Source organism: Mustelus asterias, chromosome 12 (genome assembly GCF_964213995.1).
Source record: "Mustelus asterias chromosome 12, sMusAst1.hap1.1, whole genome shotgun sequence".
In the NCBI taxonomy this organism is placed as follows: Eukaryota; Metazoa; Chordata; class Chondrichthyes; order Carcharhiniformes; family Triakidae; genus Mustelus; species Mustelus asterias.
Genome location: NC_135812.1, coordinates 19,180,778 through 19,321,207, shown reverse-complemented (window position 1 = coordinate 19,321,207; position 140,430 = coordinate 19,180,778). Strand labels below are relative to the sequence as shown.

At 44.4% G+C, this 140,430-nt stretch overlaps 2 protein-coding genes and 1 non-coding gene across 4 annotated transcripts in view; 1 reads left to right on the top strand and 2 right to left on the bottom strand.

Annotated features, from left to right (window-relative positions):
* Window positions 1-3,724: 3,724 nt before the first annotated feature.
* On the bottom strand, window positions 3,725-3,798 carry trnat-agu (transfer RNA threonine (anticodon AGU)). Its single transcript has one exon. It is a non-coding gene; the product is annotated as a tRNA-Thr (tRNA).
* Window positions 3,799-19,347: 15,549 nt separating this feature from the next.
* On the top strand, window positions 19,348-100,917 carry LOC144501304 (sodium-dependent serotonin transporter-like). 2 transcript variants are annotated; one of them, XM_078224903.1, is made up of 14 exons: window positions 19,348-19,540; window positions 22,675-23,212; window positions 30,426-30,560; window positions 36,450-36,669; window positions 43,897-44,035; window positions 54,463-54,597; window positions 73,592-73,695; window positions 76,812-76,939; window positions 80,506-80,618; window positions 83,381-83,512; window positions 88,431-88,530; window positions 90,643-90,743; window positions 96,661-96,828; window positions 99,159-100,917. In XM_078224903.1, exons 2-14 carry the CDS (start codon window positions 22,801-22,803, stop codon window positions 99,234-99,236), a joined length of 1,965 nt encoding a protein of 654 aa, XP_078081029.1. In that variant the 5' UTR covers window positions 19,348-19,540; window positions 22,675-22,800; the 3' UTR covers window positions 99,237-100,917. The 2 variants fall into 2 exon arrangements, with proteins under 2 accessions (XP_078081029.1, XP_078081030.1); XM_078224904.1 differs by lacking the exon at window positions 19,348-19,540 and adding an exon at window positions 21,991-22,038.
* Window positions 100,918-113,162: 12,245 nt separating this feature from the next.
* The window catches only part of nsrp1 (nuclear speckle splicing regulatory protein 1), a 45,421-nt gene continuing 18,153 nt past the window's right edge, over window positions 113,163-140,430 (bottom strand). Inside the window, exons 3-7 of the mRNA XM_078224902.1 lie at window positions 131,163-131,219; window positions 126,309-126,437; window positions 122,262-122,469; window positions 116,687-116,798; window positions 113,163-114,384 (exon numbers count right to left, since the gene is read on the bottom strand). Of these exons, the coding sequence (XP_078081028.1) occupies window positions 113,286-114,384; window positions 116,687-116,798; window positions 122,262-122,469; window positions 126,309-126,437; window positions 131,163-131,219 (1,605 nt within the window). The 3' untranslated portion in view covers window positions 113,163-113,285. The remainder of the gene's footprint in view (window positions 114,385-116,686; window positions 116,799-122,261; window positions 122,470-126,308; window positions 126,438-131,162; window positions 131,220-140,430) is intronic.

Genomic DNA, 140,430 nt, shown 5'->3' with positions numbered 1-140,430 from the left:
CCATGCAAAGGTCCCACCCCAGATTTAAATTCATACCCATTTGAAGATATAACATGGAAAGATAGAAAATAGAACCAGGAGCAGGCCAATCGGTCCTTCAAGCTCCTCCATCATTCATTTTAAACATAGAAACATAGGAGATAAGGGCAGGAGGAGGCCACTTGGCCCTTCAAGCTTGCTCCGCCATTCATTTTAAATGTAGAAAGTTAGAAACTAGAAGCAGGCGTAGGCCATTCAGTCCTTCGAGCCTGCTCCACCATTCACTTTGATCATGGCTGATCATCAAATTCAATATCCTTGACCCCACCTTCCTTCCGTAACCTTTGAACCCTTTAGCCCCAAGAGCTATATCCAATTTCTTCTTGAAATCACACAAGGTTTTGGCCTCAACTACATTCAGTGGTAGCGAATTCCACACATTCACCACCCTCTGGGTGAAGAAGTTTCTCCTCACCTCAGTCCTAAAAGGTTTACCCCTTATCCTCAAACTATGACCCCTAGTTCTGGACTCCCCCACCATTGGGATCATTCTTAATCTGGACTCCCCCACCATTGGGAACATTCTGAATCTACCCCGTCTAATCCTGTTGGAATTTTATAAGTTTACTGTAACAGTTGTGGCCAGGATATATAACCAGCTAAAAGGCACAGCAGCATAATTGAATTTGCTGTCTAAGGAAGTGTGTATTGGGGATGTATTGACCTCAGGATAAAGTTGTTTTCTTTTCCCCCTTTGGGATTGTCTTCTTGTCCCTCTGGTTTGGCTCCAGTCTCCCCCGAGCTGCAAATCTGCCACGTACATACCTGCATTTCATTTCATTTTCCCAGCATGTTCATGTGCTGTAGGTTCATGACAAGCTGTGACAGAGCAGCCCATTTGTTCAAACACAACCATACTGAACCTAGCAAGACGGCACCTGTGATTGGAGGAGCATCAAGATGGCATCTGAGCGAGGTGACGTCTTGCGAGCTGTCCCCAGCATACCTTCTAACTCTGTCTTTTACTCTCATTCTGTGTTTTCAAAGCTTAACTCAAACCCTCTTAAACTTTCCAATACTGCTCTATTTCCCTTATATTAAGTTGATCTTTCTCTACACCCTAGCTATGACTGTAACACTACGTTCTGCGCCCTCTCCTTTCCTTCTCCACTGTGTACTCTATATACGGTATGTTTTGTCTGTACAGCGCGCAAGAAACAATACTTTTCACTGTATACCAGTACAGGTGACAATAATAAATCAAATCAAAAAAGCAGCAGCTCTGCCAATCACAGCTTTTGCTACCAAATAAACCTGTTGGACTTTAACCTGGTGTTGTTAAACTTCTTACTGTGATCACAGCTCAGCCATCATTTCACACTCTGAACTACATCAGAAACTGCGGAGCTGGTACTACTGCTTGTGAATTTTGGACAACTTTGTGGATTCCTGGCTGGTTTTCAGTTCAGATTTTTTTTTTTAAAGAGCTAGCAGGTTTTGCTACCCCTCCCTCCACCCTCCCCATGTCTTGCCACACGAGGTAACTGTCTAGTAGTTGCACCAGCCCTGACCATGAGGCTTTGTACTGACATGGGGTCAGGCCCTTGACATAATGGATTTAATGGCTAACGAAAGAAAATGCATTGATAGGTGGAAAAGTCCAGGCAAACACAAAAATGGAGTATGGCACACAGCTACTGACCTACTTGGCCTCCAACAAGCACAACCCATTTCCTTTGTGCCAGGTCTGACCCCAGCCAGTGATGAGTTTCCCCCCAATTCCCATTGATGTCAGTTTTACGAGAGCTATTTGATGCCAGACTCAGTTAAATGTTGCCTTGATGTCAAGTGGCTCTCATCTCACCTCTGGCATTCCGCTCTTTGGTACATGTTTGAACCAAGGTTGCAATGAGGGTTAAGGCAAAATGGTCCAGATGCAACTCAAACTGAGTATCAGTGGGCAGCTTATTGCTGCCTAAGAGCACTCTCACTGACACATTCCATCACTTTGCTGATAGTCGAGAATAGAATAGAATGGAATAGAATAGGGGAATTTCACAGTAACTTCATTGCAGCGTTAATGTAAGCCTTACTTGTGACTAATAAATAAACTTTAACTTTAGATCGTTGCGCGGCACAGTAGAAAAGTGGTTAGCACTGCTGCTTCGCAACATGAGGGACCCGGACCCAATTCCGGCCTCGGGTGACTGTGCGGAGTCTGCATGTTCTCCCCATGTCTGCATGGATTTCCTCTGGATGCTCCGGTTTCCTCCTACAGTCCAAAAGACGTGCTGGTTAGGTGCATTGGCCATGCTAAATTCTCCCTCAGTGTACCCGAACAGGCGCCGGAGTGTGGCGACTAGGAGATTTTCACAATAACTTCATTGCAGTGTTAATGTAAGCCTACTTCTGACACTAATAAAAAAATTAAAAAATAATTGGTCGGGTTGTATTTGTCATGATTTTTGCGAACAGGACATGTCTGGACAATTTTCCACATTTGCAGGTGGGTGCCAGTGTTGTAGATGTACTGGAAGAGCTTGACCTGTGGCACTCCAAGTTCTGGAGCACAGGTACTGTAGCTAGGATATTGTCAGCGACCATGGTCTTTGCAATATCCAGTGTCTTCAGTCATTTCTTCATGCCATGTGAAAATATGAAGTGAATTAAATTATCTGAAGATTGGAATGATTGGTGCTGGGTACCTCAGGAGGAGGCCAGGTTGGATCATCCACTCAACACTCCCGGCTGAAGTCGTTTGCAAAGGCTTTAACCTTATCTTTTGTACTCGTGTGTTGGGTTCTACCATCAGTGAGGTTGTCTGTCGATGCTTACGGAGCCTTGCCCTCCAGTTCATTGTTAACTGTCCACCATCAGTCACGTTGGATGTGATCAGAATGCAGGTCAGGTCTTTGATTTTTCTTCTGCTGGTTAGGGGATTGCTTGGTTCAGTCTACTGCGTATGCTGCTTCCAATGTTTAATATGTACGTGATCCTGTGTTGTAGCTTCTCCAGCCTGGGACCTCACCTTTTAGCTCTGTCTGCTTTTGCTCCTGGAATGCTCTCCCACACTCTTCATTGATTCATCAGCTGAGGGAGGGCAGTCGGCAGTAATTAACAGGAGGTTTCTTTGCCTATGTTTGATTTAATGGCGTGCGACTTCATGGGATCCAAGTCAATGTTGGAAAGTCCCAGGGATATTTTCTCACAATTGGATACTACAGTGCTGACAGTTCTGTCCTGCGAGTGGGCCAAGACAAACCCAGTGATAGAATCATAGAATCCCTACAGTCCAGAAACCGCCATTCAGCCCATTGAGTCTGCACCGACTATCTGACAGAGTATCTTACACAGGACCTATCCCTGTAGTGCCACACATTTCTCATGGCTAATCTACCTGACCTACACTCTTGGGACACTAAGGGGCAATTTAGCCTGACCAATGCCCCAAACCTACACATCTTGGGACACTAAGGGGCAATTTAGCATGACCAATGCCCCTAACTTACACAGCTTGGGAAACTAAGGGGCAATTTAGCATGGCCATACCACCTAACCTGCACATCCTTGGAGTGTGAAAGGAAACCGGAGCACCCAGAGGAAACCCAAGCAGACATGGGAAGAATGTACAAACTCCACACAGACAGTGAGCCAAGGCCAGAATTGAACCCGGGTCCTTGGCGCTGAGACAGCAGTGCTAAACACTGTGCCACCGTGCCACCCCAAAAAATGTCACTTTCTGTCAAGGCACCGCTGAGATTCAAACTCAGGATCTCCTGTTTACTAGACAGGCGCTTTAACAAACTAAGCCACTGCGCCAACTAGTGATGGGGGTGTCTGGGACATAAGCTGTAAAGTACAAGTACAGTCACTGGGACTCTTCTCTCAATTTTGCCACATCCCCAGATGCTAGTAAGGAGGAGTTTGTAGTCTGACCAGGAAGGTTGTGTCTTTGTCATTCCTGGTGCCTAGGTGAATGCCGGGAAGCCTGTCCAGTTTTATTTTTATTCATCTTTCTTGCTGCAGTTTGACACAACAGTCCAGATTGTTGGGTCATTTGAGAGGGCAGTTAAGAGTCAACCACATTGCTGTCATTCTGGTCTAGGCTCGACCTGGTAATGAAGGCAGAGATTTTTCCCTGAAAGACATTGGTGAACCAGGTAGGTCTTTACAATCCAGTGGTCCAAGTTCATGATTAATGAGACTAGAATTTTATTCCAGAGTTATTGAACTCCTCAGTCATACATATGCAATTGTTATAACGCAGGACAACTTGTTAACAATGACTCATTATTTACTGTTCATGTTAGTCTCTCATGAATTTGTTTTTAATAAGTGCTATACCCCCTGTGGCATTCCTTATGGTAACTCGGAAAATGAGCTACAACACCACCTGGTGGTCCCAACCTTCAAAATTAGTATCATCAATATCAGTTTACATAGAAAACTCCTATTAAAAGAGGTGAAGGGGGCAGGGAAACAGGTGGTCCTTGGTTTGTTTAAGCTGAAATCATGATATTCCATTAGTCAATGTTCAGGATTTTCAGAGACAGGTCCACCAAACTATATACTGAACATATGGGCCTGAATTTCATACTCCCCCGCTGGTGGGCTTTTAGGTGGGGGGAGGTGGGTAGGGGGTGTGATGTTGAAGGGAAGGGAGACACCACCATCTGAAACACTCAGGCCATGAATTAGGGGCAAGAGTAGACCACTTGGCCTTCAAGCCTGCTCCATCATTCAATGAGATCATGACTGATCTGATTGTAACCTCAACCCCACATTCCCATCTGCCCTTGATAACCTTTCACCCCCTTGCTGAGCAAAATCTATCTAGCTCTTTCTCCTATTCATTTGTGTGGGACATGGGCATCGCTGGCCGGCCAGCATTTATTGCCCATCCCTAGTTGCCCTTCAAAGGCAGTTGAGAGTCAACCACATTGCTGTGGCTCTGGAGTCACATGTAGGCCAAACCAGGTAAGAACAGCAGATTTCCTTCCTCAAAGGACATTAGTGAATGAGATGGGTTTTTCCGACAAGCGACAATGGTTTCATGATCATCAGTAGATTCTTAATTCCAAATACTTTTCTTATTGAATTCACATTCCACCATCTGCCGTGGCAGGATTTGAACCTGACTCCCCAGAACATTAGCTGAGTTTCTGGATTTCTGTCTTAGAAATATTCAAAGACTCTGCTTCCACATCTTTTCATGAAGAATTCCAATGACTCACAAGCTACTTAGTGACTAAGTTTCACCTCACCTCTGTTTAAATGAGCCACCCCTTATTTTTAAACAGTGACCTTAGATCTAGACTCTTCCACGATAGGAAACATCCTCTCCACATCCGCCCTGTCACACCCCTCAGGATCTGATATATTTTATTCTTCTAAACTCCAACGGGTAAAAGCCTACATGACCATGGGACACAACGACTGAGAAATGATGATGTGAACTTGAGATATTGGCTGCTTGATATAGCTTTGTAAGTAGGACTCTGTTGGGCTGTTGCTTAACTAGTTAGTAATATCACCCTGCCAACTATGGTACAAATCTCCTAGAACTGTAGAATCCCTACAGTGCAGAAGGAGGCCATTCGGCCCATCAAATCTGCACCGACTCTTTGAAATAGTGTCTTCCCCAAGCCCACTCCCACTCTATCCCCATAGCCCCATGCGTTGACCAAGACTAATCCACCTAACCTACACATCTTTGAACACTAAGGAGGAATTTAGCATGGCCAATCCGCCTGACCCGCACATCTTCAGAGAGTGGAAGGAAACCAGAGCAACCGGAGGAAACCTACGCAGCAATGAGGAGAATGTGCAAACTCCACACAGACAGTCACCCAAGGCCAGAATCGAACCCTGGTCCTTGCATTATGAGACAGCAGTGCTAATCACTGTGCCACCAGTGCCACCATTGCCACCATGCCACCCGCAGTGGACTATACAGAGTCAAATCTGCTTGGACGGCATGAGTTTTATCCTGATCTCATCAGATGCCTGGATCGTGGTGAATTGAATTTTGTAGTGGATTTACAATTGAGCAGATAGCTTCAGAGGGCATTGGGAATTTACCATTTAGAGTAGAACTGGAGTCATGTGACAGCCAGAACTCTTATCAGATAGAACATTTTCTCCCCTATAAGACATTAATGAATCAACTGGATTTAAACATACGACCTTTTTTACCCAAAAATATACTTTATTCATAAGAGATCTGCAAGAACATTACAAACATTCCAAAATGGCCAAAAAGCAATCATATTTAGGTTCTTTACATACATCAAGTAACACTCTGATTTTGTGTAGCACTCTGTCTCAATGCAGTAAAAGTTTCAGACAATGGTCCTTACAAATGTTGCAAAGTTATTTTGAAGGTTGTCTACATCGAACAAGTTGCACTCTGAGGTGCTTCAATACAACTGTAATATTAACAGTACATGTAATATTCACTACACGCATGTAATATTCACTGCACGCATCCAGTGAGTCATTCGGCCCAAGGTGATTCTATTCTCCTTGGTTCACTGTGGTTGAATAGTCCCAGACAGTGATCTTCCCCATTGTGTCTCTATGGCAGCTGCCCCAAGCTTTAGCGTGTCCCTCGGCGCATAGTCCTGGGTTTCGGAATGTGTCTGTCTGCAACACCCAGTTTGGGACAACTCTTTGTAGCGGAAGACCAACAGGTTTCAGGCAGACCAAAGAGTGTAAATAAGATTGTTAGTCCAATGCCATAACCTTTGGACTGTCATATCAAAACAATCAAAAGATAAATATACATTTTAAATTCACTTTTCACTAATGCTGCAAGTTTATTGTTGAAAAGGTCAGTGCTAAAACAGGATAACTTGCCCGTATGTATTTTTATCTTTGAGTACACCAACATTCCACCGATTCCTCTTTTACTCACCTATTTTATTCTTGTAACAAAATTAGCAAAAAAAAAGGAAATACATTAGTTGATTAGCAATGGATCAATGTGGCCTTTAATTTAATAGGTTGATTTCTCTTTGCCCAGGAAATCAGTACAAACAGAATTTTAAAAAAGTACTGTCATGCTGTAGGTCTGTAAAAGAGGTAATAAACCCTTATTTTATTTACTTGTAAGAGGTAAATAGACAATCAAATATTGCACAGAAATTGTCAGAGCAGTTAACTATTTAAAGTTTATTTATTAGTGTCACAAATAGGCTCATATTAATACTGCAATGAAGTTACTGTGAAAATCCCCGAGTCGCCACACTCTGGCGCCTGTTTGGGTACACTGAGGGAGAATTTAGCATGGCCGATGCACCTAACCTTCGCGCCATTTGGACTGTGGGAGGAAACTGGAGCACCCGGAGGAAACCCACGCAGACACGGGGAGAATGTGCTGACTCCGCACGGGCAGTGACCCAAGCCAGAAATAGAACCCGGGCCCCAGGAACTGTGAGGCAGCAGTGCTAACCACTGTGCCACCGTGCCGCCCACTTATATTTATATTAAATCCAGAGATGGGCCCTGTTTTACCATTTTGATTCTAAGTGCTGGGTGGACTTGAAACTGGGAGTGTTTCAGATCCGACTTTTAGACCCGTTCTCAGGCACCCCCATACACACTCTGCCTGAAAAAATATCAGCGATTCCGAATCACGCTGCAGAAGCCTGTGGGCGGGGCTTAACATGCCCGAAACCCTGCAGCTCCGATCGACGCCTCCAACTGCGCATGCGCAGAAAATAAAATGATAAAATGTGGCTCCCCTGCCACATCGTTCCCGGACCGGATAATGCCTCCTCATGGCCCCCACAGACATTACCCCACCACCACAAAATTACCAACGCCCTTATCCTCCCCCCACCTCCCCCGCCACCCAGACCGATCATGGGTCCCTCCCCCACTTCCCCCCACCAATCTCAGGCAAAGTGGCAGCGGACCCCCCCTTCCCCCTTGCTGATCACAGGCAGAGTGGCAGCGGACCCCCCCTTCCCCCTCGCTGATCACAGGCAGAGTGGCAGTGGACCCCCTCCTTCCCCCCCTCCCTACCGATGTCAAGCAGAGAGCCATCGCACCCACCTTCCCCCCTCCCCTGTTTCGGGCGCGGTCCCAAGCGTGGCCATTTTCAGGCCTTGGTAAAGAGGGAACCGGTGCGGAGGCGGGCACGGATTGTGCTACTCGCCTCACACCCGACTTTACCAAGTTTTCGCACCCGAAAATGGGTGCAACTTGATGGTAAAATCGGGCCCCATGGGATGTCAATGGTTGAATGATGAAAATATCACCTTGCCAAAGACTCATAATAAACCACCCTAACTTAGTAGTGACTAGCTAGCTAACTGGAAAGAATGGTCCGATTTGTTTAACAATTAAATTACTCATATTGAACTGCGAGCCTTAATATAAATACAAACAGAGGATATTGGATGTCTGACAGGGGATTATACAGTAATACCAAGTTGCTAGGTTTGGACAATGTTTCGCAACACAAGAGAAAAGTTTGAATGTCTACTTTTTTCAACAACAGAACAGCAAGATTAGATTATTGGCTGTAGCCCTCTGTTGGAGATGCAATGCGGTTTAAATTATGTGGAATTAAAAAATAATAATGGTAGCTGATTTTTTTGATATTGCAGATAAGTGACAAGAGACCTCCGAGGATACTTGGCTAATTTGGATAATGAAATATCAGAGAATTCACCACCTTCCTCATAAATTATTTATAATCGGTGCAAATCTCAACGATGCGACCTTAGAAAGCCGCTTTATTTGAAATCACTGCGTGAATCCATTACTGGATGTTGCTTGGTGTTCCAATGTGGGTCACAGTGATCTATGATAATTGATACATCGTGGAGTTTAATTCAAAGTTAGGCGGATGCCTCACCACTGCACATTGCCCTAAGAAGTTACCGCTGGGAGCAACATTGTAGGTTTAAAGAGACAATGGTGTTGAAAGGATTGCAGAGGACCCGGAGAGGAAATGAAGATGTAAATTTCTGTTTTGTAGGGCAGGGCCAGGATGGATGAATACAGCCTCAGCTGTGGCTACTCCCAGGTCCTTGTCCACATCTTGTCCTCCATCCCCCTCACCCTCCCTGTCCCCAACACTGAGATGGTGTTCTCCATCAGGGATCTACCTTCGCCGGGCCAAGAGCCTGGTTAGACCACTCCATTTTGCAACTGCTAGCAGGATAACACAATAACAACAGCACTTTCATGCTTATATACTTAATAGAGTGGGTCTAATGTAGTAAAGTGTCCCAAGACACTTCAAAGGAGCATCATCAAAACAAAATCATAAGCTTCCCGCCACGGAAGATGGTGGAATTTGAATTTGATAAAAAATATCTGGAATTAAGAATCTACTGATGACCATGAAACCATTGTTGATTGTCGAAAAATCCCATCTGGTTCACTAATGGCCTTCAGGGAAGGAAATCTGCCATCCTTTACCCAGTCTCCCCTACAGGGGTGTCACGGTGGCACAGTAGTTAGCACTGCTGCCTCACAGAGCCAGGGACCCAGGTTCGATTCCTGGCTTGGGTCACTATCTGTGCAGAGTCTGCACATTCTCCCCTTGTCTGCATGGGTTTCTCCCGGGTGCTCCGGTTTCCTCCCACAGTCCGAAAGACGTGCTGGTTGGGTGCATTGGCTGTGCTAAATTCTTCCTGAGTGTAACCCGAACAGTCGCTGGTGTGTGGCGACTAGGGGATTTTCACAATAACTTGAGTGCAGTGTTAACGTAAGCCTGACACTAATAAATAAACTTCATGTGACTCTAGAGCCACAGCAATGCGGTTGACTCTCAACTGCCCACTGAACAAGGGCAACTAGGGATGAGCAATAAATGCAGGCCAGCCAGCTGTGTCCATGTTCCACGAATGAATAAAGAAAAATTGACACATCCACCCAGGAGGTTGAATGGTGCCTTGGTTTAATATCTCATCTGAAAGACTACACGCCCTCATGGCTAAATGGGAGCACATGTCTAGATCTTGTGTTCAAGCCTCTGGAACTGGAATTGAACCCACAACCTTTTGACTCTAACACCCAATAATCGAACAAGTGGAGTAACAGAGATAATTGGGTGAACTGAAAATTTGAAAAGGGATTTGCAAATTTAATCTCATGCCTTAGTCAGACACTAAGCTGCTGCTTATGATTATACATGAGGGATTTCAGATAATAATTTCAGTCTGATAAGTCTGTTTCTCTATGGCAGCAGAACTGCAGAATGGTATGTGGCATGATTTATGTCATTGATTCTCATGTGGTTACAACATGTATGCTGTAGCATTTAAAGGACTTCGACATCAATGGTCTGGACTGCACAACAAAGACTCAGTGGCTGCACTTAAGACAAAATGGCTAAAGTAAAGTTTATTTATTAGTCACAAGTAAGGCTTACATTACACTGCAATGAAGTTACTGTGAAATTCCCCTATTGGCTATTGCATTAACTATTGCTTCATAAACTTCTGTGCGTGAAAGCATCAAAGGCATGTAGAGTCATAAAGTCACAGAGCAATACTGCATGGAACAGTCCTTCAGCCCAACTGGTCCATGCTGACCATGGTGCCCCTCCCAGCTAGTCCCATTTGCCCACGTTTGACCCATATCCCTCTAATCCTTTCCCATCCATGTACTTACTTATTCAAATGCTTTTTAAATATACCTGCCTCAACCACTTTCTCATTCCATATACGCACCACCCTTTGCGTGAGGAAGTTGCCCCTCAGGTCTCTTTTAAATCTTTCCCCTCTCACCTTAAACCTATGCCCTCTAGTTTTCAATTCCCTTTCACTAGGAAAAAAGACTATGTGTGTTCAGCCTATCTATGCCTCTCATGATTTTATACACCTCAATAATATCACCCCTCAGTCTCCTATGTTCCAAGGAATAAAGTCCTAGCCTGGCTCAGCACCCTTCTTTCTTTGGACTACACACCCCAACTGGCCTGAGATTGAGTGTACGAGATAGACTGTGCATCTTAAAGGAAGGTTGTAACACACTTTTTGGATTAAATGAAGCAATTACACAAACTAAGCTTAGACGGGTAGTGGAAAACTACCTCAAGGGGACAGTTTCACACAGCTTTAGCTTTACATAGGCAGCTGATACAAAACTTCAGTAAGCTACCAGGGCTCCAGCAGAATGCCTAAGGGGCCTGGGAACTTTTACAATTTCGTTTTTGACTTTTTTAAAAGCTAACGGGGTGATCACCATTTCTTTGTTAATGTTTAAAATGTACCTGCTGAATACAAACTGAACCAAACCTGGAACACAAAAGCTGAATTGCAGAGATGATGCATGAACAACTGCCCTTGCCAATTTTCTATCAAGTGAGACATCAAGGAGCCATTGGACAACTGAGATCGTTGAGGATCAAGTGTAAAATTCACAAATATTCGGAGTCACACTCAGCACACGGGAAGATGGTTTGCAGCCAATCATCTCAGCTCCAGGACATCACTGCAGAGGTTCTAACATCCAGTCAAGTTTGCATTTAGAATTTGACTACCATTTGCTGTCAAATTTACTTAAAGATTTTTAGGGATTAACAAATTCTCAACAGGAGAGGCAACTGCGGCTAGTTAATTAGGTAGCTAGTTTGAACTGGATTCCTGAGCCAACAGTGCTGACTGACCTCTGTAGAATTCCAGCTAGTATAAGTAGAGGCCATCTTGCTTAGCACATAAAGTAAACAAGCACGAAGATAGCAGTTGGTCACTGAGTGCAGCTATCCACAAAGTGTGAGCTTGGGAATTTGGTGAGTGAGGAAATTTTAAGGTTAAATTTTACGGATTAATCTTTTTCTAAAATCTAGTCTAATTCGCATTTAGAATATAACTACGATTTACTGTTAAAGGTAAGTTTCTTTCAGCCTTGGGGTTAAACAAACCTCCCTACAGGAGAGGCAACGGCAGCTAGTTAATTTGCTACCTTGTTTGAACGAGATTCTCCAGCCAGTAGCACTGACATATCGCTACAGAATTTTCAGCTGGTATTAAATAGAAGTTGTCTTGTTAAGCCCACAAAGTAAGCAAGCATGAAGACAGCGAACTCAGGAATTTGGTAAGGGTATTCAGTACACTGAGGGAGGAGGTGCTGTTGATAAGTATCTACCTTAACTTTGAGTTTAAAAGAGCATAGAGAATGGCAGACCAATTTAAACAAACTAAGGAGTTCAGTCTCTGGACTCGCCATAGTCTGAGGAAAGTCAATGTGTGATGTTACCTGGAAAGTTATTGCTTGGTGAGTATTCTGCTCATTTATCTTTCAAAACTCATGTAATTTGTTAATCATTGTCAGTTTTTATTAGTATTAGTAAAGCTTACTAGCAGTAGTGAAGCTTATTGGAAGTAGTAGGGTTTATTAATTACAAATTATTATTTTCTTCATTAAGTAACACATAATAAATATGGCAGGGCAGGTGGCGTGTCATGACTACAGTGTGATCCAGGGCAAACATGTCTGCAATAAGTTCCTGTGGCTTGAACGGCTTCGGCTCAGAGTCATTGAGTTGGAGGCCGAATTGCAGACACCGCAATGCATCATGAAGGGAGAAGGTTTTCTGGACACATTGTACCAGGAGGCAGTCGCACCCTTTAGGATTGGATCCTCTGATTTGTCCTGTGGTCAGGGACAAGAGGGTGTAACTGTGAGAGAGGACAAGGCAGAGAACAGTGTTACATCAGGGCGTGGCAGGAAGGGACAGAGTATACAAATTTAAGAGTGCCCCTGTAGATAAGGCTGGAGGTTGCGAAAATAGTATAAAGAACAGACCTGAAGGCTCTGTATCTGTGCGTAACACTCACAACAAAATGGATGAATTGACAACACAGATAGAAATAAATATGTATCATCTGATAGCAATTACTGAGACACGGCTGCAAGATGACGAAGGCGGGGACCTGAATATTCAAGGCTACATGACATTTCTTAAGGACAGAAAGCTAGGAAAAAGATGGAAGAGTAGCTCTGTTAATTGAGGATGACATTTATACAGTGGAGAAAGATTACCTTAGTTCTAAAGATCAAGATGGAGCATTACTTTGATATGGCTGCTAAATTAGAGATGAGAAACAATAAAGGTAGGAAGTTACTTGGGGGAGACCTCCCAACAGTAACTGTACTGTAGAATGGGATATAGAAGCAGAAGTAATGTGGGGCTTGTGACAAAGGTCTGGTGATTATCATAGATGATTTTAATCTACATATAGATTGGACAAATCAGATAGGCACAGGTAGTGTGAAAGGTGAGTTCAGGGCATTATCTTAGAGTTGAATGTGTTGGAGCCAATCAGACAGTTGATTATTCTAGTAATGTGCAATGAGGCTGGATTAATTATGACCTCATGGTAAAAGTGCCCCGAGGTATTAGCGATCATAACGTGATTGAATTTCACATTCAGTTTGAAGGAGAGGAGTGGGTCAAGACTAATGTTTTAATGTTAAATAAGGTCAATTATGTGGGTATGAAGTCAGAGTTGCCTAAAGGGAACTAGGAAGTTAGATTAAGGGATAGATCAGGAGAGATGCAGTGGCAGGCATTTAAGGAGATATTTCATAACATTCAACAGAGATATATTCCAGTGAGAAAGCAAAACTAGGATATACCGTCTATGGCTAAGTAAGGAAGTTAAAGAGAGTAACAAATTGAAAGAATAAGTGCAGGGGCAGGTCAGAAGGCTGGACAGAAACTTAAAAAAGCAAAGAATAACTAAAACATTAATAAGGAGGGAGAAATTAGGTTATGAGAGCAAGCTGGCTAGAAATATAAAAAGAGATTTCTATAGTATTTAGAAAAGGAAAAGAGTGAGTCAAGTGAGCTACAGTTCTCTTAAGAGTGAGTCTGGGGAATTAATAATGGAAAATAAGGAAATGCAAGATGAATTAAACAGATATTTTCTGTTAGGCTTCACTGCAGAGAATACAAATAGCAGCCTAGGAATAATAGTGAATCAAGAGGTAAAAGGAAAGGAGGAACTTAGAACAATTCTAATCACCAGGGAAAGGGCAATTTGAACTATAAACCGACAAATCCCCAGGTCCTGATGGACTTCAAGCTAGGTCTTAAAGGCAGTGGCTGCTAAAATGGTAGATGCATTGCTTTTAATTTCCCAAAATTCCCTACATTCTGGAACAGTCCCATCAGATTGGAAAATAGTTTCTCTTCAAGAAAGGAGGGAGACAGAAAGCAGGAAAGTACAGGCTAGTTAGCTTAACATCTGTCGCAGGGAAAATGCTGGAATCTATTATTAAGCAGGTTAGAGTGGGGCACTTAGAAAATCTCAGTGCAATCATGCAGCATCACCATGGTTTTATAAAAGGAAAATCACGTTTGATGAACTTAATAGCGTTCTTTGAGGGAGTAACAAGTAATGTGGGTAAAGTGGAACCTATGAGTGTAGCATACTTACATTTCAGAAGGCATTTGACAGGCTGCCATAAGAGCTTGCGATGTAGGGGGCGATATATTAGCGTGGTTAGAGGATTGGTTAGTTAACAAGAAACAAAGGGTAGGCATAAATGTGTCACTTAGAGGTTGGCAAGATGTGATGAGTGGAGTGCCACAGCAATCATTGCTGGGGCCTCAACTACTTGCAACCTATATCGAAGAATTGGATGATGGGACCACATATATGGCTGCTACATTTGCTGATGACACAACCAAAGATGACATAAGGAGTCTGCAAAGGGATATCGGTAAGTTGTGTGGGCAAAAATTTGGCAGTTGGAGTAGAATATGGGAAAATGTGAACGTGTCCACTTTGGCAAGAAGAATAGCAAAGCAGCATATTATTTAAATGGGGAGTGCAAACCTTAGAGGTACAGAGGGGTCTGGGTGTTCTGGTATATGAATCATAAAAACTTAGTGTGCAGGTACAGCAAGTGGTTATGAAGGCAAATTAAATGCTGCTATTCATTGCAAGGAGAATGGAGTGTGAGCATCAGGATATGTTGCTACAATTTTACAGGACATTAGCGAGACCAGATCTACAGTGCAGTGTACAATTTTTGTCTCTTTATTTAGATTGATTCCTGGCATGACGGAATTATCTTACGACGAAAGCATGGACAGTTTGTATCTGTATCCATTGGTATTTAGAAGAACGAGAGGCAACCTAACTGAAAAATATAAGATTCTGAGGTTTCTCCCCCACAGTGGTTGAATGGGCACTCAACCGTGTCTGACCCATATTGGGCATCTCTGCCCTCACCCCGTCCCCTCCCTCCCAGAGCTATGACAGGGTCCCTTTTGTCCTCACTTTTAACCCCATCAGCCTCCGCATGCAAAAGATCATCCTCCGCAATTTCCATCAACTCCAGTATGATGCTACGACTAAAAAAACTTCCTCTAAATTTAAGTTTATTTATTATTGTCACAAGTAGCCTCACATTAACACTGCAATGAAGTTACTGTGAAAATCCCCGAGTTGCCACACTCTGGCACCTGTTTGGGTACACTGAGGGAGAATTTAGTATGGCCAATGCACCTAACCAGCACGTGGGAGGAAACCAGAGCACCCGGGAAGAATGTGCAGACCCTGCACAGACAGTGACCCAAGCCGGAAATCAAACCTGAGTCGCTGATGCTGCGAGGCAGCAGTGCTAACCACTGTGCCACAGTGACGCCCACCCCCCTGTCCACAAGGCCCACTCCCATGGTGACAACCTGGTCCACTTCTCCATTGTCCCCAACTCTTCATCCCCTTCCCACGGCAACTGCAACCTGCCCCTTTAACTCCTCACACTCCTTTCAGGGGAAGCAACATTTCACTTGCATTGCCTTCAACTTGGTCTACTGTATTTTTGCTGCTCCCAATGCAGTCTCCTCTACATTAGGGAGATTTAACTCAGACTGGGTCACTGCTTTGCGGAACATCTTTGCTCCATCCGCAAGCATGACTCCAACCTTCCAGTTGCTTGCCATTTGAAATTTAGCATCTTGCTCTCATGCCCACATGTCCATTTTTGGCCTATTGCAATGGTTCAATGAGGTCCAACAGAGCCTGGAAGACCGTTGTTCTCCTATTAACACATTCTGCTATCTTACCTTTATGCCACTATTAGCACACTTCAGTCCTTAATGCCACCATTAGCACCCACTTTGTCTTATGTCCATGACACCTTTGTCAATTTCTCCTTAGTTCCGGCCTATCCTTCTATTCTGCCCCACTTCCTCTACCCCCCTCTCCAAGTGTATAATACATTACATTTTTATCCGTCTTCAATTCTGTAGAAGAGTCATATGGACTTGAAATGTTAACTTTTCTTTCTCGCTCCACGGATGCTGCCAGAATTGCTGAGTTTATCCAGCATTTCCTGTTTGTGTTTAAAATCCTGAGGGGACTTGACAGTTTGGATGCTGAGAGGATGTTTCCCTTTGTGGAAGAGATGAGAACTAGGGGACACAGTTTAAAAATAAGGGGTCTCCCATTTAAGATACAGATGAGAAGAGTAAGTAACAGAGGTGGCAAACTCAGGCAATGATCACCTCCAATAAGAGATAGCATAATGGCTTTGCCTTGATAGTCGGTGGTATTCCCATCATAAGTTCTCCATATCAGAACCTGGTGGGTCATTATTGACCAGAAACACAACTGCATCAGCCAAATAAGTACTGTGGCTACTTATCATCAGTGGAGTTCTGTGCCAAGGAAGAAAGCTGTAGCTGCTGGAGCAGCTCTGATGTTGGGTACTCTATGACTCAGCTCCTGACTCTCCAAAATCTCTATTCACAAGTCAGGTATGTTATGCGACCCCATCCAATGACATAAACAGTCACTCCTCCCGACATGTGCATTCCCTAGCTGCAGTGTATACTGCCCACAGGATCTACTGCAGCAAGACACTCAACCTCCTTGACAGTACTTTCCAAACTGGTAGCCTCCACCTAGAAAAGACAAGGACAGTACATGCACACAGACACTAGAACCTCCAAGTACCTGACGTCAGACACCATCCTGACTCGGAACTATATCGCCGCTCCCTGAGTTAAAATCTGGGGATTTCCTCCCAAAGTGCATCTCTAGGTGTACCTACACCTCATGGACTGCAATAGTTCAAGAAGGCAGCTCACCACCACCTCAGTGAGGGCTATTAGGGATCATAGAATCCTTACAGTGCAGAAGGAGACCATTCAGCCCATCGAGCCTGCACAGACAACAATCCCACCCAGGCCCTATCCCCGCAACCCCACATATTTAACCTGCTAATATCCCTGACAAAGTGGCACCGTGGTTAGCACTGCTGCCTCACAGCGCCAGGGAGTCAGTTTCGGTTCCCAGTTTGGGTCACATTATGTGTGGAGTCTGCATATTGTCCCCGTGTCTGCGTGGGTTTCCTCCGGGTGCTCCGGTTTCCTCCCACAAGTCCGAAAGACGTGCTGGTTAGGTGCATTGGCCATGCTAAATTCTCCCTCAGTGTACCCAAACAGGCGCCAGAGTGTGGCGACTAGGGGATTTTCACAGTAACTTGATTGCAGTGTTAATGTAAGTTTACTTGTGACACTAATGAATAAACTTTAAACTGACACTCAGGGGCAATTTAGCATGGCCATTCCACCTAACCTGCACATCTTTGATGGGTAATAAATGTTGGCCTAGCCAGTCACAGCCACACCCTGAGACTTGCATTAAATATGTTTTGAAGCAATGCTTTGAATGGACCACATTTAATTTGAATATAATCGCACACCTGTAATCATTTTATTTTAAGGAAGGACACAGCGTTCTGGTTTCCAGTCATTTTCCCGTTGCTCTTTCAGACTCACTGGGAAAGCTCCCTCCTCCTGAGGTGTATTGAGTTTCAAACATGTGCAAATCATTGGAAAGAAATCTGCTGCAAAAGGAAATGCATCTGTTTTTGGCCAGAGTTCACTCGAAGGTTAAATTCTCAGGGGGGAAAAAGCACGCACGCAATGGATAGATAAATGTGACATCGCAGCAAAAACCTCACTCTCCCATTATGGTTTAGTCGGAAAGTGCAGTTATTTCAACTCTTCTGTAAGAGGGGAGGCACGGTGGCACAGTGGTTATAGCATTGCTGACTCACAGCACTACGGACCTCGGTTCGATTCCTGGCTTAGGTCACTGTGTAGAGTTTGCACATTCTCCCCGTGTGGGTACCCTCCGGGTGCTCTGGTTTCCTCCCTCAGTCCAAAGATGTGCGGGTTAGGTGGATTGGCCATGCTAAATTCTCCCTTAGTGTCAGGGGGATTAGCTAGGGTAAATGCATGGGGTTATGGCGATAGGGCCTGGGTGGGATTGTGGTCGGTACAGACTCGATGGGCCAAATGTAGGGATTCTATGTTTTTTTTCTCAGTAACTAAAGTAACCCCTCAGATTCTGACGGCTGGTGACTTCTGTCCCATAAATAATTGAATGACTGCCTCTGAGTGTGAGTCTGAGTTTCAAATGAAATGTCTTTGTGTCAGCTTCCCTCCGCCGGAATGTCTGTGAATATATTCAATCTGCAGAACGTTTTAATAACTCTCTGGTTTAAATTCCTCGTGAAATTGAATTGTATCTTGTCACCCAGTTGTTCCACCTTTGCAAAGCTCCATTAACCCCCCCCCCCCCCCCCCCCCCTGCATCAACAGTGTTGGGTGAAGAGAGATAGAGGATTCGCACAATGTTTGAAGAACATCGATTATGAGTCAGCTTGTTGCTGCTCCTCTAACATTCGGTCAAACAGATAAAAGCGAAGCCCAAAGAGAAAATGCTGGAAAATCTCAGCAGGTCTGGCAGGATCTATAAGGAGACAAAAGAACCAACGTTTCAAGTCCGGGTGACCCTCTGTCAAGGGTTTGATTTGACAAAGGGTCATCTGGACATTGTCTCGTTTGGCTTCAGATTCCAGCATCCGCAGTAATTTGCTTTTATTAGATAAAGTTAATTATTTATTAGAGAAAATTGCTGGAAAATCTCAGCAGGTCTGACAGCATCTGTGGAGAGAGAATAAGAAAGTTTCCAGTCTGGATAGACATTCGTCAGAGCTGCTGTCCCTCCCAAAGGGTTGAACAGGTCTGACTGAAGCCATTCACAGACACAAACACGGATAAGGTGCATGTACAGACTTCCTTCAAAACATTCATGTGGTCAAGATCCTTGGCTTAAAGAAGTCATTCCAGAACTCCCGGGGTAAACGTATGGATTAGTAACCCATTTTGCTCCTTAGTTGACGGCTGGCTTATCCAAAGATTACCTATTGCCTGGCAGGGGATAAGCATTGGGTCCCCGTTGACCAATCCACAGGGAAAGGGAGAGAGAGAAAAAAAATCAACGACCGTCCTCCTTCTCCAAAGTCGAGAGGACTGAATGTAAAACATAAATTTTGCCTGGGGCAATGTGACGTGAATATCGCGCTGAAGAGCTCTTTGGCAGCCAGATTATCTGCAAATCAAACCATGTGAGAGAGCTCGTCTACAAAAGCCCTGAAATATGTTGGGTTTGCCATATTTCCTGGGCGGTGGAGACCGACCTGGCTCAGGTTACCAGCGGCTTGAACTCGGCACAACTTCCAAAGGGGCAAACTTCCACTGAGCAGTTACCACCCAGTAATTCGGCGAGAGGTAATGTTGTTGGCTTCAGGGATAATAGCCTCCGAACAGCATGTTTTTGCTTTTGGAAAGTGCAGTAAATATGAGGACTTTGCTGTTTGCAATTATCATTGCGCGGGGTCTTGTTAACTGAAGGGGAGGAGACTTGAGTGTGTTACAAGTGCAGGGGAGGCGAATCTTCCCAGTAAAGGTGCCATCATTGCAAATACAGTGAAAGCTTCTTGAGTGTTTGTTTAAGGTGAGTGCGTTATGATAGGTGCAGGGGCAACAAGAGTGCACAAAGCTGCATTGCTTTTGCATGCGGTGTTGGATAATGCAAAAACGCTCACCGAGTGCATTTAATGAATGCAACTTAAAAGCAGGTTGCACTTTTACATTGCACTGTTCAAAAAGTACTTTGTGGGATACGAAGGGGCTTTGAGGTCGTGGAAGGTATTATACACAAATGCAGATCTAAATATAACTACCCGAGTTAGTGAGGATGCTAAATGCACTGTTTGAGATGTAAGGAAAGTTTTATTTTATAAAACTTGTCAATTCCTGTGCAACAGGCGCTTTAGAAATGGAAGTTTTGTTGGGAACTGGCGCTTTAGACATGGAACACATGTTGTTTTACTTAAAATCTTGTTAAGTGCACTGGGTAAGCAGAGTAATAAAGCCCTGTGAACTGATGTGACATTTCTATAGCGCCTTTGATGAGTCACCCCTTAAGGCACATTACCTGAAGGATTATGTCAGGGATCCCCAGGAAAATCTACCGAAGATCAAAGCTCCTGACGAAGAGTCATCCAGACGCGAAACGTTTATTCTCTCTCCGCAAGTGCTGTCAGACCTGCTGAGATTTTGCAGCATTTTCTGTTTTGGACTCGGATTCCAGCAGTAATTTGCTGGGGGGAGGGGGGGGGGTGGTGTTAAAGAGTGCAGGACGCGAAGGAAGCGAGGAGGGACCAAGTGATGATCCAATTGAGAGGAATATTATTTTAACTTTTAACTCTGAAGGGAACTGACTGGAGTTGCTGGTTCCAGTCCCCAGTCAGTAATCAGCCAGTGGTGATGTGTTAGAATTTATTCCAAGACATTGTCATTGTGGAAACCCCCTCCAGTTTTAAAACTAATTCTGGGCTGCCGGTAGTTCTTCAACGGAGGGGAAATAATCGTTGGCCTTTAATTTTTCGCGTGTCTGATTACACTTTTTGTTGGTAGCATATTCAGAACGAAAGTCTGAAACGCCCTTTGCGGTGTCTCGTGTGTTTGCAAACGCGATTGAACTCTGACTCGTACAGTTTGTGTGTATTGTTACGAAATCCAGATGTGAAGGCGCAGTTTATTCCTGTATCCGCGCTAACCAGTCAGAGAGGTTAGTCCCATTCATTCGCACGACCTGCACTTTTATATTTTCGCGAGTGGGCTCCAGGGTCACCACACACGAAAGGCACCGAATTCGACTTGTAAAGCTGTGATTTCACATCAGTGCGTCTATAATAAGCACCGCGGCAGCAAGACTGGAACATGAAAAGTAGGTGTTTATGTTCCAAATCTAACTCCGACGCAAATATCCTAAAAAAAACTATTTTAAAACCCCTCGCAATCAATTTGAATGAATCGAACATAGGGCAGCAAGACAGTAGCACAGCATTGTGCGGAGGATGGTAACCGATGGTCCAATACACCAGCAGAGCGTCGTTTTAAGGTTTCAGGAGCGGTACTGCAAATGTGGGAATACTCTTGGAATTCTCTGTCAAGGAGACAATCCCCTGCCACTGATTAGCACCAAAAATAAAAGCAAGAAGTTTGCCCACTGGTGCTGTCTGTAGTTTTAGTATACGGAACACAGTAGTTTTGGTGTACAGAACACATTTGTTTTGGTGTAAAGAACACAGTTAGTTGCTTTGGTGTACAGAACAGTTGTTTTGGTATACAGTAGCTTTGGTATACAGAACAATAGTAGTTTTGGTAAACAGAACACAGTAATTTTGGTATACAGTAATTTTGGTATACAGTAATTTTGGTATACAGAACAACAGTTGTTTTGGTATACAGTAGTCTTGGTATACAGAACACAGTAATTTTGGTATACAGAACAAAGTAGTTTTGGTATACAGTAGTTCTGGTATACAGAACAGTTGTTTTGGTGTACAGGAGTTTTTGGTGTACAAAACAACAGTTGTTTTGTATGCTGTAGTTTTGGTGTACTGAACACTGGTCCCAATTGAGGAACCCGCAGGTTACTAACGATTACACATGTCTTATTCCTTAAGCAGCATAGTTTCCAATTTCAATTCGGTCTCGCTCGGGTTTGCGATTATAAAGGTCGCTGGGGGGGGGGGGGGAGTGTGATGTTGAAAAAAGAAGCTACAGTAGCCGGAGTTGGGGCGTTACACCCCCATCCATCCCAATGCCCTCTTCGAATAATACTGAAAAAAGGCCAATGTCATTTCTATACAGGAAAGCTCAGTCAGTGCAACTGAGATCTTCATGTCGAAGGCTTACAATATCCAAGTTCTTAAAAGGTAAGTCGTTTGTACAAGTTGGATATTTTGAGCACCTTGTTAAGATACTACGGGGACCGCTTTGATCCACATAACCTACCTCAGAAGAGATCAAATGACTAGTTAGATATGGTTCCTACTGATAGCTCGCCAGTGGTTCATATGCCTAGTCGGTGGTTGCATTACAATATTTGATAGTTAATTCCACATTTAATAGTTGTCAGAGAAAGGTGGTTTTTCGGAATGAGGCGGTCAAAATAAGTTCAATTTAAAGTTAAAGTTTATTAATGTCACAAGTAGGCTTACATTAACACCGCAATGAAATTAGTGTGAACATGGAGTTAACTAAACACTTTTCTCTCGAAGGAGATGCACCCTCGGTTACAAGTAACCAAAAGACCAGACATATATCGGTGACAGTTTATTTCAGAAACTAGGACACAACGGGCTAATGTAAGGCGTGTGGGAATTCAGGGCATGTGGGGGTTTAGAACAAGCTTTTAAGCATTTAAAATGAGGCACCAATTCTTGTTATCTCCACTTGTCGTTCAGTATCATCTTGTCACACGCGTGTTGCTTGGTCCTGTTATGGAGGAAACGCCTTAACTTTGGCTGCTTGCTTAATTCATATTGACTTTGTGTGTGTGTAATCCCCAGGCGAGCACGGAAAATCCAACGCGAGTGAGGAGGATCGGCAGCAAGTTTGAACCAGAGAGAATCAGCGTGTCTTCCTCCTCTCCCTGCCCAATGAACATCAAAGCAGTCTCTTAAACCAAAAACGGAATGGCGGTGATTCTCCCCTTAAACAACGAGATGTCCACTCTCAACTCCGAGAAGGACTCACCAGACACCACCAAGGAGGAGGATTACAAAGAGAATGGAGTCCTGATTAAGAACTCCCCCTCCGCCCACAAGCTCTCCGACTCACCCCCCGGCAGCTTGGAGAAAGGGGAAGCGGGCCGAATTTCCAATGGTTACTCGGCCGTCCAGAGCCCGGAGGGACCTAACGGGAGTAGCGATGGAGACCGGGATTGCCCCCTGCCCTCGGCCCCCGGTGAGCTGCAGGAGCTGGCCAAGGACAGCGGCCGAGAAACCTGGAGCAAAAAGACTGACTTCATGCTCTCGGTTATCGGCTATGCGGTGGACCTGGGGAACGTGTGGCGTTTTCCCTACATCGCCTACCAGAACGGAGGCGGTAAGTGACCGGAGACATTACAAACTGACCCTTTTGCCGTGTTTTATAAACAAAAAAATCAGGTGTAACTCATGGTGCATCGACTAATATTCCTGCAATGCACAGCACAGTAAGGTCAGTCAGCCTTGTACAGGCTCTCTGGGGCATCTTAAAGTTATTTATTAGTGTCACAAGTAGGCTTACACTAACACTGCAATGAAGCTACTGTAAAAATCCCCTAGTCCCCACACTCCAGCGCCTGTTGGGTACACTGAGGGAGAATTTAAATGGCCAATGCACCTAACCAGCATGTTTTTTGGACTGTGGGAGGAAACCAGAGCACCCGGAGGAAACCCATGCAGACACAGGGAGAACCTGCAGACTCTACACAGACAGCAACCCAAGTCAGGAATCGAACCTGGGTCCCTGGTGGCTTTTGCTACCAAATAAACCTGTTGGACTTTAACCTGGTGTTGTTAAACTTCTTATTGTGTTTACCCCAGTCCAACGCCGGCATCTCCACATCATGACTCTGAGGCAGCAGTGCTAACCATTGTGCCACCTTGCCACCCATAATCCAATTAGTTTCCACTCCCTTGCTATCCCCCCCTCACACCTTTTCTTCTAAAAGTGTTAATCCAATTCCTATTTGAAAGTTGCTGCCTTCACAATCCTCTTATTGTATTCCAGATCACCATTCCCTGCTAATAAGATTCTCCTCATCTCACCCCTGATTCTTTTTTGCCTAATTCCGTTCAGTCTGTGGTAACTGGCACAGGAGAAAAAGATTTCTTATTATTTACTCGATCAAATTACGTCACCAAAATCTTTCATGATTTTGAACATTGTTAAAATTCCCCTTAGCCTCTTTCTCTTGTAAGGAGAACAATGTTGTCTTGTTAACCAATCGTCTGGTCTACTTATTACAGACCCTTTCTGCCCTCGGAATGGGGAAGAGCTGATGCTTCTCACTCATATCTTCACCAATTCACTGTCTATTGCGTTGTTTGGCCACTCAGTTCAGCACATGCACTTTCGGAAGAATAAGGCCAGTGACCACCCTCGACAAGGCTCTAGTGCTTCCGAATGAAACTTTCCACAGACACAAACTTAGATTTCCATGTTATTTTGTGAAATGATGACTAGGTTAAACACACTTTTTTCTTGTCAGAAGCCTCACTCTGTGCATCAAAGAGATTATTAGAGATTATTGCCAATACCCAGTCTAGATTTCTGCAACAGTAATATAACTTACTGTGTACCAATCAACAACTGACTCCGATCTTCCCTTAGCTTCCCTTATGAATGTTATAGTTCAGCATTTAGCAATATCAATATATCTATGACTGTTATCTAAACAGAAGTGGTGTGGAATCATTCCTGCACATTAACCCAGTCAGTAACTTTTAGAATCATTGAATCCTGCAGTGCAGAAGGAGCCACTCAGCCCATCGAGTCTGCACCGACTCTCCAACAGAGCAATTACCCAGGCTCTATCCCCGTAACCCCACATATTTACCCTGCTAATTCCCCCCCTAACCTACATATCTTGGGACACTGAAGGGAAATTTAGCATGGCCAGTCAACCTAACCTGCACATCTTTGGACTGTGGGAGGAAACCAGAGCACTCGGAGGAAACCCACACAGACAGGGAAGAACGGGCAAACTCCACACAGACAGTCGCGAATTGAACCTGGGCCCCTGGTGCTGTGAGGCAGCAGTGCTAACCACTGTGCCGCCATCTACAATAAAATGCAGTACAATTTCTGGAATAATAAATGTCACTTTTCCACTCCCCAGTTTTAAATAAATATCGATGCCCCTGTTCTGACCTCGGGAATTCTAGGGAAGATTTAAGCAGGCCAATTCACATAGTGTTCGTTTGATTTTCTACACTGTGGGAGAAGCTATCACACTCCTGCAGTGAGTCAGTACACTGCCCTATGAGCTGAATCAGACAGACCACAAAGGACCAAGTTCTAAATCAACATCCATTTAAAATTAACTATCAGCAGAGGTATTGCGATTGTTTTAACTTCCCCCAAGCTGGAGAAGCAGAAAAAAATAATCTCGTCAAAAGGACGTGGATGCTTTGCAGAGAGTGCAAAGAAGGTTCACCAGGGTGTTACCTGGTCTCGAGGGTGTTGACTATGAGGAGAGGTTGAATAAATTAAGATTGTTTTCACTGGAAAGACGGAAGCTGAGGGGAGACCTGATAGAGGTCTACAAAATTGTGAGAGGCATAGACAGGGTGGACAGTCTGCGACTTTTTCCCAGGGTGGAAGTGTCAATTACAAGGGGGCACAGGTTCAAGGTGAGAGGGGGAAAGTTTAAGGGAGATGTGTGGGGGAAGTTTTTCATGTAGAGAGTGGTGGGTGCCTGGAACGCTTTGTCAGAGGTGGTGGAAGCAGGCATTTTAGCAACATTTAAGAGGCATCTGGATGGGTACATGAATAGAGGGATACGGTCCGAGTAAGGGCATTTTTCAGTTTAGTTAGGGCATCATGATCAGCATGGGCTTGGAGGGCTGAAGAGCCCTTTCCTGTGCTGTAATTTTCTCCTTGTTTCTTCTTTGTTCTTCTTATCCCCCTTTGAATTATTATCCAGTGATTCCTTTTGAAGATGTGTTGAGGGCACGATCAGGTTTGACCATGATAATGTCCTTTTTATTTTGAGTGGTAGAATGATTATACCCATATTCTGACCTTTCATTAGGAATGGTCATTCGGGTGAGGATTTGGAGAGCTCCCAGTGCCCATTGACCCCAGCGAAAGCAACACCTTTCAGGGAGTTAGAGAGGATAAAGTACATGTAAGAATACCCCTCTAAGGAGACATGTTACAGCTGCTGTCCCACTTGGGAGAAAACCTTTAATGCAAAACTTGAGACTTGTGTGCATTTCCTAAAGACACTGGGTGGGATTTTCCGGCCACACTCGCCTCAAAACCGGAAAATCCCACCCGGGATCAATTGACCTTTCCGTGGTCTGCCCCATGCCCCCTACGATTTCCTTGGCGGGCGGAACAGGAAAATTCGCCCCACTATGTCAGTACAAGTTGTTGATCTTTGTGTTTCTAATTCTCCTGAAGCATTCATTTTTATCACTGACACATCATTTGGCAAGAAGTGCAATGTTTGAGTCAGAACGGTGTTGAGGTTCAGACATTATGTAAGCCACGGATAAAAAGAGCAAATCTTCACAATGAAAGTCATTTACAAGGAATAGAACAGAAATAAAGATGATACATTTCACACAAAGTGGCCGGACTGTTAAAACGGATGGCTGCCTTGGAGAAATTTAGCAAGTGATTAATTTCTAAGATAAAATCAAATTACTGCGGAGGCTGGAATCGAAAACAAAAGCAGAAAATGCTGGAAAATCTCAACAGGTCTGATAGCAGCTGTGGAGAGAGAATAGAGCCAACGCTTCTCTCTCCATAAATGCTGTCAGACGTGCTGAGATTTTTCAGCATCCGCAGTAATTTGCTTTCCCCTCTGTTCAATACTGTTTATCGTAGTGGTTAGCACTGCTGCCTCACAGCACCAGCGAGCCGGGTTCGAATCCGGTCTCAGCTCACTGTCTGTGTGGAATTTGCACATTCTCCCCGTGTCTGCGTGCGTTTCCTCCGGATGCTCTGGTTTCCTCCCACAGTCCAAAGATGTGCAGGTTAGGTTGATTGGCCATGATAAATTGCCCCTTAGTGTCAGGGGGACTAGCAGGGTAAATATGGGATTACGGGGATAGGGTCTGGGTGGAATTGTGGTCAGTGCAGACTCAATGGGCCAAATGGCCTCCTGCATTGTGGGGATTCTATGATTCATAGAGGGAGGCCATTCTGCCCCACATGCCTGGACTTCGACAGAGCTATCCAATTAGCCAAAATTTCCTGCTCTTTCCCCAATAGTGCTGCAGAGTTTTAAAAACTATGTATCGTGTTTTCTTTTGAAGGCTCTTATTAAATTTGCTCCCACCACCCTTCATTAACTCACATTTCCCTCTGGTCTTTTTACCGGTGCATTTAAATCTGTGCCCTGCGATTACGAACCCTCCTATCAGTGGAAACAAGTTCACACTTCATTATTCATTTTAGTTACATTAATTTCCCAGTCCCTGCAGGTGTACCCAAAGATTTAAGCTATTATGTTATTGGTCCTATGACCACCTGAATTTAGTCAGATAGAGAATATGTGACACCTGCATTGAGAATATATAAATGAGGATTTCGGAATAGTATTTATTTTCTGTCAAAACACTTCCACTTGCGTTCGGAACAGCATCCCGCTAGGTGTCAAAATTTAAAATAATTCCCTATTGAGCCTGAAGTTTGGACCTACCAGATTTTTATACCAATGAAGGAGTTATTGGGTGAAACAAAATACTTTGCAAAATAGTTGTTACGACATTTGGGGCTTTGAATGTTTAAAGTTTGGATTCTAGAATTAGATTAAGTAAATATTGTCTCAAGGATTCAGAGAGCTGGACTGTTATTCAGGTATTTGAGGTCAGTCGTTGAGTGGTAGGAAGCATTCCCGGCCCCTCTCTCCTGACCGCAATCATTTCAAGGTTGTCCAGGAGAGGCACCTATTTTCACCCTTCTATGAGAAGAGTGGAAATGATATAGAGAGTTTCTCATTCTGCACAGTGGGCGGCTCGGTGGCACAGTGGTTAGCACTGCTGCCTCACAGCGCCAGGGGCCCAAGTTCGATTCCTGGCTTGGGTCATTGTCTGTGTGGAGTTTGCACGTTCTCCCTGTGTCTGCGTGGGGTTGTTCTGGTTTCCTCCCACAGTCTGAAAGACGTGCTGGTTAGGTGTATTGACCCGAACAGGCGCTGGAATGTGGTGACTAGGGGAATTTTCACAGTAACTTCATTCCAGTGTTAGTGTAAGCCATATTTGTGATCAATAAATTTTTCATTTTTTCCTGAGCTGCTACAGACTGATACTTACAGGTATTTAAGGGTGACTTATCTGCTAATCCTTGTGGGAAAGAGTGACAAAGGAAAAGTACAGGACTTTTTCAAGAAAAAAGGAGACTCCATCCACAATGTGCTCTTAATGCGTGCCCTATTAAATGTGGATTCACATTGCAAATGCAAGTAAAACATTTAAAAAGACACCCTGAAACTCATGAATTCATGTGATATGAGATTGCTATCTATAATGTGAACACCGTCACACTGAATGTGATTATTATGGTTTAATACATTCAAGGTTTGAAATAAAATTAAATTGAATGATGTGTAACATAATGAGGAGATTTCCGTTCCAAGAGCTCATTATTTCCTTTGCAGCACAGTGGTTAGCGCTGCTGCCTCACAGTGTCAGGGACCCAGATTCAATTCCCAGCTTGGGTCACTGTCTGTGCGGAGTCTCCCTGTGTCTGCGGGGGTTTCCTCCGGGCGCACCGGTTTCCTCTCACAATCTGGAAGACGTGCTGGTTAGGTGCTAAAATTCTCCCTCAGTGTACCTGAGCAGGCGCCAGAGTGTGGCAACTAGGGGATTTTCACAGTAGCTTCATTGCAGTGTCAATGTATGCCTGCTTGTAACAATAATAAATAAACTTTAAAACAGCACATTTGTCACAAGATTAGCAAAAAGTTAGCTTTAAAGCCAAGGATTGTGAATATTCTTCATTCTGTGAGTGCAAAATCAAGGAACATTGTAAAAATCAAATTAAGATGACCTCAGCATTGATTTGCTAATATGATTTTGATGCAAAATTGTGACTGTTTTAAAGCAGGCTGCACATTAAACTGCACAACAAGCAAACATATTTTTCTTTATTGATGTTTATATTTGTTTGTTTTTCCTCCGTGTATTCTCTGATTCCAATTGCAATCAAGTTTTTTCTTTCATTGGTATCTGCAGTAATGTGGTCCTCTATTTTGATGCCTCGAGCTTTGTTACAATAACTGCTGGGTCTTTAGAATTAATGATTGAAACCTGATGATATTCCACATGTTGTTCGGTTGTGCAGAGATTGGATGCCACATTTGCCTATACAGCAGTGATCATTGCATATCAAAAGTGATCCATTGGCTTGTAAAGTATTTCAAGATGCACTGAGGATGTGATAAATCAGTACATACATCAGGATTCTTTCTTTCTCAGTCTTCTTCATGATAAACTTTCCTTTCTCCATTTACATCATTGTTTCTTGCCTTTTGCAATGACCTCAGAGCACAGACTGAGGTCCCTTCTGGAGGTCAGGCAAGCACCTGCCCCGAGGTTTCTGTAAATACTGCTAGATAAAAAAAGAGGTTAGTAAGTGTATGAATTGGGATTGGGTTGACTTGTTCAATTTTCCTGTCCTCCCTGGAACAAAGAGCTTTGTTTATACTTGTGTCTGCTCCTGATAGTTCAACTAAATTTGTAGACATTAATCACCTACTACTACTAGCTCAGTTGGCTGGATGGCTGGTTTGTGGTGCTAACTGATGCCAATGGTGTGGGTTCAATTCCTGTACCAGCTGAGGTTATTCATGAAGGCCCTGACTTTCTTAACCTTGCACCCTCACCTGAGGTGTGGTAACCCTCAGGTTAAATCACCACCAGTCAGCTCTCTCTCTCAAAAAGAGGGAAAGCATCCTCTGGGACCTTAATGACTTTTAATTACCACTATATAGTGCACTACAGCTCCCTATTTTAAATAAGGTTGCACAATATTCTTCAAATTATGAATGGGCATGTTAGAATTTTTAAAAATTAAAACATGGTCAGCATGGTTGACATTTATTGTCTATCTTTTATTATCCAAAATTATTCAAAGGCTGTTAGGAATTGGTGTAGGTCTGAGATCACGTGTAGTTCACACTGGCTTCCTCCACCAAAGAACATTAGTGAACCTGTTGAGTTTTTTTTCCAATAACCCATCAGCTTCATTGTCACATTTTTTATCGGTACAAGCATTTTATTATTTCCAATTATTGTAAACTGAACTCAAATTCTCAAAACAGTCATGTTGAATTTGTGTTCACTAGATCTTTCGTCAAAGCCTCTGAATTAACGGTTCTGTAATATAACATAATGATTGTAACCAATAGTTATACTATCAGATGTGCTCAATTCCTAAGGCCATCTAAACATTCAAAAATCTTGATTAAAAATCTTGATGATGACTGTCAGATTTGTGTACTCTATTCTAGCACAATCAGAAAGTCGTCACATTCCTGAGTTGATTTTAATTGTCCTTGTAATGCTCATGGTGTTCTTTACCTTTCATGTAATTCCAGGGGCCTTCCTCATTCCGTATCTCCTGATGGCCGTGTTTGGAGGCATCCCACTCTTTTATATGGAGTTGGTGCTGGGACAGTACCACAGAAATGGAGCCATTTCTATTTGGAGGAAAATATGCCCAATTTTCAAAGGTAAGGGTATTTCGCTTAGTGGCAATGAAACACCATTCAACAGAAGCAGAAGATGCTGGAAAATCTCAGCAGGTCTGACAGAATCTGTGGTGAGAGAATAGAGCCATTGGGCGCGATCTTACCAGCCGATCACGCCATGCTGCAGCGAGGACTGGGAATTTGGCGCTCAGCCAAATCTCCGTGCACTGCAGCGGAACCAGAAGATGTGTAAATGACTGGAAAATCCCACCCAATGGTTCGAGTTTGGATGACCCTTCATCAGAGCCCTTTAGACTTGCTTCAACCTTTTTGTTTTTAATAGGTTTTTAAGGGAAATGTTACTTGACCATTATAGTTCAGGAGCTGGTTTTTGGGGGGTGTGGAATCAGATCATGCACAAAATAAGAGGTATAATATAATTTAAGGAAAGGAGGCACCTACTCTAATCATCAAAGGCTCAGACACAGATGTAACATTTCAAATATAGAATCCCCACAGTGCAGAAAGAGGCCATTCAGCCCATCAAGGCTGCACTGATACTCTGAGAGCATCTCACTGTTACCCCATGTATTTATCCTGCTAATCTCCCTAACCTACACATCTTTGGACACTAAGGGGCAATTTAGCATGGCCAATCCACCTAACCTGCACATCTTTGGAGTGTGGGAGGAAACCGGAGCACCTGGAGGAAACCGATGCAGATAGAACATGAAAACTCCACACGGACAGTCACCCAAGACTAGAATTGAACCTGGGTCCCTGGCGCTGTAAGGCAGCAGTGCTAACCACTGTGCCACCGTACTGCCATACACTATATACATATATATATATGGTATGTATATGTACTATGAATTTCAGCAACTCCAAATCTCTGTTTCCCATCTCTTTTCCTGTACTAAATCCAACATTTGTCACCTCTCTCAGTATTCTACATCAGCTCCCGATCCATCAACAACTAGAATTTAAAATCCCTATCCTCCAGTTCAAATCTCTCCCTGGCTTCATCCTTCCAGATCTTTGTAATATCCTCCAGACATAATCTCCCACAGATTTCTCCATTCCTCTGATTCCAGTAGCTTGTGCACCATTCGTCCCTTTGGTTCACCATTGGTGCTTTAGCCTTGAGTCATCAGGGATATAGACCCTAATTCCCTCCTCAAACTTCCCTGTCTCTCCACCTCCATCTCTTCCCTTAAGACTCTCTTTTAAAATCCAAATCTTTTGATCAAGAGTTTGGTCATGTAAGAATACAAGAATAGGAGCAAGAGCTGGCCGTACAGCCTGTCCCACAATACGCGAATATCCATGGAAGATCTTACACATTTATTCAATTTTCCTGCCCTATCCATGTGTCCCTTGGTGCCCAAAAATCATATTGATCTCTGTCTTGAGTGTACTCCTGGGCCAAACATTGTCATCCATAATGGGTAGAGAATTTATAGAGAATGGAGGGGTGGCATGGTGGCACAATGGTTAGCATTGCTGCCTCACAGTGCCAGGGTCTTGGGTTCGATTCCTGGCTTGGGTCACTGTCTGTATGGAGTTTGCACATTCTCCCTGTGTCTGCGTGGGGTTGCTCCAGTTTCCTTCCACAGTCCAAAGATGTGCGGGTTAGGCGGATTGGCCATGCTAAATTGACCCTTAGTGTCAGGGGGACGAGCTAGGGTAAATTTATGGGGATAGAGTGAGATTGTGGTTGGTGCAGACTCGATGGGCTGAATGGCCTCCTTCTGCACTGTAGGATTCTATGATTCTCTATGAATTTCAAGATACAACCCTCTAAAATTCTCTTTTCAGTCTGAAATAAACAACTCCATATCCTATGACCCCTGGTTCCAGGCTCTCAGCACCTATCCTTTCAAGCCCTCTAAGAATGATTTAAGTTTTGATGAAATTGCCTATTATTCTTCTGCTCCAGAGGAAATAGGCCCATTCTACTCATTTTCCCCTTCATTGCATCCATTCTGAGGCAATTATATCCTTCCTTAATTATGGGGACCAAATCTGTGCAAAGCACTCTAGGTTTGATTTCATCAATGACCTGTCAAATTGCAACAAGTCCTGCTCTTAGACTCCAATTTCCTTGGAAGAATGGATAGCATTAGTTTGTTTTTCTCATTGCTTACATGTTAACACTCTGTGATTTGTCTACATGATCACCTGGCATACCCATATTTATTGGCCTCTCACCTTTTCAAATAATATATTCTGCTTTATCATTCTTCCTACCAAAGTGGACCATGTTGCACTTGACCACATTATACTTCACCTGTTACCTTCTTGTCCAATCACTTACCTGGTCTCTATCACTTTGCAGCTTTACAGCCTCTTTGAATCATCCTCACAGCTTACTCTCTCACCTAGCTATGTATCATCGACAAACACGGGCATACTACATTCAATCCCATCTCTAAGTCATTGATATAGATGGTAATAAGCCAAAGCCCATGCTTTAATTTTTGCAGTATTTTGCCGGCTTTACGGGATCAATCTGCAATGACCCATTTATTCCGACATTGTTTTCTGTCCGTTGCCTCAATCTGTGTTATTATCCTCAATTCCATGACCCGTAACCTTGTGTATCCGCCCCTGATGAAGCACCTTCCCGAATGTAGTCTTATTGAAAATCCAGATATACTTTATCCACTCCCCTTACCTATCCTGTTTGTCACATCCTCAAAAAGACTTGATAGATGTTTTAAAAAGTAATTTATTTTTTGGGTTCACTCTTCCTAATCATATTGTGATTTGCCAAGTGCACTGTTACCCACCTTATCCTTAACAGTAGATTATTGTATCTTCCTGACTACCACTGTCAGGCTAACTGGCCTATGGTTTTTTTCGCCCTCATTTCTTGAACAACAGTCTTATGTTTGTTGACTGGAATTTTACCGCACTGCTCACCATGGGAATCGGAGCGGGCAAAGGACGGACAACGGGAAGGTCCATTGAGCTCAGGCGAGGTTTTCCGGTCTCGGGTCAAGCGAGGCCGTAAAGTCTCGCAGGCTATCTTTCAATCCTTTCTGGAAGATCAAAACATCTACATCCACTAATTCTCCTGCTATCTCTTTTAAAACCCAAGGGTATAGACCCTCAGAACCAGGTGCCCATTCTAACGTCTCCTCCTTTAGCTTGAGGTCCACAATTTGCCATACCTCTGCCAAGTATTGTGGGGTTTTTCTATGTTAATTGTATTCAAAAAATACAAGTTGCGATGGTTTAGGGTCGCACATTAATGTTGAGTGTGACAGCATCAGGAGGCTGTGGCAAAGACTGGTGGGACCTGGTGTTGTTAAACTTCTTACTGGGAAGATGGGCGGCATGGTGGCACAGTGCTTAGCACCGCTGCCTCAGAACGCAAGGATTTGGGTTCGACTCCAGCCTTGTGTGGAATTTGCATGTTCTCCCCGTGTCTGTGTGGGTTTCCTCTGGATGCTTCGGTTCCAAAGATGTGCAGGTTTGGCCATGCTAAATGGCCCCTCAGTGTCCAAAGATGTATAGGTTAGGTGGATTAGCCAAGGTAAGTGCATGGGGCTATGGGGGTAGGGTGGAGGGGAGGGCCTGGGCAGGATGCTCTTTTGGAGAGTTGGTGCGGACTCAATGGACCAAATAGCCTATTTCTGCACTGTAGGGGTTCTATGGTTCAATGATGGTTGCACCCATGCCTCCTCATGTTCCTCTTTAATGTAATTAAGGATTAAAAATAACCATTTATAAAACAGAAGCAGTGATAAAGGGGAAAATACATGGCCCAAAGATAACACAGAGGAGGAAACAATGGAGGGGAAAATTGAATGAAAAATAAAATGTAACTCCCCTATCTTCCCTTCCCCAAACTAGGAGTAAAAATAAATCTGCCCTTTTTCTCATTTACATTAAAAAATATATTTATCCATGGAATGTGGGCATTGTTGGTTGGACCAGCATTTATGGCCCATGCCTGGTATCCCTCGAAGGTGGTAGTGAGCTACCTTCTTGGACCTTTGCAGTTCATGTGTTGCAGGAATATCCAGGGTGCCATTAGGAAGGGAGTTATACATTATACAAATGAGTGAAATCTGGATTGTTGTTACACTTAGGGCATGTCACTGATCCCCTTTTTACAGCTGAGGCCCCAGCAAAAGTAAATTCAGGGTATCAGTCCTCCTGCTGTTAAAGCTGCCTGTTTATAATGTGGGAAGCTTGCTCAAGCAGGAAGATTAAAAGCCGCAACCACGGGGCACGGGTACCATCATCTCGAGTGGCTGAAGCCTCCTGTTTACCTTCTCTTCTTGCAGTATCATCACCTCTGCTTCCTGCCATGGAGTTTCTGCAATCTTTCAAGACATAGTTAGACTTTCTAAGGAATGTTGGAGGCCTGGACAAAGATATGTTTGTGTTGTAGAAGTGCAGCTTTTATTTAAGGTGTAGAAAAGCAAGCTAATTTTGTTCAAATGTTCCTCAGCCTTCTGGGGAAGCATTATGCTCGTAAAGTTGTGCAAGCCAGTTTCTTATTTACTTTGTGGTTGAGCTCGAATTTGCCCAGATTATTATGACGCAGTGTCATCCAAAATAAGAAGTCCTGACGCAAATCTAAGGGATGCCACTTCCTCAAGGACAGCATAATAGGTTGCTCAGTTATAGAGTAGAACCAGGACGGCATGGTGGCACAGTGGTTAGCGCTGCTGCCTCACGGACCCGGGTGCGATTCCCGGTTTGGGTCTCTGTAAAAGTGTGGAGTTTGCACATTCTCCCTGTGTCTGCGTGTGTTTCCTCCGGGTGCTCCGGTTTCCTCCCACAGTCCAAAGATGTTCAAGTTAGGTGCATTGGCCATGCTAAATTCTCCCCCAGTGTACCCGAACAGGCGCCGGAGTGTGGCGACAAGGGGATTTTCATAGTAACTACTGTGAATGTAAGCCTACTTGTGACTAATAAATAAATTTAACTTAACTTAGAATTTAATCCAGTCTAATGCAGCGGGCAGCATGCTGGATGGGCCCACTTAAATGCGGGAGAAGCCCTGCATCAGTTATCCTGTGATGGCAAAAACCCTCTCATTTCTCCCCTCCCCCTCAACTTTAGCACTGGGTCCTTGGGGAATCCTGAGCCTCTGGAGGATACATTCTGCCACTGGGGTCCTGACCCCAGGAGAGGCTTGATGTTGGCCAATTGTAAGTTGGTGGCCGAATGTCCTGCATCCCATGGAACCGATGGGAGTTCCCTGCCAGTTCTGCAACTGACGGCTGAGACCTCTATTGGGCCAATTAAATCCTACCCATTATCTTCCACTTCTGAAGCCAAGGAAAGCGCTGTTTCCTGGTTATTAGTGTCCAGGCAAACAAAGTTTCATCTGATCATCAATACTATTGTACTCATTGTTGATTAGCATGGCTGCCTTTAGTCTATCTCTTGAACATGAAATTATTTGATTTACACTAAAGAATGACACAGATTTGCAAGTTAACTTGTGTCCCAATTGGGGTGATGATGGGCCTGAATTTAACTCAGTCAAAACCTATTCACTTGCACAGAATTAAAATCAGGCCCGATACCTAACTCGGACTTTCAACGATCCCAGTCTGGCTGATATGAATTGTATGATCATCCTGTATGTATCAAAAAGGCATTCTTGGCAAAATGTGTCACATTGCTCCTGAGAATCTTGTTCTGGAAAATTTGCCTCTTGTAGTCAGCAGCATCAAAGCACAATGCAAACCATACCTGACTTCTCTATAACCTTTTTGTTACTTTGCACTCTGATCGCTGAGACTGAGAGGACAGTTACATGAACAGGTAGCAACTGAGACCTTGGTTGATTTTGAGAAGTGGGATGCCTAATCATTGCAATGGTCCTTCAGTCTTTGAATGCGTGCTTCTTTTGAAGTATCAATTTTAGATGGTTACAAACATTATCTCTTTCACTCTCTGCAGGGATTGGATATGCAATCTGTATCGTAGCTCTCTATGTTGCCTTCTATTACAATACCATTATGGCCTGGGCTCTGTACTACCTCTACTCATCATTTACCTCCGAACTCCCATGGAGCAGCTGTAACAATGTATGGAATACTCAAAACTGTACCAACTACTTCCTGAAAGACAATGTTACCTGGACAAAGTACTCCACCTCTCCTGCAGAAGAATTTTATATGTAAGTGCATGTTTGTGGCTGCTGTGTACGGGGCAAAGAAATTCAGCCAAGTTTAAGAATCTGTCTTAGCCATCGCCTTCCTGGGAAACAGGAGTATGCGTTGAAAGCAAACACACTCCTGGGCGGAACTTTCCTGTCCCGCCCGCTACAGGAATCATAGCAGGTGGGACAAGGACCACGCATTGACCTCAGGTGGGGTAAACGTGTCTGGAAAATTCCACCCTTCTGACTTCAAATCACACACTGGTTTGTGGCAGAGGTAGCCTGAGTTGTTGTCACTTTAACAAAAGTGGGATCCATTTCACAAAGCATGCCATCAGTCCATTAAAATTTCCATTATTTCTGGCACAGTAATGTTAGGCTGAATGGCCTCCTTTTGAGGACCTGTCCTAAATTGACAAAGGATAGTACAGAATGGCTTATGGTAGTATTAATTGAGAATAGTGTGTTTTGGGGTATCCGCTATTAGCCTGGATTTTCCTTTAAGCAGCAAAGCATTGGCTGCTATTGAGGAGAGAAAATATGGGCCTCAATGTCCATCAATGTATGGACCCACCATCACCAAGTATGCTGTCAAATTACTTTCCATGTGTATTTTGTAATTGTATCCTGCATGACAACTCCTCACAGCCCATTCTTATTATTCATTAGCCACTCCTTCATAAATTGTGGGTACATTTGCTCACTTCAGTGGCTGGAATTTTCTGTCCATCCCCACCGGTGGGATCTTTCGGTTCCGTTGATGGAGAACCCCTGCTGGTTTCCCGGTGAGGGTGGTGGGGGAGGGGGTGTGTGTGCGGTTTGTATACAACGGGAAACCCTGTTAATAACAGCAGGAGATCCTGCCACCTACCAATGGCGGGCCGCCTCTGCCGAGGTGGGGGGGCGCGTATAGAATGATTTAAAATAACAAAACACAATCAACAGTTCAGCAAAGAAAGGAAACGATATATAGAAGGCCAGATTTAGAATAATATCAGCTGGAATGTAAGAACCGGAGAAGGTTGCAGAGGATGTGATAAGGCCATGGAAATATTTGAAAACAAGAAGTTTTGAAAGCAATTGACTGGAGGACAGTGAGCCAGAGGACGTTGGCGATAATAGGTTGATGGATGGGACAATCTTGGTCCGGGATAGAATGTGGCTATGGAATTTGTCAAGTTATACTGGGCGAAGGTTGGGGAAAGAATTGTGTTTGAGAAGCTGAACTTGGAGTGAAGATTTCGCCCCTCCTACCACCTTTGTAAGCTTGAAATGCTTCAGGAATCAAGGAATTTATTGTACTATATTTTTTTTGAAGTAGGAAAAGGGTGGGTGCAGTTGTTGGGGTGAAGCAATAGGTTATCAGCTAGTATTAAAAAGTATCACTGGTGTTGTAGTTCATCTTGGGCAGACGCACAAAGCAGGCAAGGGTCATTCGGAAATCGGTTTTGCACTCCACCTGATTTCCTTTTCCAACAATGTAAATGTAAAATCAATTGTTTATTCACCATCACGCTTTTGTTTTGGTTGGCAGGAGATTTGAGTGGAGTATGAAAAATACCTGAGACTAGATGTGCCCAATGGGCTGTTTCTGTTCTGTATGTAAGGGTGGCACGGCAGCACAGTGGTTAGCACTGCTGCTTCACAGCTCCAGGGTCCCGGGTTCGATTCCCGGCTCGGGTCACTGTCTGTGTGGAGTTTGCATATTCTCCTCGTGTCTGCGTGGGTTTCCTCCGGGTGCTCCGGTTTCCTCCCACAGTCCAAAGATGTGCAGGTTAGGTTGATTGGCCAGGTTAAAAATTGCCCCTTAGAGTCCTGAGATGCATAGATTAGAGGGATTAGTGGGTAAAATATGTGGGGGTAGGGCCTGGGTGGGATTGTGGTTGGTGCAGACTCGATGGGCCGAATGGCCTCCTTCTGCACTGTAGGGTTTCTATGATTCTATGTAGAATGTAATATTTATCAATTACAGAATTGAGTTTTTTTATAACCCCTTGCTATAGCTATTTCTGGCTTCCAAATTTCACCTCATTCATACAGTTGAGATTCATTAGATAGAAGTCGGCGGCACAGTGGTTAGCACTGCTGCCTCACAGCGCCAGGGACCCGGTTCAATTCTCAGCTTGGGTCACTATCTGTGTGGAGTTTGCACGTTCTCCCCCCGTCTGTGTGGTTTTTCCTCCAGGTGCTCTGGTTTCCTCCCACAGTCCAAAGATGTGAGGGTTAGGTTGATTAATCATGCTAAATTGTCCCTTCGTATTAGGGGGATTAATAGGGCACATAAATGGTGTTATGTGGATAGGGCCTGGGTGGGATTGTTGTCGGTGCAGCCTCAATGGGTAGAATGGCCTCCTCCTTCACTGTAGGAATTCTATGATAAAGTTATCCTCAAAAATTCTGGATCAAAATGCTTTGATTTTAAAGGGGCAGGTTAATAACTCCCACTGAAATAATAATCCGAGCCCAAATTGAATTTTAATTATTACTTATTAAGAAGTTGCCAATCAGATGCATACCCTAAATTAATGTTTGAATTGAGTGTCTTAGTTTTCCCCTGAAGTCGACCACCTAGCAGCTCAATAACATTAACCAGTTTAGATAAATTTGAATATGGTTTCTGGTGTAGGTTTTTATCAAGTGCTAAAGCAACTTGGATTGTGCCTAGGTTTCTAGAATTATTCTTTGGGACGTAGGAGAAAGAACGGTAATCTTATTGAGGTGTATACAATCATGAGGCGCATGGATAGGATGAACACACATACATTGGGCAGAATTTTCCCACCCTGCTCGCCATGGCAATCGTAACAGGCAGGAGACGGACCATGCAGCGGTCCGTTGACCTCGGGTGGGATTTTCAGATCTTGGTGCGAGCGCGGTCGGAAAATCCCATCCATCACCTTTTTCCCAGGGAAGGGGAATTGAAAACCAGAAGGCATAGGTTTAAGGTGAGAGGGAAAAGATTTAAAAGGGACCTGAGGGGCAACTTCTTCATGCAGAGGGTGGTGCGTAAGTGGAATGAGCTGCCAGCGAAAGTGATAGAGGCAGGCACAATATTTAAAAAGCATTTGGATAAGTACATGGATGGGAAAGGATGAGAGGGATATGGGCCAAACGCGGATAATTGGGACCAGCTGGGAGGGCACCATGGTCGGCATGGACCAGTTGGGCTGAAGGGCCTGTGTCCGTGCTATATTGGTCTATGAATCTGACTCTAGAACTTGCTATATTTCTATAATGCTAGGTTGAGCAATTTTCCCAATAAAATAAACCCATAGCCTGAAGCTACTTTTGGGTTTTGATGGGTTAGTTAATTACCTGGAAATAGAATAATGTCCCGTGAAATAGAATTATGTACCACCTGAACTAATTTGAGCTGTTATGAGATTATTTCTGGGATTTGCTTTATTCCATTTTCCAGAGAAGCTCACTTCTGTAGAGGCCGTAGAACCTTTGGCCGCGTATCAAAGGACAGACATGGAACTCTGGGTTATCCGGCAAGGCTCAATGGATAGCATGATCAGCTTTTGAGTCGGAGGTTTGCGTGTTTAGGTCCCACTGCAGAACTTGAGTGCAGCATCTTAGGCTGACACCGCAGTGCAGTACTGAGAGACTGCTGCATTGTTGGAGGTGCTGCCTTTCAAATGAGACGTTAAGCCTTCCCTGTCCTTTCAGCTGGTTGCAAACCATAGAATCCCTAAAATGTAGAAGGAGGCCGTTCAGCCCATTGAGTTTGCACCGACTCTATCTCACCCAGGCTGCATCACTGTAACCCCACGTATTTACTCTGCTAATCCCCCTAACCTATACATCTTTGGAGTGTGGGAGGAAACCGGAACACCCGAAGGAAACCCATGCAGACATGGGGAGAACATGCAAACTCCACACAGTCACCCCCAAGGCTGGAATTGAAGCCTGGCACTGTGAGGCAGCAATGCTAAGCACTATGCCACCGTGCCACAAATGGTTCCGTGGTGCTATTTTGAAGAGCAGTGGAGATATCCCTGGTACCTTGTTCAATATTTATGTCTCAATCAACATCACAAAAATAGGATAATCCGTTCGTTATTACATTGCCGTTTGGAGGATTTGCTGTTTGTGGGATCTTGCTGTTCTCATGTTGGCTGCCATATTTCTTAAAATGACTGGGGGGGGGTGGTGTGTAGGGGGCATGGTGGCATAGTGGTTAGCACGGCTGCCTCACAGCGCCAAGGACCAAGGTTGAATTCTGGCCTCGGGTCACTGTGTGGAGTTTGCGTGTTCTCTCCATGTCTGCGTGGGTTTCCTCCGGATGCTCCAGTTTCCACCCACACTCCAAAAATGAGCAGGTTAGGCGGATTGGCCATGCTAAATTGCCCCTTAGTGTCAGGGGGGCTAGCAGGCTAAATACTTAAAGTTACGGGGAAAGGTCGTGGGTGGGATTGTTGTCGGTGCAGGCTCGATGAGCTGAATGGCCTCTTTTTGCACTGTAGGGATTCTGTGATTCTGTGACTATGATTCACAAAATAATTAATTGGCAGTAAATTGGCTCTGGGGTGGCCTGTGGCTGTGAAAGGCACTGTATAGGGGCAGGCCTTTCTTTACAGCTCAGTGGCTGAACCCCCCATTCCATTTGCCTCTGAGGGATCCGTGCACTTGCTGCCTTTTAGTCTTTCACAAACATAAATACACAGAGGCTGAACTATGTACTCCTGCCAGCAATGAGAAGTATGCAGTGCTTTTGAAATAAGGAAATGCATGGAGGCTTATCTGGAGAGAGTGCACCAAAGCTGAAATAGGTAATGAATTGCATTTTTATTATTTTCCATAAGTAGTGGATGTAGAAAATTGATAATATATTGCTCACTCACATCTTTCATACAAATAAACTAATACATTTTGGAAGGATTTCCTTGTTACAATCAAATGTCATTTCAGATTGGTCTTTGGAAATGGTGAAGAATTCAGCCTGTGACCCGTGCTATATTTTAATAGCTAATATTCACAAATAAAGGTTCTTTGTTACAATCCCTGGATTTTTTTACTGATCGGCTAAATATTAGGAAGCAAAGCAACGTTCTAGTCTGAAGGGAACATCGAATCATAGAATCCTTATGGTGCAGAAGGAGGCCATTTGGCCCATCAAACCTGCACCGACAACAATCCCACCCAGGCCCTATCTCTGCAACCCCACGTATTTACCCTGCTTGTCCCCCTGACACTAAGGGGCAATTTAGCATGGCCAATCCACCTAACCTGCACATCTTTGGAGTATGGGAGGAAACTGGAGCACCCGGAGGAAACCCATGCAGACACGGGGGAAGAACGTGCAAACTCCACACAGACAGTGACTTGAGGCTGGAATTGAACCTGGGTCCCTGGCGCTGCGAGGCAGCAGTGCTAGCCACTGTGCCGCCCAACATAAAAGCATGTTCCTTGGAGTGGCAATTAGTGTTGAGGCAACTGGCATTTTAAAAAAACGCAAAAATTGTGACAAGCGTTACAGCAGAAATAAATAACCCAACAGTAAGCTAAAAACAGCCTGCTTTATATTTGTGCCGTTTTCTATTTTTAAACCAATAGAAACTCAATATAATAATCCTTTTAGCTGCCTGAAAGGACGTTTAGAATGCTGAACTACAAGTCAGGCAGGAGATGAAATAAGGAGGTACCGTTCTAATTGATAGAAGCACCTGACGCTAACTAGAAAGCAGAGATTTCAATCCCAAATAAATTAATTTATCATTTCCTTTATTCATTTTCGGAATGTGAGCATCATTTGCAAAGCAAACATTTTACTACCCATCTCTAATTGCCCTGGAAGAGTTGGTGATGAGCTACCTTCTCAAACCGCTGCAGTCCATCTGGTGTAGGTGCACCCACAGTGCTGTTAGAAAGGGAATTCCAGGATTTTGACCCAGTGATAGTGAAGTAATGTCAATGTGGTTCCGAGTCAGGGTGGCGTTTGACTTGGAGAAAGACCTGCAGATGGCGCTGTTAGTATGCTTTTGCTGCCCTTGTCCTTGTAGTTGGTGGGTTTGGATGGTGCTTGGTGAGTTGCTTCTGTGCATCTTGGAGAGGGTACACACTGTTGCAAGTGTGCGTCAGAGGGGAGGAAGTGAATGGTAGATGGATGGGTTGCTGATAAAGTGGGCTGCTTTATCCTGGATGGTGTTGAGCTTCTTGAGTGTTGCTGGAGCTGTTCTCACCAAGTGGAGCGTATTTCATCGCACTTCTGACTTGTACCTTGTATACGGTGGACAGTCTTTAGGCTTTAAGGAGTCAGGGCGTGAGATATCCGTTGCAGAATTCCCAATCTCTGACCTGATCTTGTCGCCACAGTATTTACTCGGCTGGTCCTGTTAAGTCTTTAGTCCGTGTGTTCATGGTGGGAGATTCAGTCGTGCCACTGAAGGTAAGGGGGAGATGGTTTGAATCTCTTTTGTTGGAGCTGGTCATTGCATGGTGCTTGTGTGCCATAACTGTGAATTGCCACTTTACAACCCAAACCCAATTGTTGTCCAGATCTGGCTGCATGCAGACACGGACTGCTTCAGTATCTGGCACAGCAGGGACCCAGGTTCGATTCCCGGTTTGGGTGACTGTCTGTGCAGAGTTTGCACGTTCTCCCCGTGTCCGTATGGGTTTCCTCCAGGTGCTCCAGTTTACTCCCACAGCCCAAGGATGTGCAGGTTAGTTGGACTGGCCATGATAAATTGCCCCTTAGTGGCAGGGGGACTAGCTAGGGTAAATGCATGGGTTATGGGGATAGGGCCTGGGTGGGATTGTAGTCAGTGCAGACTCAATGGGCCGAATGGCCTCCTTCTGCTCTGTAGGATTCTCTGATTCTATTCTATCTGAGGAGTCGCATATGGTGCTGAACATTGTGCAGCCACCAGCAAACATCCTCACTTCTGACCTTCTGATGGAAGGAAGATCTTTGATGAAGCAGCTGAAGATATTTGAGCCAAGACATTGCCCCGAGAAAGTCCTGTGGCAATGTCCTAGGGCTGAGAAGATTGGCCTCCTCCAACTATAATGGGTGAGCTTGCACTGAGTCAGGCTATTAGTGTGATTGTGTGATATCTCTTGGAAGAAAAAGGATGGGAACAGGTTAAAAACCAGCAGAGCACTTTGTGGAGGAGGGAGATTGTAAGAAAACAAAACTGCAATGGGAACCTTGGGACTGAAAGACACCAATGATGCATGTTGCTTCCAATTTCCATTTGAAAATACCATTGTAATCTGTGACATTTATTCTCATTGCAGCCGCCAAGTACTTAACGTTCACAAGTCACACGGACTGGAGGACCTGGGTGGCATCAGTTGGCATTTAGCCATTTGTCTGCTCTTCATCTTTATTGTAGTGTATTTCAGTATTTGGAAAGGCGTGAAGACTTCTGGAAAGGTAGGTGGAGCTGAATCATGTGAAAAAGGCAACCTTGGCTTGTGCCTGTCAACATTGCGCGATGAGTTTGTTATTATTTTAAACATATCCTTTCATGTGATGTGAGCTAGGCCAGCATTGGCTGTCCATCCCTAATGGCCCTTGAGAATGTGGCTACCTTCCTGAACCGCTACAGTCCATGTGTTGTAAGTACACCCACAGTCCTGTTAGGGAGGGAAGCTGTCCAGCTATAAATCACATTCCTATACCACGCTGATAAACATAGAGTAGTGCAATGAAGAATTTGATACAGGGCTAGCAATTAAAGGAGATAGAAGTACCTTTTGAATTTTTAAATGGTTTTTAGTAAAAGTTTTAAAATTGCTCTACTAAAGTTTATTTACTAGTGTCACAAGTAGGCTTACGTTAGGCAATGAAGTTACCATGAAAATCCCCTAGCCACACATTCCAGCGCCTGTTCATGCACCTAACCAGCACGTCTTTTGGCATGTGGGAGGAAACCAGAGCACCCGGAGACACAGACACGGGGAGAACGTGCAGATTCTGCCCAGAGAGTCACCCAAGGCTGGAATCGAACCCAGGTCCCTGGTGCTGTGAGACAGCAGTGCTTACCACTGTGCCACCGTGCTGCCCATGGTCAGACAAGGTTAGAAGCTACACCTTCAATTTTTAATTCGCATAAATTGCTATTCTCACAGCAGTTGTAGACATGGGCACCCCAAGTTGTGCAGATTTTCCTTGAAGGGTGGGGTGGCATGGTGGCACAGTGGTTAGCACTGTTGCCTCACAGTGCCAGGGGCCCTGGTTCAATTCCTGGCCTCGGGTGTCCGTCTGTGTAGAGTTTGCACATTCTTGTGTGTCTGCGTGGGTTTCCTCCGGGTGCTCCAGTTTTCTCCCACGATTAAAAGGACGTGCTGGTTAGGTGCATTGGCTATGCTAGAATTCTCCCTCAGTGTACCCAAATAGGTGCCGGAGTGTGACGACTACGGGAATTTTTACAGTAACTTCACTGCAGTGTTAATGTAAACCTACTTGTGACACTAATAAATAAACTTTAAACTTATTTAAATATGCACACCAAGGGGTAGTTGATCCCTGAGATGAATATCCCATGTTGGGTTGATTGTAAACATATGGGGGCTACCACACAACCTTACTTGACATTGCTTCACAGCTTGAAGCTGTGTTTCAGATCTCCCACTCAAGAAAGTTACCGTCATATCGTCATGAAGTAGTTGCAGGAATGTGATCTTTTTTGGACATCCAAATCTCTGGAGCACAATCCACAGAGCCTAGCGACATATTGATTCAAATGCTTTGGTCAGGTTGATGAATGTAAAGTTCTTCCCATACCTTGGAAGCCACCTGCCTCAAAGGGCCACCATTGACAAGGAGATCCAACCACCAGATCAGCTGCACCAGCTCAGCCTTCTACAAAACTATGGCAGTAAGTGTTTGATAACAAGTCAATGAAACTCCCTAGTGTACAGAGCCCTTGCTGTCACCACACTCCTGTACTGCAGTGAGACCTGTATTCTGTATCAGCAACACAGAAGAACTCTAAAGAAATTCCATCAGCATTGCCCCTGCTGCATCCTCTGGATTCATGGCAGAACCATCACTAGTCTCCTTGAAACTAGCTCTACAAACATTCAAGCAAAAATCCAGTAAAATCAACCACGGGGGACTAGGCACTCTGCCCAGAGAACCAAAAAGTGTCTCCCTGCCAGGTCTTGTTCTTTAAACTCTCCGATGGCTAATATTCCAGGGAGGGACAAAGGAAAGATTATGACAACACACCGAAGCTCTCCTTGAGGCTCGGAAGCGTTGACATAACTGGGAGAAGATTGTTGCCAATCATTCAAAATGGCAAGGATTGTCCATCACGTTTTGTGTTAATGATGAGGCGGGACAGCAGCAGAGAAGGAAAGAAAAAGAAGCATATCCTGCACTCCGGATCCCGTGGGATACCTCATGGGATATCCTGCCCCATGTACCCAAAGACCTCTGGAAGAGAGTCATCTGCCTGTTCAGTCACGTGAAGAGCCATGGCAGAAACCCTTGAATCGAGAGACAGCTAAATCCAACACCTTCGCTCGATGAAATAATCTCCAAATGTGAGATGAAAATAGTGCTATGAAGCAGTTAATCTTTGCAACAAACTCACAACATTCATAGAACCTGATTCAAATAACAGATTTCCAACACCGGCATCTCCACATCAAATAACAGGCCCATAGGAAGAATACTTGTTGCCTTTCCTCTGGCGGTTTATATTATGATGTGGAGATGCCGACGTTGGACTGGGGTAAACACAGTAAGAAGTCTCACTTAACCTGGTGTTGTGAGACTTCTTACTGGGTCTATATTACTACAGCTGCCAGAACGCCCTCATTTAAAAAAAATTATTCATGGGACGTGGGAATTGCTGGCTGGCCAGCATTTATTGCCCATCCCTAGTTGTTGAGGGCAGTTGAGAGTCAACCACATTGCTGTAGTCACATGTAGGCCAGACCAGATAGATTTCCTTCCCTAAAGGACATTAGTAAACCAGATGGGTTTTTCCAGTAATCGTCATCAGTAGATTCTTAAATTCCAGATATTTATTGAATTCAAATTTCACCATCTGCCCTGGCAGGATTTGAACCCGAATCCCCAGAACGTTGGCTGAGTTTCTGGATTAATAGTTTAGCGATAATATCACTAGGCCATCACCTCCCCATGTGTTTCTGTTTTGCAGCTTTTTCCGACCACATCAATGTTGTCATTTCTTGGACTTGATCAGGTTTCAGAGAATCAATAGGCTTTTAAGTCCTTTTCTCTGGGAGTTCACCAGTCCTCCATGTTAATTCTGATTTCAGCCCTCCGAAAGAGGCCTATAGCTCAGTCTTTCCAATCAGACTGTTTTGTGTAAATCAACCCTGACAGTTCCATGTGTTGCTTATTAAAACGTGCATCAACCTAGTCCTGCCACATATTTCTTCATATCTGTTATGCAGGAGTGTTGGCCATGCCTCCACTACATCACATCATGATTATGAACAACTGTGGGTCTTGGCTCGTCATAACAATAATTAACTTGACTCAGCCAAGACAATCCTGATTGAGGCTCAAATAATCTCTTATTTTTTTGTTGTTCTTTGAAATTGCCATTTTTGGCCCAAGACTTGTCTTCTATTTCCAGAAAAACAAAATCTTTAAGTGGTCCCATGAGGACTGTAATTTAAGAAACACAGAGGCATCTGTTAAAATTCTTGGATTCATTTTGTCTCTCCTGATCTGAGATGGAACTTCCACTGCTAAAGTCTGCTTTACTCTGCTTAACGCTTATTTTCCTTTCTCAACTCCACAGTGTTATTAAAGTTTATTTATTAGTATCACAAGTAAGCTTACATTCACGCTGCAGTGAAGTTACTGTGAAAATCCCCCAGTCGCCACACTCCGGCGCCTGTTCGGGTACACTAAGGGAGAATATAGCATGCCCAATGTACCTAATCAGTCCGTCTTTTGGACGGTAGGAGGAAACTGGAGCACCCGGCGGAAACCCACGCAGACATAGGGAGAACGTGCAAACCCCACACAGACAGTGACCCAAGCCGGGAATCGAGCCCAGGTCCCCTGGCGCTGTGAGGCAGCAGTGCTAACCACTGTGCCGCCCTAGCATGTTGATTATCTCTTTTTACACTGACTACAAGTTGCCACATAAGCTTCTATCCATCCCATTAACAACTATTTTAATACCTTCCTGCATTTTTTAAAAAAAATATTCTATCACTAGGCATCTAATTCAGATTAAAAATACTGCTAAAATGTCAATTTTAAATTCACATCCATAGATTTCTCCACTTCCATTAAGTTCTGTAAAAGGAAAATCTCACAAATTAGCCACACAAATATCTCCAGTGTGAAGTTAATTCGAGGCTGAATGTTCACTGCACGTAATCCAATTTTTATTGGAACTGCAATAATCACAGGACTGGATGAGTTGTTGCAATTCACATTTTAGCTGCTTTAAAAAGTCTGACGATTCACAAAGTGACAAAAGAAATAAAATTCCATTTACGTGGTGTCTTTCCTGACCTTGGGAAGCTCTAAAGCACATATATACGCTGCAAAACAGTTGAAAGCTGGGATCTTGCCGGGCAGTTGCACTTAGCGATGGGGGATAGAAGGGGATTAAAAGCCTCTGCTTTTACCGAGCTAGACAAGATGGGCAGAGCTAAGCCCTGGGGCGCGATCTTACCACCCGTTCACGCCACGCTTCCAGTGCAGCAATATCGGAGAATTTGGCGGCCAGCAAAATCTCCATTCACTGCGGCGGGATGGGAAAACCCTGCTGGCGTGAACGGTGGTAAGATTCTGGAATTTCCTACCTCCTGGGGATTCCACATTGGTGGCCTTTGAAGGACCTGAAGGGCAGCACGGTGGCACAGTAGTTAGCACCACTGCCACACAGCGTCAGGGACCCGGGTTCGATTCCCGGCTTGGGGTTGCTGTGCGGAGTCTGCACATTCTCCCCATGTCAGCGAGAGCTTCCTCTGGGTGCTCCGGTTTCCTCCCACAGTCTGAAAAACGTGCTGGTTAGGTGCATTGGCCATGCTAAATTCTCCCTCCGTGTACCCGAACAGGCACCAGGGTATGGTGACTAGGGGATTTTCACAGTAACTTCATTGCGTTGCTAATGTAAGCCTACTTGTGTCACTAATAAATTAAACTTTCAAATGGGCTGGTATATAAGCTGCTGAATAGTGGATGTTGGGCCCACCTAGGCCAAGGAGATGAAGGCACACTTTTTAACTGAAAGTTTAGAGGTTCCCCCCTTACAGCAAGGAGCGTGGAACAGCTGTGTGTTTTGGGGGAGCCGGTGGGGGTTTGGGGGGGGGGGCTTCATTGCATGGACGCAGTCCTTTCTGACTAGCTATCAGTGATTGAATATAATTTCTAGCCAATCCAATGGTACCCTCGGTACTCCCGTCCTGGAATGGGAACCCACCATTCCACTGGCAATGAGAGAATGTCCCAGTGGTTTCGGAAGGTGCCAGTTGTGGACAGGATAAGAAATAGTAGCAGGACTACACCATACAGCCCCTTGAGCATGCTTCACCACTCAATATTCAGTTGTCTTATGATTACATTTTTCTCAGTGGATCCTTTACAATGAAATTACTAATTAATCCTGCTTCATTGGACAGTATTAGATCTAATTTAACTATATCCATAATTGGTTCCATAACATGTTTCAAAAAACTCTCAGAAAATAATTCTACAAACTCATCTTCCAGACCATCCAAGCTAATTTGATTTCTCCCCTCTACATAAGAGTGGAAGGGTGGCATGGTGGCACGGTGGCATGGTGGCACGGTGGCATGGTGGCACGGTGGCATGGTGGCACGGTGGCATGGTGGCACGGTGGCACAGTGGTTAGCGCTGCTGCCTCGCAGCTGCAGGGACCTGTGTTCAATTCCTAGCTTGGGTCACTGTCTGTGTGCAGTTTGCACGCTCTCCCCGTGTCTGCATGGGTTTCCTCCGGGTGCTCCAGTTTCCTCCCACAGTCCAAAGATGTGCAAGTTATGTTGATTGGCCATGCTAAATTGCCCCTTAGTGTCCTGGGATGTGTAGGTTAGAGGGATTAGCGGCATAAATATTTGGGGTTATGGGGATAGGACCTGGGTGGGATTGTTGTTGGTGCAGACTCAATGGGCCGAATGGCCTCCTTCTGCACTGTAGGGATTCTATGAAATCACCCACAATTATTACGTTACCTTTGCTACAAGCTCCAATTATTTCTTGCTTAATGCTTTGACCACCTGTATAATTATTGATAGGGGCCTATATACTACTGCCACTTACGTTTTTTGACCTTTGTTATTTTAAATTTCTATAAATACTGATTCTATTTCCTGATCTTCTCAGTCAAGATCCTTTCTCACCACTGGCCTGATGTCACTCTTTTCCACCAGGGCTGTCTGTCATTTCAAAATATTGTGTACCCTGGAATATTTATTTTCCAACCTTGGTCTCCGTGTGACCTTGGCTGATCATTCAGAGCTTGGAGATGGTGCGGAAAAAGCACCATAAAATGGAAGCAACTCGCAAAAGGGCCAGCCTTGGGATGGCAATGTTGGCGAAGGACAAAGAGGGGCATACCAATAGCAGAATGTGGTTGAGTCTGAATTGCCCTCCAAGGGCAACTAGACTTGGGCAATAAATGCTGGCCAGCCAATGGCGTCCATGTCCCATGAATGAATAAAAATAAAATAGTAACCAGAACCTTAAGAATCTACCCCTAGGGTAGAGTGTACTGCCTGAGGCTGAATGTCCTCTAAATGTTCAAGCATCAGTGTCAGCAGCTCTCCAGGGAAGTCAGCTGAAGGATGAGCTAAGACCCAGGGGGATTGGTAGGCATCCAATATCAGAAGCACTGGAGATCACCCTGGCTCTCAACTTCTATGGCTTTGCCTCTTCCCTGGGATCCGCTGAAGATATTTGTGGGATCTCCCAGTCTGCAGCCCATTAGTGCATCAAGATCATCAAGGAGAACCAGTGCCATGTTTGAGAGAGTTGATGGCAATGTGCGCTACGACACTGATCTGGAAGGACAGGGCCATTGGTTTTGGAGCCATTGCTGAACTCCACCAGGTGCAAGGTGTCATCCGCTGCCATCCGGGTTGCCACAGAACAGCCAGCAACCTTCATTAAAACAGCAATGTCTAACTGATCTGCATCCACCCAAAGTGGATCCTGCAGGTGTGTCTGTATAACTGGGCAGCCCCAGTTGCTGCAGCTTTCCTGGTTCCTTGTGCATCTTCAGGGACGGATACTCCGAGACCTGGGCTATCTACGAAAGAGATGGTTACTTATGCTTGTGAGGAATCCATGCAAGGTTGCAGAGGAGAGGTAGACCACCTGCCACAGACCAACCCGAGTGTCTGCTGAGCTGGCCACTGGACTTCTAATTCAAGCATTTGGATCGATCCGTTTGAGCCCTTCAGTATGCCCCCCATGAGGGTTTTGTGTATTGCGATGGTCTGCTGTGCGCTCTATAACCCTGGGGAGGAGGACCTCCTGCCTACCTTTGCAGACTGGAGGAGAAGCTGCTTGGAGGAATTACTGAGCTGTCGGGCTATCCGGGCTCTTCCTTCTGCCACTGCCGCTGTGGCCTTCCGATGAATCAAGGATCTCGAACGCAATGCCTAGGCGGGTGGGGGCCCATTCATCCACAATGGGGGTCACACGAATGCCACCAGTATTCAGCCACTCTCAAAAACCCCTGTGGCAGTCAGCGACGCCAGGCAGGCACCTCTCACTGAGAGGCAGCCACGGTCCGATATGGATGCAAATGTGGGCCGCCTTGGGAATTGGAGCGGGCGAGCGGTGGACAATGGGAAAGCCCATTGATCTTGGGTGGGATTTTCCGGTTTTGGGGACGAGTGGGGCCATAAAATCCCGCCTGCAGTCTCGGTGCTCTGTCAGAGAGCAACGATAGAAAGATGGAGGTCTTTGTTCAGGCAACAACAAATGCAGAGCTGTCAGCCCTTTAATATAGTTCAAACTGACACCAAACCTGCCACCCATGTACCTGCCTCCAGCCTGGGAGTGGTCCTTAAATGGCTGGCCTCTACGAGATTACATGTCATTGGCCACTTAATGGGAAAATGAAAATGGCACCTGCTTCTGGCACCATCACTGTGACCTTTGCCCGTAGAATACAATTCAGCCCCATATTTCTGTAATGGCAATTTGATTGAAATCATAGAAACCCTACAGTACAGAAGAAGGCCATTCGGTCCATCAAGCCTGCACCAACCACAATCCCAGCCAGGCCCCCTCCCATTAATTCCACATATTTACCCTGTTAATCCCCCTGACACTAAGGGGCAATTAGCATGGCCAATCCAACTAACTTGCACATCTTTGAAGTGGGGGAGGATATCAGAGCATCCGGAGGAAACCCACGCAGACACAGGGAGAATGTGCAGACTCCGCACAGCCACCCAAGGCCGGAATTGAACCCGAATCCCTGGCAGCAGTGCCACCGTGCCGCCCTTTTGATTTACCTTCGTTTGTGACAATGGTTCATTTATCTCATTGCAAGTGCTTTGTGCATTCAGATGAAGAAATTCCCAACAACGCACTGGGATTGCTGTCTCTCAGACTTGTCACCCTCTTGTCTTTTCAAGCCACTGGGTTCTAGAGAATAAAAGCAAATTACTGCGGATGCTGGAATCTGAAACCAAAAGAGAAAATGCTGGAAAATCTCAGCAGGTCTGGCAGCATCTGTAAGGAGAGAAAAGAGCTGACGTTTCGAGTCCGGATAACCCTTTAAGGGTCATCCGGACTCGAAACGTCAGCTCTTTTCTCTCCTTACAGATGCTGCCAGACCTGCTGAGATTTTCCAGCATTTTCTCTTTGGGTTCTGGAGAATAGTTAGTTCATTTGCAATCCAAATATTTGAGGTGCACATTTAATTTTCATCTGCCATTGTTACATAAAAAATGTTTTCAGAGTTGAAGAGTACCCAAAAAAGGTGCATCACTGTGGAACATCAATGTGCTGTTTCATGTCTGGTGAGATTGGAGCGAGTTGGGGGTAAAAGAGGAAATATAGGGTTGGATTCTCTGACCTCACTTGCAGCCAGGCTTCTCCAGGCCCGCTGCAGTGAACGGAGATTTGGCTGAGCGCCAAATTCTCCGTCCTCGCTGACGGTGGGGCATGAACAGTCAAAATATTCCAGATTTTAATCTCCATGTCACTAAGGTCCTGAGCTCCACTCCATGCTGTGAATAGTCTCCAAAACCCCAGACATCTTATACGTTGCTGGAGACAAAAGAAGCCCAAACAAGAGTCACCTCGAGTCATTTTGCTGATATTATATCAGATCGTAAATGGTGCTGTAACCTTAATTTGGAATTCTATTTAAATTTAACCAGTGAGAGTTGAACAAGAGGACAGATTCACATGTGTAATAGGCAACGTTAGAACAGGAATCATCAGGTCCTTTCCACGCTTAGAATGGACTTCTGGGCAGAATGGTGGAGACAAGAAGCCATCAAATCATTTTGCAACCAACGAGTGGGAATGCAGGGCTTTCCTGGAGTGAATGGAAGTGTGGGCCAGTTGTCCATTCCTCATCATCTTGTCCCTGTTAGCCAGCCTCTCCTCCTGCTACCCGGTTCTGAGTGGCACTGGCAGCTTCCAGGGACTGGATATCCAGGGGCTGTCTTGCCAGCAGCTGGTGCCCAGCAGTGATCTCACCTTGACTCTGGAGGGTTAGAGAGTTCCTTTTTCAAGAGACGGCCCCAGACAAACATTTATTTGTGCAGACTACAGCGTGATAAGGCCCATGAGGTCATGCGTATATTAAAAATGAGCTTGCACCCTGCAGTGCTGCTCTGTTTGTCTGGTCTGAGGGAGCAGCAATTACAGTCTGTATCTGCACTAATTCCCAAGGAAACTTGTTTCCCAGCAGAACAAAGCATTGCTCCTCCCCTACAGTATTTAAACAGACCGTTTTTAAATTTAATTATGGGATGTGGGCGTCACTGGCAAGGCCCAGCATTTATTGCCCATTCCTCATGGCCCCTTCAGAAGGTGGTGGTGAGCTGCCTTCTTCCACTGCTACAGTCCGTGTGGTGTAGGTACACCCACAGTGCCGTCGGGGAAGGAGTTTCAGGATTTGACCCAGTGACATTGAAGGAACGGCGTTACATTTCCAAGTCAGGATAATGAGTGACTTGGAGAGGAACCTCCAGGTGTTCCCAGATATCTGCTTCCCTTGTCCTTCTAGATGGGAGTGGTCATGAGTTAGGAAGGTGCTGCCTAAGGAGCCTTGGTGAATTCTTGCAGTGCATTTTGTAGATGGTACACACTGCTGCTACTGAGTGTCGGTGGTGGAGGGAGTGGATGTTTGTGGATGGGGTGCCAATCAAGCAGCTGCTTTGCCCTGGATGGCGTCAAGCTGCTTCAATGTTGTTGGAGCTGCACCCATCCAGGCAAGTGGAGAGTATTCCATTACACTCCTGACTTGTACCTTGTAGGTGTTGGACAGGCTTTGGAGAGTCAGGAGATGAGTTACTCACTGCAGGATTCCTAGCCTCTGACCTGGTCTGGTGGCCACAATATTTATATGGCTAGTCCAGTTCAGTTCCTGGTCAATGATAATCCCCAGGATGTTGATAGTGGAGGATTCAGTGATTGCAATGCCAATGAATGTCAAGGGGTGATAGTTAGGCTGTTTTTCATAAAAGATGATCATTGCCAGGCACTTATGTGGCATAAATGTTACCAGCATGGACACTTTCATCAAGTTATACTGGTCAGCTTGGAACTTTCACAGCAGTTAGTTTGTTCAGTGTAAATATATCTGGCACATATAGAATGCATGTTGTATTTTTAGAACTGCCTAATTTTTTTTATTTCTTCTGCAGGTTGTATGGGTAACAGCCACCCTCCCCTATCTTGTACTGTTTATTCTCTTGGTTCGGGGTGCCACCCTGCCTGGGGCCTGGCGAGGTATCCTCTACTATCTTAAGCCTGAATGGAACAAACTCCTTACCACTCAGGTAAGTCAACTAGAGCCATATTGGCCCTAGTTTAATACTACTGATTCACTACACTTCATGTCCTCTGTGACCTGATTCTGATTCCTTGGATGGCAGGTCTGTCATATGGGCAGAGACTAAGTCGGTTAGGATTATATTCATTGGTGTTTAGAAGAGCGAGAGGGGATCTCATAGAAACTTATGAAATTCTAACAGGGTTAGACAGGGTAAATTCAGAAAGAATGTACCTGATGGAGGGGGAGTCCAGAACTAGGGGTCATAGTTTGAGGATAAGGGGTAAACCTTTTAGAACTGAGGTGAGGAGAAATTTCTTCACTCGGAGAGTGGTGAATGTGTGGAATTCACGACCACAGAACGTAGCTGAGGCCAACGTTGTGTGATTTCAAGAAAAAATTAGATATAACTCTTCGGGCTAAAGGGAGAAAAGGGGGATCGGGATATTAAATCTGATGATCAGCCATGATAATAATGAATGGCGGAGCAGGCTCGAAGGGCCGAGTGGTCTACTCCTGCTTCTAGTTTTATGTTTTTATGACCTAGCAGGCAGGTAGATCACTGTGTAACGTCTATGGTCCAACACCCAAGCATCAGTCAAAATGCCATAAAGTTGACCGTGCAGAACTATACTTGCATAATACGTCCTTTGGAACCATAGCACTGGCGGTGTGTTGTATCAAAGTTCTTTTAGTGATTGCGATGTGCACCATATCAAGTTGTGGAATTATCGCAATCTGCCCCAGTAAGGGAGTAAAGTAACATCTCTCATTCCCAAAACTTCTTTGCCTCCTCAGCCTCTCTGTATTTTCCCAGAAGGGGCTGGTTTGAGCTTGGATGCAGTTCCTGAAGCACTGACTGCCCCTTCGCCTACCTGACATCTCGCCCAAATAGGCACTTGTCATCTTGTGATGCTGCAACCTGAGCTCATCTAGTTGTGGAGGATGAGATCGCTGAGTTGGAAAATCATGGTGATAAACCTTGCTGCAGGACTAGAGAGAAGAGCCATGGCTAACGAGTAGGTGAGGTACAGAGCGAATCATAGAATCCCTATAGTGCAGAAGGAGGCCATTTGGCCCATTGAATCTGCACTGACCACAATCCCACCCAGGCCTTATTCCTGCAACCCCACATATTTATCCTGCTAATCCCTTGATTGGCTATGCTAAATTGATGAATCAACCTAAACTGCACATCGTTCAGTCTGTGGAAGGAAACCGGAGCACCCGGAGGAAACCCACGCAGACACGGGTAGAATGTGCAAACTCCACACAGACAGTGACCTGAGGCTGGAATTGAACCCGGGTCCCTGACGCTGCAAGGCAGCAGTGCTAACCATTGTGTCACTGTGCTGCCCGAAGCCTGTGTTCCTGGTGATGTCTTTTTTTGATTCTGTAGCCAACTTAGCTTTTATAAAATGATGAACATTAAGACCGGAATTTTACGCCGGTGGGATTTTCCAGTCCTGCCGATGTCAACAGACCTCTGAGCAGCTCGCCGCATTTTATGGCCCATCCCCCACTGCGTCGGGGCTGTAAAACTCCCACCATTAAAAAGGTGATGGAGGACGGAGATGGCGGTGGCAGGTCCAGCTATAGAATTGAAAAAAGTTGGGTGGGATTCTCCGGCCTCCCAGCCGCATGTTTCCCGGCAGCAGGAGGCAGCGCGCCGTTCGCTGGCAGTGGGATCCTCTGGACCCGCCACTGTCAACAGGATTTCTCATTGGGGCGGCACAGTGGTTAGCACTGCTGCCTCACAGCGCCAGGGACCTGGGTTTAATTACTGGATTGGGCCACTGTCTGTACGGAGTCTGCCACCGGGAAATCCATGGCCAGGGAGGCACCGCTGGCAGGACTGGAGAATCCCGCCTCCAACGAATGGCCGGAGAATCTCACCCATTAAGTTTGGGAAATGGCAAAGCTGGAGTTCAAGCCTTGCGAGTGAATGCACAGTGATCTCCAAAATACCAAGGAATCAGGGAAAAGGACGCTACACACACAGATGATGCATACTCAGATTACACAGGCATGAGCCTCCGAGACATCTCACCAGACTATTAGAATGAAATTATTTCTGAAATTTCACGAAAACTCCAACTACAACCAACACTGTAGTTTAATTGATCAGCGCGCTTTTAAATTAATCTTCTGCCCTCAAACTACAGTGTAGACTTTCTACTTAGTTGTGCCCAATTTCCTTTTTGGTGCAATTCACTGAAAGGTTCACAAAAGATTGAGGAACTTTAAACGTCAATTAGATTTGGCACAAATCAGGTTTCTGCTATCTTTTGCGTTTGTTTACATTGTGCTTGTAGCCGGCCCTGTCCATGCTCCCAGCATGAAAAAGTCTAAAATGTATTTATTAGTGTCACAAGTAGGCTTGCATTAACACAGCAATGAAGTTACTGTGAAAATCCCCTAGTTGCCAAACTCCGCATCTGTTCGGCTATATTGAGGGAGAATTTAGCATGGCCAATGCACCGAACCAGCACGTCTTTTGGACTGTGGGAGGAAACCGGAGCACCCGGAGGAAACCCACGCAGACACGGGGAGAATGTGCAGACTCCAAACGGACAGTGACCCAAGCCGGGGAATTGAACCCGGGTCCCTGGGGCTGCGAGGCAGCAGTGCTAACCACCGTGCCACCATACCACCCCAATGAATCTATTTTGGGAATCTTTGTTAGTTGCGATAGTCTGCAGGACTTCAAAGAGACAAAAACATTAAACAAGTTCTTTTGGGGCTGGGATAGTAATAGAATCATTTAGAAATGTTTTGCATTTTACCAAGGAACTGACTATTGTACGCCAATGTAATAGGATATAGTTCTGCATATCTATGAATTTTTTTTCCAATCAGTTCAAATTCTAATTGGGTTACTCACAGGAGGTGGATAGCCATTGGCTGAAATTTTCCAGCCTTTCCCACCAGTGGAATCTTCCAGTCCTGCCGACGGCGATTCCCCCCCCCCCCCTCCCCCCCTCCCCCCCTCAGGTGGGTTCCCCATCTGCACAAGTTACGAACAAGGGGAAAAGCCATTGACTTCAGTGGGACTGTCGTTAAATATGCCTGTTTTTGTGATAACCCTATTTTGACTGCATTAATCAAACTGTACCAGGTTACCTGAAGAATACAGAGAAATATTAACATTTTCATTGTGCTGGTTCTTGGCGGATTTTGCAATATGCACATGATTTTGAGTGGAACTCAAGAAAAAAACTAACATCTTAAAATGGGTGCAATTTTAAGCATAACTCGTGCCCAGACCATTGACCATGTTTGAAGTTGAAACTCTTATTACCATCTAGCTCGGCAGTCCAATGTGTTTCCTCTGCTGAATCACTTTTTTTTCAAGTGTAAATAAATTGCCAGAATTTAGTGCAAAAACAAAGATAAAGGCCCACCGATGTCTGCCACTAAAATGCAAGTCATGATGTGGAGATGCCGGCGTTGGACTGGGGTAAGCACAGTAAGAAGTCTCACAACACCAGGTTAAAGTCCAACAGGTTTATTTGGTAGCAAATGCCATAAGCTTTCGGAGCGCTGCCCCTTCGTTAGATGGAGTGAAAGTTCTTTCACTCCATCTGACGAAGGGGCAGCGCTCCGAAAGCTTATGGTATTTGCTACCAAATAAACCTGTTGGACTTTAACCTGGTGTTGTGAGACTTCTTACTAAAATGCAAAACAGCATTGCAATCAGTAGTTCCTTTGTGTGTTTACAACAGGGGTCTCCAAACTTTTCAGTACGAGGGCCACATCGTATATTTTACACATTTTCGGGGGCCAAAGAAAAAAAATTAGTTTTATAAATGAACTGGCGATGATTAAGCCAGTGAGATCGAATGAAATTCACTGTTGAAACAACAGGTTTCAGAACGCAAGACATATCCACATATTTTCCGCACAATGCTTGTTGATGGATAATGCAATGCAGAAACATCGGCTTTGAGAATCCACCAACCTCACAAGCTTTTGTGATTTGTCCAACCAAACCTTTCTTCAGCCCAGACATGTTCTTTCCTCCATCAATTGTCACGCATTGCAGTTTATTCCACTCCAGGTTATACAGTTTTTTGCAATTCTTTGAAGATGTCTTCTCCAGTTACTGTGCTGTGCATGCTATGCACTGATGCTAATTCTTGTGTCACATTAAATTCACTGTCGACGCCACGGATGAATACTAGGAGTTGTGATGTGTCACACACATCAGCCGATTCATCAAGTGCGAGAGAATACAACAGAAAATTTCTTGCTTTGTCTGCAATTTGATGAAAGATATTGCTTCCTATATCCTCAATTCTACGAGCAACAGTATTTGACGCAAGACTGATGATTTTGAACAGATTTGCTTTTTCTGGGCATAACTCTTCCACTGCTTCCATTATACACTCTTTGATGAGATCTCCATCGGTGAATGGCTTTCCTCTTTTAGCCAACATATAAACTAGTTTGTAACTGGCCCTGGTTAAAGCTTCATTTTCAGTTATCTTCTGTGTAAAAAAAGCTTGTTGGGAAAGCAACCTGCGTTTCATTGATTCAAATTTTTCCAAACGCTGTGTTCCTGTGAATTGGGAATGACTTGGTTCATGTTTGGTCTCATACTGCTGACGTACATTGCACTCCTTCAAAACTGCAACAGTTTCGTTGCATATGACACACAAGGCTTTATCACCTGCTTGTACAAAGATCTACTTTACACCCCATTCTTCATTAAACAGGCGGCACTCACTGTCCACTTTTCTTTTCCTTTTTCCTTCCATAACTGAATTGGTCTGAATTGCCGCCATCATTGTCATTGTTCTCGCCTCATTTCAGACAAATGGAGCTTACGGATTGGATAAAGCAGCTGTTACTCAGTCAATGCAGAGCGGCAATTGGATAACAGATGTCTCAATTGCTGATTCGTTTAATGAACTGTCAGTCACAAGACGGCAGCTCTGATTGGACAATAGGCCGGTAAAGAGGGCGGGGATTCCCATGGGTCCATCAGACACCGCGGGGAGCCGCAGCAAATGTCCGGCCTGTGGCTTCCGTCCCCGCGTCCGGATCATGAGTCAGCGGAGGGGTTCCGGATGCGGGAGTGTTTACGGCAGCGGGAATCCCGTCCCGCCCCACTGGCTGTGGGCCAGATGTTAGCCTGCTGCGGGCCGGATGTGGCCCGCGGGCCGTAGTTTGGAGACACCTGGTTTACACTATGTTTAACATGATACTCTTTAGGGATTTCTGTACTAAGTCAGAGGGAAAATCACATCATCTTCTCCTATTAGAAAAAGCACACAGCAGCACTCCCACGGTACTATCTTAGTTTGTAGTTTTTTTATTGTCACAAGTAGGCTTACATTGACACTGCAACGAAGTTACTGTGAAAATCCCCGAGTCGCCACACTCCGGTGCCTGTTCGGGTACACTGAGGGAGAATTTAGCATGGCCAATGCACCTAACCAGCACGTCTTTCGGACTGTGGGAGGAAACCGGAACACCTGGAAGATCACAGGGAGAACGTGCGGACTCTGCACGGACAGTGACCCAAGTCAGGATTGAACACGGGTCCCTAGCTCTGTGAGGCAGCAGCGCTAACCACTGTGCCACCATGTGACTACACCGAATTGTCAGCGTAGGCTACATGTTCAGCTTCTAGAGTGAATCTAGACTCAGATTTAGATGTGAGAGCATGACCATTGAGCCAAGCTGTCACTTGTTTTGTACAGTACACCTGCATCAGTTAGCTAAAAACAGTTCTGGAATTGGATGAAACTATGGAGGAAACCACTAATCTTCAACATGTGCCTCATGGACATTTCCTCTTAACTTATTGTACAATTAATTGCCTTTGATTATCTGTAGTTCAACAAAACCTGTCAGCCGCCTAACGTTCAGCTGTTATTATCAAGTCCGATAGCTCACCTCTTATATTTAAAGCTTTTTTTATATAGTTGAAACACTTAACTAGTTTGTGAACAGTTGCTAAACTGACTGGGGTATTGCTGACTTCAAAAAGTGTGAGTCGCTTTAGTCTTGACACCTGAAATCAGAATGATGGCCCAGGTGCATTTCTGTGGCCTGGGCTCAGTTGTCAGAGCAAGAGATAGCGGGTGGGATTTTGCGGCCTCACTCGAGCAAGACCGTAAATTCCCGCTCAAGGACAATGGACATTTCTGTTGTCCGCCCCTCACCGGGTCTAACTCCGTGGCGGGTGTAATAACTCCACAAAGGTGAAAGTCCCACCACCAAGTTACTTTATTTACACCATACATCTGTACACAGCCAGTTCTCCAGTTGCTTCCTGCTGAATGCAGGCTGGGAGTCTGACACACCTGCTTTAAATAGGGAGCATGAGGCTCCCTGATTTAACCATCAATTAGGACTCATCAGGTAGTTCATACTCTAGCAAGCCAACCTCATTAGCTTGGCTGAAGTCATCACAGCGGGCAGGGCGGTAAAGATCATCTGGGAACTAATGATCACATCCATCACAGACACTGGTCTTCTGGATTATGAAGCTGGCAACAGAGCCATACAGGGAGATAGGCAACTGCAAAAGGCAAAATAACACACATTAGAACATTTACCCGATGTAACAATGGGCCGGATTCTCCGACCTCGCCTGCAGCTGGGATTCTCCCATCCCACTGCAGTGAACGGGGATGTGGCTGAGCGCCAAATTCTCAGTTCTTGCTGGTGGCAGGGCGTGAACGGCCGGAGAATTCCAGGGACTGTCTCCAGCTGAGATGGGATAACCTCTCTACCTTCCTGCCCCCCAGTGACCGCAACTAAAACGTCCGGCTAGAGATTTAGTATTCAGCATTTTGGCAAGTGGTGGCCATGCAGATTGGGAAGTGCTGATGACAATTAGCTGGCCATTAATTTTATGGATTAGCCTTGGCTCAGGCTCTCACGCCTCTGAGTCAGGAAGACAGTGAGTTCCACCTGGACTCAAGAGACTTCACCACAAAATCCTGTTACTACCGTGCAGTGTGGGGTAGTGTTGCACTGTCAGAGACAGCTTTCAGATAAAAATTTAAACAGTCTACCTGCTGAGATGAATGTAAAAACATTCATCTCAGCAAAGGAGTACAAAGGAGTTCACCCAGTATTGCGTCCTGCGTTGCTCATTCGACCAACACCATTAGAAACACTGGATAAAAGCAAATTACTGCAGATGCTGGAATCTGAAACCAAAAGAGAAAATGCTGGAAAATCTCAGCAGGTCTGGCAGCATCTGTAAGGAGAGAAAAGAGCTGACGTCTTGAGTCCAGATGACCCTTTGTCAAAGCTGAAAGGCATAGAAAGTGGGAGATATTTATACTGTAGGGTGAGGGAATGGGGGGGTGCGAATGGCAGTCCATAGAGAGAATAGAAGGTGTGAATGGCCAAACGGCAGAGAAGCTGAAAATCAGAGGGTAAACTGTGACAGATGAAGATGTGGATTAGAAACAAGTCACCTGGCCAAACATCGCATTGCTATGTGCAATATTTTATTGTGTGCAAATTGGCTGCTTATTTTGACTACTAAACAACAATTGCTATATCTTAAGATGACTTAATTACTTCTCATAGAATCATAATGGCGCAGGGGACCATTTGGCCCAATACTGTGGAAGAACTTTGGGATGTTCTGTCGTCACAAAACATGTTATATATTTATTCATCAACCAGCCTCACCAAAAGGAATATTTTAAAAATATTTTTACTCCATCCTTAAAGTTACAAAGCCAATGCTCAGAATGGATGTGCGTGGCATGTTGGCACAGTGATTAGCACAGCTGCCTCACAGCGCCAAGGACTTTGGTTCAATTCTGGCCTCGGGTGACTGTCAGTGAAATCTGCACATTCTCCCTGTGTCTGCATGGGTTTCCTCTGGGGTTCCAGTTTCCTCCCACACTCCAAAAAATTAAGTTGATTGGCCATGCTAAGTTGCCCCTTAGTGTTCGGGGGATTAGTAGGGTAAATACGTGGGATTATGGGGATAGGGTCTAGGCGGGATAGTTGTCAGTGCAGGCTCAGTGGGCCGAATGGCCTTTTTCTGCACTGTAGGGATTCTATGAATGGACCGGGTAAACCAAAATCCATTCCTTGCTTGCTCCAAAAACTAAATTCAGAATCCAATTCAAGGTTCCCCACAAGGGAGACAAACAAGATCCAAGCTGACAAAATGCGAAGTGATGCATTTTGGTAGAAATAATGTAGGGAGGAGCTATACGATAAATGGCAGAACCATAAAGGGTGTAGATACGCAGAGGGACCTGGGTGTGCAGATCCTTGAAGGTGACGTCACAGGTGGAGAAGGTGGTGAAGAAGGCATATGGCATGCTTACCTTTATAGGACGGGGCATAGAGTATAAAAGTTGGGGTCTGATGTTGCAGATGTATAGAACGTTGGTTCGGCCGCATTTGGAATACTGCGTCCAGTTCTGGTCACCACACTACCAGAAGGATGTGGAGGCTTTGGAGAGAGTACAGAGGAGGTTTACCAGGATGTTGCCTGGTATGGAGGGGCTTAGTTATGAGGAGAGATTGGGTAAACTGGGGTTGTTCTCCCTGGAAAGACGGAGGATGAGGGGAGACTTAATAGAAGTGTATAAAATTATGAAAGGCATAGATAGGGTGAACGGTGGGAAGCTTTTCCCCAGGTCGGTGGTGACGTTCACGAGGGGTCATAGGTTCAAGGTGAAGGGGGGGGAAGTTTAACACAGATATCAGAAGGACATATTTTACACAGAGGGTGGTGGGGGCCTGGAATGCGTTGCCAGGCAAGGTGGTGGAGGCGGACACACTGGGAACGTTTAAGACTTATCTAGACAGCCATATGAACGGAGTGGGAATGGAGGGATACAAAAGAATGGTCTAGTTTGGACCAGGGAGTGGCACGGGCTTGGAGGGCCGAAGGGCCTGTTCCTGTGCTGTATTGTTCTTTGTTCTTTGTATATGGCATTGCTCCCCGTGTTGGGCTTGATCCAATGCTTGATCTGAGCCAGAAGGAAAATTTGGATACATTGCACTCAGTTTCTTATAGACATTTATCTCATTGCCATTTGTGAGACTTTGTTGTGTGTCAATTGGCTTCTATGTTTCCCCATGGTAAAACCCCACTTCAAAGGTCTTTCACTTGTAAAGAGCCTTTTGATCTCATCCTCGAAATCTTTTTTTTCTCTCTTTTTTAGTTCAGCCTTTCTGACGGTTGGATAAACATGAGCTGCCGGTACAAAATTTTGGGCAACTCTCAAGTTTTTCCCATCTCATTATCAGAATTCATTTGTATTGCAATCCTTTAAATAGTCCCGGGACTCGAGTGAGTTTTATTGAGCTGGCTGGACTGATCGCCATTGTCGTAGAGCAGATGTAAGAAGTGGCATTTCCCTGGTGTTTGGAGATGAACAGAGTGGTGAGTTCAGGGAGAATGTGGCCAGGCGCAGGGCAGCCCATACTCACCCTTGAGAAAATCTCACTTTCTGTGAAGCAGAGCAGTGGATGGGGGACTTGATTATGAGAGTGTGTTTGTATGTTCTGTTGCCTGTTGCTGAGAGAGATTTTGGTGTCTGTAAAAGCTGATGTACTCTCCAGCACTTATAATTATGTAATCAGACCCGTGATAAGTGGTGGAGCCTGTATTAGCAACCGAGAGATATTACTGAAAAAAGACACGTATTGTCGAAGCTTTTCGTCTTGCACTCATCAGGACATTTGGAAGAGTACCAAACTGTAAGTGGAGCAATGATTTATACTTGTTCCCATTACAATTGGTGATTATTCTGATGAGTGCATAATGAAAACCTTTGACAACACATTTTTTTTTCAGCAATACTCAAATTCTATTCTACCAACTGAATAAACCTCGAGGTAGTGAATTCAAATCACACCATAGCAAGTGGTGCCATTGATTTTAACAAATCTGGTCATTTTCAGCCCGGCACCAGAAAAGATGATAAAGATAGTTACTGGATTGCCATAAAAAAACAAATCAGTTCATTAATGTCCTTCTGCCACCCTTTGGAGAAGGTACAGAAAAGATTTACCAGGATGTTGCCTAGTGTGGAAGGCATTAGCTATGAGGAGAGGTTGAAGAAACTGGGTTTGTTCTCACTGGAACGACGGAGGTTGAGGGGTGACCTGATAAAGGTCTACAAGATTATGAGGGGCATGGACAGAGTGGATAGTCAGAAGCTTTTTCCTAGTATGGAAGAGTCAATTACCAGGGGGAATAGGTTTAAGGTGCGAGGGGCAAGGTTTAAAGGAGATGTATGAGTCAAGTTTTTTACCCAGAGGGTGGTGGGTGTTTGGAACTCGCTGCCAGGGGAGGTAGTGGAAGCAGATACAATAGTGACTTTTAAGGGGCATCTTGACAAATACATGAGTAGAATGGGAATCGAGGGATATGGTCCCTGGAAAGTTAGGGGGGTTTAGTTCAGTTGGGCAGCATGATCAGTGCAGGCCTGGAGAGCCAAAGAGCCTGTTCCTGTGTGGTAATTTTCTTTGTTCTTTGTTCTTATCCGGTCTGGCCCACAGAAATCTCCATCCTCGGTGCAATTCGAAATAAGCAAAAGGTTGACTTGTCAGCGTTGTTTACAACTGGAGAACAATTTTTTTTAAAAGGGAAAAGGAGTGAAATTTCTTTTATTAAAATTAACTACTGTTATGTATAGGGGTGAGGGGTTAACTCAACCCTGATTTCACTTCCTCACCACAGAAAGATATTTTCTGATTTTTGATTTCCACCGTTCCAATTGATGTTGTATCACCTAACTCCTCAGTTTTGGTGCGATCCAAGTTTCTATTAATAGCCCCACAGCAGAATCGAGATGGGATAAACTCAGAGGGTTAGTTTATTTTCCCCACAATCAAAACACAGGAAGAGGGTTCACAACATCTCTCCTTTTTGCATTCATAAAGTAACAGAGGGATAAAGAGAAGAAAGAGGTACAAGGCAGAGACTGCAAGGTAATTAATAATTCTCGCTTCTCATGAGTCCAGAATCAAAAGATCTTCACAGAAGACAGGTTGAAGCTGATGCTGGATAATCTACTTTTGCAGTAGAGATTACTTCAATGATGAGATGAGGATTAGTCCTGTAGGTGATGGTTCAAAGGTTCCAGTAGAACATCACAGTTGAGGCCGGGCAGTCATAAATGGACAGAGCCACTTTCCTGCTTGGCTAATGGAAGATGGCAGCTGACTGATGGTACAGCAAGACAGGGTAACTGGGGTTGGGTATAGTGGGGGAATCATGTGACATGACTCACACTTCCTCACTTTAGCTTTGACTTATGAAAATGAAGATGACCTTTGTAGAATTCCCTTTGAATTTGGTCTCTGCAGGGGGCATTAGTGCATCTTCAGAGATAACGAAGTGTTTACTTCTCTGAATGTCAGAAAGTTCCTTTTGTTTGAGTTATAGCTAGTCAAATCTTCGGTCATTTTAGTGTATTTGTTCAGTTTTAAAATTGTATAAACTAGCCACGATATGTTTGTTTGTCACAAGGCTTAGACACTAGTGAACAGTTAGTAGGACCCCAGCCATTTTTATATATGGCGAGCCTTTAGTATCTTGGGTTGTGTGCAGGATTGATACTAGTAGGTACTTCTCAGAGATATTAATAACATCATGATGAATACTTGTGTATTAATATCTGCTCCACCCCATTTGTTGTAACTACTTTTATAAGGATGTTATAAGAGTTGTAGAAATCTGTTGTCAATTCAGAGTTACCTTCACTGAAGGAAATGAATAGTTGTAGTTTAGTTAATGATCAAGGACTACCTAAATATGTAAATATTTTACACCAAAGAACAGATGTGAAACTTTATATGTGAAATTTATGACTTGATATAAAACTGTACTGTCAGAACTGGAGCTAATTATTGCAATTTTATCAAGCAGTTTATCCGACCTAAACAAACTAATGCCTCTTAGTTTCCTTAGAAACTTTATTCTTTCCCACCGACTTAAAATTGAGGGCAAGTGTCCAAACTTGATTCTAACTGACTCCTCCCAGACTAAGTTATGCCACCTCCCTAATCTCCATGTTGTCGGAAGTGCACCATTCTTGTTTAGTTAATCATATGTCACCAATCCTGATTATAAAAAAAAATCCCAGCATCAGCTTTGTATAATCGTTTAGACATAACCAAATGTGTAAACAGGAGCAGTTCCCACCCATGTTTGTGTGTGAACTCCATCATTGGAATTTTGACATGGTCTGACAGTAGGCGTCCTTTAGAGTTAAAACACACTCACCAAGATAGCGAATCAAAACGGAAAACGCTGGAAAACCTCAGCAGGCCTGGCAGCATCTGTGGAGAGAGAAACAGAGTTAATGTTCTGAGTCCGTATGACTCTTCGACAGCGAGATAGCAACCCTGATTACAAGTGGAAATATGGTCATAAAATTGTTGTCCCAGCCTGTTGCTTGGAAATGCATAATAACGCAAGAGTGGCGATTTAATTAGAGCAGGGATTAAATGGGACTTACCAGCTTGTATTCAATATAATTATAAAAGGGCATAAGCATTGATTTCGCAGGCAAACATCACTTGTATTAACTCGTCAACTCTCCAAGAGTCCCAGTTTGCTGGGTTTTATGCATCGTTGACTGTATTCCTGTTTTTTTTTCCCGGAACTGTTACCTTTTTCCAGGGGATGAGATGGTCATCAGATCCACAGGAAGGCAGGGTGACATGGTGGTACAATGGTTAGCACTGCTGCCTCACAGTGTCAGGGACCCAGGATCGATTCCCAGTTTGGGTCACTGTCTGCGCAGAGTCTGCACATTCTCCCCGTGTCTGCACGGGTTTCCTTCGGGTCCTCTGGTTTCCTCCCACAGTCGGAAGGGAATGTATTGGTTAGATACATTGGCCATGCAAAATTCTCCCTCAATGTACCCGAACAGGCTCCAGAGTGTTAATGTGAGCCTATCTGTGACACTGATAAATAAACTTAAAACTAGGACTATGGGGGACTGATGATTGAAGTGATTTTATCTGATTGGCTGATCAAGAAGCATTACCCTAGAGCAATAGATATCTTGGTGCTGGATTACCGTACTGAATGAAAGAAGAAACTTGCATTTTTGTAGCGCCTTTCTTAATCTCTGAACATCCCAAAGCGATTAACAGCCAATGACGTACTTTTGAAGTGTAGAGTGAGTGCTGTTGCTGAGCCTCTTCGCTACCTGCTGTAAATGGTTGGATTATGTGTGTTGGGCACCCACCCTTTTGATCCAGTTGCAAATCAGCTTCTACGAAGGTTGTAGGAACTTGATTCACGTAAGGAACAGTCTAACTGCTAAAAACAGGTGATCTGCTATTTACAGACAAGCTGACAATTGTGGTAGGCAGGTCATGGCATTCATGTGGTAGGCAAAGGAACGCACACGCACACCCATGCACACACACAAATGCACACACACACACATGCACACGCACACACACAAATGTCCCAAGAACATTCGAAGTGCTGAATGAGCGAGAAAACAGGAGAGTGTCAGTCACTTTTTGTGGTCGAGTTTGAAAATGCACTCAGCCAGTTTTTTGGGAAGAAATGCGATTCACACCAATGTGGGGGGGATGCCTAAGCTCGTCAGTGAATCCGGCTGCAGACTGCTTGGGGAGCCATTGGGTAGTTGCCCCCGATATTTGATGTTTAATATTTAAATCAGCATCGTGCCGACAAAACATGGCCAGGAAGATGGCTTTTGGTGCAAGGCCGTTTCACACCCAACGCAAAAGCCTCATGCGTTGTCTTCCTGTCCCGCCGCACTGATTGACTGACACATCGGGCCGGCAAGATCACAGCCAGAGTGTTCCATTCCCATAATGCAAGCTGTATTACCTACATGGCATTGCTTCTACACTCCCAAACACACCCAACACACAACAAAAATGGCGGGCAGGATTTTCGCCATTTTCTCTCTCTGGTTAGAATGATGAAGTTTGAGTAATCTGAACCAATGGGCCCTATTTTACCATTTTGATTCTAAGTGCTGGGTGGACTTGAAACTGGGAGTGTTTCAGATCCAATTTTTAGACCCGTTCTCAGGCACCCCCATACGCACTCTGCCTGAAAAAATATCAGCGATTCCGAATCGCGTTGCAGAAGCCTGTGGGTGGGGCTTAACATGCCCAAAACCCTGCAGCTCCGATCGGCACCTCCAACTGCGCATGCGCAGAATAAAAATGATAGAATGCTGTTCCCCTGCCACATTCCTCCCGGGCTGGATAATGCCTCCCCCTGGCCTCCACAGATATTGCCCCACCCCCACAACATTACTGACCCTCTTATCTCCCCACCCGCTCCGCCACCCAGACCAATCGCAGGCCCCTTCTCCCTTCCCCCCCCCCCACTGATCTCAGGCAGAGTAGCAGCAGACCCCCTTCCCCCCCCCCACTGATCTCACGCAGAGTGGCAGCGGACCCCCTTCCCCCCCCCACTGATCTCACGCAGAGTGGCAGTGGACCCCCTTCCCCCCCCACTGATCTCACGCAGAGTGGCAACAGATTTCCCCTTCCGTCCCACTGATCTCAGGCAGAGTGGCAGCAGATCCCCCTTCCCTCCCCACTGATCTCAGGCAGAGTGGCAGCGGAACCCCCTTCCCTCCCCACTGATCTCAGGCAGAGTGGCAGCGGAACCCCCTTCCCCTCCCCCCACCAATCTCAAGCAGAGAGCCGTCGCACCCATCTTCCCCTGGCCGCGCCCCCACCGATCTCGAGCTATCGGATGCTCGGCACTTACCTCCTCACTAATTGGAGTGCCCGAATCAGACTTTTGTGGAGCATGTCTGTTTTACGCCAAATCTGGATGGGTGAACACGGTGGTAAAGGGGGAAGTGCCAGTAAGGTTGGGTGTGCAGCCCATTGAGTCAATTTAAATGCATGCAAATGCATTTAAATGGCCATCGCGCCCATTTCAAGTGCAGTCCCGATCGCGGCCATTTTTGGGCTTTGGTAAAGGGGGAACCGGCGCGGAGGTGGGCACAGATCGCCTCACGACTTTACCAAGTTTTCGTGCCCGAAAACAGGCACAACATGATGGTATAATCGTGCCCAATGTCTCAGAGGACATTACAGAGAACAAAGCTGACTGAGAACTGGCCATTATTGGGCACGGAATTGGCGATCTCGTTCAGACAGGAGATAAAGAGGGCTGGTGGTGAAGTTGAAAGATTCACCGTGAGGTGCCACCTAAAGTTTGGAGTCAGGCTAATTGATAGCGATAGGAGATTTATTCTTCATATGAAACTGGGTGACAGAAGTGAAGCTGAATGTCTCTTAGCCACAATCTGGTACTAAATTGGGCTATCGGAGTTGCCAAAATACAATACCAGGGTGTCGATTAAACCGTGCATCACTGACCTATCTTAACTGCAAAAATCCAGTGGGAGTACTTAATGGTGATGGAATAATGCCTCTTGGAAACATTGTTAAGCCCCACAGAGAAAGAGGCAAAATGATTCAATCATTGAGCTCTATGTTTCTAGTTTGACATCTTCAGATCCACCCGATTTGAATTCTACTTTGTAATTCCTTGTCATGAATTAACCACTTTGTACACAACTTCCCATTCAAACAAGCAATTTTTGATTTTAACATTCAACTGCATTCCTTTCCCACTATGCTATCTAACTTTGTGTATTCATTACAGGAGTAGTGTTGTAAAAACCACTAAAATCCTCTGACGGGTCAGTGCAGGGAGTTATTTTATACAGTGTGATGCAAAAATTGTTACTACTACAGTTTTGAGATGATGAATATCATTATTGGGATGTGTTGTTTCGGGAGATGTTTAAACAGTTTTATCAGCACAGATGTGTACACTAGTCTACGTGGGGAAAGGTTTAGAGATGTGTGAGGCATGTTTTTTACACAGAGGGTGGTGAATGTCTGGAACGCGCTGCCCGGGGAGTAGGTACAATAGCGGCATTTAATGGGCACCTATATGAATACATGAATAGGATGGGAACGGAGGGATACGGACTCCATAAGTGCATACGGTTTTAGTTTAGGCAGGCATCATGATTGGCACAGGCTTGGACATATTTCTGCAATGTTAAAATGCACCTCAGTTCAAACTTCACATTGTAGCCTATGAGTCTTCGCCTGGACCAATAATAGACCAATAACAGACACGGAGAAAACGTGCAGACTCTGCATAGACAGTGACCCAAGCCGGGAATCGAACCCGGGTCCCTGGCGCTGTGAGGCAGCAGTGCTAACCACTATAGAACATAGAACAGTACAGCACAGAACAGGCCCTTCGGCCCACGATGTTGTGCCGAGCTTTATCTGAAATCAAGATCAAGATATCCCACTCCCTATCATCCTGGTGTGCTCCATGTCACCATGCTGCCCTGCAGCTTATGAACCTTCACCTGGACCAATAATAGACATGATTATTCATTGTTTTCTGGAAATTCAGTTCAATGCACTACATTCTCTGAAGCACACACCAGAAACTACGGGCCCGATTTTACCAAAAACGGGCACGAAATCGTGGTAAAGTTGGGCATTGGGGCTTTAACGCGATCTGCACCCGAATCCGAGCAGATCACGGCTTTACTGACACCCGATTCGGGCGTGGGTCCGGTCCGTGCCCGAATCGGGCGGCCTGACGATTTAAATGCATTAGCATGCATTTAATGAACCGCGTGCCCAACTCTACCGCCAAATCCCACTTTACCATCTTCTGGTCCGTTCCGGATCCGCGCTGTAAGCGACTGCAGAATAAAAATCCGAAGCGGATTTCTATTCTGCAGGGGAACCTCTGAAGCCCATCCTCCTCGATCATCCCCCCATCCATATTTTGAAATATTTTCCCAAATTTTTGACTGTCAGGTTTTTAGTTCCTGGGATTATAATTTTGACATTATCTTCCAAAGGGAATTCCTCTAATTCTGTGCAATGTTCAGATGAAAACAATGATGAAAGAAAGGATCCAAGGCTGCTCCAGAGGCAGATTAGCTACACCCAACGTTGCCCATGCAAATCACATTCATAAGTAGGGGCACATCTGCCATGGAATGTGAGAGAAGAGTTGCCAATACAAACTTCTTTTCACTATGGTTGATTTCCCAGATTTAGTAATCTCCTTGAATCTTATTTCCAACCAAGTTCCACCACGGGGACAATTCTTCCAAGTTCACCACATGACTCTGAACATTTGAGCACCTGGCTCATGGCTACAGGGACATCAACAATCCAGTTACAGATCACAAATGTATTATACAGGTCACTAATTGCTCACTAGGACACTGTAGTTTAATTACCTTTCCCATAGATAATTAGGCAGCACAAAGAAGATGCTACATTATTTTCAGTTTGCAAGATTCTCCTAAGTCCATCTTCCCCCTCTCTCTGCTGTTTTTTTCTTTCGCGCCTGGGTGCGCTGCTTCAGATTTCTTTTCGAACTGCGCATGCACAGTTCAGAACTCCGATCGTCCCGGCAGCGCTAAGCCTCGCTCACTGCGCGGATCGGACCGGAGCCGGTATGGGCGCGCTGCAAAGAGGATTCCGGGCTCGGATCTGCATTACGCCCGGATTCGGCCCTTAGACTCCAAATGGTAAAATCGGGCCCTATGTTTCCCTCCTCTCCCTCCCTTTCTTGAATAGGAAGTCAGTAGCTCAGTTAGCTGGACAGCTGGTTTGTGATGTGGAGCGACGCCAATGGCGTGGGTTCAATTCCCATTCCGGCTGAGGTTATCCATGAAAGCACCACCTTCTCAAGCTTCCCTGAGGTGTGGCGATCTTCAGGTTAAATCACCACCAGTCAGCTCTCCCACAAAGGGGAGGGAAGCCTATGGCCCTCTGGGACTATGGCAGCTTTCAGTTCCTTTCTTCAATGCACTGACTCTTGTTAAAGTACAAATCTGTGGTTAGTAGAAAATTGCCAAATGCCATGGATGCTGAAATTCCAAACAGAAACAGAGAAAACTTGAAAAACTCAGCAAGTCTGGCAACTGAACGAGTAACCCAGAGGCCCAGGCTAATGTCCTGGTGAAATGGCTTCAAATCCCACCTCAGCAGCTGGTGGAATTTGAATTCAATTAATAAACCTGAAATATAAAGCTCGTCTCAATAATAGTGACCATGAAACTATCATCGATTGTTATAAAAAAAACCATCTGGTTTGCTAATGTTCTTTAGGGAAGGAAATCTGCCGTCCTTACCCTGGTCTGGCCTACATGTGACTCCAGACCCACAGCAATGTGGTTGTCTCTTAACTGCCCTCTGAAATGGGCTAGCAAGCCACACAGTTCTTGGGCAATTAGGGATGGGTGATAAAGGTTGGCTCAGCCAGCGATGCCCACATCCCATGAAAGAATAAAGGGAAAAAAATGGTAAAAGGAAGAGATCTGAATGTTGATTTAAATCAGTCTTTCAAGGTTCATGTTCAGTGCAGTGAAGCAGGAACTAAAGCCAGCGGAACTTCAGATTGTTATGACTGGACCGTTCACTATAAAATTAATTGTTCTTTTTAGGAAGGGGACCACAAAATTAATCACACTTTAGCGCACCTCGTCTGGATCGCTGTCCTTTTGAAAAGCGGCAGCCTGGGAGACATTTTTATTTTAAAATTCATCGTCATAGAGATATACAGCACGGAAACAGGCCCTTCGGCCCAACTAGTCCGTGCCAACCTCACTCATGAATTGGATGTGAGCGTCACTGACTGGGCCAGCGTTTATTGTCCTTCCTGAATTGATGAAGGTTTAGAACGTAGGGAGGAAATAAACTGAATAGATGTGAATATATTGGACCGGTGACGGATGTGGCTCACCTTTGGCCTGTGGCAGGATCTTCCAGTCCTGCTGATGTCAATGGGATTTTGCGCCGCTCGGCTGCGTGGCCGGGGAACCCACTGCGGGGGGCGGGGGGGGGGCGGGTCACAATCGGGAAGATCCCGTCGGCAGGAAGGGGGAGGGGGGAAAGTTCAGCTTTTTGACTGTAATAATGACGGAAATCCCGCTGTAGACCGTTGCAGTGGTTTGAATAGCTCTTTTTTTTGCTTCCAGGTCTGGGTGGATGCTGCTGCACAGATTTTCTTCTCCCTCGGCCCGGGATTCGGTGTCCTCTTGGCGTTTGCCAGCTATAACAAATTCAACAACAACTGCTACAAGTCAGTCTAATTAAACGACGCGTGAATTGCTTTATCTTCTTTAGGCTTGCAACTGTCATGAGAATGATTTCCAAATTTCCATATTAGTTATGGGATGACTCCCAGTCAGATCGAGTATGGCAAAGTAGGGAGATTTAACAAAAACACTCCACTTTGACCCTATGTCAGGACCTAAGTCAGTTACAAAAAGGTTTGGATGCTGTGGGAAATTCTGTCCCAATAAAGTTCCCTATCCTAAAAGGTGCCCTGGCTTACTATACCCGTTCATGCAGGGAACCTACATCCACTTAGCTAAAGGGCCATTATTCAGCAGAGACAATTCTGATTTTCATTCCATGGGCGGGACGCTCCGATCTTGCCCGTTCCCAGCCCACTGCCAGCCAGAACGGAGAATTGGCACTCGGCCCAAACTCCATTCACTGCAGGGGCACCAGAGAATCCCAGCCACGGGCGAGGTCAGAGGTTTCCGGCACATCTGTTTGGGTAGGTGATAGGATGGTGCTAACTCCCTGCACTTGGCAATGGGGAACAGCATTAGGGTATTGCTGGAAAATAAATCATTAGAATTACAATTATAAAAGGTCTTGTTGAATTGAGAGATTCAGATTTTGGATAGGTACTAAAGCAAAATAACAAAACTTAAAACAGAAAATTATAGAAATGTCCAACAGGTTAGGCAGCATCTGTGGAGGGAGAAACTGAGTTAATGTTTCGGGTTGTTGGCCTTTTCTTGCGGAAGCTGAAATGCTGACTCTGTTACTCTCTCCAGATGCTGTTGGCCCCACTGAGCATTTTCTGTGCCTTGTTTTGATGGGGTTGTCTTTTAACCAATAAGTTGTTTTTATATCTGATGGCACCTCCTTCTCAGTAACTTCCCACACTGGAATGATATTCTGGACGTTACTTGCTAAAGCAAAAGGGATTCAAGTCAACACTTTAGGAAAAGTGGGTCTACAGAGTGTTAAATGATGGCAAACACTCCAGACTTTGTAGAAAAACAAAGTGAGTGAGTGAGAGTCTGTGTGAGTGAGTGAGAGTCTGTGTGAGTGAGGGAGTGAGAGTCTGTATGAGTGAGTGAGTGAGAGTCTGTGTGTAAGTGAGAATCTGTGAGTGAGAATCTGTGAGTGAGTGTCTGTGTGAGTGAGTGTCTGTGTGAGTGTGTGAGAGTCTGTGTGTGAGTGAGAGTCTGAGTGAGTGAGTGACTCTCACTCACACACACAGACAGACTCTCATTCAGTGTGAGTAAGAGTGTGTGTGTGAGCAAGTGAATGAATGTGTGAGAGTCTGTGTGAGTGAGAGAGTCTGTATGAATGAATGAGTGAGCGTCTGTTTGAGTGTGAGTGAGTGAGAGTGTGTGAGTAAGTGTCTGTGTGTGTGAGTAAGAGTCTGTGTGTGTGAGCGAGTGAATGAGTGTGTGAGCGAGTGAATGAGTGTGTGAGCGAGTGAATGAGTGTGTGAGCGAGTGAATGAGTGTGTGAGCGAGTGAATGAGTGTGTGAGCGAGTGAATGAGTGTGTGAGCGAGTGAATGAGTGTGTGAGCGAGAATCTGTATGAATGAGTGAATGAGAGTCTGTGTGAGTGAATGAGTGAATGAGTGTGAGTCTGTGTGAATGAGTGAGTGAGCGTCTGTTTGAGTGTGAGTGAGTGAGCGTCTGTTTGAGTGTGAGTGAGTGAGCGTCTGTTTGAGTGTGTGAGTAAGAGTCTGTATGTGTAAGCAAGTGAATGAGTGCGTGAGCGAGCGAATGAGTGAGTGAGTGAGAGTCTGTGTTTGTGTGAGTGAGTGAGAGTCTGTGTGAGTGTGTGTGTGAGTGTGTGTATGTGTGTGTGTGTGTGTGTGTGTTTGTGTAAATGAGCAGCTGAAGTGAGAACCCTGAGACTGGAATGAGCTGGACACACACACACACACACACAAACCCTTCTCCCTCCCCAAAATCATATCCACAAAGCAGGCCAGGAGATGTGGAAAATTCCGGCTGAAAGATAATCTTCTCCCGACCCCCATTACGTATGAGTTCTGCCGAGGCCAGCTCAGAGTATGCACCGTCAGAGGCAGACACAAAGTGAATGTTAGTTAAACTCCAACTCCGCTGCTCAGCTCCAGTCCCCATTCCTTCCCTGGTACCGGGACTTGGGGTCCAGTCTGTCTCTGTCTAACTCTGCCTCTTAAATGAAAAGACAAAAGAGGTGTAATTGGTTAACTTTGCTGCTTGGTACTATTTAATGGTCAGTTCATTGCTCTTTAAAAAGCATGTTTAATGCTGTGCTAAAACTTGCCGAAATCTGCTCATCACGCCCTTGATGGAGAAAAAAATTATAATTTGGGCCCTCGCACAAGAAGGTTGGACAGCCAGAAAGCAGGATGAATAATGTTCTGGTACCTCATGAAATTTCCCTAACAATGAACATAATACAGTGCATTGACATATTCTTAACTTTATATTGTTTTCATTTTTTTAAAAAACCTCAATGCTTTACAACCAGAGGGACCTTTAATAACCCTGACAACAGTATTTAGCACCTGCTGTGATGTGGGTCATTGACTAGAACTCAAACCCTCCCCATTTAAATGTGCACGATGCAGAGCATCCAAGCAACATGAATGAGGTCAGTGTAATAAGTCTGCGGAGGCAGAAGTCCCTTCACCAAAATCTCTTTATTTACAACTCTAACAGCAGTACACAGAGTGCTAGCAGTTAGCAATCTACCTCCGGGGGTGTCAGAGGAACTGGCACTCAGTTTAAGTACAAGCAAAGACTCCCTGAGTGATCCACCAATTGGACCCTTAATCAGGGACATCTTTTTGTATTCATCCAAATGAACAAAATCAACTTAACTTAAGAGACATCACAAAAAGGGCAGCTGCCTAAAAGGAGGGGAACGGCCCGAAACAAAAAACAAAGCGGAGATCTTTAATCAGGGAGTTCATACTCCAACAGGCCAACCTCAATGGCCTGATTGAAGTCATTACAGTCAGGATGTATTAAGCTGGTGCGGTATTGTATAGAATGTTTCAAATGTTTTTTGTTTGACCACATTCAGATTGTTTGTGAGGACTAAGGATGTGACCATCGAAACTGAATTGAGGCAATGGACTCTTTCTTGTTTACTTGCTTTAGGGATGCTTTGATCATCAGCACGGTGAACTGCTTAACCAGTTTCCTGTCTGGTTGTGTTATGTTTACTGTCCTTGGCTACATGGCAGAAATGAGGAATGAGAAAGTAGAAGATGTGGCCAAAGACACTGGTAGGATGACAACGTGCAAACCTCTGACAATTCTTTAAAGTTTATTTATTAGTGTCACAGGACGACTTACATTAACACTGCAATGAAGTTACTGTGAAAATCCCCTAGTCGTCACACTCCGGCGCCTGTTCGGAGAATTTAGCACGGCCAATGCACCTAACCAGCACGTCGGATTGTCATGGCAGTTGTAGAATTATCACTTTAATTATGGTCCTAAGATCAACATGCATTGATTAGAGCAGGAAGAGAGAGGTTATATTGGGCTAGATTGGTCTGATGCCCCAAAGCCACTCCACCATCTACGAGGCACAAGTCAGAAGTGTTATGGAATACTCTCCACTTGCCTGGATGGGTGCAGCTCCAACAACACGCAAGAAGCTTGACACCATCCAGAACAAAGCAGCCCACTTGATTGGCACCACATCCACTGCCTTAAACATTCCCTCCCTCCACCACCAACGCACAGAGGCAGCAGTATGTATCATCTACAAGAGGCACTGCAGCAACTTGCCAAAGCTTCTTCGACAGCACCTTCCAAACCTTCGACCACTACCACCAAGGAGGACAAGGACAACAGTAGCACGGGAGCACGACCACCTGTAGCTTCCCCTCCAAGCCACACACCATCCTAACTTGCAAAGATATCACTGTTAATTTATGTTGCTCGGTCAAAATCCTGGAACTCACTCCCTAATAGCATTGTGGGTGCACCTACACCATATGGGCTGCAGTGGTTCAAGAAGGCAGCTCACCTCCACCCCCACAAGGGCAATTAGGGATGGGCAATAAAAAAGTGACGCCCACGGCCCATGAATGAATTAAAAAAACGTAACATAACAGGTCTCGAACATTGCATTTCTGTAGTGCAGACATGCCTGGAAACTATGGTGTTGGTAACATAACCCAAAACATATAACACACTATAATATCTTGGCATTGTGCACTGTTCAGAAAGCAGATAATTGCGACATAGATGGGTTCACAGTTCCAGTGAATGAACTAACCAGACAAAAAACAGAATGTAAGTTACGATAGTCCGCCCCCATTAAGATCAATAATGAAATTGAATTTGCTGAGATAAGGCCACTGTGATTGCCACAGCAGGATGGCACTGGTGGGCTCAAATAACTGGTGCAATTGCAGGAATCATAATTTATTGCTAACATTAAGAAATAATCATATTGCTTTTATTAGGCACATTTTGGTATTATTTAGATTTGAATATTATTTAGTGCGGCAGATTTGACAATGTCCAGAGTCCCTTCAAATCAGCAGAAATGATACGTATTTGATGGGAGTCAGTGACCACTTCCCAACCTTAATCCACCATCTAAACATGAATTATTGTCTATATGTAAAGCAGATTGTTAATCTTATGTGTTGTGTTTTTGGTTCTCTGTGCACTATATTAAAATTCAAGTAGCAGATCAGAAATGGTACAGGGAGTGCAAAGTCCTTGAGCAATGAAGATTTGAAATCTCTGGCTTCTATAATGTTTGCATCATATCAGTGGGAATTTGCGGGCTGGGGAAGGGGCTTGGATGGAAGGGCTCACTGTGACATCTAATGAACTAATCAGATGTAAAACAATACGGTAAAGTCATAGAATCCCTACAGCTTAGAACGAGGCCATTTGGCCCATCGAGTCTGCACCGACCACCAAACCACCCAGGCCCTATTGCTTAACCCCAAGTATTTTGTCCTGCTTGTCCCCCTGACACTAAGGGGTGATTTAGCATGGCCAATCCACCTAACCCGCACGACTTTGGACTATGGGAGGAAACCAGAGCACTCGGAGGAAACCCACATAGACCCGGGAAGAACGTGCAAACTCCACATAGACAATGACCCAAGCCAGGAATCGAACCTGGGTCCCTGGCACTGTGAGGCAGCAGTGCTAACCACTGTGCATCAGTGCCACCCTTTATCTGCTTCCTACAATTTCAAATTCCACTTGTTTCTGTCCATTAGTATAATCATTAAACATCTATTTTAAACAAATCTGGGGCCAGCTGGCATCTCATTGCAATGGGTTTTTACCTTGGCTAGTGGCCATGCTGCTTCCAATTGCTTGCTGGCTACAGTGTATTCTAATTATATGGTGTAACTTAACCAGGAAAGGATCAAACAACACAACCGGCAAACGTATGGCATTTGTGGCCAGTATCACAGCTCCAGTGAATTCTGAGTCTTTGGCCAGAATCTTACCACTGTTCACGCCAGTGGGATTTTCCCACCCAGCCGCAGTGAACAGAGATTTGACTGGCCGCCAAATTCTCCGACCTCACTGCAGTGGGAGTGTGGTGTGAACGGCAGGTAAGATCGTGCCCTTTGGGTAAATGTTAAGCCAAGCCAACAGAGGCAATTAAATTCAGCTGGGTATATTAGGAATCTTAATACAAACTGACAGTGAGACATGAAAGTACACAGTGTAGTGTCACAAGTGTTAAAAATAATCTTTTTCCTTTATGTAACAATTGTTATGCCTCCCTCTCTAAATTTGAAAGCATTAAAAGCTCCTCTTATCATAATACATAGGGGAGGCAGTGGCCTAGGGGTATTATCGCTAGACTATTAATCCAGAAACTCAGCTAATGTTCTGGGGACCCAGGTTCGAATCCCGTCATGGCAGATGGTGGAATTTGAATTCAATAAAAAATATCTGGAATTAAGAATCTACTGATAACCGTGAAACCATTATCAATTATCAGAAAAACCCATCTGGCTCACTAATGTCGTTTAGGGAAGGAAATCTGCCGTCCTTACCTGGTCTGGCCTACATGTGACTCCAGAGCCACAGCAATGGCGTTGACTCTCAACTGCCCTTGGGCAACCAGGGATGGGCAATAAATGCTGGCCAGCCAGTGACGCCCATGTCCCACAAATGAATTAAAAAGAAATGAGAGACTCCCCAAGTTAGAAATCAGCTTGCGAACGCAATAATTAAGGTTCCTATTTTATAACATGTTAATTATCCCAGCAATTATGATTTTAAATATTCGAGCCAGAACAGAACTTTATTGGTTTTCTTTAAGTTTAAAGTTTATTTTAGTGTCACAAGTAGGCTTACATTAACAGTGCAATGAAGTCACTATGAAAATCCCCTGGTCGCCACACTGTTCGGGTACGCTGAGGGGAGAATGGCCAATGCACCTAACCATCATGCCATTCTGTGGGAGGAAACCGGAGCACCCGGAGGAAACCCACGCAGATGTGGGGAGAACGTGCAGCTCTGCGCAGACAGTGACCCAAGCCGGAAATCGAACCCAGCTCCCTGGTGCTATGAGGCAGCAGTGCCGACCACGGTGCCATCGTGCCGGAGGCAGTAACTGGGTGTATATCACTGAAAATATTTTCTGACCACCTAGCTCAATGTGCAAGCCCCATCCACTGACTTGTGTGAAATACGAAGAATTACAGATAGAAGCTGTGTACGAATATGAATATACAAATATACAGAATCAGAAAGGGACAACCCTAGCAAATAGCTCGGATGCAGAAGGATTAAAGGAGGAAAGTATTAACAGTGTATTATTATTAATCTGCTTCTACTCTTCTCCCTCTAGGCCCCAGTCTGCTTTTCATTACTTACGCAGAGGCAATAACTAATATGCCTGCATCTACATTTTTTGCCATAATATTTTTCATAATGCTGATCACATTGGGTTTGGACAGTACGGTAAGCAAATTAAAAAACAATTACTGACTATATTGGTCATCTGCTGAAATTCATTACGACTCAATAGTACTGACTGGTTTCGTATTTGAACGCTTGAGGGAGTATGAAATTTGATAGAATTGGAAGTGTTTCATATTCTTACATAGACTCGTGTTGGTTGAGTGGGATTGTTCTGAGTTGTTATTAAGTAAGCACCTCTACCATTTTGAAAGAATGGGTGGAGTTTTACTGGCCCTGATAGGGAGGTTTCTCAGTGGCAGCCATGGTAATGGCCGAGCTTCCCCCAAACAGAGGCGGGCAGCCGATTTGAATGACCAGTGGCTCAATGAAAAGCGACTGCCTGTGGACCGTGGGCATTGTGCCAGTGGCAGCGGCGGCGGACCAGCTCCTCACTACCATGCAGCTTGGTGGCCTCCCAGCAACTTCCTGGCAGAGTTGTCTGAGCCGGAGTCCCCATGCCGCAGGGAATGGGCTGTTGGCAGCAAATGACGCTCCCACGGCCCAACACTGCCACTGGAACGGCTTTCCCTATACATAGAAACATAGAAACTAGAAGCAGGACAAGGCCTGCTCATTATGATCACGGCTGATCATCAAATTCAATGCCCTGGATCTCCCCTTTCCCCAAATTCCTTGATTCCGTAAGCCCCAAAACCAAATCCAATTTCTTCTTGAAATCATACAATGTTTTGGCCACAACTACATTCTGTGGTAGTGAATTCCACACATTCACCACCCTCTGGGTGAAGAAATTTCTCCTCACCTCAGTTCTAAAAGGTTTACCCCTTATCCTTAAACTATGACCCTTAGTTCTGGACTCCCCCACCATTGGGAACATTCTTTCTGAATCTACCCTGTCTAATCCTCTTAGAATTTTATAAGTTTCTATGAGATCCCCTCTCACTCTTCTAAACTCCAGTGAATATAATCCTAACCGACTTAGTCTCTCCTCTTATGACAGACCTGCCCAGGAGTCAGTCTGGTAATCCGTCGCTGTACTCCCTCTATAGCAAGGACATTCTTCCCCAGATAAGGGCACCAAAACTGTTCACAATATTCCAGGCGTGGGCTTACCAACACCCTATACAATTGCAGCAAAACATCTCTATTCCTGTACTCAAGTGCTCGCGCTACATGCACAAGGCCCCGGTTTGCTTGGCCCTTGTAAAGATGTATCCAATGCACCCTCTTCAGGGGTTTTCCTCAGAATGGGGGTGCCCTCACATTGCCCTTGTTGTCTCAGTGCTCGCCACCTCTCTCTATGGAGCTACTGAGGTTCCAGAGTTGCCCTGCCCGCCCACATATTGGGCTGGCAGGGTGGAAGGCCCACCAATGCCCTTAACTGGCCACCCACCCTCCCTGTCTACCGGCTCCTGGCAAAACAATACGAGAAAAGTCTCGCCTGCTGCCCGGCCACCTGGAAAATCACCCTGGCAAAGGGGCCCCCACAATTTCACCAAAATCTCGTCCAAAGGGTTAAACATATACTTGCATCCACTCTGCATCGTCCGGGAGCTTTCTTTCCACCTGAGTGTGTGTGCTTTCAGCGTGCTTCCCACATTTGAAAAGAGGTGCAAACATGCTTTTGAAGACACCATCTGGGAAATGTTAGTCGGATATTTACAGTGGAATTAATCTTGTGTGTGTGGCATTGTGCACTGCTTACACTGCTGAATTGTAAGCACCACACATGACTGCATCAGCTTTCATTTCACATTGGATTACTGATCAAAACAACACAGCTTCAGCATAAAGGAAGACAATTGTCAGTAAAAGAAAAATCAATGCAGTCGAAATGCATCAGCACATTGAGAGAAAGGCCACACATTTTTGCCTTGGTTTAGATGATGCATTTGTTTCGGATTCAATATTATCCACCTGAATTACAGCATTCGTACAGTACAGAAGGAGGCCATTTGGCCCATTGAGTCAGCACTGACTCTCCGACAGAGCATCTTACCCAGGTTCCCCACCCTGGTCCCAAAGCCCCGCGCATTTACTCCATTGATCCCCCTAACCTGCACATCCTGAGACACTAAGGGGCAATTTAGCACAGCCAATTCACCTAACCGGCACATCTTTGGACTGTGGGTGGAAACTGGAGCACCCGGAGGAAAGTCACGCAGACACAGGGAGAAGGTGCAAACTCCACACAGTCACCCAAGGCCGGAATCGAATCTGGATCCTTGGCACTGCGAGGCAGCAGTGCTAACCACTGTGCCACCATGCCGTCCCTGGAATGGAACAGAGAAGTTGGGGGAAGCTGAACAAGAATCAATCACTTCCTCAGAGGGAGGGAATTACTGGAGAATGTTTCTCTGATGACCTATTGGTTGTCTTAGGCGCACAATTAGCAGACACCCTGGACTTTTCCCGCTGCACTGTTTGAACCTGGTGTGTTGTGTAGTGATGGGTCATTGTCCAACTCCCCAGTGAAATGAAGTTTTGAATTGGAAGCAAGCGTTGAGAGCACACATCCAGTGAGCGTGGAAACTGCTTTCATTGGAACTCAACAGGTTTCCTTTTCCAAGGTCTAAAAGCATCCAGCGTTTAAAAACTGCCTCCAATCCCTTCCAAACTGATCTTTTCACCTCATTTAATAACTCATATATAATATAGTCTTCTAGTTAATATACTATATGCAGAGCTCATAGCGGTATAAACAGTGACAAGAAATGAACGGTTTCTGTGTGCTGTTTTACAATTCATGCAAAATAAGAATGCCGGCCACTTTGATAAGATCTTCTGTTGTTATTCCTCAGTTTGCGGGCCTGGAAGGTGTGATCACAGCGGTGCTCGATGAATATTCAGTGTTACTTCGAAAGCACCGCGAATGGTTTGTGCTTGGCCTGATCATATTCTGCTATTTGGGAGCATTGAGCACCCTTACATACGTAAGTGGTTTAACTTTAATCCTAGGAAGCTGGTTTCCCTTCTCCTTTCTAACTTGTTTTTATTCGTTCGTGGGATATGGGCGTCGCTGGCTGGCCAGCATTTATTGGCCATCCCTAGTTGCCCTTGTTCAGAGTTCACCTGAGAGTCAACCACATTGCTGTGGCTCTGGAGTCACGTGTAGGCCCAGATCAGGTAAGGACAGCAGATTTCCTTCCCTAATGAATATTAGTGAACCAAATGAGTTTTTCTGACAATGGTTTCATGGTCATCAGTAGATTCTTAATTCTAGATGCTTTTTATTGAATTCAAATTCCATCATCCGCTGTAGTGGGATTCGAACCGGGTCCCCAGAACATTATCTGAGTTCTTGGATTAATAGTCTGGCGATAACGCCACTAGGCCATCCCTTACAATAGACCCTCCTTTAATGTCTTAGTCTCGGCTTGATATTGTAATCGGTTTACTTTGGTGTCTATATTTTAATTTTGAGGTCAGTCAACATAATTTGTACTTTGCCTCATTGCAGTTTACCTTTTGGGAAAACACTAATAGTGGTAGAATCATAGAAGAATCATAGAAGCCCTACAGTGCAGAAGGAGGCCATTCGGCCCATCGAGTCTGCACCGACCACAATCCCACCCAGACCCTACCCCCATATCCCTACATATTTACCCGTTAATCCCTCAAACCTACACATCTCAGGACCCTAAGGGGCAATTTTTTAGCAAGACCAATCAACCTAACCCGCACATCTTTGGACTGTGGGAGGAAACCGGAGCACCTGGAGGAAACCCACGCAGACACGAGGAGAATGTGCAAACTCCACACAGACAGTGACCCAAGCCGGGAATCGAACCCAGGTCCCTGGAGCTGTGAAGCAGCAGTGCTAACCACTGTGCTACCGTGCCGCTGGTAGAACAGAGATGATTCGCCCATTCCTTTTCTTACCTTGTGCCTGTTCAGTATTTCATATCTTTGTTGGACCTTCACCAACTCTATGAATTACTGTTAACTCAATTTGCAGTGGGGGGAAGGCAAGGCAGTGGGACTAGACGAATTTCTCTTTCAGAGAGTCTGCACCGACAGAGCGGGCTGAATGGCTTTCCTCTTATGCCGCAACCATTCCTTGATTCTAAACATAAAAACTGAAAACTGTTCATAAATGTTCCCCGCCCTCCCACAATGCGATGAAACATTTGAAGCAGAAGAATTTAAAGAATTTCGAGCGAACAGGGCAGGTGAACGGCTATAGCAGAGGGCCAGCACAGGTGCAGTGGGCTGAATGGCCACCTTCTACCCTGTAAACCTCTTTAATTAGAAGGATTGCTTCTAACAAAAAACTGACTTGTTTCCTTATTATAACTGAAATGCAGCAGTTGTGAGACTGTAATGCAAAATGTAGCTACAAACAACACAGTGGGTGGAATTTTCCAGCCCCGTCCACCATGGGAATCGTAGCGGGGGGGGTGGGGTGGACCATGCAAAGATCCATTGACTTAGGGCAGGATTTTCCGGTCTCGGGGCGAGCACGGCTGGAAAATCCTACCCAGTGAGTGGGATTGCCTGTCCTGCCCACCACCGGTACCGTCCGCTCCCGCTGAGAACCAATTCAATCAATTCTCCCGCAGCAGATCCCGACATGTCGGGATTGGAAAGTCCTGGCCAATGTTATTTGCTAAACAACAGAATAAAACTTTGCATTAATAGCACTGAGTAACCAAAATGGAGATTACTTCTTCATTGTGCTTTGTTTCACTGATCCAAGTCAATTCAAGCAGATTCTTGCCAACAGTTAGCTATGGAGTTCATCCCTGCAGTGAAGTTAATTCTCAGCACAGCTCCAAGTTATTTTCTTTGGTTGGAAGAATCATAGAATCCCTCCAGTGCAGAAAGAGGCCATTTGGCCCATCGAGTCTGCACCGACGACCTGAAAGAGCATCCCACTCAGACCTCCCCTCTGTCCTATCTCCGTAACCCTGTGAAATTGCCATAGCTAATCCACCTAACCTACACATCTTTAGGTACTAAGGGGCAGTTTAGCATGGCCAATCCACCTAACCAGCATTTCTTTCGGACTGTGGGAGGAAACCGGAGTACCCGGAGGAAGCCCACACAGATACGGGGAGAACATGCAGACTCCATCCAAGGCCAGAATTGAACCTGGGTCCCTGGCACTGTGAGGCAGCAGTGCTAACCACTGTGTCACCATGCCACCCCAAAAGGCAGAAATGCATTGAACCAGAGAATCCCTACAGTACAGAAGGAGGCCATCTGGCCCATCGAGTCTGCACCGACTCTCTGAAAGAGCATCCAACCCAGACCCTCCCTTCCGCCCTATCCCTGTAACCCCACGCTTTTACCATGGCCAACACATCTTTGGACACTTGGGAGCAATTTAGCCTGCAGACTTCTTCATTACCCCAACTACTCCTGTCATCAGCAGATGATTTTGAGCAGCAATGTCTGAGCGGAACTCCAGTTTCAAATCCACGTCAATTTTCTTCAGCTGGTTCCCTCACCTTTTCACCTCTCCAACCCACCGAGCAACGCAGAAATTTCTTGTTCTGAGGAGTGTACACAGCTGTCTTCATCCAAGTCTCCAAATCGCTAGACAAATGCTTCAATTATTTGACCATAACTGTTATAGTGCCAATATCAAACTGTTGAGCGAAACAATATTTGGTTATCTTTTGGATTCATTTTGTTCCCTGGCATGTTCAGAGGACTGCAGTGAATGAAGGTTATTCTTGCAGATTAACTGAGTTAAAACTGTTGATCCTGGTTGAACCAGACTGCCATTCCTTCACATATAGTACAATACTATCCAAATTTGATCAGCACTGTGTAAGATTATCCTGTTTTTAGATATCCGTATCACAACTGTGAATAAAAAATTAAAACTTCCCAAGAGTTGCTGATAAATGTCTACAATGTACAGAGTTTATAGATCTCCGAACAGGAGTTTGATTACCTGGTGGCCGTCCCATCAAATAAAACGGTGATTTTAAAATTGAGCTTCCCTCCTCTGTAACCTGTGATTTTCCCCATTAATTCAAGGGTGGTACAGTGGTTAGCACTGCTGCCTCACAGCGCCAGGGACCTGGGTTCAATTCCAGCCTCGGGTCACTGTCTGTGTGGAGTTACACATTCTCCCTGTGTCTGTGTGGGTTTTCTCTGGGTGCTCTGGTTTCCTCCCACACTCCAAAGATGTGTGGGGTAGGAAAATTGGCCATGCTAAATTGCCCCCTAATGCCAGGGGGATTAGCAGGGTAAATAAGTGGGGTTACGGGGATAGAGCCTGGGTGGGATTGTTGTCTGTCTGTGTGGGTTGGATGGGCCAAATGGCCACCTCCTGCACTGTAGGGATTCTATGATTCATCCTCTGACAGCACGGCCCTGAAAATTCATATACAACGGCTGGGATTTTCCAGCCCCCCCGCGATGTCTGTTTTTCCGGCAGTGGAGGCTGTTAGCTGTTGGCCACTGGCATGATTTCCCAGTCCCGCCAAAGTCTATGGCTCACCCACCCTGATGCCGCACAACATGCCACACGGGGCCTCCTTGGGCCGGACTAGGAGATCCCACCGGTGGGAAGGGCTGGAAAGTCCCACCCAATGTATTCACATTATTCTTCTCATCGCGTAATAGCATTTCAACTTCCTCTCTGACTATTGAACCTACACATATATATCACCACATCTATTTTGTTTCAAACTGCACATAGTGTGGAAGAAATCTGATGACACTGCAAGTGCCCTAACCAATATTTATCCCATAATCAACAGTTTATTTGATCACTATCTCCTTGTGGGATCTTCCTGTACACAAATTAGTTAGCTATGATTGCTTACATAAAATTGATATCTGGACTTCAAACATTCTTCATTGGCTGCAAAGGGAGTTTGAGTAGCCTGGGGTTGTGGTCATAGAAATGATGCATTTCTTTAATTTATTGGGAAGGTCTCATTAAGTCTTATTTGTGTTGACAGAGTACATGTGGGGAGGCAGTTGCTTAGTAGTCATAGAATTATAGAATCTCTACAGTGCTGAAGGAGGCCATTTGGCCCATCGAGCGTGCACCAACAACAATCCCACCTAGGTCCTATTCGCGTAACCCACGCATCTACCCTCCTAGTCCCCCTGACACAAAGGGGCAATTTAGCATGGCCAATCCACCTAAACCTAAATCTTTGGAGTGTGGGTGGAAACCGGAGCGCCTGGAGGAAACCCACGCAGACACGAGGAGAATGTGCAAACTCCACATAATCACCTGAGGCCGGAACTGAACCAGGTCCCTGGCGCTGTGAGGCAGCAGTGCTAACCACTCTGCCACGCCTGTTTTTTAGCAAAATGGTGGTGTGGTTATCCAGAAACTCAGGGTAATGCTCTTGGGACCCGGGTTCAAATCCCACCTTAGCAGCTGGTGAAATTTGAATTCAACAAAAAAGCTGGAATCATGAATCGATTGACGTAAACGCCCAGCTGGTTCACTAGAATCATAGAATCCTACAGTGCAGAAAGAGGCCATTCGGCCCATCGAGCCTGCACTGACCACAATCCCATCCAGGCCCTATCCCCATAACCCCATGCATTTACCCTGCTAATCCCCCTGACACTCGGGGGCAATTTAGCATGGCCAATCCATCTAACCCGCACATCTTTGGTTATGGGATAAACATTGGTCTTTTAGGGAAAGAAATCTGTTGTCCTTATCCGGTCTGGCCTACATGTGACTCCAGAGCCACAACAATGTGGTTAATTCTTAAATGGCCTCAGGGATGGGCAATAAATTCTGGCCCAGCCAACGACGCCCAGTCAGTCAGTCCCAATACTGTAATTAAGTTGATGCAAAGATTTGATAGGACTGTTGGCCATTTAGTCCAGCCACAAGTAAATGTCATATATTTCTCATTTCAGGGTGGGGCGTATGTGGTGAAATTCTTTGAAGAGTATGCCACTGGAGCTGCCATCATTGCTGTGGTGTTTCTAGAATCAATAGCAGTGTCTTGGTTTTACGGTAAGTTACTTTTAAGTAGAAGAATGCACAACACTGGAGGATATTTGGATACCACTGGATAAAAGCAAATTACCGCGGATGCTGGAATCTGAAACCAAAAGAGAAAATGCTGGAATGTCTAAGGAGATCTGGCAGCATCTGTAAGGAGAGAAAAGAGCTGACGTTTCGAGTCCAGATGACCCTTTGTCAAAGGGTCATCTGGACTCGAAACGTTGGCTGAGATTTTCCAGCATTTTCTCTTGTATTTGGATACCAGTTTGACGGAGGTAGTTTTGTGGAAAATATTCCAAATCACTGCACACTCGAGCACACACACTTGAGGAGCACAAGAATGTTTTAATGGATTGTTCTTTTTTAAAAATGTCTCCTTTCATATTTGTTGACTGTTCATTTCTGATGAGATTTTACAGTATACTGATCGGGCATGCCTAAAATGTTCAGATAAAGGCAAAATACCGCGGGTGCTGGAATCTGAAACATAAACAGTAAATTCTGGACAATCTCAGCAGCTCTGACAGCATCTGTGGAGAGAGAATAGAGCCAATGTTTCGAGTTTGGATGACCCTTTGAAGGGTTTTTGTGCCTCAGATGTTCAGTGTGGGAACCACACCACCAGAATCGTAGACTTCCATGGTAAAGGGTGCAGTCAAAAAAATGAAAAATCCCAAGTGATGAGATAGAGGAGAAACATGAGAGGGGCTTTGGAGAGAATGTGGGAGATCCAAATCAAGGAGGCATAAAATATGATCGTTTTTAATGAATCCAAAAAGGAAACTCAGGATAAACGTCTTTAACCAGAGTGTGGTTAGGATGTAAAATTTGTGATATATCATAGTTGAGGCAAATCGTGTAGATTCATTCAAGAGGCAGTTAGTTAAGGGAGATACCTGAGGGAGAAATAAATAGCAAGATCTGTTGATGGGATTAGATGAAGTAGGGTGGGAGGAGTTGCTTGTGGATGTGAATACTGATTTGGAGCTGTAAGGGAAAATGACATGATTCTGTACTGTAAATTCAGTGCAAGTTTGAGTTTTAGGACCTGGAAAAAAGGGATGAGACTTCACTAAAGTGTACAAAATGATAAATATTATAGATAAGGTAAACTTGGGTTATTTAAGTTGAGTCGGAAAAGTAGAACAGCGGGACGTAAATGGAAATAGATTAAAACAAATTTCAGAACAGGTATCAGGAAAACTGAGATCGCTCAAGGGGTGGAATTTTCCTGCCCTGCCCGCCAGGGGAATCGTAGTGGGCGGGACAAGATCAAGCAAAGGTCCGTTGACCTCAGGCGGGTTTTCTGTTCTTAGGACGCGTCCGGCTGGAAAAACCCGCTCATTGTATTACATGATTCAGCAATCAAGGTCAGACGCGTCTCTCCGCCACTAAGATGCTCTTTAAACCCACCCCTTTAGAATCATGGAATCCCTACAGTGCAGAAGGAGGCCATTCAGCCCATTGAGTCTGCACTGACAACAATCCCACCTACCCCTATCCCCATAATCCCACGTATTTACCCCACTAACCCCTCTAACCTACGCGTCCTGGGACACTAAGGGGCAGTTTAGCATGGCCAGTGCACCAAGCTTTTGGTCTCCCCTCCTGATATTGACTTTGGGCCAGTATCAATCTTTATTTAATGATGCCTCTGTGGAATTGGGAACTTTAAGCGTTGTAATGATTGATGTGAGTAGTTTTGATAATTAGCTATGAATAATAATGTAAAATCAAAGGTGAACGTGTCACTTTAAATAATGACCAAAGAGCCGGTTTGAGTACTTCTCCCCCATCCTCTGACTTGCATCCGAAAACTAGACTTAGTTTGGACTCCCTGGGTGGAATTTCCTGACCTGCCTGCCACAGGAATCGTAGTGGTCAGGACAAGACCGTGGAAAGGTCCGTTGACCTCGAACGGGATTTTCCGCTCTTGGGGCGAGCGTGGCGGGAAAATCCCACCCCCTGTGCAGAGATGGATTATAAAAACCCTCCAGTAAAAGCTCAGTTATTTTAAATACTTGTACAATTACCAAGAGAGTAAAGAACTGCTGTAAATTAGAGCTTCCATTTGTTTGACTTGATCCATCTTTTGCTTTCTTTGCTATTCTATTACTTTAGGAATGAAACGTTTCTGCAGGGATGTGAAGGGAATGCTCGGTTTCAGCCCCGGCTGGTTCTGGCAGATATGCTGGGTTGCCATCAGCCCAATAATCCTGCTGGTAAGATTGGCCTAGAGGACAATACCCTGGCCAGCTTGCTATTGATTCCTCTGTGTGTGTTATCTAGTACCTAATAAGGCGGAGCACTTGTTTCGGGGCATGGGAAACTGACGGGTGCAACAGCAGTTAGATGTAACATTTCCTGACTGTTGAAACAATAACACCAATTCTCAGCTTCAACAAAGTGCGCTGTTCTGGGTCAGTGTGATCTTTCTTTGTTTTTTTGGTCAAACATTCCAGTTAGTGCCAAATGCAAAGCCACTTGTCTGCCGTGCATTCAATATTAGTGGGATTGAAATTATTCATTTTAATGTCAAATGTAAGAGCCCTTTTGGCTGGAGCCAAGGTTGAATATCAATGTTCAGTGCACAATCCCTGAGTTAACTGACCCTTCCAAACCATATAGCCTTGGGGAGCTTGGATACTCAAAAGGCAGAACACTGTCACAGCAGGACTTTAGTATTCCCTGTCTCTTCCCTGTAAATTAAAGCTACCTTAAGTAAAACAATTAATGACCACCTATCCAAATCTTTATAGTGAGAGCCATTGACATTACAGTTTTCCTTTGTGAAGTGCCAAGGAAGAGTTTTTTCTGTGTTAAATGTCAAACTTCTGTTAGTGCCTTCCACTACTCCTTCACAAGTGACAAAGTTAGCCTTTGAGTCCTCATTGTGAGTACAGTTACAGACAATGATGTACACTTCTGATACAAGCTCATCTCCCAAACAAGCAAGATCGTGATGTTATTTGGGAGGACAATAGTTCCTCAAGACATATTTCGTGTTACATCAGTTCAAATCCCACATTCAAAACTACTAGCATTTTTAGGACATACTGCCTCTCAGGCTAGCTTCCTGAGAAAGTTGAAATGGAATACACGTTTCACTGTCTACGACAGGCATTCCAGCACCAATCCCAGTCTGAAATATTCTCATTAACATGGTACTTGAGATGAAGTGGCTGAATGAAATAGCTGAACTTTCAAAGCATGCTTTAAAATTCATGATGTGGAGTTGCTGGCATTGGACTGGGGTTGGCATAGTAAGTAGTCTCACAACACCAGGTTAAAGTCCAACAGGTTTATTTGGTAGCACAAACTTTCGGAGCACTGCCCCTTCATCACGGGACAACGTTCCGAAAGCTCATGCTACCAAATAAACTTGTTGGACTTTAACCTAGTGTTGTGAGACTACTTACTGTGCTCAAAAATTCATTTGATGTACATCTTGTGTAAATACTGGAAAGAAAATGCCACATGCAATGTTTTCATTTTATATCTTAATTATCATGCTGCCTTGAAAACTTTTTCTTGCAAATAAACTGGCAACCAGCTTTCAATTTCTGTTCAGGTGCTTCTACACATTTTAAGGCTTAAGTTATTTTGGAGTCATAAAGTTATAGGTTAAAACCCTACCCTAGGGACTTGAGAACGTAATTCAAGCTTTTCACCCCTGTGCAACTGGACATGGTAGATTCCTTGACGGTTTTAAAGAAGAGTCGATGTCCAGGCCAATATTTACCCCTTACCCTGCAGCACCAAAAGCAGGTTACCTTACCTCATTGCTATCTGTAGGGCCATGCTGTGTGAAAATTAACTGCTGCTTTCCCCTACGTGACTAAAGTGACTGTGCTTCAGTGGCTATTGGGGGTGTCTCTATAGTTGAGAAATACCAGACTGCTTCTCAGATAAATCACAGCCGGTTTGACAAAAGGAAAAACAAATTTGTGGGATTTGAACTCACGTAACATGAAATATGTCTTGTGGAACTATTGTCCTCCCAAATAACATGACATTGCTTGTTTGGGAGATGAACTCGTATCAGAAGTATAATCATTGTCTGTAACTCTATTCACAGAGAGGAGTCAAAGGCTAACTTTGTTACTTGTTGTGAAGGAGTAGTGGAGGGCAGTCAGTTAAAATGTAGATGACATATCCACTTTTAAAATCAATTAATAAAGATTGCCATCAGCATCCTTTGACTGGATCTTCCTGGTGATTTTTTTTTATTTTAAATTTTGATGCCAGTGAAACTGGTTTGGAGGATTTCCTGCACCTTAGAAAGTCCCAGGAAGCATGTATTAACAGACATGTTCAGCACCATTCGCGACTCCTCAGATACTGAAGCAGTCCATGTTCAAATGCAACAAGATCTGGACAATATCCAGGCTTGGGCTGACAAGTGGCAAATAACATTCGCGCCACACAAATGTCAGGCAACGACCATCACCAATAAGAGACACTCTAACAACCTTGACATTCAATGGTGTTACCATCACTGAATCCCCCACTGTCAACATCCTTGGGGTTATCATAGACCAGAAACTCAACTGGACTCACCACATAAACACAGTGGCTACAAGAGCAGGTCAGAGGCTAGGAATACTGCGGCGAGTAACTCACCTCCTGACTCCCCAAAGCCTATCCATCATCTACAAGGCACAAGTCAGGAGTGTAATGGAATACTCCCCACTTGCCTGGATGAGTGCAGCTCCAAAAACACTCAAGAAGCTTGACACCATCCAGGACAAAGCAGCCTGTTTGATTGGCACCACATCTGCAAACATTCAATCCCTCCACCACCGACGCTCAGTAGCAGCAGTGTGTACTATCTACAAGGTGCACTGCACCAAAGATCCTTAGACAGCACCTTCCAAACCCATGACTACTTCCATCTAGAAGGACAAGGGCAGCATATAAATGGGAACACCACCACCTGCAAGTTCCCCCTCCAAGACACTCACCATCCTGACTTGGAAATATGTCGCCATTCCTTCACAGTCGCTGGGTCAAAATCCTGGAATTCCCTCCCTAATGGGATTGTGGGTCAACCCACAGAACATGGACTGCAGCTATTCAAGAAGGCAGCTCACCACCACCTTCTCAAAGGCAACTAGGGATGGGCAATAAATGCTGGCCAGCCAGTGACGCCCATGTCCCATGAATGAATAAAAAAAAAACATGAAATTTATCCCTTTGGGTTAATAACTGTATACTGATGAACGGCGACATGGTGGTTAGCACTGCTGCCTCACATGGACCTATGTTCGATTCCAGCCTTGGGTGACTGTCTGTTGGAACTTGCATGTTCTTGCTGTTTCCTCCAGATGCTCCGGTTTCCTCCCACAGTACAGGTACAGGTTAGGTGGATTCGCCATGGTAAATGTGTGGGGTTACAAGGATAGGGGGGGAAGGTGGGCCTGGGTAAGAAGCTCTTTCAGAGAGTCGGTGCAGATTCAATGGGCTGAATGGCCTCCTTCTCCTCTGTAGAGATTCTGCGATTCTATTTAAACACGAAAAGAGTTAACAAAGTGAGCAGCATTAGTCCTACAGAAACTGTGTCTGCGGAATTGACAGTGGAGAGTCAATGCAGATATGATGGGCTGCATGGGCTCTTTCTGCACTATTGGGATTCTATGGTTCTAACTGTCTTTTAATTCTTAAACACAATCAAATATCTTAACCAATTCCTTTAATGATGCCTTTGTATTCAGTATTTGAAGAAATAGCTTGTTGGGGAAGCTTGCTGGACATGTACAATTGATAAATAATGCAACTGAAAGCGTTTATTTCAATACAGTTTGATTTATACTTTTGAGTACCTACATCTATAACACTATAGCTTTGAAAAGAATGTGCTTAAGTGTATGTTGATTCTGTTCAAGTTCATCTTAATTAAGTTCCATTGTACTGTCATCCTTAGTCTAAATCTATCCAGTTCTAAAGCTATTTCAGTGTCCTTTTATAGCCATTTATGGATAATACCCTGCTGAATCCCAGATGTGTCTTCTCAAGGCTCTTATCAAATCAACTGAATACATAAAATTAAGTGAAGTAAAGTATTTATAAAATGAGGTCAACTGTTTTGGAAGGGAAGATTTGCAGAATTGAGAACAAGATTTATTTGGCAGACTCGAAATGGATATTTTTGAACGTTAATAAACCAAGTTAATTTCCAAGTGATAAAATCCACTTCGCAAGCGGATGATGTTACGTTTAGATCCCAGGCCATCCCCCATCAATTCATTATCTCACTGACAGTTGTGGTATCTCGATAAATGGCATTAATTTACATTTTAAGCCAAATGCATTATTATGATGAAGTAGTACATCGCATCACACAGATAGCGCCTGTGTAATGTCTGCTGAAGCTTGTGAAAGGCTACAATCCATTCGATGGAAATGCTGAGAAGTCTCATCATATTAATAGCGTCAAAGCAGCATTGTGTTATTCATATTTAAGTTCAAATAGGCATTGGTTACAATACATAGGAGTAACAACCAATGCCATTGTGACACTGTTTACCACAAACTATTTGTATGGTACATATCCAACCTATTAGTGCCTGAAGGAGTTATGGTCTCGGACACTTGCATCATTTCATAGGAGGTGGTCGACCTTATGAGAAGAGAAACATTGGTAATTGCTGAAAAGAGACACTGCTTGCAGCCTTTGATCTTGCACTCATGAGGACATATGCAAGAATGCCAAATTTCAAACAGTCAACAATTTCTCCTACCAAAGGGAAAAGGGCGCTGACAGGTTGAATTGGATTAGCCAAGGTGATGCTGCAGAGGAAGCAATGGGGAACTATAGACTACCAAAGTTCCCAGCTACTTCACAGAAGGCTCAAGGCCTGAACATATTCCTTTTGTTTGCAGAGAATGGGTCTCCCTGTGTGTGAATGCATGTCACCTCCAGTAAGTGTAAATGAGCCACGTTATAAGTTTGACTGATTGTCTTAAATCGATTGTCAGTGTAGCTATTAGCGCACTATATTGGATATTCAGAAGCTTTTCCCCAGGGTGGAAGAGTCAATTACTAGGGGGCATAGGCTTAAGGTGCAAGGGGCAAGGTTTAAAGGAGATGTACGAGGCAAGTCTTGCACACAAAGGGTGGTGGTGCCTGGAACTTACTGCCTGGGGAGGTCGTGGAAGCAGAAACGCTACTGACCTTTAAAGGGCATCTTGACAAATATATGAATAGGATGGGAATAGAGGGATATGGTCCCCGGAAGGGTAGAGGGTTTTAATTCAGTCGGGCAGCATGGTCGGTGCAGGCTTGGAGGGCCGAAGGGCCTGTTCCTGTGCTGTAATTTTCTTTGTTCTTTGTTCACTCAGGATTGTCTCGCTAGTGCTGCCCAATTGGGATCACATCTCACAGTAGATGTTTTATTCTGGATTTTGCAAGCACAGTGTGGTTGCGTATGGTCTGCCCATTACAAATAACTAAAGGAATATGCAAGATGGAAAGCTTTGGCAACATGTCTTCCTTTGCATCAATATTCAAGTTGGTACTACCAAGTGACTGTCAGGAAAAAAATGCTGGTCAATGTTTGTCCGTGGCAAGGACATATCCAGTTAGCCTGTTAGTCCTGGATTGAGCAAGGACATTGATAGAAAAGGAAAGGAGTCACAAGGAGGAATTTATGTTAAAATATTCCACATTACTGAATTGCAAATCATCACTTAAAGGAACTTCTAAAACAATGAAACAAGATATTGTGCAAGCTTTCTGCTTTCCACTACAAATTCAATTTGGGGGTAGCTGGAAGTGTGAAATATTGAACACAGGGATTCAGTGTATTGCTATACTGCTTTGGCAAAGAATTCTTGTGCACTTGGAGTTAAAGATAAAATTTGGAAGGGTCCTGGGGACATCTAATCCACGTTCAATCAGATCAGGATATGTTGAGTGCAAGTTAAATGTCTGTAGTCAAAAGGCTTTCATACAACTTTCTCACTGAAATAACTTTCTTTTGACAAACCCTAATTGTGAAGACATTGAACAGAACCATCGAACCTCTCAATAAACAGAACACCCTGGCATCACTGATAAAGCAGATAGGCAATTTGTTATATGTTGGATTGGATAGCTTCCTTCATTCTGTTGACAACAGTTGTTCTACTTTTCAACAGTTCATCATTGCCAGTTTCCTGTCAGCCCCTCGGGAACTTAAGCTGTTTGATTATACGTACCCTTATTGGACTGCAGTGGTTGGCTACTGCATCGGTACTTCTTCATTCATCTGTGTTCCATCCTATATGGTTTACAAATTGATAATTACTCCGGGAACATTTAAACAGGTATGTGGCCAATGTTCAAGTGAGTGTTGATGCTCAGTTTTACTGATTAGTGAGGGCAGGAACCCTGGGAGGTGGGGGGTGGGAGAACAGAATGTTCAGATTACTCCAAGGAAACTATGCAAAAGCCAGCAGATTGTTCATTTGAAATGCTCACTTGTGCATTTTCAGAAGTGTGTTTGATATCTCATTTTTTAAAAGGGATTTCTATCTTTCTTCCTGTCCCTTTTCTGCCAGTTTTCTCCTCTCCTCCTCCGCTGAAGGAGATGCCTCCTCGCTGGGGTGAAATTTCACAGGCGTCAAACTCTGCTGTTATTTACCAATTTTTTTTAATCCTTGGTAGTTGTGAAATTGAGGAGTCTGACAGTGCTCAGTTCTCTAATTTGCTGGTCTAGGTCTCACAACTTCAGCACTCGTGCGTGTCTGTTACTGTGTGTGTCTGTGTGTGTGTGCGCGTCTGTGTGTATGTTTGTGTGTATGTGTCTGTACTGTGTGTATCTGTGTGTGTGTGTCTGTGTGTGTCTGTCTGTCTCTGTGTGTGTCTCTGTGTGTGTCTCTGTGCGTGTGTGTGTGTCTGTGATCCTGAACAATTGCAGTAGTCAGGAAATAAAGTTCAAGTCAAAATGGGCAGCATAAAATATTATTAAATTATTAAGAGGTAGAAACATTACCTGCTCTGTATGTGTGTGAGAGAGAGCGCAGTTGGCAGCACTCATGGCTTTGAATTTTCCACTTTGCGTCCATGTCCCCAGACTCATAAGGGAGCAATGCAGCTGCCAGGAGATGGCCTCCCATTCGCTAAGCAGGGGTCCAGTGTTCTAGGCAGGCTTGGAAGCCCTCCAAGCGTGTCTGGCTTCATCTGCAGCTGCAGAAATCCCCTCCCTCCCCCTGTGCAGGGACTCCTCTTCACATTGGTGACCCAGCTGCTATTTATTATTTTAAATATAATAACTGTGGAGAGAGCGTGCCTCCATCTTAGGACATTCCCTCTCTCTCTTGCCTTAAAAAGCCAGCTTCTGCATCTTCAGTGCTAGAGGGCTTCAGTTTTGGGAGCCCTCCTTAATTGGATGGTGAGTTGCTCTATCGCCACTTCTTGACCAATTTGGGGAAAGTCACAGCTGAGCCACTACCCCACATAGTGCGCAGGCTTTTCCTTACGTATGAGCCTGACAGTGAGGTGCTGAAACATGCGGCCAAAATCCTGCCTATTGCCTAGTTTGACTTTTTTTGATTTTCCTCCCTCAATTAAAAACAGATCGATTTGATTATTCACCTCAACAAATAAAACACAATCAGACCAATAATTTATTACTTACACCTGGGGAACCCAACTTCATAGCCAATAAATGATCATGCCAGAAAGCAGTTATTAAGTAATTAATGAATTTATTGTAACTGATTATTGCTGTGAGGCAGCTGTGCTAACCACTGTGCCGCAGTATCACAGCAAGCTGCTCATTTCTCCATTGTTGGGGAGAGCTGGTATCATGCCTCATTAATTTTAGGTAATATTTTTTAAAGTTGTTCGTGAACAATATGGCAGACACTCCAGGATGTGTTGCTATGTAAGGTTTAACGTGAGCAGAGTGGTTGCTATGTCCTTTATCAGACTGCAGTCGGGTAGATCATACAGCAAAATAGAAGCAGTGTTATTATATATTGTATTATAGCGCTATTACATTATCAGTACACACTGCCCAGATGGTACTCTGATACATCTCGTACAAGATCAATTTCTCTTGGACTTATTAAATACATAAATGATTGTTTTGTTATATTCATGTTGATCCAAGGGCTTGTGACTTTTTATTGTATAATCTAATAAATTTAGGTTGGCACGGTGGCTAGCACTGCTGCCTCACAGTGCCGCGCACCCGGGTTCAGTTCTGGTCTGTGTAGAGTTTGCACATTCTCCCCGTAGGGTTTTCTCCGGGTGCTCCAGTTTCCTCTCTCAGTCCAAAAACGTGCAGGTTAGCTGGATTGGCCATGCTAAATTGCCCCTTGGTGTCCCAAGGTGTGTAGGTTGGGGGAATTAGCAGGGTGAATATGTGGGGTTATGGGAATAGGGCCTGGGTAAGGTGCTCTGCTAGAGATTTGGTGCAGAGTCGGTAGGCTGAATGGCCTTCTTCCTCACATCTATGGCCGGAGTTTTACTGGCACGCCCATCCCGATTCCCGGGGCGGACGAGGCTTGGAGAACGGCATTCTCCATGGGCCTCGGGCAGGATCGTACGAAACTCGGGCGGACGTGCCGGTAAAATTCTGGCCTATGACTCTTATGATATGCAGTAACTTATAATTTGCTTTTAATTGTATTTTTTTGTTGTCAAACAGCGGATTTTGAGAAGCATCACTCCAGAAGTTGAAGAAAATGAAACTCCGAATTCTGGTATCCACCTGAATTCTGTTTGAAACAGCCATAGTGAGTGCCCTTAACTTCTTGGACTGGCTGCCCAGATCAGCCAATTGAGAGGTCAAAAAATCATGCTCCAAACTACAGACGCAAGGAGACAAGAGTGATTCTCAAAATGCAGCTTAGTAATGTCAGTATTGCCTTCAAGTTCTTTTGACTTTTCTGTATATTGTACTTGAGTCTATTATGTATTCTACACAGACACATGCGCACACACACACTCACACATGTAAGCTCAATGATAAAAGTCAGAAAAACATACTAATTTCTATTTACTGCTTACAGGGCATTATGCTACACATTGTTTTTTATATTTTTGAATACATACCAGTGACTGCAGACTGTTGCTATGTCCTATAATGATGTATTTTGTGTATTTTACGGAGCAATCGATATTGTAATTATAGGTAAGCAATTTATCGGTGAATTACATTATAATTTTTTTATGATCAAGCTGCCAAAGCAACGTTTCAAAGGTAATTATGAATTTGATTTTAACATATGCTGCATTATGGATGGGTTAAATCATTGCAATTGACTTGTGTATTTGCTTAAAATTGTAGATTGTCCACTTTGAGTCCGAGTGTGGTGATGAACCTGATCTTTGGTTGTGTGTTCTGGAGTACTTAACATCTATGTTCAGGGTGCCTTATTCATTGTATTCCATGTTCCAATATTTAAGCTACTGCTTTTATAAACATGCAGGTAAATGGGAAACAAAATCACCCAGAGGAAGAGATAACTGGAATAGTAAACATTCATTTTTGTACATAAAAGATGTTCTGTTTTAAATGTATTAAAAGAAAAGGAATATAATTTTTACAATACATTATACATAACAGTTTTTTAATTTTCAAACGTTTCAAGATAAGTACTGTACTTCAAAATGAATGTGATGGTCACGGAAGACTTTCTAGTCAAGTGACAACTAGTTCAATATGAAAAAAGGGTGAAAGTCAATTGCTGCAAGCAGCAACATCCACTGACGAGATTGTTATAGTTCAAGATAGATTATTTTACACCCTGGTGATAACATAATCCTTAGTCTTTACTCTGAATGACTGAGCTGCTCATTTTGATGCAAATAAATCTGTATGGCATTTGCACCCTTTTTCTGTTCAGGACTACAAGTATTGCCCTGAAGATTGAGGTAGCCACTGGTATTATCTCACTAGAGAGTTAAGTGTGCTTGCTTAGTCCAAGTTATGGTGGAAAATTAAACTCATTGTATTTAGCTAGCTTTGTAAAAACAAAAAGGCAGAGGCAAATTCGACAATGCAACACTCTTAATACAGAACTAGACAAGATTCCTATTGCAAATCAATAACACTACAACAGCATTAGATTGCCCTCACCACTTTATTTTGTATAGTGTGTTTTAATGTTGTGTCGCATCCAGACACATTATAAGTCATAATGACATATTCATGTAACTGTTGTGGCAACATTTCGTTACTATACTCGTGAAAACTTTTACTCAATTCTGATTCAGTTAGCAGGACGTTAATCGTGTGCTCTTATGGACAGGCTCCATGGCTTCATATTCTCTTTGATGCTATTGCTCAGGTCTCAAGTAGGACACAGAGTACCACAGAGTTCTTTTTCCGCAGTCACATATGAAATGATGGCGCTGTTTACGCAAACACTCTGCCATTTTGATACGCTCCTTCTCAAGCAACTGTGAAACACTGTAAATGCTAAGATCATCCATGTAACTTCACTCAAAACTTAACTGTTTTAAAACGGCCGGACCAGATTACTTTGATCTGAAGGAATTGAACTGAAAGCTTTTGGATTGGCGCAAAAGAAAAGGGTGAGTGGAGAAACAATCAAAGAATGTTTCTTCCATTTTGTTTCACAGCTTAGCCACTTACAGTTTGTACAAGCAAGGGGAGGATTGAATGAATTGGCTGCAGTCTCCTCTGGCGCGGCTGTGGTTTGTGCCAGCTTACACTGCACCGAGGTGAAATTCATTCCAAATTCAAAATCTAATTATTAAATTCATGTTAAAATGCATCAAAACACTCAAAAGTGGTTCATATTAAACAATAGAACGAATATAGTTGAAATTGTTCACCTCGTATAAATGTTGCTGTCAAGGGGCTTCTGCGACTTAATATATTGTTTGCTGTATTTTATTTTTGAGTTGAGATGATTAGTAGCTTTGGAATTTAATTGCCTGTAAAAAGTCCAACTTAAACTGAGACCCAGCTGATGAATGGGTCAGGCCGATTAAAAGGGTGACGTGAATATTGTAATTGTAAGCTAGCTTCTGAGATTTGTATGATCTGAAAGATTCTCAATATACAGTGCAGCAAAACACCATCTAGTGGCCTGTGAATCAATCAACTTTAGCGCAGAGATTAACTCCTTAAGTACTTGTCCTCGGCACATCCTGCTTTGTGAGCGATCGGCAAAAGGAATTGGCAAGTTTAAAAATAGGATTCCTGTTGAATACATTTATTTCCTTTTTATTTCTCAAATTTGCCCCTGCCACTTAGATAACCTCACTAAGGGTGTGGTGGTCTGCCCACCAGCGAAGCATTCCTCATCGCGGGTCTCCCATTTCTTTCTCTTTTCTCCTGCCATCGAGATTGAAACTCATCATTCCTTTGAAAGCCATGTGAGGAGGTCAGGATTTGAATCATAGAATCCCTACAGTACGGAAGGAGGCCATTTGGCCCATTGACTCTGTACCGACAACAATCCCACCCAGGCCCTATCCCCATAACCCCACATATTTACCCAGCTCATCCCCCCCGAAACTAGGGTCAATTTAGCGTGGCCAATCAACCTAACCCAAACAGCTTTGGAGTGTGGGAGGAAACCGGAGCACCCAGAGGAAACCCACGCAGACATGGGAAGAATGTGCAAACTCCACACAGACAGCGACCTGAGACCGGAATTGAACCCGGGCCCCTGGCGCTGTGACGCAGCAGTGCTAACCACTGTGCCACCGTAAATTGAATAAATTAATAATAATAAGTAAGTAATATTGAACCTGCGATAGGGGACACACCTTACAACTGTCTTATATCAATGGAATAAATAACCCCTTAGTTGGTTTGGTTTGATTTGTCACATGTATCAGTATACAGTGAAAAGTACTGTTTCTTGTGCGCTATACAGACAAAGCATATCGTACATAGAGAAGGAAAGGAGAAAGTGCAGAATGTAGTGTTACAGTCATAGCTAGGGTGTGGAGAAAGATCAACTTAATATAAGGTAGTTCAACACTGGTAAAGTTAATTTAAGTGAGATGTTCCTTCCAGGCTTAATTAGAGTGTCTTTTTTTCTATCTGTATATTTATAAAATTTTTTTTGCTTTAACAGTTCATTTATTCCATGAACTTGGACTAAAGTAAAGTTTATTTATTAGTCACAAGTAAGGCTTACATTAACACTGCAATGAAGTTACTGTGGAATTCCCTTAGTCGCCTGACTCCGGCGCCTGTTTGGGTCAATGCACCTGACCAGCACGTCTTTCAGATTGTGGGAGGAAACCGGAGCACCCGGGAGGAAACTCATACAGATACAGGGAGAACGTGCAAACTCCACACAGACAGTGACCCAAGCCGGGAATCGAACCCGGGTCCCTGGCGCTGTGAGGCAGCAGTGCTAACCACTTTGGCAGCAAAGGGATTCCAGTAAATCAGATTTTCACATTAACTTCATTGCAGTGTTAATGTAAGCTAACCTGTGGCAAGCATAGAAGCGTAGAAGGCTGGGGGATGATCTTATAGAGGCCTATAAAATATTGAGGGGCGTAGATCAACTAGATAGTCAATATCTTTTCCCAGAGGTAGGGGAGTCTAAAACTAGAGGGCATAGGTTTAAGGTGAGAGGGGAGAGATACAAAAGGGTCCAGAGGGGCAGTTTTTCATGCAGAGGGTGGTGAGTGTCTGGAACAAGCTGCCAGAGGTAGTAGTAGAGCCGGGTACAATTTTGTCTTTTAAAAAGCATTTAGACAGTTACATGGGTAAGATGGGTATAGAGGGATATGGGCCAAATGCGGGCAATTGGGACTAACCTAGGAATTTTTTAAAAAACGGGCAGCATGGACAAGTTGGGCCGAAGGGCCTGTTTCCATGCTGTAAACCTTTATGACTCTAATAAATAAACTAAACGTTAAATCACAAAGTCCTTTAACAGTAACATACTCCTACAATTTAACCAAGCAGTTTTGGTAACAATAAGTTAAAACTAGCAATGAAAGTCTTTGATTTAGATAACAGCAAATTATCATAAAATCCTTGGATCAAGGAATCCACTAACCTAATTTTGAAATGGAAAAATTGATCAATAACTCTCACTCACCTCATTACTGTTTAGTTAGAGGCTGTACAAGCACAGGTATCGTGTCGGACTGTTGATGTCATCAAGCCTACCCATTAATCACATCATTTAACAAATGGGTTAATTCAGTTATGCACATTTTGTGCAGGTTAAGTTGATTGGCTATGCTAAATTGCCCCCTTAGTGTCAGGGGGATTAGCAGTGTAGATGCATGGGCTTACGGGGATAGGGCCTGGATGGGATTGTTGTTAGTGCAGGCTCGATGGGCCAAATGGCCTCCTTCTGCACTGTAGGGATTTTATTCTATTCTAAATTGGTTGTAAATCATGACCATACCTGCCTTTATTTTTTTTGCTTCAGGTCATTAGATTATTAGGTTGCTTTTGCTTGTCACCTGCGTGAATACACTGCAATTAGGAATGGGACAGTTGACCATTGTTCCCTTCCTCTGCCCAGGAATAACTGCTTGTTGAATCAAACGCTCTTAATGGACAATGATTTCAAATGTTGCCTCATGTTGGGCTACCAACAAAACTTTCCAAATATAACCATGGTACACATACAAAAGCTGCTTGCGAATTGGGGCTAGTGAACTAGCTCTAGATCAAGTTGTCAGATTGAATGGCTGATGAGCTCAGGTACTGTAACATTAATGTGCATTGATTAAGGTGCTGTAGCATTCCAGTCATATAAAAAGAAACCTGTTGGAATTTCCTGCACATTGACCGCTCTTCAGAGTGCACACAGCTTTACTCACTTTTTTGTTTTTAAGTACAGTATTTTCATATCTGTGAGGTTGCTTATGCAACTGCTTATGTATCAAGCCATTTTTGTACGTCTACTGTATTTGTTGCTCAAGTCTGTGTGTTTATTGACACTGTTGAGGTATGTGTTCCTGTCCAAAGTCTTGGTCCAGCTTTTGTACGTATGCAAATTATATTTCTAAATTGTTGTAGTAATTATATCCTGTAAATGTGTGCCTACAGTTACTGATATTATTTTACATGTTTATTAAATAAAAGTTTATCATTTCCATTCGAGCTTGATGACTTAACAAATTTGTACAAGGCAGCAAAGGTTACGCACATTTCCCGTTGCTCCCTGCCCAATCACCATGAGTTTTATTTTGCAGGATCTTTAGTTTGAGTGAAATTTCGGTTTTTCATTTTTCCATCTTTGTTTTTGAAAACACAAGATTGCAGAGGTAATAATATAAATCCACTATTTTGCAAACTAATTTATTTTCCTGTTAAGTTAGAGAGGTTTTGAAATTGTTCGAGTCAATTTGCATTTCTTTTTTTGATACAAATGAAGTCTTGACAAGCCCATAGGAAGAGAGAAATAGTGTCATAGAATCCCTACAGTGCAGAAGGAGGCCATTCAGCGCATCGTGTCTCCACCAACCACAATCCCACTCATGCCCTATTCCCGTAACCTCACATATTAACCCTACTAATCCCTGAACACCAGGGTCAATTAAGCACAGCCAATCAACCTAACCCACACATCTTTGGACTGTGGGAGGAAACCTGAGCACCTAGAGGAAACCCACGCAGACACTAGGAGAATGTGCAAACTCCACACAGACAGTGACCCGAGGCCGGAATTGAACCCGAGTCCCTGGTGCTGTGAGGCAGCAATGCTAACCACTGTGCCACCATGTCGTTAAATCAAAGATGAGGAAATAACAAATAAATCATCCTATTAATGTAAAATATCTGTAACCGTCACAAGGCTTCCATTATGAGCTGACCAGGCTCTGTTCTCTATTGTGTTCAAGAGCTCAACACCATTATCCTTATAGTCCTGCTTTTTTATTCAGCTTTTGTCGCTAGCTAAGTTTTCATATAATTAACTTTAATTAACTTTATCAAGGCTTAAAACACTAGCCTTAGACCCACACACGCTTCATGCCTTCAAACTGAACATGAAATTCTATCATGTTATGATCGATGACTAGCTTGATGTGTGTGTGCTTGGTTCCAGAGTTGTTTCACATAACAGAAGAAAAATGCTGCACACTATCTTCTGAAAACAAATTGCATCCTTCTGCAAGGATCTGTGCAAAAACGGAAAATTTCAAGTTGCGCTGTGATGAATTCCCTAACGTATTGCAGCCATATTTAGGCAGTCTTTGCCAGAACAGCATTTTTTTAAAGACTAATTGCTATTTCATTTATGAATTTGGAATTTATTTATTTCAATGACAATATATGATTTTAAAAATCACATCAGTGCTAGTAGTTTAATTTATCATTGTGAAAGTAATTTTACAATGAGCAAATTTAGAATCATCCATTTGCTGATACAGTGGTACAGATTTGGTTAGTGTTATCTATTTCTGATTGGGAACGAATGGTCAGATGAGGGAAATGAGGTTGGGGTCGGTTAAAATAACGTTTATATGGGAAGTGCATTTAATATTGCGCTGCCATTAACTGAGGTTTAGGGAGAGATGGTTCACTCTTGGTGGTCAGTTTGTTGATTAAGTGGAAAGGGGCAGCGTGGCACCAGGATATTGAGGACGGCCTGGATGAATTTACAAGAAGACAATCCAGATGGCCTTGTCTTTCTCCAGTTCCTGGAATTCAATTCATAGAATCTAAATCATACAGTGCAGAAGAGGCCCTTCAGCCCATCGTGTCTGCACTGGTATGCGAGGAACACCTGAACTCTCGCCTAATCCCATTTACCAGTACTTGGCTCATAGCCCTGAATGTTATGGCATGCCAGATGCTCATCCAGGTTCTTTTTAAAGGATGTAATGCAACCCACCTCTACCAACCTCCCAGGCAGCACATTCCAGACCATCACCGCTCTGAGTAAAATAGTTTTTCCTCACATCCTTCCTGAACCCCCTGCCCTCATCTTGAACCTATGTCCCCTTGTGACTGACTCTTCAACTAAGGGGAACAGCTGCTCCTTATCCGCTCTGTTCATGTCCCTCATCATCTTGTACACCTTGATCAGGTCATCCCTCAGTCTTCTCTGCTCCAATGAAGCAGAAGCCTATCCAAAATCCTAAGCCTATCCTAGTGCCTTTTTCACCACTCTTTAACATGCCCTTTCACCTTCAGAGATCTCTGGACAAACACGCCAAGGTCCCTTTGTTCCACTTCCTTGTCAAATTACTCCTTCCAAAGTTTGTCACTTCACACTTTTGAGCATCAATTATCATGACATGAATCTTATTAATAGCTTACCCAGCTTCTATGGAATGCAAACTCCTTCAAGTGACTGCATGAATAATTAATTGTGGGTATCTGAAAGATGCTGTCAAGAGTTGTCCTGCTCCTCCAGAAGCTTCACTATACAAGGATCATGCAGAGGGCTCCACCTTGAGACTCATGGAAGAACATGAAGTTGTAAAACTTATATGACAGACACTTACTGAACTTGTCAGAAAGAGTTGGAGCTATTCCATTCATGTGCAAGTGACTATTTTTAAAGAATTGATACAGCAAGTCTAATTACTGTCCCATAACCGTCCTGCTTCTAAAAATGAACTTTTACAAATGTGGAGTCCCATTCCTTCAGATTTGAATGACTATTGGAGATTATCTTTCACTTTCTTCTCATCTCTCTTGTTCCAATTTTTCCTTCCTTCACCATTTGGTTTTCTGGAAAAGATTTGGTCATTCTCATTTGCACATCCTGCTTTAAGCTGTGTCCCTCATCTATTTGATTGGTTAAGGAGATACACACTCTCGCTTGCCCTGTGTCCTCTGCAGAGGATGCTGTGTTGTTTTTAATTCCTGCAATTTGCAGTCCAAGAGCCCATAGAAAGCCTGTGGGTAAGTAAGTGCTCCAATTCCTTGTTGTGCAATTCCACAGATACACCTGGATATCCAGTACCTCATCCAAGTAGTTATTCTGCAACTTGCGAGATGTTCATGAGATTCAACAGTTCTTTGGGCCACAGTCTGATACTGTCGTCACCAAGCACATGCTTCTGAGTAGACATCAACGGGTAGAAATCAAGAGCAGTAACCGTGAATCTAATACTCAATACATTTAACCCCCAACAATACAAATGTTAAATACCTCATTCACCAAATCTTTATTTAGTTTAGAATTCACTATTAATTCTCTCTCCAAGAAAGGTTAGGTCAATCTTCCTGAAATTGTAAAATGTTTGTCAGCATTTTTGATTCAATTAGACTTGGCATCAGCAATAAATAAGGTGAATAGAATGATTAATCAGAGGTTGCATTGCTAAAGCTGTAGAGTACAATTCAAACAGCACCTGAATCATGCTTTAATAATCAGAGATTCATTGAATCCCTACAGTGCAGAAGAGGCCATTCGGGTCTGCATCGACTCTCTGACAGAGCATCTTACCCTGGCCCTCCCCCGCCCTTTAACCCCACACATTTACCATGGCCATTCCATCTAACCTACACATCTTGGGACACTAAGGGGCAATTTAGCATGGCCAATCCACCTAACCTGTACATCTTTAGACTGTTGGAGGAAACCTATGCAGACACGGGGAGAACGTACAAACTCCACACAGTCACCTGAAGCTGGAATCGAACCCGGGTCCCTGGAGCTGTGAGACAGCAGTGCTAACCACTGTGCCGGCCTCAAAAAGAGAAAAACATTTTCACACACGAAGCTGTACAGAAAAGATTGTGGTTGATATCAAACGTCAAAGTGATATGACAAAAGAGAGGAGAAACTTGGACTCTTTGGTTTGGATAAAGGAAACTTAGGTAGAGCATCTTTTGAAAGGGGGAATGGATTAGCTAAGGTGAGCCAAAAGGCCCTTCCTCAATTGTATTTAGGGTGTATCAATTTGACTGTCAACGGTGTGTTTCCATAATCCTGTTCCAGTGGAGGATATAGGCAACTACACCCTCACTCGCTGTCAAATCAGCCAGCACCCACCTGCAAGCTTTACTGGTGAACCCAGCCTCCTTATAAGGAGCTCAACTATCCAGTTCTCTCACCAAGCTGAACAGCAAACCTAATGGGTGTGATCTTACCACCTTGCCACACCCAATCAGCGTGGCGAACTGGGAAAATAGAGTGAGATGCTAAAAATCTGATTTGCGCCTGGTGCAGAACAATTTGCCATCTTCCCAGCCCCTTTTTAATGGCACAAACTGCTTTGCACCCAAAAAGGGCAAAAAACCTATTAGCATGAATTTGACTGGATTTCAGTATCATTAGCAAGTCTGAAACACAATTGTGCCCCTCACAAATGCTTCCCATCTCTCTGGCGTAACGTCACGCTGGTGCGGATCACTATTGATCTATAGATGTGTGGCACAGGTGCAGCAATAATGGAGAGCGAGAAGGTGAGTACCTCTGAGCACCAACCTCCAGGGTGCAGGGGGGGTTGTCAGGCGCTGACATGGTGTGCAGTGGGTTGGGGGCCTTGCATGGATGCGGGGGATTGGGTGGGCTCGTGCTGGTCTGGGGGTCCCCAGGTTGGGGGTCGTCGCTGGTTTGTTTGCATTGCGTGTATTCTCCCTGGCCATTGAGCAACTCCAAGGGGTTTCAAATGAGGTTGAGTACCACCCCCACTAATGTCGCACTGGTTACTCTGCTATCTGTCTGCTGACAGCTGACATTCCATCCCAGGCCTCACCAATAGTAACAACAATCAGGTCTGGCAACCGTTGCCCCAATCAAGGGAATTAACCTGGCTCCTCACACTGGATTAACTCTGCAGTGCTCCCTATGATGGCAACCCATCTTGTGTCACGAGAGTGCTTCCCCACCCTCTGTTCAGTACTGGGAGCCACTGCACCAGACGTCCAGGTTGGTGCACAGCTCCTTGCTTCAAGAGTTCCCAATGGGGACCCCGTCACAGCCACCCTTGCACTCTCCGTGATTAGGATGTGGCAATGGGTCAGCAGCCCATTGCGGTGGTGAATGGCACTGGGGATGGTGTCGGGTTGCCAGAATCCAGACTCATGGGGACACGGGTTTCTGGGAGGGTGTTGTGGTCCCAGGATGGATACACTAGGATCCTGGCCTGGCCTCATCGGGGTTGTCTCCTGCAAGAGAAGACACATGATTCAGTGCCAGGGAGGGCCAATTATCTGGGCAGATTGCAACTTGCTTGAGAAAGGTCATGTGAATTAAGATTTTGTGGCTCCTCACTTCTGTGGCGCACCCCAACCTGGCTGTCGGTAACAGCTCTGTCCTCGGCCTCCGCTAACAGCTCCATGGCACACTCGAATGGAATGAGGAGAAGCAGCTTGGGGCCCCACTTCCGGTCTTCCCCCACTCCCTCCTGTTATGGGCCATCTTTCCCCATGGGGACAAAAGGGGGATTGAAAGCTTGATGGTTGGAAGGGCACGGGTGTCAGGGAGTAGATTGATGTGGGCATTCCAGGTGTGACAAATGGGACTGATGCCAGGATGGGATGGACACTCACCCTTGCTGCCTGAACGAGGTCGTTCATTTTCTTTTGACACTGGGTGCTGGTCCTCCGCGCCAGTACGTGGGCACCAATAGCCGCTGCTACCACTGACCAGGTCGCATTGCCGGCCCAACCCCTGGGCTGCCGCCGACTGTTTCAAAGAAAGATGATGGTCTCCTCTCCTTCACGGTGTCCAGCAGCCGTCCCAGCTCTTCCTCTGTAAATCGTGACGCTGCTCTACGAGGTGCCATCTTTCTGGTGTGACTGTGATTGCATCGTTTGTGTTTAAATGGGGCTCCCCCTGCTTAATGGCGCATTGCTGCGGCCGCTTTGAGCAAGGCCTGGAGACTCCATAATGGCGTGATCCACATGGAGCTCTTTCATTGCACCAAGTGTCAAAAGGTTACGAGGCATAGCACGCCTTAGAGACCGGTGTGGATAACTCTTGTTTTCTCGCCATTATGACACCAGATTTTCATGGCAATTCACGCCATGAAATTTGTGAAAATTCTGCCTATATTTTCTGGTGAATGGAAGCATGGTAAAACATCTAATCCAGTTGGTTTGATTGAGCAATCTTATCTTGCAGCTGTTTTGAATGTAAATTCACTTCTTTAAAAATGCTCATTATGAAAAAGAACTCATCAAGTGAGGTGGGTACCAAGTATTTCCCAATAGGCCCCTTAAAAATTTCATTCAGAAACCGGGAGTTTCACTGTTTAAAATCAGAGAGACAAAGCGGGAGTTTCACTGTTTAAAATCAGAGAGAGGAAAGTGGGGGCTGTACTATTGGGGTGGTCTTCACCTGAACCATGCTGGGACAAGCGTTCATGCGAATCACATAAATAAGGAAAGTAGAGCGGATTTTAAACTATATAGTGGGAGCAAGGGATCAAATGTGGGAAGATGTAGTATATCAAAGTGTAGGGACAAGGTAAGACAGCAAGTTATTAATATGGGAAATGACAGACTGTGACAGGAAGGCATAGTGATACAGAGAGTACAAATCTAAGATTAAATCAACAAAAAGCGAAGAGATTACAAAAATAATAAAAGGACAAAATTTAAGGTCCTGTAACTGAATGTATTAGCATTCAAAACAAGACAGATGAACTGATGGTCAAAATAGAAATAAGTATGATCTAATGGCCAGTGCAGAAAATTGGCTGGAGAATGGCCTAGATTGGGACCTGAATATTGAAAAATGTGAGACATATAGGGAGTTAGGAAAAAGTGGAGAGATGGCTCTGTTAAAGACAACATGAACACAACAGAGAGTGTTTGACCCAAGCTCAGGAAACCAGGATATAAAAGCAGTTTGGGGCAAGATGAGGAATGATAAAGCCAAGAAATCACTTGTGGGAGTGATATACAGGCCCTTAATAGTGATCACATAGTAGCATGGAGTATCAAAGAAGAAATAGTGGGTCTTGTCAGAAAAGTATAGTGATTATCATGTGGGATTGTTATCTACATATAGGGTTGATTCTCCCAGTCCGCCGTGTTGCTCTAGCAGTGCAGTGGGCTGGGAGACATAAGCGAAAGTTGTGCAGCGGGGGGGTGGGTGGGTGGGAGATCAGAGGGGCAGCGTTGTGGGTTTGCGGGGCTGGCCAGTGATCGGGAGGCCGGCAGTGCGGGGCTACTGTGCATGTGCCGATCTGTCATAGTGGAGATCAGCACATGCACAGTGGCCTGCTCAGCGCTAATCTGTCAGCCTCTCCAACGGAAATAGGTCCCGCACCCAGATTTTCATGGCGATTCACGCTAGTGCACTCTGTGAAGCACTGAGTGTGGGAGATTCATTTTGAACCTCCCGCTGAAAAACCAACGGGATTTACTCCAGTTTTTACACGAATTGAGCACTTTAGAATTTTTTTGGGAGAATTCTACCCAGAGAGAGGAAAAATCAACTGGGCAAATGGATGAATTCATAGAGTGTTTTCAGGATTATTTCTTAGATCAGCACTGGAGTCAACTGGGGAGCTGGCTATACTAGACCTGGTGTTGTACCATGAAATAGGATGAATTAATGACCTCATAGTGAAGATGCCCACCCCAGGTACCAGTGATCATATTATGATTGAATTTTACATTCAGTCTGAGAGAGGGGAGTGGGTCCAATCGGGTGATTATGAGGGCGTGAAAGTGAACTGGCAGTTTAGGTTAATAGAAATGCAGCGACAGACATTTAAGGGGATATCTCATAACACAGAATAGATACATTCCAACAAGAAAGAATTTTTTTTAAGTGGAGGACCCACCATCCGTGATTAATTAAATAAGTTAAGTACAGTATCAAACTTAAAGAAAAGCATGTTATTGTGCTAGGATGGGTGGCAGGTCAGAAGATTGGACGGATATAAAAAAAAACAAAGATTAATGAGGGAAAAATTAGAGTACGAAAGAAATCTAGCTAGAAATACAAAGACAGATATTTAGAGTTTCTAAAGATATTTTTTAAAAACTTAATAAAATGAGCGTTGGTCCTATAGAAACAGAGTCTGGGGAATTAATAATAGAAAATCTAAGATTCTAAGAAAATCAGGAGATGGCAGATAAATTGAACCAGTATTTTGCTATCTGTACCTCGAATAGATGCTTCAGGAACAAAACCAAAGTCGTCACAAATGCAAACAAAAGAGATGTCACTTTCAATGAAAAAATTAAAACTAATGCCAGAATTTTACTGCCACACCCGCCCCCGGAATGCTTGGAGGACGGGCATTCTCGGTTAGCCTTGGGAGGGGTCGTACGAACCTCGGGCGGGGTCGTACGAACCTCGGGCGGACGTGCCGGTAAAATTCCGCCCTAAGTGTATGGTTTGTGTAAAGCAAGCTAACAGAAAGCAAGCTGATAGGTCTCCGAGTTTCTGTCACTTAGAATGTAGTCATTAAATATCTGCAAACTTGTGGAACAATTCAAATGTTTCAGCTACAAGTTTCCCCCCCCTGCCACACGCCACCATGGGTTTAGTTCAATAAGTCATTTAAATCTATGACCAATCTCCAATGATCTGCAATTACTGCAGCATCATTGATTGTCTTTCTTTACGTTATGCTAAAATCATTAAAAGTTAATGAAATAGCCAATTTCGTAGAATACTCTTACATCTCAAAGAGTTTACTTTTGATGTTACCGGGGGAATAAAGAGTGAATAGTTTGCATGAAAATGCCTACGTGTACTTACGCTGGAATGAAAATTCAGAAGGGATGGGTTAATTCATTTCCATTCACTTTGCCACAATTATCCTCTTTGAAGAGACAAAGATGGTTTTTAATAGTTATCATGGTTTCATACAAGACTTCACAAAAACTTTCAAAGCTTATTGCATACATTTAAAATCTGAATATTTGTAATTAGCAGTCCCAATAAAGCTACTCATTTTCCTCAGGCTCAATGTATGACTTTGTTAAAGCCCTGTTCATCTGCCTCGCAAGATACCGCTCCTTTGCAGAGGTGATAGTCTCTTCATTGCTGCGCTTGACAAATTTACTGAGCGGTGGGTTGTGCGCAGCTCCGTTTGTTTCCTTTTGTGGGTCATCTTTTGATTCTTGTGCACACGTCAAATTCAGGTTCTTGCCCTCCTCTCCGTTATTGTCGGTTTCTACACTCAGTTTCTCATTTATTTTTTCTTCAGACCTAGATCTCTTGTGATCATGTTTTCTGGGCCTTTCCTTCTCTGAGCTATCTTCCCTTAACTCACTGCTTTTATCTTTCTTTTCAGGTCTTTCAAATGTTTCTCCTTCCTTTTCTCTTTCACTAATCTCCTTATCCCCGTCTCCTGCTTCTTGGTGTTCTCTGGAGCTTTCTTCCTTTCTCCTATCATTTCGCTGTGAGTATTTCTCCACTTTGTTTTGCTCTTGCTCGTTGGGCTTTTCTTCTCTCGCTTGCTCATCCTTTTCTTTATGCTTTTCCCTGTAATCTCGGTGTCTCTCATCCCTTCCACTGTTGTAGTCCTTATCTTTAGATTTCTCCTCCTTGATTCTCTTCTCTCCTTTGCTGTCCTTAGATCTTTTGTGGTCTCTCTCCCTTCTCCCATGATCTTTTTCTCTATGCTTTTCCTTCTCGTGTTTGTGCTCCCTGTGACTGGAACTCTCTCTACTTTTGTAGCTTTTCTCCTTATCTCTGTGAGTCTTCGAATGGCTCTTGCTTTTCTCACTTTTGCTTTCTTTGGTTGAGTGGCTCGTATGGTGATGGTGACTTTGCTCTTCGTCACTAGAGGACTCAACATGTCTTCTGTATTGACGGCTCCTTCCCTTCTCTTCACTGACCTCCGAATTCTCGTCATCATTTCTTGCTTTGGAAGGCAATTTCTTTTGGCCGTTTTTAGCTCTGTCATCACCACTGTCAATTTCAAAGTCACTGTCTGCATCTAGGTCTTGGTTGAGTTTATCCACAGACCCCCTTGATATGACATCAGGATTTTTGCAGTCACCCTCATCGGGATAGTTTCTGGTTTGTTCTTCTTTCACACTGAGGAGACAAATACACAATATTAATGCTGACTAACAAAATAAAGTAAAATACAAATTTCTTGTTAAAATTTAGAAACATGGCACAGTGGTTAGCACGGCTGCCTCCCAGTGCCAGGGACCTGGGTTCAATTCCAGCCTTGGGTGACTGTCTGTGTGAGGTTCTCTCCGTGTCTGCGTGGGTTTCCTCCGGGTGCTCCGGTTTCCTCCCACAGTACGAAAGATGTGCTAGTTAGGTGCATTGGCCATGCTAAATTCTCCCTCAGTGTACCTGAACAAATGCCAGTGTGGCATCTAGGGTATTTCCACAGTAACTTCATTGCAGTGTTAATGTAAGATCACCTGTGACACTAATAAAAAAAACTTAAAACTTAAACTTCAAAACTGATTGTAACCTCTGCTTACCCCTGATAAAACTTCCACCCCCTTGCGTATCAAGAATCTATCTGCCTTAAAAAATGTTCAAAGACTCCACTTCCATCAGCTTTAGTGGAAAAGTTTTCCAAAGATTCACAATTCTCAGAGAAATTTTTTTTTCCTGATCTCTGTCCTAAAACCCCTTATATTTAAGCAGTGGCCTCTAGTACTAAATTTGCCCACATGAAGAAGCATCCTCTCCATGTAGACTTTGCCAAGAAAGCTCAGAATCTTATATTTTCCAATGAAGCTGCCTCTTACATTTCTAAACTCCAGTGGGATACAAGTCTCACATGTCCAACCTTTTCTAATAGGACAATGGCCCTGATTTTACCGGTATGCCCACCCAGGTTTCGGGGCGGGTGAGGCTCGCAGAACGGCATTATCTGTTGGCTTCAGATGCAATCTTGCGAGCCTCGGGCAGGTGTGCCGGTAAGATTCTGGCCAACATGCCCATTCCAGGTATAAGCTCTGAACTGCTTCCAACGCATTTTCATCCTTCCTAAAATAATCGCTATTTTTGTCATTCAGCATGCGGGGTCTGCTTCATAGAATCATAGCATCCCTTCAGTGCAGGAGGACGACATTTGGCCCATCGAGCCTGCACCGACAACAATCCCACCCAGGCCCTATCCCTGTAACCCCACGTATTTACCCTGCTAATCCCCCTGATACTAATGGACAATTTATCACGGCCAATCCACCTAACCTGCACATCTTTGGACTGTGGGAGGAAACCTATGCAGACACGGGGAGAATGTGCAAATTCCACACAGACAGTGACCCAAGCCGGGAATTGAACCAGGTTCCCTGGCTCTGTGAGGCAGCAGTGCCAGCCACTGTGCCACCTTACCGCCCCATTGTGTGAGCCTGTCTTGAACTCCCATGCGGCTTTGCAACACAATCTACATTGCCTGTTGATTCCCATCCACCTCGTTATAAAATAACAGTAACTAAAAAAAACACTTGTGGGGTAAAAATTTAAGGTTGACTGCTAATGTGAATATAACATGCTGAGTTGAAAAGGTGAGGGTCGGGGGATATATGTAAAATCATGATGTTTGAGATTGATCGAAAAAGATGGATTGACTTATACGATCAATGGTATTCATGACAATGTATTAAGTAAATAAGAAAGTAATCCAACTGTCATGAATTTATGGGGTCAATCAAGTGGCATCTTGTAGTTATATTTGCAAATTATTCCTAGCTGGTGAAATAGAACTTCATACTTATGGATGGCTCGAAAAGGCAATGTTTTATTGAGGAAAGCCTGTTGGTGAAGGATGGTGCTGGAACCAATTTTATATGTTGCATACAATGTGAAGCATTGCATACTCAAGAACAGCTTCCTCCCTGCTGCCATCAGACCTTTGAATGGACCGACCAAATATTAAGTTGATCTTTCTCCACACCCTAGCTATGATGGTAACACTATATCCTGCACCCTCTCCTTTCCTTCTTCCCTGCGTACTCTATGAACGGTATGTTTTGTCTGTATAGTGCGCAAGAAACAATACTTTTCACTGTGGCATGTGACAATAATAAATCAAATCAAATATACTTTCTAACGCAATTACTCCAGTTTCGATAAGCGTGTCTCTTTTTATGCTCAAGTGAAACCCCAATTAATATCCCCCCACACCTGCATACATTAAACACAATTGATATACAATTAACAGGTGTTAGAGCATTCATTCATCACATGTTTCTGGAAATAGTTTTGACAGCATGTATAAATTAATTTAGAACTTAAATTGCTCATCCTTATAGTATAATGCAGTCAAGCCCTACATCGCCAATTTGCTAGTTTTAGTTTCCAGTGTATAAATTCCACTTGAAATGTTTTACAGGTATCAATACTGCAGTAAAACTATACACCTTACCCTTTGGTTCCACGAATGCTGCATTCTGGAATTAATTCTTCGCCCACTTTCTGATTCAAGAAGTGCCTGTAGAACCCACTGAGGTCCTTCTGTTTTGTTACATCCAAAGAAGCTAACAAGAATAAAAAAATGCAAAGACATGCTTTAGAATGAACTACCAAATCTCCAGTAGTAGTATTGCTCCTGAAATGTCATGGTTTTAGAATTAGGGTGCCAATGTTGTGTCACATAATGTACAAAGTACTCTTCTGTTGGCATTATAACTGCTCTCAAATGAGTTAATAGGTCAATAACACACACTATTGTTTGGTCAGACTAATTTTTACACAAGTATGTGTTTGTGCAATTGGGGAGATGGTAGTGTCCTGGTAATGGCACTGGGCTAGTAATCCAAAGGAGCAGGCTAATGCCCTGGAGACTTGCGTTCAAGTCTCACCACAGCAGCTGGTGGAATTTAAATTCAATGAATAAGTCTGGAATATAAAGCTCGTCTGAGTCATGGTAACCATGACAACTATCATCGACTGCTGTTTAAAAAACCTATCTGGTTTACCATTGTCCCACAGTGAAAGAAATCTGCCATCCTTATCTGGTGACTACATGTGACTCCAGATCCACAACAATGTGTTTAACTCTTAACTGCTCTCTGAAATGGCCAAAGCAAGTAGGGATATATTAAGTGTAATTATACAATAACTTTGTCAGCATCACCCAAATCTCCTGGAAGTGTAAGAAAACAGCTCCAGTTTTAATCCACGATAGTAAAACAATCTGACAGATGAACTGAAACACACAACTTCTGATATGTAGAAGTTAGATAAGTAACTAATTCCATATATTTCTTTCAAAAGTAAAATAATGGAACCAAAAAAAAGCCCTGCATTTCTTTAAATACGTTTTATCCCGCAATCCAAATTAATCTTTTATGCTCTACCTTCTATTTCTTTACAATGAAACATAAAGTTAAAGTTTATTTATTTGTCACAAGTAGGCTTACATTAGCACTGCAATGAAGTTACTGTGAAAATCCATGCAAAATTTGGCCAAGGAAAGATTAAGTCATGAAAGCAGTTTGCTTCATTGCTTGGAAATGTTTACTTTATAACTTTCAAACAGTGGATTGATCTGATAGTTTGTAATATCCTTCCCTTTTACTTACATAAAAGTAAATGCAAATCCTTTGTGTCAAACCACTTCAATTCTATCTATTTAATGAAAGAATGATTGTTATCAAATCCTTGGACACTTTCAACTGATAACTATCTACACATATATCAATAATTTTGATGAGAATTTTTTTTAAAAATTCACTCATGGGACATGGGTGTCACTGGCTGGCCAGCATTTATTGCTCATTCATAGTTGCCCTTGGAGGGCTGTTGAAAGTCAACCACATTGCTGTGGTTGGAGTCACATGTAGGCCAGACCAGGTAAGGATGGCAGATCTCCTTCCCTAAAGGACATTAGTGAACCAGATGGGTTTTTCCGACAGTCGACAATGGTTTCATGGTCATCATTGGATTCTTAATTCCAGATGCTTTTTTATTGAATTCAAATTTCACCATCTGCCGTGATGGGATTCGAACCCGGGTTCCCGGAACACTAGCTGAGTTTCTGGATTAATAGTCTAGCGATGATACCACTAGGCCATGGCCTCCCACATCAGGCACTATGAAGCAGAACATTGCTGATTGCTAATAATCTTTGTAGCCATACAGTCTTTTGGAAAAACAAGGCTATGATTTTTTACAATAAATATGCAGAATTGCATTACATCATTCAGAGGGTTCATTTCCCTGGGCCTGCTGAAACTCTAAGGGGAGAAACAATCACCTACAAGCTTGAAATTCATAGAAAAGTCTATTACGTTGATGGGATTGTAGAAATCAATCCAAAGTGACACGGGATTGGTAAAACCTCTTGCACATTTTTCTCACATCCTATTTCCATTTTGAAAAATGTTATTCCTCAATAGTCTAATCAATTTTAAAGGTCTGACTTAAGTGGTTTGCAGTAACTTTACAGTGATAAAAGGCACAGAAATTGAACCTGCTTCTTCCTTAGCAATGCAAAATTATTTTCCAGTATGTCTCATTCACTGCACTTTTCATGGTACTGTGCACGTATTTTAGTTTATAAGGATGGTTGTGTAGTTACACTTGGGGCGATTCTCCCAAAAAGTTCTAAGTGCTGAATTCATGGGTAAACTGATGTAAATCACGATTATTTTTTCAGTGGGAGTTCACACTCTGTGCAATGCAGAAGTCACAATCGGGAATATCATTAAAAGCTGGGGGGGGGGGGGGGGGGCTATTCAGGCCGGAGTCTGACAGTTCCGGGCCTCTGCGCATTTTGCAGGGCTCCTATCCGTCATCCTCTCAATCGCTGGCCAGCCCCCCCCCCCCACCAAAGCCCTCCCCATGGCCCCATCGCGCCCGCGTGAGCATTCCTGGGCCTGCCCCAACCCCCCCCCCCCCCCCCCCCCCCAACCACTCATCCCAGAGCGCCTTGAACCCCAGCAACCCACCCCCAGCAGTGACAGTCCCATTCTCCCCACAGGAGACAGACGCCCCTGGCAGGCCACCCCCCCTCCCCCAGCCCACCCCAATCACTGGCCTCCCTCCAGCCCCGACCAATCCCTATGCAGAGTGGGAGCGGGACTCCCAACTCCACCGATCACCCCCAGGTCCTGCTCCCTAGGCCCTGCCCCCTTGGCACTGCCTGATGCCCAGTGGGCAGTGCCAAGGTGCCCCTTAGGCATGGGCACTTTGCCCCTTGGGCACTGCCAGGGGGCACAGACTGGCACTGCCAGGTTGCCCATGCCCAGAGGCACCACATCCCCGCCGCCCGACCCCCTGGGAGGCACCGATTGCCCCCCCCTTCACTCCAGCGGGGTCTCCTGCTACTTCCCCGAAAGTGGGGAGCTAGTCTGAACCTCGCCGGAGTGAAATTGTACTGATTGGTTGGGAGATGCTAGCAGGCCCGGAGACTTCAGTCCCGGGCCCGTTAATCACATCAAAATAAGGTTAAAAATAGATTTAAATCACTTACCTGCTGTTCCCGCCAGTTTCCAGCATGGTCCCGACCTCGCCGGATATCCAGCACTTGGAGATGTCCGCGCGGCGGGAACGCATGCGCGAATCTCCCGGCCTGCCGTGCTGATGGGAGAATCGCCCTCACTGTCTTCTGCTTGTTAGGATTAAGCTGTTGTTCCCTATGTTTTTCCTTTTTAAAAGTTTTCTTTCTGTTCTATTCTGTCCCTATCACTTGCCTCCTTTGCTTCTCTGGAGTCTGTGGTTGCAGTATTAACCAATCCTTAAAGTTCATTACAATCAATAGTTCAGTATTTAAGAATTCTTTGTTTACCAAGATTTTGAGGACTAGAGATAGAAACATAGAAATAGAAAAACTACAGCACAAAACAGGCCCTTCGGCCCCACAAGTTGTGCCGAACATATCCCTACCTTCTAGGCCTACCTATAACCCTCCATGGAAAGGTCTTAAGAATATTTAATAAATGCTAATATCCTAAATGAGCAAAGTTGCACAACTCACTCCATGACAAACACATATCTTAGTTGTACATCAGGCTATTCCATTACTGCAATATTAATGTCCATTCACTTTTATGGTTTAGATTCTTGAGATAACTACCTTTAATGCAAAAAGCAGCTACATTTTTACCAACCTCAATGCGAATAAAAATTGCATTTTATGTTCCTACATGAAAAAGGTTTTGCTACATATCATCCACATTTCTGTTAAACAGGACTATTCCAACTTGTCAACTCGCTATTTATTTCCAGTCTATCCAAGCCTAACAAACTTTAGAGATTTATTATAATTGAACTGTTTTATAAGACCCACTGAAAAAATGCTCAACACCACACAAGCATTATTATTCTAAAGTACTGATTTCTTTACCATCTAGAGTTACTGCAAACAAATGACTAAAACAATCTGTGCAGTGGTACATAAAACTGCACAATCTGGATAGTTCACAATATACTTTCAACACAGTATCTGGGAGACCAGACCATTCTCTGCCAAAGGACCCCATTCCATAACCACTGGTCTCTTAAGCTAAACCAAGCAGAGTTGAGCTTTTAACTGCATACACCATTCCTCACCAAGGTCGTTCACTTCCACCACCAGACTGCCCATTTGTGTTCTTTTAGTTTTGAAAACCGTACACGTACATTTTGTCATCTGTAGACTAGACTGCTTTAATGCTCAAAGAATAGCAAATACGGTGGATGCTGGTAACCACAAAAGTGTTGGAAATACTCAACAAATCGGGCAACATCTGTGGAGAGAGAAACTGAATTAAAGTTTCAAGCCAAGAATGACACTTCTTCAGGTTTGTATTTGACTCGTCTCAGAACCTGAAAAAGAGTCATACTTGACTGAAAATGTTAACTCTTGTTTCTATCTCCGTCCATGCTGGCAGATCTGCTGAGTATTTCCAGCACTTTCTGCTTCTACATTAACACTTTCCTCAATGGCCTCCGATCCCCACCCTCTGTGAATCATAACTCGTCAGAAACTTTTCACATATATCCTGTTCTAGATTCGTACTTGTCCATCCACTTTGTACCACTGAGATATTAGGTAAATTTTGCCTCCCTGTCCCCCGAGGAAATTATCCAGCAACAAAACAAATCAGGCAGGCATGTCCAACATCAGTAATGCAGTTCAATGCCAAAGCTGAATCATACCACTGGCTTTCAGTGCAGATAATGCAAATGAACATTTCTTTTTATATTCATGGCTACTCTGGTGCAGACACAATGGGCCAAATGGTCTCCTTCTGCACTGTAACAATTCTATGACTCCGAGATGATAATCAGAGACCAGCATTCAACTTGGCCCATTCTAATCGTATAGCAAATTTTTGTGCCCTTCAGCGCTACTTCAGCGTCAGCAAAGTAAAGCAAAGGCTAGTGAACCAAATTTTGAAATCATTAGCTTGAATTAAATCTCAATATACCTCTATAAAGTGGAGGATTGGGAGAAAAAGTGCTACATTGGCAGCAGTTGGAGGCCAGATTGGAGCACAGATGGTGCTGTTGGGTGTTGCAGCTCATCTGAAAGTTGACACTGTCCAAATTCTAGGCACCTCACAAGGGGGTCCAATGTCACCATCTCTTCAGGAGGAACCAGAACCAGGTCAAATCATTTGCAGAAACCAATGGGCAGTAGTCATTTTTGGCCAATTCAATTACTGTTTATTACTCTAGGCGAGTTATCAAAAACATGAATGTTTTAATAAACTTACAACACAAATTGAGGTGTGCACTATCTGCTTTGTATGGAGCTCTGGCTTAATGTGAAGGGAGCGGGAACGTCCATCACCGCATCTTGGAATTTGTAATTCATTTGGAGTATAAAACATTGAGACAGAACCCACCATCCCAAAAAGATATTTTAAGATGACATTTCTACACAAGACAAAATGCGATCTTGAGTGTGCTTTGAATTCTGGTTACATCCTGCTGCTTGAAATTACCTAGATTATTACAGCTGAGTTCAGGGTTTCTGTGCGTTATTTGTGCACAGATACAGGTTAGCTCACCTTCTCTCTCTGCTTCTCTGCGTTCTTGCTCATTCTCCTCGGCTTGCTCTTGGAGCTTCTTTTTATAGGCAGAAGTGACGAATGCATCTTTGTCCATATACTTCTCTCCTTCAGCCTCTCTTTCCTTTTGGATTTTTCGTTCCATCCTTCTGTCTTGTTCCTTTTTGCGCTCCCCTACAGCTTTCAGTAAGTTCTCGATGTACTTGGGCTTTAAAGAAAGATATTGGGGGTGGGGGTACCAACAGCTTAGTCTTCAACTAAAATCAGTTTGTAAACTTACCGATATAAACATACACCACTAAGAATAGAATGAGAAAAGGCTTTTAAGTTACTAGACTCCTGAAGTCCAGTTTTCCAACTGATCGCATGCGATGCAAGTGTCATAAACTATTCCTAGTTCAGCAGAATCATTATTACCCGGATTCCCTAATGAAGATGTGTAATTACAGCAATTCCACAAAGGAAGGACTCTGAAATCCCTTCCTACTGTGAAAAGATAGGCAAGTGGAAGTGGTCCCCATTTCAGATTGCATTACCTCTTACATTCTATAATGGACATTCTTACGGAAAGGATAATACTCAAGGTAAAGATTTGTGACCCGTGAATGCATCCTTGCCAAATTACCCCAATTATGATCTTTATATAAATACAGTTAATAGTCTCCAGCATGGTCTCTTATCATTGACAAATTCAAGAATAATTTCCCCAAAATCGTGTTGCTTCTGTTATAAAAGCGAACTGCAGAAATGTTTGAAATTATTACCCAGAGAATGCCCATTTTCTCACTCAGGTTCGAGAGCAAGTTGTTTCTCTTTTGCTTTTAGGCATCCTATAAACCTATAGACTTTAGACTCTTGGTTGTACCCCATTAATTTAAAATGGGTCAGCATTGACATTACAATGGAAAAATCTGAGCCAAATGCTTTGAGATTATTTTAAAGGTCAATTATACAAAAATAACTTTTATTTTAGTCGAGTGAATGGACAAAAAGGAAAAAAGGATCTGTTAACTATTAATAAACAAGCTTCAATTTGAATACAAATTTCAAGTGCTTAAAAAAAATTCATTATCTATGAAAGGAACACCTTTGAGGAGTAATAAAAATTTCATACCTTAATAGAACCATAGAACCATAGAAAATTACAGCTCAGAAACAGGCCTTTTGGCCCTTCTTGTCTGTGCCGAACCATTTTATGCCTAGTCCCACTGACCTGCACTTGGACCATATCCCTCCACACCCCTCTCATCCATGAACCCGTCCAAGTTTTTCTTAAATGTTAAAAGTGACCCCGCATTTACCACTTTATCCGGCAGCTCATTCCACGCTCCCACCACTGTCTGCGTGAAGAAGCCCCCCCTAATATTCCCTTTAAACTTTTCTCCTTTCACCCTTAACCCATGCCCTCTGTTTTTTTTCTCCCCTAGCCTCAGCGGAAAAAGCCTGCTTGCATTCACTCTATCTATACCCATCAAAATCTTATACACCTCCATCAAATCTCCCCTCAATCTTCTACGCTCCAGGGAATAAAGTCCCAACCTATTCAATCTCTCTCTGTAACTCAGCTTCTCAAGTCCCGGCAACATCCTTGTGAACCTTCTCTGCACTCTTTCAATCTTATTTACATCCTTCCTGTAACTAGGTGACCAAAACTGTACACAATACTCCAAATTCGGCCTCACCAATGCCTTATATAACCTTACCATAACACTCCAACTTTTATACTCGATACTCCGATTTATAAAGGCCAATGTACCAAAGGCACTTGCATTGTCATTTTCTATGAGTAATGTCTATCTATATGAACACTCAAAACTAAATAATTAACGAATAATTGTAATCTACCAGAAGCTTTAGTCACTATTCAACCTTCTTTATTTCTAACATATTCCATATTTAAAACACCTCTATATTATGAAAGCTTGTGTGGGCTTTCAGTCTATCATTCATCAGCCCTCATGCCACCCCATGCGGTTAAAGCCACCATGTCAAGGAGTAACAGCTGAGGACCTGTGGCGGGAGAAAACATCATCATAAACAACTCTCTTATTGTACACCCCATTGCTCATCCAGTTGCCCTTGATCTCCCTTGGTAACTGTGGGTCCTTTTAAACCGTGTCCAGACTGGCCAAGGCCTCTGTACAACCACCTGACATCAGTGGGGTTGTTAAGATCGATTACAGCTGTGGTGCAGTCCATACAATGGCTCACATTATCGAGGAGCGTGCACTAACTAAACATGAAAGGGTGGCACGGTGGCACAGTGGTTAGCAGATGCTCTTTCAGAGAATCGGTGCAGACTTGATGGTCGACTGGCCTCTTTCTGCACTGTAGGGATTCTATGGTTCAATGGTCCAATGGGTTTAAAGAACTCCATCTAGCCACTGACAAAGCTATTGTTTGGCTGTGACTATGCACACACTAAATAATGATAAATATTCAATTATTCATCAATTAAAAATATTTGTAAAATGCTTTTGATTAGAAATTAACTTTAAAAATTAATAATCTGCCTGGCAGCATAACAGTTTAGTGGCACGCAAGGATATGGGTTCATATATGGGCAATCCTCAAGCCTCCTGCACCAGGAGCAAACATTAGGTGACAGGAGTGCTGGAAATACACAGCATGTCAGAAGAATTTGTGAAGAGAACACAGAGTTAATGCTTTAGGTCGATACCTTTTATGTAGACGGCACGATGGCACAGTGGTTAGCACTGCTGCCTCACAGTGCCAGGACCTGGGTTCGATTCCAGCTTCAGGTCACTGTCTGTGTGGAGTTTGCACATTCTCCCCGTGTCTGCGTGGGTTTCCTCCGGGTGCTCCGGTTTCCTCCCATAGTCCAAAGATGTGCGGGTTAGGTTGATTGGCCATGATAAATTGCCCCTTCGTGTCAGGGGAACTAGCAGCATTAATATGTGAGGTTATGGGAATAGGGCCTGGGTGGGATTGTTGTCGGTGCAGGCTCGATGGGCCCGAATGGCATTGTATGGATTTTAAAAAGTAGACAGTGGCCCCTTAAGTGCCAGAAGGGCATTTGATTCTGTCGAGCCTCCCCCACGTAACTGTGGGGTTTCCCGCCGGTGCTCCAACCAGTGGGTGAGACCCCTGTCGGCCTGACAGAATCCAGCCCATTAACCTGGGCGGCACGGTAGCACAGTGGTTAGCACTGCTGCTTCACAGCTCCAGGGACCTGGGTTCGATTCCCGGCTTGGGTCACTGTCTGTGTGGAGTTTGCACATTCTCCTCGTGTCTGCGTGGGTTTCCTCCGGGTGCTCCGGTTTCTTCCCACAGTCCAAAGATGTGCGGGTTAGGTTGATTGGCCATGCTAAAATTGCCCTTAGTGTCCTGGGATGTGTAGATCAGAGGGATTAGTGGGTAAAAATATGTAGGGATATGGGGGTAGGGCCTGGGTGGGATTGTGGTCGGTGCAGACTCGATGGGCCGAATGGCCTCTTTCTGTACTGTAGGGTTTCTATGATTTCTATGAACTTTGTTTCTCCCTCCACAGATGTTGCCTGACCTGCTGCATATTGTGGTGTGGAGATGCCGGCGTTGGACTGGGGTAAACACAGTAAGAAGTCGCACAGCACCAGGTTAAAGTCCAGCAGGTTTATTTGGTAGCAAAATCCACTAGTTTTCGGAGCGCTGCTCCTTACCTGATGAAGAGGCAGCGCTCCGAAAACTAGTGGATTTTGCGACCAAATAAACCTGTTGGACTTTAACCTGGTTCTGTGAGACTTCTTACTGCTGCATATTTCCAGTATTTTCTGTTTTTATTTCAGATATTCAGCATCTTCTTTATTTTGCTTTAAGTGTCAAACATTGGAACACTCAGCAGGATAAAATGAGAGCACACAGCACTGCAATTTAATTTGCTGCATCATCTGATATGTTATTCATAGTGTTTGCTCTGTACCAGAGACGGCCACTGGATGGAAAGTCCCAACAAAAGGGAGTGGGGCATTGGGCAGGGATAGGATATTTTTTAATACAAGGAGGGCAGCTCAGCTGACAAAAAGATTATTTCACAATGAGCACATTTACCTGTTTATTTGTACCAGACAATAACTTTGTGCTGCTTTCCAATTTTTTCTGCTGCAGGTCGTCATAAACACTGTCATATTCATAGACTGTGGCATCTTCCTCCAGTGCCTTCTGTATTTCCAACTTAGTCTGTTACACAAACATTTACCAGATATTGATCAAATGCTCAAAATCTGAGATTTAGCAGTTAATTATAAATGGCAACTTCTTTCATACACCCAGGAAAAAGTGTAACACTTAACCAGTACTACAAGTATTTACATACATAAATGCAGAAATAGTCCAAAGCAATTGAGAGACATCATCCAGAAGATGAACACAGAACCAAAGAAAATGTTAACATGTTTGAAGGAGAGAGAAGAGAGAGAGAGAGAGAAAAGAGAGTGAGAAAGGGGGGGGAGACGGAGGGCGGGAAAGGGGGGGAGGGGGGGGGGAGAGACGGAGGGCGGGAAAGGGAGGGGGGGAAGAGACGGAGGGCGGGAAAGGGGGGGGGAAGAGACGGAGGGCGGGAAAGGGGGGGGGAGAGACGGAGGGCGGGAAAGGGGGGGGGGGAGAGACGGAGGGCAGGAAAGGGGGGGGGAGAGACGGAGGGCGGGAAAGGAGGGGGGAGAGACGGAGGGCGGGAAAGGGGGGAGGGAGAGAAAGGGGGAGGTAGGGAGAGAAAAGGGGAGGGAGGGAGAGAAAGGGGGGAGGGAGGGAGAGAAAGGGGGGGGAGGGAGAGAAAGGGGGAGGGAGGGAGAGAAAAGGGGAGGGAGGGAGAGAAAAGGGGAGGGAGGGAGAGAAAAGGGGAGGGAGAGAAAGGGGGGGGAGAGAAAGGGGGGGGAGAGAAAGGGGGGGGAGAGAAAGGGGGGGGAGAGAAAGGGGGGGGAGAGAAAGGGGGGGGAGAGAAAGGGGGGGGAGAGAAAGGGGGGGGGAGAGAAAGGGGGGGGAGGGAGGGAGAGAAAGGGGGGGAGGGAGGGAGAGAAAGGGGGGGAGGGAGGGAGAGAAAGGGGGGGAGGGAGGGAGGGAGAGAAAGGGGGGGAGGGAGGGAGGGAGAGAAAGGGGGGGGGAGGGAGGGAGAGAAAGGGGGGGAGGGAGGGGAGAAAGAGGGGGGGAGGGAGTGAGAGAAAGGGGGGGAGGGAGGGAGAGAAAGGGGGGGAGGGAGGGAGAGAAAGGGGGGGGAGGGAGGGAGAGAAAGGGGGGGAGGGGGGAGAGAAAGGGGGGGAGGGAGGGAGAGAAAGGGGGGGGAGGGAGGGAGAGAAAGGGGGGGAGGGAGGGAGAGAAAGGGGGGGGAGGGAGGGAGAGAAAGGGGGGGGAGGGAGGGAGAGAAAGGGGGGGGGAGGGAGGGAGAGAAGGGGGGGGAGGGAGGGAGAGAAAGGGGGGGGGGGAGGGAGGGAGAAAAAGGGGGGGGAGGGAGGGAGAGAAAGGGGGGGGAGGGAGGGAGAGAAAGGGGGGGAGGGAGGGAGAGAAAGGGGGGGAGGGAGGGAGAGAAAGGGGGGGAGGGAGGGAGAGAAGGGGGGGAGGGAGGGAGAGAAGGGGGGAGGGAGGGAGAGAAGGGGGGGAGGGAGGGAGAGAAAGGGGGGAGGGAGGGAGAGAAAGGGGGGGAGGGAGGGAGAGAAAGGGGGGGAGGGAGGGAGAGAAAGGGGGAGGGAGGGAGGGAGAGAAAGGGGGAGGGAGGGAGGGAGAGAAAGGGGGAGGGAGGGAGGGAGAGAAAGGGGGAGGGAGAGAAAGGGGAGGGGGAGGGAGAGAAAGGGGGAGGGAGAGAAGGGGGGAGGGAGAGAAAGGGGGAGGGAGAGAAGGGGGGAGGGAGAGAAAGGGGGAGGGAGAGAAAGGGGGAGGGAGAGAAAGGGGGAGGGAGAGAAAGGGGGAGGGAGAGAAAGGGGGAGGGAGAGAAAGGGGGAGGGAGAGAAAGGGGGAGGGAGAGAAAGGGGGAGGGAGAGAAAGGGGGAGGGAGAGAAAGGGGGAGGGAGAGAAAGGGGGAGGGAGAGAAAGGGGGAGGGAGAGAAAGGGGGAGGGAGAGAAAGGGGGAGGGAGAGAAAGGGGGAGGGAGAGAAAGGGGGAGGGAGAGAAAGGGGGAGGGAGAGAAAGGGGGAGGGAGAAAGGGGGAGGGAGAAAGGGGGAGGGAGAAAGGGGGAGGGGGGAGAGAGGGAAGAGGGGGAGAGAAGGAGGGGGGGGGGGAGGAATAGAAAAAAAGAGAAATTTGCATGACAATACAAATAGGGAGGGGAAAGCCATGAAATAATTTAGTAAAGAGTGAAGTCAGATCCAGCAGCCCAAACAAGCTGGAAATAGAGTAAAGTTATCGGGAAAGGATGATGTTGTCAACTGTGTTGAAAGCGCAGCAAGGTCAAGGCAGGATAATGCACCAGAAATCAAAATTTGTTACTGAACAAATGGATAGTTCTTGGGGTGAGTTTAGACATTAATCCAAGAGACCATTCTGATGGTTCAATTGGATATTAAGATCTCTTAGCGATACGAAAAATGTTCTTCTGACATCCTAGCCAAAATTCATATTTAAACCACCACCATGATTGACACATGTCTACAAAAAATGACTAAAACTCAAAATGTAATTGGCTGTCTGTAATGTCCTCCACAACTTGGAGTTGTGAAAGATGGTATAAAAATGCAACTTCAGGTAATTGTAGCATTGGACAGTAACCACTCCTTAAAGTAACTCATTAGATGTAAATAGTTTTGAGACGTTATGAATGACAAAGCATTATATAAAGAAGTTATTCCCTTCTTTGTTTAGCAATGACAGAGTCACTTGTTGGACTAGTTATCCATGCAATAACTTGGGAAATAATGAATATAGAAGACACCACACAGGCAAAACCATTTTTATGGATGTCCACAGTACATGTACTCTGATCATCTGAAATGACTGAATCAAATCAGCGTGTTCCACACAGGTCAAATATTTAATGTCCAGTTGCAACTGGACTTTCCTTCCAGATCTACTGATTGAAGGCCTCATCTTTTTTTCCTCATTGGGTAATAATAATTTGGATCAGGGGCCGGCAAAAACTGACCCAATCCATATTCAGCAATCTTCATACAGGATATCTTGCAAAAGTTGAATTAAGATTTTATTTGTAAATGTGCTTGATATGGAATGGCAAAAAGTGTGCTCAGGTTCTGAATTAGTGGGAAGAGAGTTCCCACTAAGCCATACTTGGTCACTTAAAATACAAATCCAGTTTTCAACCATAAATAGATGTCTAAATCAAAAATATTTAGTGTTAGTGGGCATAACCATGTGACATAACTTCAGCAAATATGATAAATCCATAGAGACCACATTGTGATTCATCTTAATACTTCAGTGATACATTTCAAGTCATCTATCTAAATATCAAACTATTTGTTAGTAGTACAGAACTTGAGTATTGCTGAAAAAAGGTTTGCTGTCAAAGTTTTTTGTCTTGAACTCATCAGGACAGATTCACAAGAATATCAATTGTAAAGGGAGCAACAATTTATACTGCTCGAGAAGAGAGCGCTAGTTGGTTAGCAAGTGGACTTTGATTGGTAGAACGTTACCATGGAGAATGCATCAGTGAACAGTTAACTGCCAAGCCTTTGTTTAAATTCAAACCACGCAGGTTGACTCTTGATTGGTCAAGACATTGCCATGGGGAACGAACCAGAGAATGGCTGTTACCCGAGTTTCTGTTTAGTTGAAAGGTGCAATGTATGAATATGCTCCTTCTGTCTGAAAAGGACAAGGCCACATATGTGAATACATGTAGCTTCTAGCACACATTAGTGAGCCACTAGGTGTAATTCTTAGCACAATCAGGATTGTTGAGCAAGTGCTGTCCAATCGCAGAATCATATCTAATGTTGGACACTGTTTTGAGTTTTGCCAGCACAGGCTGATTGGGACAGTCAACACTTTACCTATTGCAAGTAGTCAAAGAAATATGTTGTTTGGCCCCTCAGTCATTGGGACGTACGGCTGAGATGTCTGGCATCACACTGGCACTGAAATTCATATACTGCATTACTCAATTGCGTGTTTGGCAAAACATCTCTTTGGCTTGACAGCAGCATCCTGCTAGTGGCAAATACTATCTGTGTTGCTACTGCATAGTAGCAGCGTGAAACAGCTAGCTTCGCCTGTTGCTTAAATTTTTGAGACACTTTATCCTTCCAGGGCAATCCGAGAAGATAGACTGGGCACTTTTCAGGACCGCAAGTGGCAGCCTTAAGCCGCTGTGTGATATACAGTGAGCAATGACCTGATCAGTGTAGCCATTTGGGTGCTTTGATGTACCCTATTTCAGTGTCAAGCTTGCACAGTGATCAAATGGCTCAGACTGTATTTACACAGTTGCCGATCAGGCCAATCTTATAGCGCGGGCAACAGTAGGAATCCCAATGTATATATTGACCAGTGAAGATAGGCTGGCAGTAGTCAGTGATAGGGAACCTGTTGGCAGATTTCACAAGTAGCACGTCAAGGAAAAGATCATTTGACTGCTCCATTTCACAAATGAATTTGGGTGCAGGATGGAGCCAATTGAGTTGTGCAAGTAAATTCCTACCAACAGCTGCAGATTCAAATATAGGTTAACATGTTTTTTATTTCTCTTTTACTCTGAAGTGTTTCCCTCCATGTTACATCTCCTCAGCTGAGGAGACTGGAACATTAAATATAACCGCACGTGAAACTCAAGAAAATATTTCCTTGCATAATATGTGACTTTCTACAATGATTGTACACCAGTCATGTTGAGGTTTCACTGTGGTATTTACTGAAATAATTTGAATTCACCCTGGCTGGATTCAATTAAAGTGAATATGGGCGTGTTATTTTCTTGTAGGTTAAAAATGACAGCTTGAAAAGCTTAAACAGAAACATACCTGCTTCATCATTTTTTTCTTTTGCGACTCCTTCTGAAGGCTCTCATTGACTGAGGTCTGCAAGCAGAGAATCAAAGCACCGACTCAAACTTATTATGTGGAATAATTTGTCTTAAGATTAATGATGAAGCAACATTTTTTTAAAATATGGACATTAATCTATCCAATGGAGACACATAAATATTCAAATTAAAAATGAGTTACAGAACTAAGTGATAGCCAATAGACACAGAAACAGGAGTCTAGACATTGTGCTGCATGATATTAACATAATGCTTGAAATGTTTGTAAAAAATTATTAGAACGGATAAATGCCTCTTAAAAACATTAGCTTCTTACAAATACATTGAGCATTTGTACACTAACATTGCAGCTTGGTATTTTATTCTAGGCTATAATGTGAACTGCATCAATTTTAAACGTGCTATCCATCAAAATTGTGCAAGAGTGATTTACTAAATCGTTTGTACAGCATGCTTCAATAAGATATGCAACTTAAAAAGGAGAACCGGTTTTCTCAAAATTAATTCAATGTAGATTCAATTTTTCCAGGATGCAATACTGCTAAATCTTCATACTGCAAAACACACATTGGGGTGGCCCACTCTCCATGACTTATACCACAGCACGTCACAATCATTGGGAACAGGCAATAGATGTACAAATGGTCAAAGGGCAACTTAATTTGCACTGATAACCTTGTCAGGAATATGAATGTTATTTTATCAGCCCTTGGTCCACCAGAATCTATATCTGACCTGGTCACACCCATGAGTCATTTCAGGATTGTAAAGATGGGAGAGATGCTCCAAGTTGCGCGGTGGCACAGTGGTTAGCACTGCTGCCTCACAGTGCCAGGAACCTGGGTTCGATTCCCAGCTTGGGTCACTGTCTGTCCGGAGTCTGCATGTTCTCCCCGTGTCTGCAGGGATTTCCTCCGGGTGCTGAGGTTTCCTCCCACAGTCCAAAAGACGTGCTGGTTAGATGCATTGGCCATGCTGAATTCTCTCTCAGTGTACCTGAACAGGCGCTGGAGTGTGGCGACTGGGGGATTTTCACAATAACTTCATTGCAATGTTAATGTAAGCCGACTTGTGACACTAATAAATAAACTTTAAGTCCTCAGCTAGAGTTCTAAACCATTCACTATGCATATAGACAAGAGTAGGCCTGAGGTTATTCCCCCACACATGCAGGTGGTGCCAAATTTTCACGGAATACCCATTGTTGGTTGTATTTTTGGGGAGTGCACTGAATTTTTACTTCAGCAGTTCTTAGCATTTGTGACTTCTTTCAGTTTAGGTAGGATTATGGTTGGGAGAGGTCAAACAATGTTAAATTCACAGAATCATCCACTTTCAGCTTTGAATAACCTGATTGGAACAAAAAAGCTTCAAGTCCTTCCCTGATCCTAAACAGTAATCAATCAAAAGCCTGAAGAATAAATTAAAATTACTTGATTCTGAACTGTTGCACACCATATGACAGGACTGGGGTTAGGTGTTATTGTACTCTCCAATTCATTCTCTATCTCACATATCTGACCACTTTGTAAAAATAAAGAACATCTCATTTCCCATCTTTGAGCTGCACTCATCCAGGCAAGGTGACAGTATTCCTTCACACTCCTGACTTGTGCCTTGTAGATTGTGGACAGGCTTTGGGAGTCAGGAGGTGAGTCACTCGCCACAGGATTTCTAGCCTCTGACCCCGCTCTTGTAGCCACAGTATTTATACGGCTAGTCCATGTTGATAGTGGGGATTCAGCGACAGTAATGCTGCTGAATATCAAGGGGCGATGTTTAGATTCTCTCTTGTTGGAGATGATCATTGCCTGGCACTTGTGGGAGTGAATGTTACCTTCCAATTGTCAACCCGAGCCTGAATATTGTCCAGGTCTTGCTGCATTTGGACGTGGACTTCTACAGTATCTGAGGAGTCACAAACGGTGTTGAACATTGTGCAGTCATCAGCAAACATCCCCATTTCTGACCTTATGATGGAAGAACATTGATAAAGCAGCTGAAGATGGTTGGGCCCCAGAGGAACTCCAGCAGTGAGTGAACTATAGCAAACTACTCCTTCATCCACAGGTATACCTTTGCAGATATATACAGACTTGTAAGGATTTTTTCTATCTTATATGCTAATGTTCACAGTAAATATACCGCTCATATCATAGAAATCATAGAAACCCTACAGTACAGAAAGAGGCCATTCGGCCCATCGAGTCTGCACCGACCACAATCCCACCCAGGCCCTACCCCTATATCCCTACATATTTTATCCACTAGTCCCTCTAACCTACGCATCTCAGGACACTAAGGGGCAATTTTCTTTTAGCATAGCCAATCAACCTAACCCGCACATCTTTGGACTGTGGGAGGAAACCGGAGCACCCGGAGAAAACCCACGCAGACACGAGGAGAATGTGCAAACTCCACACAGACAGTGACCCAAGCCGGGAATCGAAACCAGGTCTCTGGAGCTGTGAAGCAGCAGTGCTAACCACTGTGCTACCGTGCCGCCCAATGTACTAATAGGCAAACTGTGGTCAATCATACCACACTCTGGAACCAAGTGATAGTGGCCACCAAAACAACTCCCAGGACCTCTCAACTTCCGCCAGACGCTCGCCACGCCGAGAGCCAACTGGCCACACGGAAACTCGATTCACGCGCATTCAAGCTTCACCTTCCACGCACTCTCTCAGATACTCGGCTGTGCCAATGGAACACCACTGCCTCGTAATTGTCAATCACCCACATTTGGCCATCTCTTTGTATCTTCTGGCTTTCTGGAAGCCTATTTTGCTTTCAGTCTGCCTCCTGTATCTTACTCTCCATTTCCGAGTCTTCTGCTCTATTCCCAACTGTAACATCACTGAACAGGAGCCATTTTCGATCCCTGTCCTTGTTCCTTGACTTAGCTGCTGTCCAGGGACCTTCCTGCCCTACTCCCCTGGGACTTTCCAACTGTTCCTTTCCTTCCCTGCCCATTCGGTCACCTCTTGTGGAATGGTGCTTTCCTTCAGGGTCACCTTATGTCTCTCTGAGTCTCTCTGATCCCCTGTAACTAGGCAACAGCACAGTTCTTTTCAACATGTGTTTTTTTAAACTTCCCTAAACTACCGGGTAACACATCCTTTCACTTCTAGAGTGGGTAAAACTTTATTAAAAATGCCTATATATAAACAGTGCTTAGAGACCTCTCTGCTACATTTCACAGAACCTCAAAACTGAAACCACGCCCAGGATTGACCTTATCAACACATAATTTTAAAAAACTTAAATCTATATCTATTTCCTAATAAACTCCAATGGGCTTCTAACATGTGCTTTGCAATAACTTTTCCACTAAAACAAGTCAATGTCAGTTCCGTGAAACTGCACAGCAGCTTACACTAAACACTGTACTGTACTGCAGGCTCCAGGTACTGAGCAATCACTCATATAATACAGTTTACACATGCTTGAGGCTCATACAGAAATGTCTATAAGCTAACTTCACTTCAAGCCCCATGAGTTGAAGTGGTGCTTAACTGTGCGTTTATTGTTTCAAATATAATCTAAGTTTAAAGTTTATTTATTAGTGCCACAAGTAGGCTTACATTAACATTGCAATGAAGTTACTGTGAAAATCTGCTGTTGCCACACTCTGGCACCTGTTCGGGTACTCTGTGGAAGAATTTAGCACGGCCAATGCACCTAACCAGCACATCTTTCAGACTGTGGGAGGAAACCGGAGCACCCGGCAGACATGGGGAGAACGTGCAGACTCCGCATAGACAGTGACCCAAGTCAGGAATCGAATCCAGGTCCCTGGCGCTGTGAGGGAGCTGTGCCAACTGGCGCCAGAGCCCACAAAATTGTATCTCAGCAAGAACAGAAGTCAGGATTAATGTTTCTAAGAGAAAATAATATTTCGGGGAATAGTGAGGAAATTAGTCAGCAATGTACCGCAGAAAATAATGAAGAAAGCAATCAACCGTGTGTTTAAAGCTAAAGCTCGGAATAAATTCTACAATTCACTTTGCCCTTTTAATAGGGATAGCCAAAAAAATAAAAATGTAAACTCAACCACATCAGCAATTTATTACAATCATTTCCCAAGCCCACTGACTGATAGATATTTCCTGTTTTGCTAGATGCCTGCGAGATATAATCAAACCTTTATTAAATGTTCTGCTTCAAAGCACTGGTAATCTAAGTTTTTTTTAAATATTGTTATAATAATAGAGAGCTTTTCACCTCACTCATCTGGAAAAACACTGACACTCCATTTGTCAGAGGTTCTTAAAACAAAAATACAAGATAGCAAATGAGCCAGAGCCTGACCAGAGCATTGTTGTTTTTCAAAATAAATCCTTCGAATATACATATTATACATATAAAAAATACTTGTGTTCACATTTTTGAGAAGGGCATTTTCAGCAGTGTAAAAGCCACTCAGTTCTTCACAAGTGTAACTCCACATTTTAATACAGAAAGAACTAAAGAAAAAGCTATATTCAATTGGGTGCAAATTCATCAAGCTGTGATTTGATCCATTGGGTCATTGTGTTATGTGTGGCAATTGAAATGGATCAGCTACATTCCTATGTTGGCCCAGGTCTCAATATAAATGTTCTTGTCCTGGGGTTAATTCAGTACAATACAGAGATAGAGAGAGAGAGAGAGAGACAAAGAGAGAGAGAGACAAAGAGAGAGAGAGACACACACAAAAAGAGAGAGACACGGAGAGAGAGAGAGAGAGAGAGAGAGAAAGAGAGAGAGAGACAAAGAGAGAGAGAGAGACAAAGAGAGAGAGAGACAAAGAGAGAGAGAGACAAAGAGAGAGAGAGAGACACACACAAAAAGAGAGAGACACGGAGAGAGAGAGAGAGAGACACAAAGAGCGAGAGAGGGAGAGAGACACAGAGAGAGAGAGAGAGAGAGACACAGAGAGAGAGAGAGAGAGACACAAAGAGAGAGATACAAAGAGAGAGAGATACAAAGAGAGAGAGAAACAAAGAGAGAGAAACAAAGAGAGACAGACAGTAACAAAGCGAGAGAGAGAGACAGAGAGAGAGAGACAAAGAGAGAGAGAGACAGAGAGAGAGAAATAAAGAGAGAGAGAGAGACAAAGAGAGAGAGAGAGGGAGAGAGACACAAAGAGAGAGAGAGACACACACACAAAGAGAGAGAGAGAGAGAGGGAGAGAGACACAAAGAGAGAGACACAGAGAGAGAGACAAAGAGAGAGGGAGGGAAACAAAGAGAGAGCGAGGAACAAAGAGAGAGAGAGGAACAAAGAGAGAGAGAGGAACAAAGAGAGAGAGAGGAACAAAGAGAGAGAGAGGAACAAAGAGAGAGAGAGGAACAAAGAGAGAGAGAGGGACAAAGAGAGAGAGAGAGACAAAGAGAGAGAAACAAAGAGAGAGAGACACACACAGAGAGAGAGAGAGAGACAGAGACAAAGCGAGAGAGAGAGAGAGACAAAGAGAGAGACAGAGAGAGACAAAGAGATAGAGAGACAAAGAGAGAGAGAGAGAGAGACAAAGAGAGGGACAAAGAGAGAGAGAGACAAAGAGAGAGAGAGACAGAGACAAAGCGAGAGAGAGAGACAGAGAGAGAGAGACAAAGAGAAAGAGACAAAGAGAGAGAGAGACAAAGAGAGAGAGAGACAAAGTGAGAGAGAGACAAAGTGAGAGAGAGAGACAAACAGAGAGAGAGACAAAGTGAGAGAGAGAGACAAAGTGAGAGAGAGAGAGACAAAGCGAGAGAGAGAGACAGAGAGAGAGAGAGATAAAGAGAGAGAGACAGAGAGCGAGACAAAGAGAGAGAGAGACAAAGAGAGAGAGAGAGACAAAGAGAGAGAGAGAGACAAAGAGAGAGAGAGAGACAAAGCGAGAGAGAGACAAAGAGAGAGAGAGACAAAGAGAGAGAGAGACAAAGAGAGAGAGAGACAAAGAGAGAGAGACACACACACAAAGAGAGAGAGAGAGACAAAGAGAGGGACAAAGAGAGAGAGACAGAGACAAAGAGAGAGAGAGACAAAGAGAGAGAGAGACAAAGAGAGAGAGAGACAAAGAGAGAGAGAGACAAAGAGAGAGAGAGACAAAGAGAGAGAGAGACAAAGAGAGAGAGAGACAAAGAGAGAGAGAGACACACACAAAGAGAGAGAGAGAGGGACAAAGAGAGAGACAAAGAGAGAGAGAGAGACAAAGAGAGAGAGAGAGAGAGACAAAGAGAGAGAGAGAGACAAAGAGAGAGAGAGAGGGACAAAGAGAGAGAGAGACAAAGCGAGAGAGAGACAAAGCGAGAGAGAGACAAAGCGAGAGAGAGACAAAGCGAGAGAGAGAGAGAGAAACAAAGCGAGAGAGAGAGAGAGACAAAGCGAGAGAGAGAGAGAGACAAAGCGAGAGAGAGAGAGAGACAAAGCGAGAGAGAGAGAGAGACAAAGCGAGAGAGAGAGAGAGACAAAGCGAGAGAGAGAGAGAGACAAAGCGAGAGAGAGACAAAGCGAGAGAGAGAGACAAAGCGAGAGAGAGAGAGACAAAGCGAGAGAGAGAGAGACAAAGCGAGAGAGAGAAAGAGAGACAAAGCGAGAGAGAGAGAGTGACAAAGCGAGAGAGAGACAAAGCGAGAGAGAGAGAGACAAAGCGAGAGAGAGAGAGAGAGAGACAAAGAGAGAGAGAGAGAGACAAAGAGAGAGAGAGAGAGAGACAAAGCGAGAGAGAGAGAGAGAGACAAAGCGAGAGAGAGAGAGAGAGAGACAAAGCGAGAGAGAGGGAGAGACAAAGCGAGAGAGAGAGGGAGAGACAAAGCGAGAGAGAGAGACAAAGCGAGAGAGAGAGGGAGAGACAAAGCGAGAGAGAGAGAGACAAAGCGAGAGAGAGGGAGAGACAAAGCGAGAGAGAGACAAAGCGAGAGAGAAAGAGACAAAGCGAGAGAGAGAGAGACAAAGCGAGAGAGAGAGACAAAGAGAGAGACAGAGAGAGAGAGACAAAGCAAGAGAGAGAGAGAGACAAAGCGAGAGAGAGACAAAGCGAGAGAGAGACAAAGAGAGAGAGAGACAAAGAGAGAGAGAGACAAAGAGAGAGAGAGAGAGAGGCAAAGCGAGAGAGAGAGAGACAAAGCGAGAGAGAGACAAAGAGAGAGAGAGAGACAAAGCGAGAGAGAGACAAAGCGAGAGAGAGAGAGACAAAGCGCGAGAGAGAGAGACAAAGCGCGAGAGAGAGAGACAAAGCGCGAGAGAGAGAGAGACAAAGCGAGAGAGAGAGACAAAGCGAGAGAGAGAGACAAAGCGAGAGAGAGACAAAACGAGAGAGAGAGAGAGAGAGACAAAGCGAGAGAGAGAGAGACAAAGCGAGAAAGAGAGAGGCAAAGCGAGAGAGAGACAAAGCGAGAGAGAGGCAAAGCGAGAGAGAGGCAAAGCGAGAGAGACAAAGAGAGAGAGACGCAAAGCGAGAAAGACAAAGCGAGAAAGACAAAGTGAGAAAGAGAGAGAGAGAGACAAAGCGAGAGAGAGAGAGACACAAAGCGAGAAAGAGAGAGACAAAGCGAGAGAGAGAGAGAGACAAAGCGAGAAAGAGAGAGAGAGACAAAGTGAGAGAGGGAGAGACACAAAGCCAGAGAGACAAAGCCAGAGAGAGAGACACACAAAGCCAGAGTGACACACAAAGCCAGAGAGTGACACAAAGCCAGAGAGAGAGACACAAAGCAACAGAGACACAAAGCGAGAGAAAGAGACACAAAGAGAGAGAAAGAGACACAAAGAGAGAGAGAGAGACACAAAGAGAGAGAGAGAGAGACACAAAGAGAGAGAGAGAGACACAAAGAGAGAGAGAGAGACACAAAGAGAGAGAGACACACAAAGAGAGAGAGACACAAAGAGAGAGAGACACAAAGAGAGAGAGACACAAAGAGAGAGAGACACAAAGAGAGAGACACAGAGAGAGAGACACAAAGAGAGAGAGACACAAAGAGAGAGAGACACAAAGAGAGAGAGACACAAAGAGAGAGAGACACAGAAAGAGAGAGACACAGAGAGAGACACAGAAAGAGAGAGAGACACAGAAAGAGAGACACACAGAAAGAGAGAGAGACACAAAGAGAGAGAGACACAAAGAGAGAGAGACACAAAGAGAGAGAGACACAGAAAGAGAGAGAGACACAGAGAGAGACACAGAAAGAGAGAGAGACACAGAAAGAGAGAGAGACACAGAAAGAGAGACACACAGAAAGAGAGAGAGACACAGAGAGAGAGACACACTGAAAGAGAGAGACACACAGAGAGAGAGAGAGAGAGAGAGACAGAGAGAGAGAGAGACACACAGAAAGAGAGAGACACACAGAAAGAGAGAGACACACAAAGAGAGAGACACACAGAAAGAGAGAGACACACAGAAAGAGAGAGACACACAGAAAGAGAGAGACACACAGAAAGAGAGAGACACACAGAAAGAGAGAGACACACAGAAAGAGAGAGACACACAGAAAGAGAGAGACACACAGAGAGAGACACACAGAAAGAGAGAGACACACAGAAAGAGAGAGACACACAGAAAGAGAGAGACACACAGAAAGAGAGAGACACACAGAAAGAGAGAGACACACAGAAAGAGAGAGACACACAGAAAGAGAGAGACACACAGAAAGAGAGAGACACACAGAAAGAGAGAGACACACAGAAAGAGAGAGACACACAGAAAGAGAGAGACACACAGAAAGAGAGAGACACACAGAAAGAGAGAGACACACAGAAAGAGAGAGACACACAGAAAGAGTGAGACACACAGAAAGAGTGAGACACACAGAAAGAGAGACACACAGAAAGAGAGAGACACACAGAAAGAGAGAGACACACAGAAAGAGAGAGACACACAGAAAGAGAGAGACACACAGAAAGAGAGAGACACACAGAAAGAGAGAGACACACAGAAAGAGAGAGACACACAGAAAGAGAGAGACACACAGAAAGAGAGAGACACACAGAAAGAGAGAGGCGCAAACAGAAAGGGAGACTGACAGAGAGAGGCACACAGAAAGAGAGGGAGAGAGACACAGGGAGAGAGACACAGAAAGAAAGAGAGAAGCACACAAAGAGAGAGACAGAAAGAGAGAAACATAGAGAGAGAGAGAGAGAGACACACACACACACACACACACACAGAAAGAGAGAGAGAAGCACACAAAGGGAGAGAGAGAAGCACAGAGAGAGAAAGACAGAGAAAGAAAAAGAGAGGGAAAGCCAAAGAGAGAGAGAGAGAAAGACAGAGAGAGACA

Coding starts and splice junctions, on each gene's coding strand:
- LOC144501304 (XM_078224903.1), top strand. CDS start 22,801: ATGGCGGTGATTCTCCCCTTAAACAACGAGATGTCCACTCTCAACTCC. Junction 30,561..36,449: donor AATATGCCCAATTTTCAAAG/GTAAGGGTATTT, acceptor CACTCTCTGCAG/GGATTGGATATGCAATCTGT. Junction 54,598..73,591: donor ACAAACTCCTTACCACTCAG/GTAAGTCAACTA, acceptor TTTTGCTTCCAG/GTCTGGGTGGATGCTGCTGC.